The sequence below is a fragment of the Pararge aegeria genome, chromosome 17, assembly GCF_905163445.1.
Source record: "Pararge aegeria chromosome 17, ilParAegt1.1, whole genome shotgun sequence".
Classification (NCBI taxonomy): domain Eukaryota; kingdom Metazoa; phylum Arthropoda; class Insecta; order Lepidoptera; family Nymphalidae; genus Pararge; species Pararge aegeria.
This window is the reverse complement of record NC_053196.1, coordinates 12,328,991-12,451,255: the sequence shown is the minus strand read 5'-3', so window position 1 is coordinate 12,451,255 and position 122,265 is coordinate 12,328,991. Positions and strand designations below refer to the sequence as shown.

Below are 122,265 nucleotides of genomic sequence, written 5' to 3'. Positions count from 1 at the left end.
CCTAGAAGAGTATCTCTTCTGTTAGTACTCTTTTTCTTCATTCCACTACAAGTTAGTGCAGTCTAAGATGGTAAGGCGCCAACCTGTTAGAAGGTAGGCAGAACCAAACCTCTAATCAACCAAACTACTAAAAACTAAAACTTATGATCTGACTAACATACTTTACCATTACTAATAAAATAAAAATGAATTTTCACCTCCTTCCATTATGAAGTTTACTTTTGTTTTTATATGTAATTTCAAAACTGGACTCCCTCAACTCAATAGGTACTGACAGAATACCAGCGTTGTGGGTACATTCGTATCCAGAGCATTAAGCTTAGTCAGAACCTTTTTATTGGCACAACACATCAGACTTAAACTATTAATAATTAAGTATAAAATTTTAAGTTACTCCGTTGTAAGTCTGTTTGTGTTGTTCTGGTAAATAAAAAAAAACTATTCTATTCTAATCGGTTTTTACGCGACATTGAACCGCAACGTTATATCGCCTCCATCCAGATTAGTTGTTACAAGTTAAGCTTGATTTCTCGAAGTAAACTCGGATGTCGAGATGTTGGGGTTGAGATGTTGTGGTAGGACTTTAAAATGGCATAATAAAACACATGATTAGGTAACATTGTTATTTAATTTTTACAGGAAACTTCTAACGATTGACAATAGATTCCGACATGGAAACCTTATAAAAGAAACCTCAACACTTACTCGTACCTAGGTTCATGCTAAATCGATTTGATATGATTCTACGTTATAATATTTTAAAATATTACCTTGTGACTCGTTTGCGAAAACAGACGGACTGTGGTCGTGGTAATTAACCAGTTTTTGACATCTTAATCGTCACATATAAAGGTGTACGCTTTGTACGCTTCCACCTTCAATTAGCCTCTTATGACATGACATGATTTACAGTATAGACGCAATTAGGTAGAAGCGTACGAGCGTGGTTCACCTATTTAACAGTAAATAATCTGGATTCACTATGGTAAGCATTAAACAAGAAATCCTTAATATTATAAAAAATAATACTACCTAGCTTCTCTATTTTTTTTATTTTGAAATTAAGTACGACATACAAATATTCTAAAAGCCCAAGTAAAACTTTTAGGTATTGAGTAACTGCGGACTACTGGAGACATTTCTAACAAACTATACGCGTTTGATGACGGTATGATTGTTAAAGTTGTCATAAATTTTGCTCAAATTGCGTTTTTTCATCAATAACCAACCCTCTCGTCATCGTCAACCCTCTTCCTGGGGTGTCGTACGAGGCGACTTACGAAATATAACGCTGAACGGGCAGCAGCGTCCTCTGCACTACTACTACCGTCTACTGCAATCTTCAACTCGTCTGTCAGCGTAGTGAACCCTCCCGTTTGGAGAAGCTTTTAGTCCAGCAGTGACTATTGATGATATTTTAAGTGGACGCGTCTTGATACAGCGAGCATCTGAGATTCAAGGATATGCTTGCAACTTGCAGTCTTGTGACCAAGTTTAGCAAAGTACCCTGAAGTTATCTAAACTGGAAGTTTGCAGGTAGGTACGATTTTGGGGGCTTAAATTTGGCCTTTTCACCGTATTTTGGAGAGCAATCTATCCTGGTAACGCTTGATACTAATCAATAATAAGTAAATGCTAATGCAGAAATATCAGGCAGGGCTAAAGTACGTAACTGGCAGGGTGACGGCATGCTTGGGACAGGCGTAAATCTTGCAATCTTTGCTGTCAAACTTCACTTTTATTATTTTTTGTATGCAAATGTGACGTTTGACAGCAAAGATCGCTGTTGTGAGATACGTAATCATCCTGCGTAGTTGCCAACAGCATTGGAGCACCGTGATGTATCTAAACTCCCTTTTTTTATTTCACTACAAGCTAGCTCGATGCTGCAGTTTAAGAGGGTATCGGACTTACATACCTGTTAAAGGCCCTTCAACCTAGCAGTTATATTTACCCACATCATACTGGTACGCTTAATCGCTTAGCGGTACGTATTTGTTGGTACGTTGGTAACGAAGTTTTTTACCAAAAATTATACATTTCCCTGCTGAGATCGAACTCGGGACCTCAACTCATATGACCACACCGCTGGCCACTGCGCCAGAGGCTATCAGAAAACGAGGAAAGATACTATGATCTATTTGGTCTGTGCCAAACAGTTGAAGTTACATCAATTATGATGCTGTTCCTGATGAGCAAACTACTCTCTATTTTTTATCGTATAACTAGTGGACCCCAGCGCCATCTGTCAGACTAATTTGTGAATCTAAACAATCCAGGGTGCCACCCAAACGTATACCATAAAATTCATTCGAATCGGTCCAGCCGTCTAGGAGGAGTTCAGTAACATACACACGCACACAAGAAATATATATATAAAGATAGCTGTTGCCCTTTTTGATGCTAATTCATAAAGTAGATATTATAAAAATCACTTTGGTAGATTACGACCGATTCTCAGAGCTACCGAATAAGCAAATAGTTTTCATAAGAATCTGTCAAGCCGTTTCGGAGGAGTGTTTCCCCGATCACTATGATACGAGAATTTTATAAGTATATCAGACTTTTCATTGGCAAAAAAAAAAAAAAAAGTAAGAAAAAATTTTTTTTGTGAAAAAATCTCAAAATCTCATGTATGACTATAGGTGTTGACTATGTATGTACAGTACGCTGCCTCCCAAAATTACGCGGGCGAAGCCGCAGGGCACATCTAGTATACTATAAAAAATATTGTCATTTTTCAGAAAATGTCTCCTCAAATTAAGGTATAAGTACTCCTTGGGATTTCAGAATACAAGATCACAATAAGATCAGTAAATAAATTCTTTGGCAATGCAGTCAATAGTCATGCACAAAGCTCTTAACTACGACTGTTACACACAAATTACAAAACGATATGATTTAATTATCTCGTTCGTTCAGTCTTCGCAGTTTGTTAAATTCCAACTATGACCCAACATCTATTTAATTACATTGCTTTTACAGGGCTTTAAAACCGGTTAATTTCTCGTACTGGTAGTCGTAATTTTAAGAACGAAATTATAAAACCGTTTTATTAGAATGTTCAGTTTTTTCGAATAATAGATATTTATTTGGTATCAGGGAACCAAACCCAATAACCGGTTAATATACGGTGTTTTTAGGCGTTGACTTAGTTGATTGACCGTGAGTGTTCGTTCTTATATTTAGCAGCGCGGCCTTCCTTGCGCGACTTTGCAACTTTTGGACCCCGCATGCTTGTGCAAGAAATTGGTTAAAGGAATAGTTAGATTTCATTATATACAGCGTTATCAAATTAATTATTTAAACGAAACCAAATTGACGGAACCATATCTTAACAGATAACGCTTGTTTCGAAACCGGTTTCAAGCCCTGGTTTTATTTATAAACTTGGTTTTAAAACTATATTTAAATTTAACATTCCAATTATGAGTAACATGGTGATAGCAATTTTGATAATGCACTACTCGGTAACATAATCTTTATCTATTTCTATTTCTAACATAAGTGTCTATTTTAATAAAATATTGTCTTATCATATAAAAGTATGCAGGTTAACAAAGGGAGTAAAAAAATAGAAATTAAATAATGCTAAATAGTTACAGTAATTTTTTTTTTAATATCTAATTTAAGAATTTACAATATTTGTAAAATTTTATCTTTGCCTCGATAATAACGATTTCCGAATCTAAAATCTAAAGACGGCTAAAAGTTTCTAATATGTAAAGTTTTTATCCTCGCCTCGCCAGCCTCGGATTTAGGATCTTTGCGAGGTGGGGCTAGAGCTTGTCATTCAAGATTATCAAGTTACCCCGTTTCGCCTTTCCTAAATCCGGGGTTGGGTATTTATATTTAATTATTTACTTTTTTCTTTTTCAGCTTGCGCCGCTAGCTTCGCCTCTTTTTTGGCTTTCTTTTTTTCTTCTTTCGCTAATAGCTTTGCCTGTCTTTCCTCCTCTTTAGCTAGAAGTTTAGCTTGTCTTTCTTCTTCCTTAGCCAGTAATTTAGCTTCTTTTTTAGCTTCTTTCTCCGCCTTAAGTCTAAGTTTCTCTTCTTTCTTCTTTTCAGCAATTTCGTTCTTTTTATTATCATTGGTTTCGTCTTTTTTATTTTTATCACCCGGTTTTACGTTTTCATCTGGCTCTTTCTTCTTCTTTTCTTCTTTTGTGGGTTTTGCTTTGGGGTTATCCTTTTTGTTATCAGTCTCTTTGCTATGATCTCTTGATTTAGGCGGCGTTTCATCTTTAACAGGGGGTTTTAATGGTCGGAAAAAATGTTGTTTGTTCTTTTGTGGAGATGTTTCTAATTGCGTTACGATTTTTTGTGCGCACCTGTAAAAATAAATATGATATTTTATTTGTATCACAGTGATTTTATTTAAAGATTTATAATACGAAACGGTTTTGATAATTTCTAACTCAATACAATTTATATTGATTATTAATTATACACGCCCACCAATCCGCACTGGGCCAGCGTGGTGGACTACGGCCTTAACCCCTTCTCATTGTAGGAGGAGACCCGTGCTCTGCAGTGGGCCGGTAATGGGTTGATGTGATGATGATGATTAAGTTTACCTTATTCTAGTTGACGCTGAAGCGGCAGCGGCGCTTTCGCGTCGGCCTTCGCGAAATTCTCTTTGAAATTCACGGATTGGAGGTAGTCTGCCCGAAGGTTCACCGGCCAGGCCACCAGTGTAGCTATGTACTTGGTAATCTTGTAGTCGCGCCTGAAATAAGAGATTTACTTTGTTAGGTACACAACAGCACTTATGTTATTTTATTAGGTACAAGTTAGCCTTTGACTTGAATCTCTCCTGCAGCACGGCTAGCATGGGCAGGAGACAATTTTCTTATCAGGGAATGGATACAAATTATCTTCTCTTACAGCTTTATCAACTTTAAGAGCACTGGCGCACAAGAGGAAATAATATCCAAATATGTAAATGTATGTACATGTATGTACGGGTGGTTACTGATGATGCAGTCCAAGATAGTAGCAGGCTCACCTGTTAAGGGTATGTCAGCTAATATATAAAATAAAATAAAAATCGTTTATTTCGTTTCTTACATTGTTAATGATACATGTTGTGGAGACCTCCATGTAAGCATCAAAATACCTGTCTCAAAAGGCCTCACTCTTCCATAGCAAAGACAAGATAAAATAATAAATAAAACGATTGATTAGTGTGTCTTGGTGTGTGTGGTGTGTTTATGTTTGTGCCTGCGCGCGTGTGTGTGTTTCCGTGTGTGTTTGTGTTTTAGTGTGTGTGCATGTTATTAAGTGTATCCATTATATTTTAAATAGAAATAAACTGAAGAAGCGCCTCTGTTTCTTCATAGGTTAGTGTCATCAGCCAGTCTGGCAAAGTTTTGTTACATTCAAATAACGTTTTTTGGTCAGCTATATTTTAACACCCCCTTATTGGTTTCCACTCCTCGTACGGTATGAGTTACGTTTTACCGTTTTGGAACGAGCGAGTTGGATTTTTTGGTAGTAGAAACCAAAACAAATCACTTGGAAGCACGTACCTACTTATTTTTGGATAGCGTGATAAATTGCCACAGCTAAATGCACCCATCAGACAAAAACCCTACGAAGTAATTCTTTTTTTATAGGCGAGGGGTTTTTACTTACATCTGTGGCTCATCTGCTTGGTCAGTTATTACTTTAAAAAAATGTGGCTGGCATAATTTTTTGCGCTGATGGCTTGGTGAATAGTATAATACATGAATAGTAATAATATTCATGGTGATAACCAAAAAAAAAACACCCGGCTAGGTTTGTTGTGGGCTTCTCCAGGACGCGTTTGGAACCCTCGTAGCTTCAGTTTTAAGTTTTAGCGTTAAGACCGAAAAACTGTGCGCATTGAAATGTTTTATAGTATTTTCTGGATCTTTATGTGGTGTAGACTAAATGGTTATTTATACCTTCATGCTATGATGTTGTGACCGTCGGAGGGAGTTCGAAGCGGGTTGCCGCGGTCTAGGCGTAGCGGAGGTGGCTGGGACCCTAGGCACTGCACCTAGACACGCTCCACCACATTTCGCGCCTCCACACAGCTTCGTGGAACAACCGGTGTTGCTTACGTTACCACCACTGTTAGATGATACGGAAGACACTCCTGGAATATGAAAAATAAAAGTTTTTGAAGTCAAAGTTTTTTTACTTTTTTAACACGCAACTTCAAATTATGACTGAGTCGAAAACTAATAGTTTCATAAATATTATAAAACCAGTTAAAAAAAATATTATTAAATGAACGCTTAAGGGATACCTAGTGTTATACTTACCAAGCAGTATTTAATGATGTTTCCTAAAAACTAACGAACCCAGTGACAGTCCAGTAAAAAAAAATACAAAATTAACTGCTAAAATTTGAAAAGAATTATTTTGAACTAATAATAATAACTAAAAATTAACTGGACTAATTTAAAATAAAGCGGGCGAATATAGTATTTAATTTTGGAAATTTGACCGACCCGGGGCCATTTTCACTTACGACGAACAAGACATTGCCTAAGTACTTAGCGCCTAATCTAAGGAGATGCTTAGGCATACATCAACTGTTATCAGTAACAGTTGGTGAAACGTTTTTTTCTAAAGACATCGCCTTAATCATTAGGTTTAGGCGATGCCTACGTTTAGTGAGAATGGGCGGGAATGGGAATGGGAGTAATGAAGTAACTTAATAATCATTTATTCACCTGAAAGGGAAGACTCGCCACTGGTGACAGAGTAAAGTGATGCGGAGGCTGGCACGGATCGGGCGCCGACGGAGTACGACGACACTGATCCCGGCACCCCCCATGACTTTCCACTTCCACTTGACACCTGAAATGTATTCATCATCACAATCAGCAATTCAACCGATTGACGTCCACTGCTGGACATAGGACTTTTGTAGGGAGTTACAAAATCCAAGGTCCCAAGCCGCTTGTTTACACTAGTTCCTAGAAACCAGCCTGATGTTTACCGGTGTGGGGTCGCCATTTCTGCACCTTACGTAACACCCCAAAGTACATCGGTTCTTCGAGCTATGTGCCTCGCCCATTGCCACTTAAGCTTCGCTACTCGCTGAGCTATGTCGGTAACTATAGTTCTTCCACGGATCTCCTAGTTTCTGTTTTTCACGAAGAAACACTCCTAGCATAGCTCTCTCTATCGCCCGCTCTCTGACTCTGGGCCTTCTTATGAGGCCTCCTTATAGTAAGCGAAATGAATTATAATAATATTGTTAAAGAAAACTTCTGGCGGTCTAAGAGCTGAAGATTATTTAGGACAAAGGAGTCATGCAAGCTAGTGGCAATAGCGTCAGCGTTTGGAGCCTTCCCGTTGCCTATTCTTTGTGGCGAAATCTGCTATTTATCTTATACACCCCTGTATTCTTAATGAAGAGAACTTTCACGCATCTTTCTAGTCCATGCACCTATATTCGATGACGGAATAAGCCACAATTTTTTGCTCTGGTATAAATATACTAGCGAAATCTGCCATAATTTTCCTGCTCCTATATACTTGCTTAGTGACGAAATCTGCCGGACAAGACTGTACTTAGCGTATAAAAACATATAAAAACTTAAGGGTAGACTTTTTTTATCATTTTATATAATCTGCATACTCTCTAGGCTCTATGCATGCTACTGGGTGTGTTTAGGGACAAAACCTGCCACACATCTTTTCTGCCGCGATACTTAGTAGTGAAATCTGTTGAACATCTATCCTGGCGCTATATTTAGTTATGAAACCTGTTACACACTCACCTGCCAACTTTTGCTGGTCACCAAGCGTGGTGTCTGGCGCAGTCGCAGGATCTTCGCCCGGCAGATCACACAGCGCAGCGGCAGTAGCCGTTGGCTGACGGCCATCTGAATGGTCTTCACGAAGCATCGCCGGCAGACCACGCGGTGGCCGCACGGCGATGTTTGCATCGTCGCCTTCGCGTTTACACATATTACGCACTGTAAGAGAGAGACCGATGAATATATAAGTTATTATTATAATCTATTCCAAACATCATATCATTAGGAATATTTTTAACCGTGAAAGTGTTAGGTAGGTTAGTGTACTGTGTTAGGCGTAATGGCAACACAATGTAAACATTTTACAAACGCATAGTTTGCAGAGGTCATAGCGCATTGGGTAGGAGCTCGACTTTACTTTCGGATGCCGAGTTCGAATCCCAGCGCGAAACTCTAACTTTTCTAAGTTAAGTAATTAAAATATCTTCTATTTTTAACAGTGAAGGAAAACATCGTGAGGAAACCTGCATGCCTTTGAGTTCTTCATAATGTTCTCAAAGGTGTGTGGAGTTTACCAATCCGCACTGGGCCAGCGTGGATTACAGCTACTTATTTACAGCTACGGCCTTAACCCCTTCTCATTGTGGAAGGAGACCCGTGCTCTGTAGTGGGCCGGTAATGGGTTGATGTGATGATGATAGCTGGCTTCCTCGAACAGTGATCATCCCCCAATTCGTAGTTTTGAGCACAATTTTAAGTGCGCCGCAGGAATGTACTGCCGCGGTCGGTTGGTATTACGAATATTAAAGAACACTAGGCACACAGATGGTGTGGATGAAATTTGTTTCAACGTCGTTTTTCAGGTTTGATTTTAGAAAAACGATGGAGGAATAATTATTACAATAATTCGTAAAAACACTCCCCATTCTAAAATCGAGAATACACAAAAAGGAAATGGCATCTCTACGGTCCTATTGTGTAATTATTAAGAAGTGTGAAGGTGCCAAAAGTTTTATGTACTTTATTCATACTAACGTACGTCCGTGCTTAGGGCAGTTGAGTAAAATTAGATATTTATTTATTTATATCCTTAGTATACTTACCGAAACATTTACAAAAAAACACTTGAAACACATGTTTGGTTTAAAATACGTTTAATGTTAGAGTGCTTCTTTATTCAATAAGTTTACCTACATCTTAAAAAGGCTGGAAGCGGGACTATTTATTTCGATCAAGATTATCGAATATTATTTGTATTCGAAATTTAAATGAACTTACTTCTTCTTCAGGTGATGTGGCGAGTTCAGGCTCATTTTCTTCCAATTTATTGAGCAATTTATCCTGTAACAAAAGAAATCGGTTGTTTACTGTATATTTTATTGATAGCGTGGCCTCGAATTAACTCATAACGTAGGTTTATATAGATATTTTATTGATTACTTGGAAAATACCTTAGTGAATGTCGTGAGATTCAGTAGGTAATAGATAAGTACAGCTGTAGCCTGTAGGTACTTATCTAATACGCAGATATTGGGCAGCAATGATGCATTAAACTAAAAATCGCGATGTCATGTTATAACGTTGCAGTTTGTAATACAGTCGTAGCTGTATTTTAAAAAAGAGGTGATAGGTTATGCGTTAGATTCTTTATCAGTTTTGAAAGTTAGATACATTTATACCTTGTATTCGAGTGTTGTTAAAATCCGTCAACTTAAATGTTACACTATTTCTGTTAATAATTTTTATCACACATACTTAGGGTGTTACACGTGGCATAACGTCGGAATCTTTATACAGTGTTTTTTCACTTCAACACTTTTAAAATGTCAGAGTGTGAAAATACATTCTATAACTATTCCTACATTATAAATAATAAATAATAATAATAAATATTCAACGACAATATACACATCGCTATCTAGTCCCAAAGTAAGCGTAGCTTGTGTTAAGGGTACTAAGATAACTGATGAATAATTTATATGAATAATATACATAAATACTTATAGTATATAGATAAACACTCAGACACTGAAAAACATTCATGTTCATTATACAAATATTGTCCAGTTGTGGGAATCGAACCCACGGCCTAGGACTCAGAAAGCAGGGTCGCTGCCCACTGCGCCAATCGGCCGTCAAATTATGCGCTAATTATTTAAAAATTGAAAGTAAAACCTAAGAATTATTATTATTCATTCCTATTTATTTTATCGCCTTCTTCTTTCCTGGCCTGCAATAAAACTACTATATAAATATAGAAGTTTTATTGCAGGCAAGGAGTCTTCTATACTATAGAAGTATATTTGGCGAATTTTCTTGTATGCCTTCACTCTAAACTCTTCGTCTCTAAACATTTACCTCAAAGTGATAACTTTAGCCTCGGAAACAGGAAAAAGTCAGTCGAGGCCATATCAGGTGAGTACGGTGCTTGGTCGATAACATTTGTTGAGTTTTCCGCTAATGGAGAGCGGTGATAGCTTAGTGGGTGAGACATAAGCTTTTCGGAGTTATGCGCGTTTTATGAAATAAATACCCTTTCGAGTATACCTTATCGAGTATAGAAAAATCGTGGGGAAACCTGCACACCTGGGAGTATTCCATAATGTTCTTAAGCGCGTGTGGAGTCTACTCATCTTCGTTTAGCCAGCGTAGTGGATTATACCTTTCGCATTCTGAGAGTAGACCCGTGTCATATAGTAGGCTGATAATGATGACGGTGATGACCCTAAAACTTATTATGATGCTGCAATATTCATGATTTATAATGCCACATCTGGAATTTTACAAGCGCCTCACTACGCCGTAATATTTATTATTCCTTGCTTTAAATAATCTTAAGAACGCGGTCAAGTTTAATTATATGATTACAACTTAGGTAAAAGCGATATGAAAATTATAAATTCAAATTCAAATTCAAAATTTCTTTATTCATGTAGGCCTATCACAGGCACTTATGAAGCGTTCATACATATTTGTTTACATAATTGTAAGGGGATGGTGATAACTTCGCACGCCAACTAAAATCTAAAGCTACGAGGGTTCCAAATGCGCTCTGGTCTAAGAAAAGCCCACAACAAACTTAGCCGGGTAATTTTTTTTTGTTATCACCATCTTCCAGAAAATTTATATTAAGCTATGAAGCTAGAGCAATTCACACCCAAGCTTTTTTATCGTTTAAGTAATCCTTAATATTATAATAGGAAAAAACCAAATATATATCTATATATATAAAAGGAAGTTGTGTTAGTTACACCATTTATAACTCAAGAACGGCTGGACCAATTTTTATGATATTTGGTTTTTTGGATTTCTCTTAGTCCGGAATAGGATAATGAATATTCAAATATAACATTTATCAAAAAAAAGGTCCGCGGTATGAAGTTCGCCGGGACAGCTAATATATATATATATAAACGAAAATTGTGTTAGTTACACCATTTATAACTCAAGAATGGCTGGACCAATTTTTATTATGTTTGATTTTTTGGATTCCTCGTAGACCGGAATAGGATAATAAGTATTCAAATATAACATTTATCAAAAAAAATGATCCGCGGTACGAAGTTCGCCGGGACAGCTAGTAATATATAAAAACCAAATCCAGTTCCGAAATTTTTATATATATGCATTTCTGTTTTATACGACTATGAGTTAGTCCTTACTTACCCTTGCCAGGTGATGTATTCCAGGATAACTTGTTAGAGGTATGGCAGTTAAAAACATGCCCATAATCGGTTTGCACGCGACATCGTAACGGAACGCTAAATCGCTTAGCGGCACGCATTTGTCGGCAGGGTGGTAACTAGCCTACAAGAGGCCTCCCGTCAGACAAAAGTACTTTGAATGGATTTTGAAGTTATAAAAATATTTCAAATATAAAAAACTATATCATTAAAGAGATATGAAAATTTTAGCAACATTATACGGCATATGTAAGTCATATCACGTCCTTGGAGACGTTTGAAGTTATGAATATTTAACGCTTTATTGATTAAAAAAAGACCTGAGGAAACATTTAGCAGGGAATTGTCGTTTGAAGGAAATTTTGCTTTTATTTTGCATATTAAAATAGCAATTAAGTAATTAAAAATGCTGGAATCTGAAACAGATGTTTTGGATGCTGGAAGGCGACTGTAATAAATCATCGGTTTTTCATTAGTGTATGAGGGCTAACCATATATTTATAACGATATTATAGGTTAGAATTACTAGTATCATAAGGCATTTAATTACCTAAGTACATTCATTAGATATGAATGTAATAACATGCCATGAGATTGCTTCCCCACTTATATACTTCAGTTATAACACCATCAAACAACCTTCGACTAAGTCACGTTAAAATAGGTTCAGCTGTACAAAAGATTACTCTGATCTCTGACAGACAAAACCTTGAAAAACATATGTTTGGTTAAAACTACAATTTCAATAGGTTAAAAGGTTATTCTTTAATATACGAAGCATAGTAAACTCGAGCCAAACCGCGGGGCACGGCTTGTTTTAATTTTGTAATATCCTTGAGCATCTATGTCTATCATCACTTTAATAACATTTGCTTGCCTACACTATTAGGTACGAATAATTGGCGATCAAGCATTAAAATCTTATTAATGAAGATATGACACAAAATTACCTTTGAACTTTGATTGTTCATTATGACTCCATTCTCTAAAAGCCCTCTATACATAAAATGAGTTACGAGTTCTTAGTGTTGTTTTTTTGGTATATTTGTTACTGGATTACTCCGTCAACGATAAACCGATTTAGATGATTCTTTTTTTGTGTGGTACGTTCAGTGGCGTGCAGATAATACAAATTGCAGAATATCTCCAGTACGAGTAATATATACTTAAGGGTAGGCTTTTTATAACTCTTACAACGCCTATCTTTAAGTTTTTTAAAACTCGTACTGGAGATTTTTTTCATTTTATATCATCTGCATACCCTGTGCATACCCTGTATGCATGCCACTGGGTAAGTTATGCTTCAGAGGTGGTCCGGTTCGATTTTAATTTGGTGAAGATTTATTGGAGATATCCTTTAGAAATCGGGGAATCAAATATTATAGGCCCTATGGCAATTTGAGTATTTTTTAGGATTTAAGGAACTCATGCATCTTCTTTCGAAATGCACCATTTGGTCAAGTAGAATTGATGGTGAATACCATGGATGGCAACTGGAACAATACAATAATGAATATTACACGGGTTGCGCTTAGATTATGGCATATGGCTGATAAGTCATTTATGCTCGTCACAATAAAAAAGCTGATGGTAAAGTGCTGGGAGAACTCCATCTGACTGAAATATGCATGAAAATTTTAATTCAATCCCAAAATCAGGGAAGTGTTTCAAATTTAACTGGCAAGTATTTTTTTTATGAATAAATAAATTGCCACTTGTCAAGCATTTCATAAACTAGACAGTAACTTGGTATAACAATATAGGTTTAAGGCGCCATTACAAAGTCACTTAGAAAAACAACTTATGAATACAAATTTAAATAAAATTATCTTAAACAATACAATTGAACATGATAATGTAAACGCCATAAGTCACGAGCGGTTGTTATATTCAATTACTGTAATCACATCTGCACCTTTAAAAGGTAGGTTAAGGTACCTCCGCGATTGCTCTCCTCGCCAGCGTCGATTATTTTCGAGGTACATCAAAACACTGCGAGTAAAGTGCTGACGGCTCTTAATGATTTTTGTTCAAGTTTGTTTATGCACCTAGACTCTAGTTCAAACTTTGTTCACAAAATTTAGAAACTTCTAACCCTCTAGGTTTTTTTTTGTTTTTTTTCTGCTTTTTTCATACATTTTGCGATTTATAACTATTCGTATCATGCCCATTAGCGCAAGTAAGCACTGGTCTAGTTGTTTTTAACAAACGACGGATTTGATATTAAGTGAAATACTAAGTAAAAAAAACCACAAATAAATATGCTATACAACGTTTTCAAGTGGATGCTAAACAAAATGTAAAAATTACTACTATACAAAGTGTTTAAAGTACTATACTTAATATTTTTTATGTTTTTCTAAGCACTAACATACAAATATAGGATTGTTTTCTAAAATTGTAGATATTTTGTACAGTATATGTACAAAATATCGTTAGTTTTTAGTGTTATGCTTATTAGAAAAAAATAGTTGTTTGTAAGAAAAATGTTTTTAGTGAATTGGTTTGCTGTCTAAGTTATTATAGCCAAATGTTAACTTCTCATCATCTTTAACAAAAAGTTGCTTTTCCCGACGCATAGCTCCTTTATTGTGATTAGCATACATTGCTTAGAAACAATATTCAAGTAATCTAATGGCAACCCGTGAAATAAGTATTATTGTGTAGGTCCAGGTGGTCACCCTAAACTTCATCATCAGTATCACTTGACCAAATGGTGCTTTTCTATAATTAATGCACAAGTTACTATAAAAAATAACTCAATTGTTATACGTAATGCGCCTAATATATTTGAAGAGTTCCTTCGATTTGTCCAGGATCCTACCAATATACCGTAACCTGATGACTTGACTGTATGAAAATGAAAATGAAATGAAAAATAGTAATTAGTAGTAAATAGTATGGAATAGAATGTAATGTAGTATGCTGTTTTAAACAAAAGAAGATTACATTATTTGAAATCGGTTATTAAAAGACGGAGTTCTGAAGTTTACAGTAACACTTATTATATAATATATAGGACCCTAATAGGGAATTTGACTTCACAGACTTCATAATTTTTCAATTTTCTACTTGTTTTGGTTACATGCACGAAATAACGATTGGTGGGAATCGAACCCACGGCCTTGGACTCAGATAGCAGGGTAGCTGCCCACTTCGCCAATCGGCCGTCAAATGAAAAGAACAATGAGATTAAAAGTATCCTGTGTCACTCTGCTACCCATAAACTATCTCCTTGCTTTTCCAAAAAAGAGAGAAGAAAAATCATTTGTTACCCATACTAAGGCCTGATCGTTTAACTTATCTTTGACATTTTTTGCATAGATAGTAGCAAAAAAGACGTCTTCTGTAGCCTGAAGACGTAGGATATTAGTTCCTGCGGGATTTCGTTAAACGCATAATAAACACGGACGAAGTCGCAGGCCAGGCTAGTTTATAATGTTATTATAGTAGGGATTTCCGTCACAGATATCATGGGCATCATTATTATTAAACCTATCAGCGAACACAATTTTCTTAGCAATTTGTCTTTCAATATTACTTCGGAGTAATCGATTCGTCAGAGAGCAGTTGCATACCGCGGTCCTATGGCTAATCTGCCATTATCAAAGACTAAATAATAAAACTGAAACAATTGCACAATGTTTCGGGTACCGTGAACGTTAGTAGAAGTAGAAACTTAGTCGTCAAACACCTTGAACACTGAATAGATAGAAATTGTATTAATTTATTCGTGTTTATTTATTTATGTTCGCTGCCGAGATTTATAAAGAAGACACTATGTTGGTACTGACTAGAAGGAAATATACTTATGTTACAATCGCTGTATGAGTAACTTATAAATAAGTGACTATCAGTGAGTGATTGCCGCGTACAAGCAAAGCATAAATAGTAACCCATACGAAAAATTGTAAATTATAAAATAAAGTTTTCGATAAGCCAAAAATATTTTTTTGTAGAGTATTTCGGTGGGATTACCAATTAAAATGTGCATCGGTGCGGTGTCCATTGGTGTTCAAATAAATCTCGTTCTGTACCGACTGGTGTTAAAATGCATTTGAAATATTTTCCGTTACGTGTGAAGAAGTGAAACTAATTATTATATTTCAAAAATGTGGAACTCCACAGCAGCGGCATGCCGCATGATGTCTTTCTTTATTGGTGAGTTAATCGAACTGCATCGATTAGTCTTGATGAGTCGGCGAATTGAGTAAATACACATTCAATTTTAAATAAAAATAAAAAAATACACTTGAAATACACACCCTTAAAGAAACATTCATGTTCATCACACAAACATTTTCCAGTTGTGGGAATCGAACCCACGACCTTGGACTCAGAAAGCAGGGTCGCTGCCCACTGCGCCACTCGGCCGTCAAAGATAATAGTATCTAACTAATAAAATTAAATAAAGCCCCCTGACGCAGTGGTGAACGCGGTTGTCTTATAAGTCGTAGGTTCGATCCCCAGAAAGGGCAAGTTATTGGGACATTTTTGATTTCTTAATTTTCTCTGGATTAGGTCGCGGCGTAAAATGACGTTACATTTTAAACTTTTAAATTCACATATATATCGATTATGAAAATGAACAATACACAGGGGAAGGTTTTACTATAAATAATAAAAAAAAAGGATACTAAAAACACCTCACGTTGCTGCCAGCTTGTTAATAGGTCTGAATATTCAGATTAAAATGTTACATAACAGCGTATATGAAATAAATTGAGTTCCATCAAATGACTATATTTCATATTGTGAGTCTAATTTTTTTGCATCAATTCGATGTAAACTAGAAACGTGACTGGAAACAATTTTTACGATAGATTTAAATTCCGAACGCTCAATCGAAAACAGTCGTGAAATTCGATGCAACTTTTTTGTTTCCATATTTAAACGATAAAGGTACAAGACCTACCTACCTAGTTTGCTTTTTTTGCTCAGTGCATCTTTACCTAAATAATATCTATAAATACTATAAGCGAAGCAAAGCGGTGTTAGTCTATTGAGAAAGGCTTCGGCTTTCCTTTCGTTCCGAGTTAGAGCCTCGGCACGCACCACTGACTTTTTGGAGTTATGTGCGTTTTTAATTTAAGCGATTTAAATATCACTTGCTTTAAACGGTGAAGGAAAACACTGTGGAAACCTGCATGCCTGACAGTTCTTCATAACGTTCTCGAAGGCGTGTGAAGTCTACCGCCACAACGGCCAGCGTGGTAGACTACATACGGCCTAATCCCGTTCTTCTTCTGAGAGGAGAAACATGCCATGTAGTGGGCCGATAATAGGTCGATGAGAATGATGACGATATACATAAATGCGAAAGGACACTGACCAATTCACTGAAAGACTCACTGATTCATCACAAAAACTCAAGAACCATAAAGCCTACAAAATTGAAATTTAAAAGGTTACTTTTAGTAGGTGCCAGCTAAAAACAGTTTTTAGAAATAACCCCCCTAAGGGGCTGAAATATGGTTTGGATGTTTGTATGAGAGTCCTCTGTTTTTGAAGTACCCGGCTAAGTTTGTTGGGGGCTCGTACGTGGGAACCCTCGTAGCGTTAGGTTCATGTTTGCGAACGAAGTTATCACCATCCCCTTACAATTATGTAAACATATATGTATGAACGCTTCATAAGTGCCTGTGATAGGCCTACATGAATAAAGAAATTTTGAGTTTGAATTTTGAATTTGTTAACTTATATATACTTGGAAATCGGCATTAAGATTACCAGCTTGAAATAATAAAAATCTATATACCTACATTATTTTGGAAAACCTTCCCTTTAGGAAATTTGTTGGTAGCTTTTCATTCTGGAGGCATAGGCACCATTGCGGATCACGAATCTCAAACTCACGAGATATCAGGAATTCTACGCAGATGATGCTTTGGGCATTCGTTTTGTACGCGAAGGTGTACACTACTAATTTGTAAGTTTTTAACGGTATTTTATTAAACTTCGTTTTTATAAATCAGATATAATACTGTAAACTTTAGAGTATGTGTTATTGTCACTGATTTAATCTACCTTCTTTAACGGCGTCATTAATTACTACGAGATGAGATTGCAGTCAAGGGGCAACTTGTAGTGGAATAAAAAAAAAGCCGGTTTCATAGAAGTATTAATTACACTTTTATTGCGCACGAATTCGTTACCAAGCACACAATTAATGAAATATTTCGGTTAGATGATAGAAGATATTATTATTATTTCATTGGTATCAGTTTTTAGATTTAGCGTTTGTAAGAGTTGCCAAAGAGACCGAAGGACTTTTAAATCTGGGTTACATAAAAACAATAGAGATGTTCCAGAAAATACTAGTTTGAACTGGAATTGCCTGATATAGCTAGGTATTTTGCGGAGTATTGTATTTTAAACTAGCTGTACCCTGCGGTTTTACCCGCGTTAAAGCAACGCAATGTTACAACTGTTGGCCTCGACAATAAGTACCTACCTCAGCTATGTACTTTTCCCGTAATAATGATTTTACATTATCTTCTAAACTATACCTACGGCCTAATAACATACTGTATTTCTGAAGGTTAAGGTCTGAAGGTTTTCTTCAGGATTGTCTTGATAAAAAACTGACTCTTTTTGTAAGGATTAATATTTTATGCCTACAAATGACTAAACTTAAAAACACTTGTTAATAACAATTCGACATAAAACGCTTCATTGGGGCTTATTTTATAAGTAATACATAGCTTCGTGGACTTTCTTTAAAAAATATATTTTTTTTAATTTGTTTATTTATTTATTTTCAATCTTACATTCTTGTCTAAAACTAGGTATTTCAATAATTCCTACAAAACGACCAGCAGTGGACGAGCCTCAGAAGATATCGTGATGATGTAACATTAGCCCACACAATTTGTGATAGCCCATATGCTATGTAGTTACAAATAACGAGATAAAAGTAATGTTTCAATCTGCCACCTACATTTATCGATATAAGCCCGCATCGCTGAAATCGTTTGGAAATAATTACACAAATGCTATTTAGCATTGGCAAAATTGATTATAAATAATCATCGACTTGTTTACTATTGCTTTTTTATTAAATTCTTTACGGTCGCAGTTATCTAAATGGATTGAAATTAGTGGTGCACATTACTAAATAGGTACTAAAAGAAATAATCTTTTGTAATGCTGTCATATTGGACCGATACTTTACAAAGAAGAGTCTTAATTAAATTGAAGGATACTCTAGATTTTCTTTTGTTTAGAGAAATGTGGGATCCATTATTATGTACAAATTATTGTGTCATTATGTCAAGTAAGTAGTAGGTAAGTTGTAGTATCTTAAGATTGCATGAATGGACAATCCTAATCGTGTTTTTTACGGTTTCAAGCGTTGACCAACCGATAATCATGTAATTTTGCATACACATTGTTAAAAGTACACCCTTTTATACAGAAAAAAGTATTGTTAAAGAAAAATCACAAAAAGACATCGACCCGAAACTCACAAAATCAAAATCAGCGCGAACGAAACCCCGTGTAAAAATATAATTCGTATAAACTTACGTACGTACGATTTTTTTATCTATATAGACCGAGAAAACAAATCAATAAAAAATCTCTACCAATGTTATAAATGCAAGTTTCTTTGTACTTCTATACCCTGATTTCAATCTACAATCGAATTGGCGTGGTTTTTTACACGCGTATAGTTTACAGCCAAATAAGTGATAGGTAGGTACAGGCTATTTTATAAACCGCAAAATTTAGGTTTCTATGGAGTAAGATCGGTTCTAGAAATTAAATAATAAATATACTACTTGTATAAGTCCATAAACCTACATATCAAGTAATTTCGGATATAAATGCAATCTGAGGCGTTTCCACCTGCAAGAACACTCGCGTAGGCCCTGCACGAGTTTCTTGCTAGACCTTACTCATGTTGCCGATGTCAGCTTTATTCAAATTTGAAAATCATTTGTTTTATGCAGGATTACTCTATAAACCGCACCAATCCGCACTGGGCGAGCGTGGTGGACTACGACCTTTACCCCTTCTCATTGTGGGAGGAGACCCGTGCTCTGTAGTGGGCCGGTTATGTGATGAAACTGTTATTTGTAATATTTGCAGTATTATGGATTAAATAAATGTATTATTATAAGTGTATGTAAAAGTATTGTCGTTTTCACGCAGCAACTTTAGCAATCATAATATAAGTAGTGAAGAAGAAATAGTGAAGCGGGTGAAGCCGTTGGTACATATTGTATTTTTTTATAATTGGTTATATCATACATATTATATTATGTGAAGTCATTTTATAGCTAGGCACTTATTTAATAATATTGTTAAAGTCGAGGTGAGGTCAAATTTTAATGGCGCTGCGTTTGTTATTATCCTTTAGTTCTGCTCACGGCTTCGTTCGCATTTGACATTTCCGTGTGCTCAGTATAGCATAGTTATCCCGTTACCATCTTACACTGCATCATCACTTACCAGCCGGTGAGATTGTAGTCAAGGGCTGAATAAAAAAATATAACATTTTTTTATGCGAAAGTTACTTTGTGCATCTTATTCTGTTAGAAGAGAAAATGTATACCGGTTTTCGATATATTTTAAAATATATTATAAAATTCACCCAAATGCTTAGAAACTACTTAAGTAACACCATCGGCATTTAGGGCTGAAAGGTAAAATACAAGGTACCTAACTAACTGTTGTAATGCCCAGTTCACAAATTGAAAGTTTTAACATACGTTTTTAATTAAATTATCCGAATTACGGATAAATGTTTTTAATCAAATCAAATTTACATTTGCAATTTAAATTTAATTTCTTGTTCTAACCTGTAACCAATGACCTCTAACACTGCAAATTGATTTAAGAATGGGTTTCCATTATACTGTAATTTGCGTATAGATTAGTGTAAGATTAGAATATTGAGCACATCGGCTTTCAGCAGATAGTTGCTCGGTTCTTTAGAAGAATTGTTTTATTTAGAATAGAATACAATTTTATTGTTCACTGTTTACTCATAGAAAGGCAGTTGACAAGGCCTAAAAAGCATTCAAAACAGTATACTCACAGCCGGACATACTATAATAGTATTAAATAAGTATAATCAATTTCAAATATAAACATATACATATCAAAAAAAGAAAAAAATCATTGTAAAAAAGACTCTTGTAAAAAAAATTAAAACTAAACAGATTCTTATCTTTTTGTCTTTCTTTTATTTTAAATGTAATCGTGATAAGCAGCTAGAGTCTTTACGGCAACTGTCATAAAAAAATAATTTAAAGAGGCTTTTTCAAAACTTTTTTAAATTTGAGATATTTAATATCATCTGCCAGCTTGTTAAAAACTCGTATCGCTATGATATATGTTCTTTTGCGGTATATCTTACAGGCTATGGGTGGCATATGCAGTGCATTCTTCTGTCTTGTTGGTCTCATACGTAATTCCGAAAAACAGATGATATTTTGTGACAACATGAAAAATTTTAGCCTCAACCATAAAAAATATTAAAAATTCGAACATTTTCACGCTTTTGAAGTAACCAGATGGGTCTAAACGTTCTTTCCCCGCTCCCGTGAGAGCTCCCTTCGTAACACTGCGTAACTACACCGATTAAAATTCCCAAGAAAGGGCTTTGCATTTTGTTTTTGTTTTAATGACTTTTGACACACAGATATTTTTTTAATGTAATTCAGTGCCTTGCTGTGTCTGGATATGCTTTCAGTGCGAATAAAGTATATAGTTTTTATTTTAGTTCAAGCATCCAGTGCTTGAAGTGCTTAAAGAAAAAAAGAGTGAGGAGCTCGTTCACTTTCGGGAGGCCGAGTTCGAACCCCAGCACGCACCTCTAACTTTCAAGTTATGTGCGTTTTAAGTGATTAAAATATCACTTGCTTCAACGGTGAAAGAAAACATCGTGAGGAAACCTGCATGCCTGAGAGTTCTACATAATGTTCTCAAAGGTGTGTAGGGTCAATGAATCCGCACTGCCAGCTTGGACTACGGCCTTAACCCCTTCTTATTGTGGGTGGAGACTCGTGCTCTGTAGTGGGCCGGTAATGGGTTGATGTGATGATGGTGATGATGACTGGAGCTTGGTGGCCAGTGCCACGCCAAGATGATGAAAATGATATGGGATTTCAACATATCTATCTAAAACCTTCCACCCAAACTACCCAACAAGTTAGACCGCTACTATCTTAGACTGAATTTCTTACTACCAGGTCACATTGCTGTCAAGGGCTAACTTGTAGTGGAATAAAAAAAATCTGTACCGGAAATTTTTATCCAGTGTGCTCTCACATTTATCGGTAATAGAGCATTTAAATAGATTCTAGGTATTAGCTAAGAGATGTATTTGTAGGTATAATATAGAATAATGTATTCACTTATACTAATGTTTAAAGACTACTTGTCATGCAACAGCTATATTTGCTTGCGGAATGAAGGACGAATTGAGGTTTATCAAATTACTAGTTGACTTGCCGTGGTTACGCGCGGTGGGCCATAAGATCCCGAACTTTAAAGTGGAAAATGACATGAGTATGTCTCACGTATATTGCCACTTGTTTATTTTCATTTTTTTAATCGTACAGATACAAGAAAGTATCAAGAAAAGGCAATGCAAACGAATGATGGAACGGTGGGTAAAATATAACAAATCGACTCGATATTAATAAACAACTAAAAAATAAATTAATATACTACGACAATACACTCATCGCCATCTAGCCCCAAAGTTAGCGTTTCTTGAGTTATGGGTACTAAGATGACCGATGAATATTTTTAAGAATAATATAAATAAGCTAAGATAAACAATTAGACACTGAAAAACATTCATTCATCACACAAACATTTTCGGGTCGTGGATATCGAACCCACATCCCTGGACTTAAAAAGCAGGGTCCATTGCGCCAATCGGTCGTCAATTTAAAAAAGCTATCTCAAATGCCGTTTTGCGGGACGTGGCTTTGATTACCGACATGGTTAATGCAAATAAGTTAGTTAAAGTAAATGAAGTTAATAAAAAAATGTTAGATAGGCCATTTTGGGTTTAGCGTTTTAAGTATAGGAATTTGCATTACGAGCCAAGATTTAGGCACTGGAAATTATTTCGAGTGCCTAAATCTTGGCATAACTGAGAGCAAGATGTGCTAAACTCTAAAACCTATGTACCTTATGAGGGAGAATATGTTGTATGTTGCTGTTTTGAATAAAGAACATACCAATGCTTTTCCTTTCATATATATTAGTCCCCCACATTAACGTCAAATTACTAGGCAGAGAATATACCCACCACGATGCTCCGACGCGGGCTGGTGGGCTTAAGCGACTATTATCACAAGTTAGAAAGAATAACGGCTTAACGTGCTCGCCGAGGCACGGGGATTGACACCGCCAATTTCCTTTAACAGAAAAAAACTAATACCTGATTAGTTTTTGACCTGACCTGGGTTTCGAACACCGGACCTTGTGATCATGTTGTGCGTGCTAACTACTAGACCAACGAGGCAGTTAATATATTAGTCAGTGAGTTGGAATTATGTTCCGTAAGCAGTTATGAGTATTATGTGCGTATGATAACATTGTACACATAAAGTAAAACAGTTTTCTTAAATGTTCTACTGGATAAACAGTGTATCGTAAAAGTACTTTGCTTACGTTATTTCCAATTGTTCTTTTGCACCTCATGCATCACAATGCTAGAAGCATAATTTTGTTTTTCCGTTCAATTTTATATTTTAATAGCGGACCCCAGCGCCATCTGTCGGGCTGATTTGTGAATCTCAACCATACCAACGAAACGCAAACCAAAAAATTTTATTCAAATCGGTCCAGCCGTTTTGGAGGAGTTCAGTGACATACATATATATATATAAAGATGTCATCTTTCCAAGTTATATTAGAAATGATGTTTTTCTGTCGAAATATAAAGTCAAGACTCAGTTCATTGTTATTTATCTATTCTAATATTTAAGCTGAAGAGTTTGTTTCCAAATCTCAGAACCTCCCAGTTGGATTTTAGTTGAAAAGTTTTTTTGATAGACCCCTTTTAAAGGAAGCCAGGCGGATGAGTTGACACGGTAGATCGGGGTTTATATATATATATATATAAGTAGGATAGACCTAACAGAGGCATGATAACAGGTTGAGGATGATATTTACATTTAATACTTAACTCGTTTTTTCATGCTTTCAGGTATCACGCAAGTGTGTTTCATGCCGGCACCAGTAGGTGATTGCGATACGTGTTGTGATAGAGACGATACTATCGACATTCAGTATAAGCTTTTTACTCGGTAAGTACCTATGTTGTATAAGCCGAGTCACCTGCGCGTAAGTACTGGCTTAGATCCTTATGTCGAAATTTTTTATAATCCCAATGCCACTCAAATAAGATTAGGAAAAAAATATATATTTAAAGGCCGAATGGCGCAGTGGGCAGCGACCCTGCTTTCTGAGTCCAAGGCCGTGGGTTCGATTCCCACAACTGGAAAATATTTGTGCGATGAACATGAATGTTTTTCAGTGTCTGGGTGTTTATCTGTATATTATAAGTATTTATGTATATTATTCATAAAAATATTCATCGGTCATCTTAGTAGCCATAACACAAGCTACGCTTACTTTGGGGCTAGATGGCGATGTGTGTGTTTTCGTAGTATATTTATTTATTTATTATTTATTTATTGGTATCGTCATCACCGGTCCACTGTAGGGCATTGTCTTCTCAAAATGAGAAGGGTTTAGGCCGTAGTCTACCACTGGCCTAGTGCGGATTGATAGACTTCAAACACCCTTGAGAACGTTATAAAGGACTCTCAGGTTTCCTCACGATGTTTTCCTTCACCGTTTAAAGCAAGTGAGATTTAAATCGCTTAAATCAAAAACACACATAACTCCGAAAATATAGTTGTGCGTGCCGGGGCTCAAACTTGGTCTCCACGAACGGAAAGCGGCTCTTACACACTAGGCTATCACAGCTTTAGTACGCCGCTATATTATTGGCATATTGATTTTAAAATATTATGTGTATTTTTATACTAAGGGCTTCGAATAATTTGGCTTAGCTAGCCCAATGTTTTCAAAAATGGGGGCCATGATTATATGAAATCAAAATCTGACCCTTTTCTGGAAGAACATTCAAAATTCAAAATTTATTTATTTGAAGGAGCCCTTCATAAACACTTTATAAACGTCAAGTACCTACGTCTGGCAGGACACAATTATCTCCCCGGGAAATGGATCAAAATTTATCTTCTCCCACAGCTGTATCAAGTCCCAGAGCACTGGCGCACGAGTGGAAATGATATACACATAATATATGTGTAATAATAAACGGCGTAAAACTTCTCCAATTCCCGGTTCCCGTGCTTTAGCAGGTCGACGCGTTAATTATATTATTCAGTAGTTGCTCTTTTCCAACTTGAATATTTACAATCATTTTTCTATATTGCGAGAATTGTGCGGAGCTAGCTGCTTCAAAGCTACATTGTCATTAAGAAATTTATTGTGAAAAGTACAGTACTTTAGTTAAGTTCAGAGATTTGTTTACAAAAATAATTGACACCATTATTTTTTATTTAACTAAGCTCAACCCTTATGTTCGCCGTTTCAGAGCTAATCCAATTTACCACGAAGCCATCATACCTGGCGACGCAGATGCGTTGTCTGAAACGCGTTTCAGTCCATCCAGACCCACAGTCATATATTTATTTGGATTTTCGGAAGCTATTACGGGAGCCAGTACTACGATGTTAAAGAATGGTATGTATGCTTTGGAGAAGCGTAGCGGATTAGTTCAGGTATATACACGCAGTGGCGTGCACAGGGTTTGTGAGCAGGGTATGCATAAAGCAGGTACATGGCATAAAGTGGAAAAATTCCCCTCCAATACGAGTTATATAAGATAATTTGGGTATGCAGTGCTTTTGTGCATGTATGAAGTGCACGCCACTGTATACACGAGTATATTCCTGAACGTATCCACCACCAGGCACCAATTAAATAGGCCGGGAGAAGCAAAGACGTTCAGGAATAAGTATACTCGTAGGCACAAAAAAAAAACGGGTAATTCCGTAAAGTTGTTTATGGATCATCAATATACATTTACATGGATGGATCATCCAGAAGGTATAGAAATGTCGTGTTAAACTATCCATTTCTGAAAATATAAAGTAACCGGTACCGGTGGTTTACAAATGATAATTAAGATTTTACACCTATCAATTAAGCAAAAAAAAAAAACTTTTAAGTATAATTTTAAACAGCAATGTGTCCGTTGGCCATTAATAAAACGAAATCAGCTAAATTATTTGTTAAGAATTCCTCATTGCGTTAAGAAATATCCTATACCGATAGTGAGCGGCACGGCGGAGCGTGGCTGCGGTATCTACAGAAAATATCTGGTGCAGTCAGTTATAATTATTTGCAAGAACCCGACATTAACTAAGTGGAAATAATATTATGAAAGACTTTCTAAATTCCGTTTCAGAACTTTATTAATGTCCTAATTTTTTTATCACTTAGATTAGTAAAGATTTATAGATTGGCTAGATTAAAAGAGATGCCCATGTTAAACGATAAGAAACTCGCCGTATTGAAATAGAGGCGATATTACAATAATCCTCTTTACAAAAGAAAAACGTGTCTACAAAAGCTATAATTACTCAGACTACACCCCATAAGTCAAGGTGTTTCCTTTGTTAAACGACAATTTGTATCATACTACCGTTAACCGTAGCCAGTGTTGAAAACTTGAGATCGATGTTTCTGTAGCACGACATTATAACTAAAGTACATTAAAAAGATCGTTTGCGCACATTTTTGTCATGTTTGTTAAGCCGACAAAAAGCCGGCACCGATTCATGCCGAAAGGCGTCGTCGGGATTCAAAGAGCTGTCTGTACACTCACAGTTTCTACAATATATAGGTAGGCATGTAATATAAATAAAGCGTAAAATTTTAGCTATTTCTAAGCTTCATTCTTTTTGCCATAGAACCCCATTCGTATATGGGCCATTTTTAAAAAGATATTCATAATAATAAATTTCAAGCCAGGCTTCCTTTTTCGAAATATTAATAAATTTTTGTATGTGCTATAATTCCACGACAATTTGAGGACACGAATGAAGCAACTTGCTTCTCGATTCTTATACGCGTCGTAATAGCAGTATGGCCTTGCATGCCCTTCCGGCATCCATTTTTCCAACCACATTTAGTGGCGTGCACTTCACAAATGCACTGCCTTTCCTAATTTTTTTATACTACTCGTATAAGTTAATCTTTTCATTTTATGCCTATTTTTAAATTTCTGGAATATTGTAATGCAGCCTTCTCTGGTCAAAAGCTTCGATTATGCCATTGTCTATTATAATTCAAATTAAGAGTGGTTATGGGCTATTACAAAAAAAAAAAAAACATAAATTTAAAACTGCAATAAAGAGATAAAGAAAATAACACCTGATTAATTTAACAACACAGGTATTTACTTAAAAACCTAGCCAAAAGCAGTAGATACACAAATAGCAATGGTATAAATATAGGTCGAATTAAACTAAGTAGTTAAAACTTAACCTATACATTGCATTTCCATTTTGTCACAGAAACAAAAAAGTCCCGACTCAGCATAATACATTCTGGCTGCAGGTTTTTCAATTAAATCTGCGGCAAAATGCAGTATGTAACTTTTTAATGCAGTTCGTAAAAGTAACAACTATGTTATGTTGATCATTTTAATAATGAACTAGGTACCACTAACTATAATATTTTTCATTTTCAGCTTTTCTCCATAGAGGTGATTACAACTTTATTGCAGTGGATTGGTCTCGACTTGTAGTTTTTCCTTGGTAAGACCGCTCATTATGGATTAACTGTTATTTTTGGAATTTACACTGTCGCGAGTAAAGTTATAGCTAAATGAAGCTTAGTGGGTGGGAATTCAACTTTAGTTTTGGAAGGCCGAGTTCGAACCCCGGCTCGTATCTCTTACTTTTGTAAGTTTTATGCGTTGTATGAATTAAATATCACATGCTTTAACGGTGAAGGAAAACATCGCGCATGCAAGCCTGAGAGGTCTGCATCATGTAAGACATGGAAGTCCTACTACGGCTAGAACTACGGCTTCTCATTCTGAGAGACTTAGGAGACCCGTGCCCTAGGGCCGGTAACGGGTTGATTACGATGATGATAAGTACAGTTAACTTGAAATGCGTTATTAACGGTTGGAAGAGTGATACTCACCCTAAAAGTCAGGCAATTATATCTCAAAAAGGAGAAAATTAAAAACGTTATTTTTCTTATTTCTATTTTCCATAGCTTAATTATTTATTACGTTTCAACATTTCAAATAGCTAACTTGACTGTAGCCCAACTCAAAAAAAACGCTCTAAACCACAAGTCCCTTGTTTTGTAAGGAAAAGAAAAACGAAGACCCTTCCCGTCTTTTTCGCAACCTCTTCATTATTAACTTTGTCTTAATCAGTAAATAATTTAATTACTTGTTTATAATTTGAAAAATAGAAGAAGATAACACAAAAATTTGAGCGTAACCCGTCTCAAACTTGAGCCCTTGTTTACACCAGACTTGAGGCTTGAAGCAATGAGGTCACGTACAGAAGTACACCTGACCTAAACAGGCTCCCCATTACTAGACTGACGCGGGATAAATTATTCATCTCAACAATTATGCACAAACGTTAGCGTATTTTCCACTTGACTTACGATGAGCTTTGCGTTTTGATCGTTGTTTTGAATTGTTGGATCCGAATTATGTTACTTAACATAATTATCGTACGTGTATAACCACTTTGATAGTGCTATACCGCGTAACTGACATTGTTAAATAAATACAAAGACGTGCGTGAAGCGATTGTTAAACTATAAAATGATGTCGGAAAAGAGCAATCTGATAAGTTTCTAGCCGGCTCTTCTCAGTAGAATCTGCCTTCCGAACCGGTAACAGAGTCACTACAAACTGACTCACGTCACGCCAACGTCGGTTTTGAAAAAAAAAAATTATAGGAGCATGGACTTAATTTAACTGCAATACGCATAACATTTTAGCCCTTTACTATCTGAGAGAAATAACTGTACAAAGCTTTTGTAAGAAAGATAATCTGTTTGGTGTAATGTCACTGTAAGATCCGCTGTTTAAATTTAAGGTCAAGGGGGTCACGGATTACTTTGTTAACAGAAAAAAGGCTGCCATCCTAGATAATATGAACAAAAGAGTTACGCATAGTCTACAAGCACACACACGCACGTGTATATAATGTCAAGTAATTTCAATGTTTTTTTTTGGTTATTTTTATTTTAAAATAGTTTTTATTTTTATATAAAAATAATTCTTGATATTATAGTTTTTCTAGATGGAGTAGGTATATAACGAAGTTTTTATAGGCCCTACTAGTTCTATATTTGTGATTATAATATTATTTATTTAAGACACAATTGGATCTTGGGCACATAAGCACTTGTATTTATCTCACGTCGAAAGGTCGTCTGGTAGAAAATACTTAAGCGTAATGGACCGCCTTTCGTTTAATCCAGGTATAGTTGTCCAAGTACACTTAAGTATTTTCTTAAGAGATAAAAAAACTGTTGTATCAATACCGGGTAAGTAACTTTGCTGACTTATATGGCGCAAGTTTATGCTCCATTCTTAGTTTATGTTCACGGTTGACCAGTCAATAAGTATATATAAGTAACTTTGCTGAAATAAAAAACGGAATTAAAAACTTTAAAAGTACGTTTAAAATTCGTGTAATTCGTTTTTGGCCCTCTTGTACTTAGGCGATTATTAATAGGATGGGCTACTAGAAATCATGGAAATGAATAACGAAAAGTTAATCGGGACGGTATTTGTAAGTTAAATGAAGGCCAATGTGTCTACCCTTTTGAACTCGTGATCAATAAAGTTTTAAGATACCCCTATCTCACAGGTAATCAGAAATTGCTTTTGCTACACTCGCGTAAAAATATGCCTTAATTGCAGTTCTCTTATCTATCTTTAATCCATTATCCATTGTATTCTTTTTAGCGATGCTAAATATTTTTAACTGTCCAATAATAATATTTTTGTGTAAAAGGTGCCAGACCCTGTAATAATAGTATACAAAGAAATAGAAGTTGAAGTATTAAATATATGAATATTATTGTATTGTTTATGGTGAATAATATGTTTCTTTATTTTTCCGCAGGTATGTTTCTGCAGTAAGAAATACAAGATACATGGGAAGGCGCCTTGCCGACTTTGTAGAGTTTTTGAACTCTACTGGCGTTCCAGCCGGATCTCTACATGTTGTGGGGTTCTCTTTGGGTGCGGAGGCAGCTGGGTTTGCGGGGAAGGACCTCAAAGCTAGGGGATTGAGGTTGGGAAGAATAACTGGTATGTCATTGTTAGGGTTAATATTTAGTATAGTAAGTAGACACGAAAATAAAAAAAATTAATTTCATAAAATCGGCAATAGGAGTCTCTAAAATTATATTTATAAGGCAGTTTTTGAAAACGTGATGTTATTAAGATTTATCGGAAAATTTATCTATTAGTGAATTTGCTGTGCAAATTTCTTTCTTCGAGATACGCATAATCCGCTGCCTATTGACGTCCCACTGCTGCGGGGACAGGTCGGCTCTCATAGAAGAGACGGTTTCAGAGCGTAGACCCACCACGCTACTCCAGTGCAAGTTTGTGGGTTTGAATGACTATTAACCACAATTTAGTGATAATTGCCGATACTAACTTGCTTTACGTGCTATCCGAGGCGCATGGGTTGACACCGCCAATTGCCTAACTCCCAAGGTGGTAATGATTTTTTTAATAGAAAATAAACAATCTTAATAGCAATAAGTTTTAGCCCAACCCGGGATTTGAACCCAGCAGGGCTAGCATAGGCAGGAGATAAAATTATATTCCCTGACAAGGGATATAATTCAGGTGTCATCCTCCTGAAGCACGTGAAAACGGAATAGCAGAAGTTTACCCCAGTTTAATATTACATATATATTATTTGGATATAATTTCCACGTATGCACCCGTGAGTAGATAAAGCTGTGGGAGAATATACATTTTTATCCTTTCCCCGGGGGATATAATTGTCTCCTGTCCATGCTAACCGTGCTGGACCTAGTGAACATGCTGACCACTAAGCCAACAGGCAATTGTGAGATACACATATATTCTGAGTTATATTATTTCAAGAACAATGACTGAAGTATCCGAAGAGGAGTCACTAACTTACTTGGGCCGAAGTCAAACGTCGCTTTTTCACTTGACCACACTGTCGGTTCCGCAATTGATTTGATCTCGCTCGTAGTCTCGGAGAGTGTGGACTTAACAGGCTGGGGTAACATCGATAAATACACCCGAAGCTAGCAGAGTTTTAAGTCCGATATCCGATAAAAAAGTACATATTATATTGACAAATTCATTAATCCAAATAATTTATTTGAAAAGCGGTGATACTGTAATAAGTAAGTAAGGATTTGGCATTCGGAGGGACTGAGTTTGATCCCAAGCACTCACCTCTAACTTATAAGAGTTATGTACGTTTTTATTTTATGCAATCAAAGAAAACTTCTTCAACGGTGAAGGTAAACGTCGTGAAGAAACCTGCATGACTGAGAGTTCGCACCGTCTACCGCAGTTGGCCAGATTCGTAGAGTACGGCCTTAGCCCTTTTCCTTAGAGGGATCCCGTGCAATGAAGTGAATGATGATGATGACGATGAAATTATTTATCATTTCAGGTTTGGACCCAGCATATCCCGGTTATGGTTTTGAAGGGAAAGAAGCCCATCTTTCAAGAGGGGACGCCATATTCGTAGATGTCTTGCATACAAACCCTGGGTTGTTTGGCTTCCCCCGACCCATTGGTGATGTAGATTTTTACCCTAACCCTGGGCAATGGATCCAGCCTGGGTGCTGGTTCGACCAGCTTGTGAAGAATAGCGAGCTAAGTTATTTTTGTAAGTATTTTTTTAAATATTTATATTTTTTTTTACATAACCCTTTATAAGTTAGGAATTCAGTGTTTTGAGTTTATATAGTATAAATCAGTACAATATTTCATGTCTGTATCCAGGGTGCAAGATATATTGGATAGAAGCAGGCGTTACTTTGCGTAAATCCATGATGTATTATGAAAATTAAGCTTAATTTGTTATACCATACGTTTCGCTCCGAAACCGGCGCATCCTCAGGAGTCCTCATCCTCAGACTTGATGAATAATTATTCATTGTAAAGCCAAAGTTGTCCGCATGTACGCTACATTGCCGAAGATCTGTTTGGTGTGGAGTATAAGGATTGAAGAAATTATAAATTACACCATACAGATTCTCCTGCTTTTCGCGGAGTATAGCAAATTAAGCTTAATTTGCATAATGCAAGCTATATCTATGTCAAGTTAGTATGGAAGTTTGGAATGTGATGTTAGTGATAACTACCATTTTAAATGATGACTCCAACCACTTGGTTATATACCCTTTCCCTATGGGAAAGAATTAAAAAAAGGGTAATATCCTTCTCAGATTGAAGCCTTGGTTATATACCCTTTCCCTATGGGAATTAATTAAAAATAAAAGGGTTATATCCGCAACCTTCTAAGAAGAAGCCCACAATAAACCTAAGCGGGGAATATGTATAATTTATTTTTATATGCTGTTATATTATATGCCGTGTGGTGCAACGGCATATCAGAGACAGTATTCCGGCTACCGGTCTACCCGCGGGTGCGGTACGCGCTGACTGAAGAAACTTAACTGAGAACGGGTAGCAGCGTCATCTGTACACTACGACTTACCTTCTACTGTCATCACCACCTTATCTTCCTAGCGTGGTGTTTATGGGCGAACCCTCTCGTTGGGAGAGGCCTTGTCCTACAGTGGACTGTTATAAGCTATTGACATCTTTTTATATAAAACATTGTCGTGAACAGACAATATGACGTTATTACATTTTTTTCACAATGTATAAGAATTTGTATAGAACCAGCTTATTTCTTAAATGTCACTGCGTGCCCTTTATTGTTTTGGGAACAATGATTCAACCCCCTGCTACGCGTTTAAACCGATCGATGTTCTGACGTCACGGATGCTGGGAGCGAAGGACAAAAGAGTAAAGCTGGAAGCATACTTACAACACGCAACCGCAGCGGAAGCTACTTCATGGTTTTGACTCGTCATCCATACTATTACTATAAATGCGAAAGTTTGAATTCGTGTCCGTTTGGTTTTTTTTAACCTATCTTTGGCTCAACCGCTGCACCAAACTTGGTGTAGCGAATCTAGCATCTAATGTCTATGTACGTGACATATTAGGTATAATCGAAGTTCTCGAGGGATTTAAAAAAAATAACTCTGCAATTTTAGCATGAACAGGCAATGACAGAATTGCGTTTCAGATCTATTCAGTAGGAACCGTTTTGGGGTTATCCTATGCCGTAAATTATCACGTCAATTGGTTGCTCTTATACTCTATGAAAGAAGGAAAAATGAGCAAACTTACTGTCCCATTTATAACAGGACTAGTTGTAAACTTTGCTGTATATGCCTATGTTATTCTCTAACTCCTAAACTACCACTATGCAGAAAAACTTGTCGTTCGCCTGCTTTGTTTAAAACAAAACCAAATCCTTCCCACGGGGACCACACATTTTTTCAGGACAAAAAGTAGCTTATGTGATCTTGCAAACTATAAATAGCTCTCTAATTCCATCCGATCCGTTCAGCCATTCTTGTATGATTAATGATAAACGACTAAGACACCGGGAGGTAAATTTGCATCGTTCTAGTCCATGTAGGACTGCGGTGTATCGATAATGCAGTCGTATTTATATCAAAATACCCATCAACTCAATGTCATGAACATAAATATCTGCCAAATATGAATTTATAGTTATCAAAAGTTTAAGGGGTTGTTAAATATTGATGTAGAACTATAAAAATATAGATTAGGGATAACTGCCAGGTGTCGCGCTAGCAGTGGCGTGCATTGAGGGTATGCACAGGGTATGCCGATACTACAAAATGAAGAAAATCTGCAGTACGGGTAACAAAAACTTAACTTAACTTAAAAGCCATTTTATATCCTCTGCATACCCTGTGCGTACCCTGTATGGGTCCGCTAGCTGCTTGTTGATGACTGTATAGTCATAAGTCACTAATACCATTCGATTTGATTAACTCGAATCGCGTGGTGTCAAACCGAGTTGCGAGTTACAAGTGTGCTAAAGTCATAACGATTTCGTTTTATCTTAAAGGTAGTAACGTAACGATATTGCGTAAACAATTTACGCGGTTAAGCAAATCGTGAATAACGTGACAAGACTTACGTTGAAAACGATTATCGCGGATAGAAAATGTGGTGGAATTAGAAATATTGCTGAATCTATTTTTAACAAACTCTCAAATAATTCTCATACTATTATATAAGCAGTGCTCGCGGCGATAAGCCCACCCCACCTTTGAATGTTTACAAATTTTAATTTTTCGTTATTACGATAAGGGGGTTAAGGGAAGTACGTAAGTCATTAGTGAAGTTTTTACCTCCATAAGAGTTTTTTTTTAAATAACCCAGAGGGCAGGGCTACTGCACCGTAGAAAGTACAGAGGTGCTAGGCGCTTCTTCTGTATTAAAAGAAAAAGAACTTGTTAAAATTTGAAAAAAAGTTATGAAAAACGTGATTTTTTTTTGTGCCTATCTACCTAACTAATCAAAAGCTACCTATCTACTCAACACCTAGTTTAAGGCATGGGTGGGTGTCATGGCAAATTTCTGAAGTTGTTTGTGTGTCGCGGGTATAAGAAAGGTTGAGCACCCCTGATCTAAGGTATAGAATTTGCGATAAATATTTGTATGGGAACATTTTACGTATTGATTACAAAATTTACGGGAATAGCTAGTAAAAAAAATTCTGGTGCATTCTAATTTTTACTAGCGGCAAGTTAGTCAGACTGACTTATTAGGTTGCACTGCACCAAATGCTTGGTTAGCTCGTACTTATGTAACTTTAATTCATCGTATTAATCCATTTACGTACCATCCGTGCTTAGTCCCTATTAGCTTTTAATTAAATTAAGATACACTTATGTAAACAAGTGACGATATTACGGCCTTATATCATCAGTAATTATTATATGACATAGGTAGGAGTATGTATAACGTACATCATTATAATCGTCGTCATCATCATATCAACCCATTATCGGCCCTCTACAGGGCACGGGTCTCCTGCTACAATGAGAAGGGGTTAAGGCCGTAGTCCACCACGCTGGCTCAGTGCGGATTGGTGGACTTCACAGACCTTTGAAAACATTATGGAGAACTCTCAGGCATGCATGTTTCCTCACTATGTTTTTCTTCACCTTTGAAGCAAGTGATATTTTAATTGATTAAAACACAGGGCGTACTGGGATTCGAAACGCGGGTCGGCGTGCTAGTTATCAAATTATTACACTTGATACCATTACTATAAAACTGTGATAATGAACAATAGAAAAACTATATAAAAAGAAATATGCAAATTGTTTAGGTTTAACCATACGCGTTAGCCTTCACATGCCATGCAGGTTTCCTCACGAGTTTTGTTTGACCGTTAAAGCAATATTTAAACTGCTTAACTTAAAAACAAAAAATTTGGGATTTATTTACCTACTCCGAAAAGTTAGAGGTGCTTGCCGGGAATCGAACTCGATCCAAAATGGAAGCCGAAGCCCCAACTACTAGGTTATCACCGCTCGGTTTATTGTATTATACTCGTAAGTAACATATTAATAACATTGACGAGAATTTTCTGCAGGATCAAGTCGTAAATCTTGTAGAACATAACCCTTAATCTCAACGATGGCTGTACATTGCCTCAACGCTACTTCAGGGAGCAATCGGCATTTTGCGAGATTCGGGTCGTAACATTCGTCTTAAATGCGCTATCTGAGGTAACCAATCTTCATTGACATTTGGACGTGGCGATCAATCTTTGAACGAGAGTAAGCCCACTATTTCGATTGTTTTGATGGATAGCTATCGTAACGCGTCTAGAGGATCGGAGTTAGATCTTCGCTTAACTAACAATAGAACAGTGAAATTAACATAAGTTTTCGGGGCACTCTAATTATAGTATTTTATGCGTGTCCCAAAATGAGTGTGAATGATGCAAAAAAGGAAGTAGGTTATAAACTCAACAATATTGCTTAGCCTTTATTTTCAATATTATCAACAGTATCATACGTTTTTTGTTTTTATCATAGGAGATATAAAAACAGATACAATACCTCCTAAAAACTATGTAAATTTGCATTGTAAGCTAAGCGACGATATGCAGCCTACAGGATACTTTCGTCTACCGTGTTCCCAGTAAGTTTAAAATTTCAATATGAGGTTATTTCAGGGGCGGCTGAATAAATCCCTCAAAAGTTTGCCAAGATTTTAGGTTGCAGTAGTATTTCATGCTTCATGCCTTTGACACGAGGTTGACCTTTTTTTTTTTTTTTTTTCGTGGGGAAATCCTCATGGATACCACTACACCACGGGGAGGTGCAGTGGTTATGCCGGACTCTTACCGACTAAAACCCCACGGTGTTCCAACTCATCGCCTGGTGACTGGGTCATGGGAACGCTTTCGCACACAACCACAACCCAGTCAGCGGTGCCTACTGAGGCAGGCACTTCCCTGTAACAACTTCGGATACTGCTGAACACCATCGAAGGCAAACCAGGAACACGGGGTATGCCTTTCAACTCGAGGACCAAACTCCGACGGGCGATAGAATCCCCGTATCTATCACCCGAAGGTACTTCTCAAGGGGGCAGACGTCGGTTGTGCGCCATCTGTCTACGCCCGACTCTTCTGCGGCGGAGCGGATTAGAGTCTACATCGTCCTCTCTCAACCGCTCGGCCAACTCCTTCTGCACCATCACATCCTCACAGAAGGAGACCACTGCTTCCCACGACCTGTCACTTCCTACCATGGCCCTAACCACGGCTGGTAAGTCAACCTTGGGTCAAAGGCGCTGTTAACTCCGTAGCTAGGTAAAGTTTTGGGCCTTTAAACCCAGTTTGATTATGACAAAAATAAAAGTTTAAAACAAGCTTCCAATAATAGGTCACAATCGTTCTGTAATGAAAAACTGAATTTAATAATATTTATAAATATATATAATATATAATAATATTAATAATATTATAACATTTATTATTCTATTTAATTATCTTTGTATTTTTATTGTGTGTTAAATCTATGCAATTATATGAATATAATTGCGATTTCTCGTCACTCAATTGCCTTATTCCGTAAGTTAAGGTCTGGCCTGGAAGAGATTACTTTCAGTGATAAGGCCGCCTTTTGCACATAATCATATAAAAGAAGTATTTCCTGTGTGTGTGTTTCTTTTATGCTTATATTATTATTAATATAAAGTTGTATATATAAATAAATAAAATAAGAACACAAAGCAAGGAAAAAATGTTTAAAGATATATATAAATTCCATAAATGGAATCAGACAAACACACATAATCAGTTTTGCTAATTACATAAAAACTGGCCCTGGCCCACAAAGTTTAGAACTTTTAGACCATTTAAACAAATAATATTTTGAAATGAATATGGATCCATAACTTAGCCCATTTTCTGGTCTGAAAGCTTGGCTTACATAATCTTGAAAGTAATCTATTATTATCTAAGAAAGCAACTATTATCAAACGTATCCAACTAGTATTGAAATTTGGACAAAACGATCAAGTTTTGGATGTAAGCCAATTGGTACGCCAGTTTGCTTACAATATCACAATGCTAACGGATCTCATGTTTTGGCGTTTCCAAAGATAAATCTTTAAACGGCATGAACAAATCCTCACCCATTTAGAACTTTCCAAGTGAGCGAGCAAATATGTAATATGGTATTACGTACGGTATAGGATTACTAAATTGGTCACTTCACAAAAACGTGAAAGTATATACTTATTATGTGATTTAAAATAAATAATATCTATCATAAATGTTTTCCTGTATTTAACTTATTATGCTAACGGTTCAGGACATTGATCTCATATGTTTTTCAGTCCAACAGATTCGATAGTTTTTCAGTTTAAAATATATAAATATACTACGACATTACACACATCGCCATCTAGTCCCCAAAGTAAGCGTAGCTGTTATGGGTACTAGGATAACTGATGAAATTTTTCATGAATATAACACACATTGATACTTAATGTGATTATATTCATAAAAATATTCATAATATACAGATAACAACCCAGACACTAAAAGACAATCATGTTTAAAAAATTTACAAATCTAATGAAATTTACACAAACTACAAGAAAAACCCATAAATTTAAATCGATCATGGTAATTTAACCGGATATTAAAACCTCAATATTTTATGGCAAATCGGATTATATGTCACTGAGAAGTAAACTGAATAATGACATTTGCGCCACAGATCTCAATTACAAACATAAGAAATTTCAAATACAGAAATTTAAGTCTAACTTCGCGGAGCGCTGCTACAAAACTTCGCAGCTCGTAAAGTTTATTTCCATTATTCCAACTTTTGACAAAGTTTCACGGAATTAATTGCGTGCTGACCTTATAAATGCGATTTATTATTAGCTTCGTCTGCACAGCATGTCAGAAGTTTAAATTAGACCTGCAGACCTACGTTACCCATCCAGTTACTGACTCAGTCAATATTACATCGCGGCCATCCACTGCATCTGCGTGGTTTTATGTATCTTTTAACTTAAAACGTTCTGTTCGGAAAATAGGGAGATTGCAGGAGTTTTTTTTAGCTTTTCTTAAAATACTTTCAGATGGTTGCAGTCACAACCGTTCGTGGAGATTGTACGTGGAATCTGTGCGAAATCCCAGGGGCTTCCCAGCGACTCTGTGTAGAGACTGGCGGAGCGGAACTGCCTCGTGCAGTTTTATAGTCGACGGTTATATGGGCTTTGGAGCCCAGCCACCGTAAGCAGTCTAAAATAGTCATTATGTTTACCGTCCCTTGGAGATGTGCATGTTGTTTGTAAATGGAGGTGGACTCTCATATGTAGGAAGAATGACGTTGAAAATTGAAACCAAGAACAAGGCGATAGATTCGAAGGCACGAGACGCAAAAAAGTTTGCAATCGTGCGAAATATACGACAAAATTTTATATTTTGCTGGACAGAGGAAAATGCTAGAAATATTTTCAATATAATTAAACAAGGTTAGATAAAGACCTTAGCGGTCCTATCGCCTTTACGACTATTTCACTTCACTTTCGGAAGGCCGAGTACGAATCCCAGCACGCACCTCCAGCTTTTCTAAGTTATGAGCGTTTTAAGCAATTCAAATGTCACTTGCTACAACGGTGAAGGAAAACATCGCGAAGAAACCTGCATACCTGATAATCCATAATGTTCTCAAAAGTCTACGGTCTTATTCCCTTCTCATTGTGAGAGGAGACCCGTGCTGCAGGGCTAGCACGGGCAGGAGACCAAAATTATATCCAACGATTATATCCCTCACAAGGGATATAATTAACGTGTCCACCTGCTAAAGCACGGGAACGTAGAAGAGAAGAAGTTTACCCCCGTTTATTATTACACATATATTATTTGGATATTAATTATTATTATGACGCTACAGTCGCTATAAGACTGATGTGAAAGGCATATACTAATTTCGGCATCGACGGTAGGAGAGCCGTAGCTTAATTGGCGAAAGCGCTCAGATCCTGTCGGTTCCCAAATTATTAATTAAAAATTGATAATTCCTCCAAGTGTAGGTAAAAACACTAATAAAAATTATAAAAATATTTGGATATTATTTTCACTGGTGCACCAGTGCTCTGAGAGTTGATAAAGATGTGGGAGAAGATAACTTTTTAATTGGTGAAGCGCTCAGGCCGCGATTGCCCGAGAATCGCAGGTTCAAATCCTGTCGGTTACGAAATTATTAATAAAAAATTGATAATTCCTCCAAGTGTAGGTAAAAACACTAATAAAAATTATAAAAATATTTGGATATTATTTTCACTTGTGCACCAGTGCTCTGAGAGTTGATAAAGATGTGGGAGAAGATAACTTTTTATTCTTTTTCGGGGAAATAATTGCCTCCTGCCCATTCTAGCCGTGTTGTGGTGGACCGGTAATGGGTTGATATGATTAAATACAGACCATAATAATAAAACGCTTTTCTGAACGTTCCTTTTTAAATAAAGAAAATAAAGTTAGGTGGCAGCCTTTCCAAACTAGTGAGATAAAATTATAAATAGAGCATTTATAATAATGAAGCATCCGGGAATGGGAGATAATTGCTGTCAAAATTTATAAGTTGCAATACAATTATCTTGGTTCTTGGACATAGCATCTTTTTATCAATGTTTCATAATTTTAAAAGTATTTTTTTTTCCAGGGCAAAAGGAAAAATGTATTTGCTAACGAACGATAAACCGCCATATGCAAAAAATGGACCCTGATCAACAATCTCGACGTTAAGAAGTAATATTATGTATTCAAAAGTCATTACAATAATTATTTAAATCTTTGTTAGTAGGTAGTTAATAAACAATGTATTAAAATTTCAGTTCTCTAGTCTCAATGATTATTCAATTTTCTATCGCCACAGCAGGAAATGTTTAGATTTTGAAAAACGGAATTAAATTCTAATGGTGCAATTACTCATACAGGGTGTCCTGTAAATAATGGATCAAGCAGAAGTGGAAGATACATCAACCAATTATGTACCACTAAGTACTTAGTGTAACCACTAATTAAATAATTAAAGTACTTTTAACCCAAATAAGTTTTTTCGTGCTGTATTTAGCTGCAATAAATATTATTTTAATCTAGTTCCACTTAAGGTTGGTCCATTATTTAGGGAACACTCTATATAAATAGAGGTATTTTGGAGTTTGGAGCGTATTTCAGAGAATTTAGTTTCCTTACTACAAGATTTATATGCTTGCAAACGAACTCGGCATCGAGTATCGACACAGTAAAACCGTGAAATGAAACCTATGTTTCCTCAATTTAAAACTTTTATTCTAACTTCTACGGACAGTGCACTTAGCCGCAGATTGTACTCTCTTAAAAAAAATTGTTTTGATCTAACTTATTTTAAAGTTATTGTTTCGATACTTCAAGTCGAGGGTAACCACGTATGCGAATCGTTTACAAATGAAGTACAAGTGTACTTCGGTTTGGTTTCGGGTGCATGGTTAGGCACTTGTTGTAGACTCTAAAAACCCGTTTGCTTAAACAACAAACAACAAACAATCAACAAACAATATTCAACCACACACAACACAGTCAATATTATCGACCTTATTTTTTCAATAGACCAACTGTTCAATACGCCCGCCCCACAAACACGCAATATTATTGACAATTTGCAGAGTATTGTCAATAATATTGGCATGTTTGCGGGCAGCCTTTAAGGTAGCAATGAATATATAAACTAACTAGGTGTTGCCCGCGACTTTGTCGGCGTTTGATTTTGTATAAAAAAAAAAAAGTATCGCTAAGCCTTAAATGAGGGGTTTGCTGCTGTCCACTGAGGAGTTCTGTCCTCTATCTCCAACCACAAAAATAATTATTTAAATTGGTTATAATTTGTCGGAGTTTTGGTGTAAAATCGCCAAACACTTATCCCCTCTCCCAAAGGAACCGAGCTTAATGTAGGAATAAGTATTCTATATTACTTCTAACACTTTCAAGAATATGTGTACAAAGTTTCATGAGGATCGGTTAATCAGTTTTTGCGTGAAAGAGTAACAAACAAACTTACGTTGACATTTATAATATTTAGTAGGGATTGACGACATCCAAGGCGCAGTGGTAAACGCTGTAGTGGGCACTCCCAGGTTCGATCCCTGGATTGGGTAATTTATGATTTGAGATTGTTCTCTGGATTGGGTTGATGCGAAATTTGGGCCGTGCTTAGTAACAGACAATTAAGGATTCCGGTATGAGGCCACGTAGACACCGATTAGGGGTATAGATATAGGTTTAATATCAATGCCATACCTCTAACAGGTTATACAGCTACCATTTTAGATTGCATCATCTCAGGCCAACTAGTTGGACTATAGTCAAGAGCTATCTTGAAATTGAATAAAAACAAAACTCTGAAATTAATAGGTAAAGAATGAACTTTAGATGAAACAGAAATTTTGTGAAACTATCTTAAAATTGTGCAAGCACTTCACTTTTTCACAATAACTGGGTCTGAGCCAGGTAAGTACGATATTTCTCTCGACTTCATATTCTTTCGATAGCACAATGCTTACGCAAACATTGTTACGAAAAATGGGTGTGTCTGCAGATATTTTACTTCCAGCGTTATCTACAACGGCGGTGAAGCGGTGACAGCGCATTGGACAGGAGCTCGACTTCACTTTCGGGGGCCGAGTTCGAATCCCAGCACGCACCTATCACTTTCCTAAGTTATGTGCGTTTTAAGTACCTAATTAAAACCTCACTTGCTTCAACGGTGAAGGAAAAACATCGTGAGAAAACCTGCATGCCTGAGAGTTCCACATAATGTTCTCAAAGGTGTGTGGAGTCCACCAAACTCTAGGCCAGCGTGGTGGACTACGGCCTTCACCCCTTCTCATTGTGGGAGGAGACCCGTGCTCTGTAGTGGGACGGTAATGAGTTTATGTGATGATTATCTACAAATACTTCTATATCTATACAAAGAAATAAAATGGAAGTATCTCTCTGTGATTTCGTAATTTAATTATGAGATAAAATCAATAAAGGGGCCTGTTTCACCACCTTCTAATAAGTTTGAGACAGTTTATTCAAATATTGTGTCTTTGTTGACATAAAAAAATTTATTTTCTGATATATATATTATTATAGATATGTTTTCATTCATTTTTGTTTGCTATTGTTGTTTTAATTTTTATTATCACTTTCTTTTTATTCGTTCTATTTTTTGTATCCTTATTTTAAATATTTACCTATTGTTCGTGTAGTTCATAAGTATACTGAGAATAATAATGTAATTGTTAATTAATGTAAGTAGATTTGGCCGTACTAATTAGTAATTAATGATCAATAAAATAAGAAAGTGAGAAAACATCGTGAGTAACCTGCACGTGCTAAAAAAATATAGATATGGGAGGCCAAGGTATTCAGATATTCACTTCAATACCAACAATGTTCAGGATGGCACTTAGATCTTTCATTAATTACCAGTATTATTGAAGCTAAATACCTAGTTACTTAGCAGTAATCATTTATTCTCATGACTATTATTCTTCCTTCCTATTAAAGTATTCATTTTATAAAAGACATCTTTAAAGCCCACCAACCTGCTTTAGAGCAGTGTTGTGGGTCTGTACTCTATAAACCTGACTTCCCAAGGAGTGAAATAAAACAACTGGACTGACTCTAATACTGTATATTAAGCTTCTCTATAATTCATATTACTTGTTACCTTCAAATGACTCTACTACCAGTTCGGAATGCTGTCTTCGGCAGAGAAGACCACTGGCAAGAAATTCTACCGTTGTTCTTTTATTCAATCAATTAAAACAACTTATAAACACAATTACAACATTGTCATATGCAATAACGCTAGGCCCTTTGATACAAGACATATTTTAAGACAGGTAAAACGTAACTACTATTATCACTTATAACATCAGGACTTTTGGAACAAGTTGTTTGTATAGAGCAACCTCTGCTACATAAACTGTCGGTATAAAGTTATGCTTGGGCTCCATATATGATACCTAAATAAACCAAAGGATGAGATATACGTTTGTAACGTTCTATCCACAATACTTTACTTAATCTCCTTTTCTTAATTAATTCATTTTTAAATCCGTGCTAACTTTTCTTTCCCGCCAATCTAACTTGTCAAACTTGCGTCTCCCGCCATAGATCCTATACTTTTCTTTGACAGTCTACCAAAGTCCATTATTCTATTTTCAATACATTATCAATGAGTATACAAATTTTGAAAAAAAAATTTTGACGGCCGAGTGGCGCAGTGGGCAGCGACCCTGGGTTCGATTCCCGCAACTGGAAAATGTTTGTGTGATGAACACGATTGTTTTTCAGTGTCTGGGTGTTTATTTGTATATTATAAGTATTTATGTGTATCATATTCATAAAAATACTCATCAGCTGTCTTAGTACCCATAACACAAGCTACGCTTACTTTGGGGCTAGATGGCGATGTGTGTATTGTCGTAGTATATTTATTTATTATTATTATTATTATAAACTATGATTTGTTGATACATTTAATATAATCATCGGGTTTATTATAGATAAAGTGCAGTAATTCCCTATTTCCTAACACACGCTTAGAGGTCCTTACAATGTTCTCAAAGGCGTGTGAAGTCTACGAAGCCGCTCGTAGTCCACCAGGCTAGACAATAGCCTGGTGGACTACGGGCTACACCCTTCTTATTCTTAAAGAAGACCCCTGCCCTCTAGTGGGCCGCTAATGGGCTGAAATGATGATGAATTTATATCTAATGTACCACTACTTGGACATAATGAAAAAGTTGGATCAAAGCTTTTGCAGAAACAAGAACGATCCAATATGCCTTACTTTTTCTTTTTACTGCAAACGCTCATAGCTATGATCACACAGACGAAATGAGGTTTTCGTTTTATTGTGACAGTGCTACGTCACTCGATGGATTGTAATAAAAACAAGAACGCAATCTCGAGCTTTACTCGAGGTTTACGAGGAGTATCGCTGCACAAACATGTGTAATTAAAAATGTCGAACATTTAATTGGTTCTTTGAACTAGGTATACGATTCATAACAATCAAATACAAACAAACATACGGGGTGGTAGCTTCGTTGCAATTTCGTCATTATTTGATGTGAATGTTTGTTACTCAATCACGCAAAAACGGCTGAACGAATTTGAATAAAATTTGGCATGCATGTAGTCTTTCATACGAAAAAGAAGGCTACCCTTTATCTCGATTTCTTAATTAGTTTCCGAGGTTAAATTGAAAATTGTTTACGAGCTAAGCCGTGGGCATACAGCTTTGTAATTTGGTGTGCATGTCACTTATGCTTAGGAAAAGGACATGAACTTCCTATACCGATCTCTGAAATATGTTGCAAGACGTGCTCCTTGCATGCCGCGTAAAGCGTTACTCTGTTTATAGGGGATGGATTTCCACTTACCATCAGGTGAGCCATTTGCTTCGTTCGTCAAATAGTAATATGAAAAAATTAAACTTAACCTGGAAAAGTTTTGAGTTTGAACTCATTATTAGGTTATGAAGGCGTGTTCGAATTCGATCACCCCTTCATAACTGGATGTTAAATTTTTAATAATTAGATATTAAATTTTTTACGACCTTACTGGCACAACAGTGAGCGCTGTGAATTAAAATAGGTGATTCCGGGTTCGATTTCCGGCAGGGGTAATTTGGAAATTTATAATTTCTGAGTTTTCTCGTGCCGCTAAGCGATTTAGCATTAAGGTGCGATGTCGCGTAGAAACCGATTGGAGGTATGACTACCATACTAGCAGGATAGCCCGCTACCATCTTAGACTGCATCATCACTTACCAGTTACTACCAGGGATACCAGGTAGTGAAATTTTAAAAAGACCTATTAATGCCAAACTACTTAATATATGTGTACGGGAGCTATTATTGGATTCCGATGGCAAGTCAAGAAGACGCGCAGAAGACAGCTATCATCACGTCACCAATTGTTGCATACTCAGTTATCAACCATCGTGAGTTTCACTTATCTATAAGGAACTAAAGTACGCAACATATGCTACCTCAAGTATGTGATAGAGGAATATAGACTTTAGGGTCATCCATAAAGTTTCTAAATCAGGTAAAAGTTAAAACCAGCACCTAAAAGCTCATAAATCAGCAAACAGCCCAATAACTCATTGCTTTGGTTCAATTGCGAACTAATAACAATTATCTTATCTCCACACCGAACAAGCTAAATACATAGCTTGTCGATGAAATTGGCACAGTACTGCGCCGATAGCATTTAATTTCGCCCAAATGTTGATTATGTTTGCTGATAATACTAACGAGAGCTTGACGTAATGTATTTATTCACTGGAATTTGCCCAGTTAGTGTAAATCGACCTAAATTAAGTGTCTGAATAGGCAAATTTGATAAGATAAAAGTGCCTTATATTATGTATGCCTTACTTAGCGGAATTCCATGACTTTACATTGTAAATAGCTTCAAGAATGCATGGAGTTCTAAGATGATGTGTTCTATGATGACCAAATTGTACTCCCTTGCTTTGTATTTATATCTCTGTAACTACTTTTTTTTTTCTTTGATGTACAATAAAATTGTATTCATTCATTCATTCATGGTGGTAAACATGCACAGACAGATAGAATCCTTTACGTGGACAATCTACATGAGTGTTTAATATAAGTTTGAGATTGAGAGTCGATTAATATAAGCGGTTATAGAGTAGACTTAGAGTGTAAATGCCTACAAGATATTTATATTTAGTACTAGCGTACCCAGCCCGCTTCGCCGGGCTTTATTTTATTAAAACAATAAACTTACAACATTAAATTTTTTATTTAAGTCTCATAATATATCAAATCATTTATTTCTTTCCGTATTCATTCTCTTCTATTCTCTTCTCGAGCGGGTGAAGATCATTATCTACACCCATGTACACCCAACAATAGAATATCATCATAGTAAATAAAAGCTGTATTTGACAGTTTGACAGTTCAAAAATAGGAGTGCTGCGATCGTCACCAAACTTTACAGGATTACTCGTAACAGCGCGACAGCTCGCCATGAGAAGAGCCCCAGGGCTCGATGACATCGGGGGGAGAGTGGGAGACGTCGACCCGAGGGTGCCGCGGCTCGGTTCGACGTTAATCTGAGTGTTGGTGGACTTTTCATTGTTTAGTCTGGACGCCTCCGAGACCGTTGTAAGGATCCACGTACGGATGACGTCAGAAATCGGGGCCCTCGTCTTCGCCGGTGAAGACGCTGAGCTGGCTGTGTGTTTGTGCGCTGTTGGGACACATTGTCGGTAGTTTTTAGATCTTCAGGGTCGTAAAGGACATGGGGGCGGGCGTCTAAGTGGACACCTCGACCACTACGGGGTTAGGGTGTCAGACTGCGCTTTGTCCCGGTCTAAAGTACGTGATTGCCGGTGTATTTACAGATACATGTGGCTTAAAAATTACGCCTCAGGTTGAAAAACACAGGACTGCACTTCGTAAGGTATGACTTTTGCATGCCCAGCGAAGTGTTGCTTTCGAAGTTGAGGATTAGGGGGAGACATCTGCTTGGTCCGTCAACTATTACTATTAAAAAAAAAGACGTGTGTGTACTTATGTACACGCTTTAGAAGATAAGAATCTGAAGAACTACTACAAGATAAAAATCTTTTAAAAAATCAACAGTCAGTCATCTTTCGTCAATAGAAAAAAGGTATTTATTTATTATCGGACCACCGAGGCTTAATCAACATTAAATTTTGAGATTTTCGTACAGTTGAATCAATTAAATCCCCGGATTGAGCCCGCAGACTTTGACAATTGAAAGTGTGACTGTAAAAGCTTTTTCTGAAAAGCTAAAATGTTGACTATAGCTAAGTTCAGGGTGTCGGTTTTTTGTGACGGTGTGCGCGCGCTTCGTAAAAATTTACACTCATAATTTTTCCCTAACGCGCCACAAGAAGTATAACTTCAAAAACATTAGCAACACTTACTATGATGTGAGCAACAATACCGAGATAATTAAGAAATTGATTTCATAACGAACAAAAGAAAATATAAACACAATGCAATGAAACCCAGAAATTTGTGTAAACAAGAAACTTAGACAAATATGCTGTCCATGGGATGTCGTTTCACTTTTCCGCAAACACCAAACACCTACGTGATGGATACAAAACGAATATTACTTCGACACAAATCGATGTAGCTGAATCAGGACATCGATAAATCTAGCATTAAGATAACATATCGTGATAGTGCTTCATTTCTCATTTAGCATGTATCGAGATCGTGTTTACAGATATCGATGACGACGGCTGAGCCTCTCACATACATCATTTGTCGTAATCTGCCCGGCAGTCGCAATCTGCCCATTCTGTCCTAATAGTATGAACGTATTCATAGTTTAAAAATAACTAGCTGCAATGAATGGGTGAAAAAGAATAAAGACTAAAGAGACTGAAGTTAGAATAATATAAAAATGCATTGTTCGAGTTCGTCTTAAAACAAAAGCTTGTTTCTGTGTCTGATTATTAAAAGTCTAATTTTAAAGTTATATTATATTGCGATTTGTTTTAAATAGCTGCTCTTTTACTTGATTAAAGTTCCGTATAGTGCTCCTTTATTCGGCTTCGGCTGCATGTGACACTTGCTAAAGGATTTTAACTTTATAAGAGAGCCGAATCGAGCATCTCACATTGTGGAAATCCTCCAATACATGCAGATCCGTCACAAAGTTACCCTTGTTATAAAGCGTTAATAAAATTCAAAATAAAATGCTGTTTTTGAGTATTTAACAGTATGTAATACTCATCACATTATCATTTAACTATAAATATAAATTAACTTTCATTTAATATAACCATATTGTAGTCAGCAGAAGAGATGGAGACAATCTTGAAAAGATGGTGAAGTGGTCACTGGCAAAGTGGAAGGAAAGAGACCTCGAGGACGTAGCCCGATTCGTTGGTCGGATCAAATCCGCACTGCTCTCGACACCAAAGTGCATACGGCTTTAAACGTTGCTCAAAGCCGAGTCAAATGGCACAAAATCGTCAAAAAGTTGTAAGTGGAAGGGGTCACGACCCTCAGCAATGAGGAACACGACGTAGAGAGAGAGAGTAGTCAGCCATGTGTTGTATTAGGGAGATACTGCAACGATGACTTTCAGTAGGGAATCTTAAGGCGATGCCATGCAAAAAGACAGCATCAACTTGAAAAAATAATTAATTAAAAGAAACACAACGAGCTATAACACGTATGGATACATCACACACCAATAAAATAAAAACATGTAGCAAAGATCATGTAAACTAAGATAAGAAAAAGAAGAGAATAACTACCTGGCTCTGCGATTCACAAAGCACGCGCAGGGAAGTAGGTACTCCGTTTATTGACAATAATCAAACGTGTGCTGATGGAAACATAAATTACAAATTTAAAGAGCTGTTACTTATGGGCATCGGTATTAGCTGATAAAGCAAACAGTGATCAGGTATTTATGAACCATTTAATGGCACATAAACGGTTTCTAGTGTAACCTCGTAAAGCTTCTACCGTGCCATATTAACGTAGTTGTTTCAAAGAAACCTATGATTTTATCGATTAAAAAGAAACTATCATATTTTAAACAAAGGCATTTGTTTTATTTTTAATCAGCATAAACTTATTTTTAAAACAAATGACAATTCTATTTTTAAAGTTTATTTCCTTTTCATTTAGTTTCCTTTTTTGATTGACAGCCACTTTTATATTTATTTTGGTTGATATTTTTACTCTGTCATAGCGCGTAAGGTGGTATTCGTCCAAGGTTTTTCCAGTTTAAGAAATTATGTCTTGATCCAATCTTGCCAGACGCACACTCGCAATCCATGTGCTCTTGGTTCCATACTATCGCCAGATCTTCTCTGTATTTCACTTTAGCAAACGCGTTGTCCAACATTTCCATCTCGAATGGGCTTATTCTTGGGAGTTTTATTTTGTCACAGACGCCCTTGTCGTTTATAACAAGGTTGGTTGCAAAAAACCTAAGTGAGACAGTTATTAATTATTAAAATAAATAAAGATTTAGTTTAAATTTACGTACATAACTAATGATGAAACATATTTAAACATCATCAACATTACAAGCATTGGTTATTTTTTAAAGGTCTTGTGGTATAGTGTGTATCTCAAGGATCCGAATTACAGTAATGGTCATTACATCTCAAAACTCAATATAAAAGACTTTACATCTTACATTAAATATGTTCATTTTTAGTAGACATTTTATATTCTATTTCAAGAAAGAAACAAGTAATTTCTAAGTTTCTTACAATGAGTCGAAACAGATCGTCGAAAATGAAGGAAGAGGTGTAGAGAGATATTGAAATTCGATGTTTTAATCCATATTTCTTACTGTTGAAAATAGTCGTGGTATTTTTCGTGAATATATTTAGTTGCCGATAACAATCGTAATGAAGTTTTGTAATTCATTTTTTTGTCTATTTCTCAAAGCGTTATTTTATTTTATTAATATCACTACAAACTACGGATCAACCATGGTTTTATTACCGTACACAATTTTACTTAAACCAATATTGCCTAGCTGAATAGATTAGCATGAGTTATTAGGTGGGATATAAACGTTTATACGATATAGGCGTCAACATCGTTAAAGATAACTCGGTTTAACGCTAGAGTGTATAATTAGGTTTTAGTTTGTCAAAGGATTAGAATAAAAAGAACCGATACTTCATGTTTCTTCGTTTTTTTCATGTGACCATATGTTTACTATTGTTGAATAGTTTTTGAAACCTTAAAGTTTTTACCTAAAACTAAATAGAAATGAAATGAAATACTTCATCGAACATTTTGCAAAAAACACAACAAAGATCATCGTCATTACCAACAGTCCAATTAACGGCCCACTTCTGGGACAGACCTTCTTTTTTGTATACTCAAAGCACATTATATTGGTCCCTCATATTAGTACCTACTACAATGTTGGTTGATAAACTGCACAAAAGCACAAAAGATCCTGGAGGGTCGAAGTGCATCCGCTGAAGCGGGCCTCATTACAAGATAGATATGTATCTCTTAATTCTGTAGCTTGTCAAGGTCACAATTACTATTAGATTATATTAATTATAGTGATGAGAAGCCACACTTTAAAGCTCTCTTAAGCAAAAAGGAATGGTAAAAGTAAATGTGATTCAAAGACATAGTTCCATCCAGTTATCGACTTGAGATTAAATTGTTTAAACCAATGCAATCGGTTGAAATATATCTAGCTAATAATAATCAGATAAAACTTGCTATGAATAAGAAGGGGAAAAGTATTCAAATATTTTTTCTTTAAAGAACATTATATTCAAAATAATGTAATACATTAATCTTGCTAAAATATTTACATTCAGGACAACAATAAATTTAAAGTACTGTATAAATAACTTTTAATCAACAATCAAATAGCGGCGTATGCACAATCTTCGAAACGTTGTCTAGCTCTTGAATTGAAGAATTTGGTTTGAAAAGCATCAAGTTTCTCCGTCGAGCTACAGTATTTGCAATACCAGTCATTTACCATGTTCTGCGTAAAGTAAAGTTTGTTAAGAGCATCGTCAACTTGTCTTACTTCCAAGTCAGACATTTTCGGTAATCCCAGGCTCTTGATGATACCGGAACCAGTAATCTCCACGGCATTAGCAATGAATCTGAAGACAGAATTTATATTGTACTTTTCTTTAGTGTTTACTTCTTATGCTACAAGTCTTCTACTTCTGATTTTTTAGTACTTTAAGAATTTTCTAGCGTTTTTTAACCAATGACAAAGAATTCAATGATTCAGAATGGACTATATCGTAATCCATTTTTTTACCATTCCATTTTTTTACATCTCGTGTTCCGTGATTTTCGGTATTCTGTATTTTATTGCAAAAAATCTCAGATTAGGTACGTTAATTTGCTTTAAAATGTGGTCTCTGGTATTTTTATGGAGCGATAGTCATCTTAAATCGCAAACTGATAAGTCTCAATGAAAAATGAATTATTGTTTTATATCAAGGTTAAACTGCCATTATCAGTTATTGAGAAATGGGGCCAAGGGTATAACGGTAATCCAATTTTGTCCCCAACACACTTCCACTATTAAACGCCTGTTTGCATATTCACGAATATCCAATAATTTAAAATTAATTTTATGTATACTTCATAAGAACAGTAATCTATATTTGAGATATTTGATTAATTCCAAATTTAGAAGAAATAGAAAACAAAATGAATACGCTGAAACAAAACATTTATATTGTTTTGTTTCAGCGTATTCATTTTGTTTTGTATGGACGCTATCTGCTCGTTTGGTCAGTTTTAATTTTTATCTTCAAAAAAATAAAGGTCACACATATCTAAGATTTGAAAAGCTCTACCCAAAGCCCCCTTTTCTACTAGTAAGAAGTAGTAGCAAGAATATCTCGAAAGCTATGCCAATTATAGCTTAATATTAAGAAAAAACTTGCGTCTTGTCAATTGTTTTAGCCAGTTTAGGAAAATAATGATAGAAAAAGTGTAATCAAGATAAATTAACCTGGCAGGAGAAACGACTTGCGCTGGGTCAGTTTCCACAAATCCGGACACTCTTGGCACATCCTTGCAGAGTAACGCCCAAGCTACTTTCGTCACGAGCCCCGCGACAGCGTGTGCTTCACTTAGTTCAGCGGCTCTGATACAATTGCCATCTGCTCTAGCTACGGCTGACGCCGCGCTGCGAATCGTCTGGGTCAGCATTTCCGCGTTATGCTAAAAGATAATATTGGATCTGAATTTGCTTATTTCGCAGATAGTATTTCTGTAAGCCGTTGTATCGATATAACAATGTCCGGGCTCCCGCCTCTTATACAATTGAGGTGATTATTTTGGCCGTTTTTATAGATAATGGTACAAAATCATTCGTGTGCGAGTGCGACTCGCACTTGAACGATTTCTCGTACTAATCTTATGTTGTTTTTGAACATCAAAAGATCGATCCCGATCGATTTTTAATAACGGAAAAGCAACCGGCTTTTCCGTTATTAAAAAAAAAAAAATTGTACGTCAAATTGTATTGTTATGCGAACTAAATGCAACTGTGTGCCAACTTTCGTCAAGATCAGTGCAGCGGGTGACCCAAACAGAGGTAACAAATAAAGACTCAACCATATAAATAGACACACTTTCGTAATTTTTGATAAGAGTGTAGATCATAAGTAATATAGATAATATATACTTTTATCATAAATACGATGGTGTAGGTATTTATTTGTTTATTTCTCTACTCGATGCGCCCCGTGGTTTTCATCATCATCATCATCACCACCACATCAACCCATTAGCGGCCTACCACAGAGCACGGGTCTCCTCCCACAATGAGACGGAGTTAAGGTTGAGTCCACAACGCTGGTCCAGTGCGGACTCCACATACCTTTGAGAACGTTATGAAGAATTCTCAGGCATGCAGGTTTCCTCACGAGGAAGTGATAAGTTGAAGCTGAATATTACTTAAAACGCACATAACTTAGAAAAGTTAGAGGTGCGTGTGCTGGGATTCGAACTCTGGCGCCCGAAAATGAAGCCGAGTTCCTACCCAATGCGCGCTAACTACGCGGTGATAGCGCATTGGGTAGCGCAGTTAAAAAGTCGCGGTTTTATACGTGGTTAAAACGTCTACACTTCTAAAGACGAATCAACCGCGGCATAAAAGAAAGGACGCTATTTGGTGTAAAAAACCGGATATCCGTGCTAATCACCACCATGGACCATGTATTGCCCCTTCAACTATCTCTATGCCTAAAATCTAAACAATTGACGGCCGACGGCCGAGTGGCGCAGTGGGTAGCGACCCTGCTTTCTGAGTCCTTGGACTCAGAAAGCAGGGTCGCTACCCACTGGTGGGTTCGACTCCCACAACTGGAAAATGTTTGTGTGATGAACTTTAATGTTTTTCAGTGTCTGGGTTTTTGTCAGTATATTATAAGTATTAACGTGTATTATATTCATAAATATATCCATCAGCTATTTTATTACCCATAACACAAGCTATGCTTACTTTGGGGCAAGATGGCGATGTGTGTATTGTCGTATTATATTTATTTTATTTATAATTGGTTGCTTAGTTAGAGCGTGAAAGAAAGACAAACAAACACACTTTCAAATTTATAATATTAGTTAGGATGTAGGTATTACCTACCTCTATAGTTTTGGTGGAAATAGCTACGTTAGGAGTATCTCTAGTAGATCAAATCAGAAATGAGGAGATCTGTAGGAGAACTAAAGTTACCGACATAGCTCAACGAGTCGCGTAGCTGAAGTGGCAATGGGCGGGACACAGCTCGGAGAACCGATGGACGTTGGGTTTCCAAGGTGTTAAAGTGGCAACCCCGCACCGGTAAGCGCAGCGTCGGTCGACCCCCAACCAGGTGGACAGACGACATCAAGCGAATCGCGGGGAGCCGCTGCATACAAGCGGCCCAATTGTGGGGTTTGGAACGCCCTACAAAGGACTATTGGTGTTCACTGGGTTTCTTACCAGGGTATGCATACAACAGGAAAATTGCATAATAACAAAATCCTCCTCCTATACGAGTTATATAATATCAATTTTAGGGTATTCTGTGCTTTTGTGCATGTATGAAGGGCACGCCACTGCAAAGGACCTATATCCAGCATTGGACATCAATCGGTTGATTTGATGATAATGATCGTGATGATGATTCGGTAGTTCGCCGTTTCCATTTTTGAATATTATTAGTAGTATTTATTGAACTACACTTATGTTAATTATTGAAATAAAATTATATTTCAAAATTAATATCTCTTTGCTAGATTTCATTAGTTCGAAATTGCAATTTCACATAAAATTAATATGAAAGTAATCACGCCATTTAACTTTTCAATGACCCTTTTAATTATAAATTGTACGCATCATTAATGATACAATTTAGAGAATATTAATAAAACGTTTGACTTTTAGCAACACGTTGAAGTTTTTCCAATAATATTATGAAAAAACGAATAAAAATGAATTCACTAAATGGGCAAATACGTTAACTGAACTGGAGTTAGATATTATTACATCACCCATTACCGGCCCACTACAGGGCACGGGTCTCCTAATGCAATGAGAAGGGTTAAGCCCGTAGGTAATGGCCAAGTGCGGATTACTGGACTTCACACGCCTTTGAGTATATTATGGAGAACTTTCAGGTGTGCAGGTTTCCCACGACGTTTTCCTTCACCATTAAAGCAAGTTATATTTAATTGCTTAAAACGCTATATCTCTCCCCATATACTGAACCCCCTGAAAGGAAAGACGAAGTCCTAACCACTAGGCTATCACAGCTTATATAAGATTACTTACACAAACTACATTAACATATTCAAAATTGTTACCTCACTAAAATCAAAATACTGCAATGCCTTTGAAAACAATGGCACCAAAGTCGGCCCTTCAGTCCCACAAACGCACGGTACGTGTACGTAATAGGGCTCCAGACAAAGAGCTCGAGCTGCAAGGGTACTCGCACGCATCTCTGGCACCGCTAAAGAGCCCAACAATTTTCGAGGATTGTACCAGCCTGTCTCCTTTAAGGTCTATTGAAACATAATATATAAATTAGATATTAAAAAAAACCCCGACTTTCAACATAGTGTACATTATTTTGCTAGCAAAACCTTTTCATTTGACACTTACATAGAGGGAGTTGTGAAAAAAAAAATTAGGTAACTCGCCATTTTCTAGCGGCGGCCATTTTTTCTTGGATTTGAATTTTTCAATAGTATATAGTCCTAGTCAAGCCTTCTCATTTATACCCATATTAAGGGAGTTGTGAAAAATCCACCATTATGTGGCGGAGACAATTCTAAGATCTTAATCAAACGTAGCTACGAACACTATAATTTCAGACAAAAAAACTAAATCAAAATTGGTTCAACTGTTCGGTAAATACGATACCACAGACAAAACATACACATACACACACACACACACAACAAGCGACAAGTCTTTTGAAACAGAAAACATGTAAGGTAACATAAATATTCTCAAATTTACATGTCAATTAAAAGTCCTTATAGAAAAATTAATGATTTCTTTCACATTATCCAACTTTACAAAGAAATCAAATATACTATACCAAATAAAAGAGATATGGAAAAGAAAATCCAATACGAGCATCAGCAAACATAGATTAAGTACATATTGATGGTCAATATCGGAAGTCGTAACGTGTTGATATTGCGATAATGGATGTTCATAAAACTTTTAATAACTGAAGGGAGCTGAGATGTATTATATGAGTCGATGTAAGATTTTATATATACTTATTACGATTAATATAATTTAGTCATATAGAATAGTGGTTCCTTTTAATACTGGGTTTACGTTACGTACTAAGTCAATCTGGTAAAATATGTTATCTATTGTTTATCATACAATAAATATAAGTTTATATATAATACTTAATACCTTCCATAGAATCCCATCATGACGACAGGTAAAGTATAAAATATGAATTAAAAAAAAATGTTTTAACAGTCATTTTTCAGTCAGTCAACATTGTTAACAAGGAAAACAAAAGTATATTACAGACAAATTGATTATTAAAATGTCATTGACTCGTAAAATAAAACCAATTACGGCGGTAAAGATTCGCTTTTATCCAATAGAATCTAAATGAATATTTATTTTCTAACCTAACCTAACCTTAGAACACTTTATTTGCAATAAATTCATCCTAAATTACGTAAGATGGCTGGCCTAGCTCCGATTTAACACATTTTCACGGAATTCCTAGAAACAGTGGACGGTAAAATTTATTTTTTTCGTTTCCTGGCGATTTTGGGAATTGTATACACTAACTAGAAATTATATATAACACTAGCGTACCCAGCCCGCTTCGCCGGGCTAGATTTTGCTTTATTTTATTTAAACAATAAACTTACATCATTGAATTTTTAATTTGAGTCTCATAATAAGTATATTAAATCATTTATTTCTCTCCGTATTCATTCTCTTCTATTCTCTTCACGAGCGGGTGAAGATCATTATCTACACCCATGTACACCCAACAATAGAATATCATTATAGTAAATAAAAGCTGTGTTTGACAGTTTGACAGTTCAATAATAGGAGTGCTCCTGATTGTCATTAAACTTTACAGGATTACTCGCCAGGTCAATCCGGAGATTCCCTGAAAGTTTCATTGAAATCGGTCCAGCCGTTTCGGAGCCTATACGGAACGTACCCACACACTTTCTCTTTTATACTTATACTCGTATATAGATAATGTAATAAATAGTATTAAAGTATGTATCACGTCATATCTCCACTCTATAGGTATGTACAAACGATAATAAACATATTATAAAAGTTACCCTCGTGCTTTTTAAAAGTTTCGTTTTTGTTTTTGGAGGCTTGTAGATTTACGCAAAAGATAAGTTGAATTTAGGCACAACACAAAAAGCGGACAGCTGGGTTGTATGAATATTTAACAATAAAAAGCAAAAGTTTCTTCGTAAGCTAACTAGAATGTTGTCGTTCCGCTAAATTAAAAGAAAACAAACATAATTCTGACATCAAATGTTTCGTTTAGAAAAATAGCAGCGGAAGTAAGTAAACGAAACAAAACTTCGTGATATTTTTTAGACCACAACGGTTTTTCGATTCACCCCAAGAGAGTAGTGCTATGCTAGGCCTAATAGGCTAATACAAAAGCTTGAATTATACAGGCTTAAATAAAAAATACCAGTAAGCTGTCGGCCTTGCCGTTCCTATCATTAAAACTAACAAGATTTGTTCTACGGCTTTTCAAAATTCAGTATTAATTTATTAAAAAAAAAAAAAAAAACAAATGAATAAACTATGTTATTTCTGTGACGTGACATTACACTGTGAAACCGAATACACGTGAATCGACAACGTCGCGTAGTCTCGTCAGTGACCGCACGAAAAAGTCGTCGTTCGCGCGCTGTTACCCATGTTACATTACAGAGTAGTAATAAGTACACAAACTATACTACACAAACTATCCACTGAAAAAAATATGGAGAACAAAAGTTGTTAGATTTAACGTAGACAACTTCAGGCCCAGAGCTTTCGGGTATTTTTTATTTGACTCTGTATAATAGAGTAAAGATTGCCACGATGACGCTTTGATGTTCCGGTCGTTAAGCCGAAATTGCTTTTAGAATTTTATTTTATGTTAGGTACCTATATTTTATGAAAAATACCTAACAGGCATGGGAAAATGCTTTTATTAACCTACTCGAAATGTGTAACATAATTTTTTAATTTAATCTATCGTAATATAACTGAATGAAGAAACTAATGATAAATTTACACTATCCCTAAGTATGTATATAGGTTATTTTCGTAATTTAATACGGCTGACACTATAGGCCACTTGCAATCAATATTATATTATATTTTTGACGACAGTCCTGGCGTACTGTGGACTCATAACTGGGAGTTTCCGGGTTTAATCCCCCACCGGGGATTAAACCCGGAAACTTTTTATTTTCATTGAGGCTCCGGCTCCGGCTAGTTACCAGCCTAAAGACAAAGACGTCTTGCGATTAGGCGTTCTAGTAGAATCCCGCAAAGTACCTATTACTGCCATAATCCTACCAGACTACCCCGCTAATTCCATCTTAGACTGCATAGTCAATTACCATCACTTGAAATTGCAGTCAAGGGCTAACTTTTAGGGGATACAAAATAAAAATAAAGTACATAAAATTATTCAGTTTTTTCATATATATATACTTATATATACTTACTACTTTCATACATAATAACCATTCATTAAGGGCCCGCATTATTATCATTTCTGTGAAATATAAAAAAAAAACAACAAAGTTACCTCAGCAATCAATGGTACCATGCATTCGATTGGTGTTGTGCAAACTATTATGAAGGCGTTCGGGCATTCCTTAGCAATGGCGTCAGCGTAAGCTTTAACTATTGGTGCCTGAAAGTTGAATCTATTCTCTATTGGCATATCCATAGACACACTTCCGCTGTCGAGTAAAAGAACGATATCGGAGTTCTGGAAATTAAAAATACAGCTTTTCATCATCTGCATTAGCAACCTTTCACCGATTTACTGTAAAGTCAATGTCAAAAATATTTTTATTCAAGTAGGCCCATAGCTGACCCTTTTGATGCGTACATTGCATGAGAATTACACGGTAGTGAGATGATGGCGATAACCGATGGCGATAATCTTAAAACTAAATCTACGACGGTCCCAAACGCATCCTGGTCTAAGAAGAAGCCCACAATAAATTTAGCCGGGAGTTTTTTTTGTTATCACCATCTCTTTATTAGAAGAGCAACCTAGTTAGGGCAATAATTCACACCCAAGCTTTTTATCGATTACGTAGTCCTTTATACTATAAAATGTAGGGCACTGGTCTCGGTCTTTCAGAATGTGCAGGATAATGGCATATACCTTAACCTCCGCTGGTCAAGACTGGGTGGTGATCGCTTTAGATGCTAGTAGTAGCACAGAGGACGTTTCTGTCCGTTCTCCGTTATATTCTCTTATTCGCCTCGTACGATACCCGCGGGAGAATGTGGGTTGGTGGCAACTGTGTTCTGATTTGCCGTCGCGACAGGCACGGCATACATACTACCAATTAAACTTTTTAAAAATTTTCTTGGTTAATCAACTTTTCTTAAATATAGTTCAACGGGTACATACCACGATAATGTTATTGGATTTGTCGATATTTCGACCCAGTCACGACGGGACTCAAAAACTTGCGTTCGTGTTTTATATCACACAATTCCGCGGTACGTTGAGCTTGTAGATATTTGCCCCGATCAATGGTATCGAAAAAATCCCTATCATACACTGCACTGCATTCCAAATGTAACCGTAACAATCGGCACTGCACTTTATCATGACAAATCCGAAAACATTATCGTGGTATGTACCTACCCGTTGAACTATATTTAAATAATTAAACTATTTATTCAAACGTTACACGTGTTAGCTTCAGAATAGTAAAAAAAGCGAGTTAACGTAGGCTGTGAACAAACACGTTGCAGGTTTATTATAATTTAGCATAGCAATGCAGTTAAATCCGTTCATTTCATCCCGTACAATTCCTGAGTTATTATAACTGAATTCTAAAGCAGAAATTGAATAATTGGGTCATAATCACAAACGTAGCTGTGGTTTTGCTTGTGTTTTACGACTGAAAGTTCACTGTTGAAGTTTCGTGGCACCGTAAAAGTTCAATAACATTTAATCATGCCCACGACCGCATTGAGGGCGCGGTTACCGTGACTGGGATGCAAAAACAAATGTTCAATGGTACCGATAATAATTGGTGAAAATTGGTGACAAAATATTTGTGTCGTCATCATCGTTAATTTTATGTCATCATCATCATCATCATCATCAGCCATTGTGCGTCCACTGCTGAACATAGGCCCCATTTAGGCAGCCCCAACTTTTCCTATTTTCGGCTTTCCTCATCCAGTCGATGCCTGCCACTTTTCGGAGGTCGTCGCTCCATCTAGTTGGGGGCGTCCGACACTCCGTTTACTGACACGCGGTCTCCACTCGAGGAGCTTTCGACTCCAACGTCCATCGGTCGTAATTTTATATAGCCTATAGTATCTAGGACTTCGGCATCTCCTTTAGGGGGACCGAGTTCGACCTGCAACTTTTCGGAGTTATGTGCGCTAAATATCACTTGCTTTTCCGTTAACACTGAGATACAGTATCTGAATTGAACGCAGTTCAACGGAAATGATCCAACCAATATTGAGGCTAACCAAATCGTGGTTTTGTCGTAAGGGATATTGTTATAAAATTACAAGTGCGCGATTGAAATGATATTTCCTTGTGGGTAAGGAGTAGAAGTTCAAGGCTAGCATGGACAAAAGGCATTTTGTTCACGGGTAAAGTATAAAATTCTCATCTTCTTTTTCCATTCTCCAAGAATAGGTGCGCTGGGCGGAATTATAAATAAATATACTACGACAATATACACTTCACCATCTAGCCCCAAAGCAAGCGTAGCTTGTGTTATGGGTACTATGATGACTTATGAATAAATATTATACATATAAAGACCCAGACACTCAAAAACATACATGTTCATCACACTAACATTTTCCAGTTGTGGGAATCGATCCCAGGCCTTGGACTCAGAAAGCAGGGTCGCTGCACACTGCGCCAATCAGCCGTCAAATAATATTAAAATAATGAACGTGTTATTTTAAAGGTTTTGTTCAAATGGAAAAAAAACCTTTTCGTTGCCGTGCTTTGGCAGGTGAACAGGTAAATTTTGTCTCTGATCTGTGGATATAATCGGGGGATATAAGTGTGTCTCCTACCTATGCTAGCAGTGCAGTTGATGGGGATGAAATTTGTTTATTCGGATACGAAACTCTATGAAAGCTTTTGAAAGTAGGTTTAATAGAGAGACCGTAATCATGGGAATAGCATGCAAGATTTAGTAGGTAGTCGCTTTGCGTATTGATTGGCAAGCGGTCAGGGGTCACCACCCCCGGTTACTTGCAAATACCACGAGAACGAAGCCACCGGAAATTCATACATTGTGCTGTCTAGATTGCCTTACTTTGTTGTTGAGCTATGAAAGGAAACCGATCGCATATGTAAGTATAAATCAAATTTGGTTATTTCGATATATACTCGTATAAGACAAAACACAGTGTTAGCCAAGTAAACACAACTTGGTAGCAAATAAAAAAGTACACGTAAAACGTACTTTATTTTATGGGTAAAACTTGTAAAAAACACCAACCCACGAAACGTCAACTTTCTGTCTCTAATTAAAAGTTCAAATTTAGGTACAGTTTTAGTTAATGTAAAGTTTACATAACTGGCTAAACGGGATATTAATTAGTTTTAAAAGTCATTGCGCTTTTCATTAAGAGTCTCATATGTTTTGCACGTTCATTGAGCTCTGTTTTGGATAGTTGACTTGCAATCATCATTCGAAATCCAGCTTCACGGGAATCTACATGTGATTAGAAAGATCAACCCTTCCATCTATCTACCTTGTGACTTTAATAGTTACATATTTTTTTTAATTTAGTTTAACATAATGGTAGGTACCTACTACTACTTCCTGTGGTTAATTTATCGGGCTTTACAGACTTTGAATATAAATTTGTGTATTGAGAAACTTGGTTGAAATGGTTGAAGTTTGTTTTAGTTCACGTCGACTTGGCGAGGTAAGTGCTCTTCAAGATATGCAGATTTTGAGTCTATCGTCGCCACTTTACAAGTAGGCACAGCGAGAAGTGTTTTTAAATTTTAATATCTATTAAAAGTCCATTTCGGAGTGCCGTGTGGTGACTGCTGATCAAAATACAGTTGTTACCACCCTTCCTCTCCCCACGAGTGTCGTACGTGTCGATAAAGGGAATAATAATAAAGTACGGGCAGCAGCGTCCTCTGTGCTACTAGTAGTTGCAGTCGGGTTGGTGATCGCAGTAGATGGTACCATCTCGTCACCAACCCGTCTCGGCAAACCCTGCCGTTGGGAGAGGCCAGCAGTGTACAGAGTGCATCAGCTGATAAAGGCATAGATGTTGAATATTTATTCTAAACACACTGAGATTATAAAGTCAAGACTATGAGTATCTTAAACTGAAGATAACTCTTTCAAATGTGAAAAGAGTACATAGTCCACTCGGCCGCCGCGCCGGACAGGGCAACGAATGTAAGCCAAGCGGTATGGGGATTGCAAATGGGGAGCGCGCCTGCGGTCGGCCAGCTCGGCTTTGCTTGCGCGCCGGTATTTCCAATGAGTATACAAAGAAGTTGGCTTATGACAGTAGACCTTGGAATGGCTATGTAAGTAGGCTAATACATACAGAAAACGCCAACGCAGTATGTACAGGCCCCTAGTACCTCAATTGTCCGTTCTATGATCTGTCTTGTTCAGGCAGTTTCGTTGGAACTCTGTATGGCTAACCTACTCTGAAGGAATGTATATTTATTTTTCCATTCATACCTATCTTTATATTTTTGTCTATATCTTTATTTTTATTTATTTTTATTCTACCTTGTAAGAATTCACAAATAGTTCGACTGATTTGAATATTTTCTTTTTTTTGCTCGCCTCAAGCTAAGTTTAGTCTTTTTATTCATTTCTTCTATAAGAGAGAGGTTCTTGCTGATAAAGATAATCTTAATTGTTAATTTACTTAATTTATAGTTTGTACCTTAAAGTCCTAACCCAACAAACTACTGACTTGCGTGTTTGCCTTAATACAAGTTTGCTTACGCAATAAACTGATTTGCGCTCTATCAACAAGGCTTCACTGCCACACACTTATTATCATTATTATTAAAAAATAATGAATGCCATGAAGTGGTGAAGCCTTGTTGACACAGCACAAATCAGTTCATTGCGTAAGCAAATTTGTAGTATGGCAAACACGCAAACAAAACATCCTTTCAAACCTGAAGACATCGTTGGAGCTCACAGCTTGCGCAACTGAACGCTTCAACCAGACAGTTGGTATCGATATGTTGTAGATCATGCACCACTTGACACAAGTCTCGATTACATTCCGAGCGTGACGTATCCTTCGCTTCGTACAAACGCAATCTGAAACACGATGAGGACTGAAAATGAGTTTACTCGGGTTTATTTTTTATTTCTTGTAATCGTATCTGTGATATGATGGGAATTGAGGAATATGTTTTTTATATGTAGTAATTCACTGATATTAAACAGATCAACATTTCGCAGGGCATGTGAGGAACACGTCCAACGTAACTTCATAACTCTGACAACCTTCCTGACGAAACGATGAGCGCTTTGAATTTAAGAAGGAGGTTCCGGGTTCGATTCCCGGCAGATGGATTTTGGGAATTTATTATTTATGACTTTTCTCTGGTCTGGTCTGGTGGGGTTCTTAGGCCGTGGCTAGTTACCACCCTACCGACAAAGAGGTGCCGCCATGCGATTTAGTGTTCCGGTGCGATGTCGCGTGGAACATTATGACTACCATACGGGATAACAGGTTAGCCCGCTACCATCTTAGACTGCATCATCACATTCCAACAGTCAAGGTCTAACCTGTAGTAAATTAAAAAAAAATGCCGCCCTGTGTCCAATAACTTGTCGAGTTGTTGTTAAGCCTCAGGGGCCTGTAATTACACCGGAATTCTCTTCTTTTTGATCGTAATGTTGCTTGGCAGCAGAAATACGAATGACGGTAGTACCTACTCCCCCGGACGAGGTCTGTCAGAAAAACCTCTACTGCTATGAGAATATTAGCTATTGGTTGGATTGGGACTTTGACTTTGACTTTTGACTTAGTTAAACATTTTATTGTAGGCAAAATAATAATAAAGGTAGGGAGGGCTAAATTCTACAAAAATAATAAAAATAAAAAAGACCTTTAGTTCTTGCTTACAAAACATATATTAGGTTACATAAATAAATAAATATACTACGACAATACACACATCGCCATCAAGCCCCTAAGTAAGCGTAGCTTGTTTTATGGGTGCTAAGATGCGTGATGAATATTTTTACGAATTATATACATAAATACTGAGAAAATAAATATATACACACCAGACACTGAAAAACATTCATTTATTTTATTTATTTATTTATACTCTTTATTTGTACACCACTCAAACAAAGAAACAAGACAAAAAAGAACAAACACATGAAGAATGAAGCAGGATACAAAAGGCGGCCTTATCGCTAAGTAGCGATCTCTGCCAGGCAACCTTAGGATTAGGAAAACTAAAAAGAACAGATAGGTGGGGTACACTATTTAGTACATACATACAAATATCTACATACTAATACATAAACCAGACTACACAAATAAAAAAAAAATTAAAAATACTATTGATAAATATAAAAAAAATAAATATACTAATACATATCTTAATATACCATAAATACTTAAATATGAGTTTGAGTAGATAAATAAATAATAATAGTCGTCTTTACTGAGCGAGATAATGAGCCTTATCAGCATTTTTAAATATGCCCAATGACTTTGACTGCCTTATGATCAATGGGAGTGCATTGCATGCTCATCACACAAATATTTTCCAGTAGTGGGAATCGACCCCACGGCCATGGGCTTAGAAAGCAGGGTCGCTGCAAACTGCGCCAATCGGCCGTCATATGACATGACTATACATATTAAGATTTTAAGTGAAAAATAAGCAAAAAATAAGATAAACTATAAAAAGTAGTTCTTAATTGCATTTATAAAGAGATTAATAGGTAATTAAAACTGGTAAAATATTTCTTCTCGCCAGAACCCCTCTCACGCGAGGGTGAAGGCCTCCTCCAGAGATGACCACCGGTCTCTATCTTTGGCTACTTGCATCCAGTGAATTAGATTGTATGTGAATTATATACTAAATTTTATATTATATGTAAATTAAAAAAGTAAATTACATGACGAGCAGATAAATAAGAGTATAATAACCAATAAAATAATATTATCTACTTATGTGAGTGTATAGTTAAAAATAAAAGATGCTTTGACTTTGTGAAGTTTTGGAAGCTAAGCCAGGGCGGGCCGCTAGTTTTCTATAATTCACGACAAGCTATTAGTTATATGATTAAAATACAATAATACGTTTGGCGTGCAATGCAAATTCATTCAATCTATCTTCTAAGGTAACTTGGTTTAAGTTATCTTACGAAATAGATTGAATAAATAAATAAATAAATAAATAAATAAATAAATAAATAAATAAATAAATAAATAAAATAAATATACTAAGACAATACACACATCGCCACCTAGCCCCAAAGTAAGCGTAGCTTGTGTTATGGGTACTAAGATGACTGATGAATATTTTTAGGAATTATATATAAATAAATACTTAGAAAATACATATAAACACCCAGACACTGAAAAACACTTATGCTCATCACACAAACATTTTCCAGTTGTGGGAATCGAACCCACGGCCTTGGACTCAGAAAGCATGAATGAATTTTCGATCGCAACGTTAACGCACAAAAATATGTACGATAACACGGCGAATGTTTTAATTGCTTCGCATTTCCCACCCATAATATGCATGTTTACAAATATAAACCTTCCTCTTTAATAATTCTATCTATTACAGAAAATCGCATTAAAATCAGTTCCGTAGTTTAAAAGAACCAGCGTACAAACAGCGAGAGCGAATTTGTTTTATACTATGTAAAGAAGATGTTCTAACATTACGGACTTCCGCAAAGTTACGAGTACGTCTGCAATACAATATTTAAGCAAACACAATGGTCGCACTTATCTCATTATTGTTGGAAATTCCTTTCACTATATTATCAGCCACGCTACAGGGGCTTTTAAGATAACACATCGTTAAGTGAGAGTGGGGTATAACAAGACTTTTTACTCTTGTGTCCTACAAATACGCTGTGCTGGCGCCGAACCACTTTGCTCCATTTTCCTATTCCCATGTCCAGTTCTTTTCTTTTGTAATGATTTATATAACAGCATCTATAATCTGCAGATACTTGAGATGTACGTAGGTACAAATTGGATGGAATCAGCTACAGTTTTGAAAACCTCAGTTTAATAAGCACAAAACCTAATATGTCTTCCAGTATTAAATTACTTTCACAGAGTAGTTACTGAATATCTCTCCAAATCCAAAAATAATGTTCCCTAGAAATCACAGGCTCTGATTGTATATTATTAAAAATTCGTCATGCCTATATGTACATAAAGTTACAAGTTAAGCTTACTGGTGCCTAAATTAGTGTAAGTTTTCGTTTAAATTCATAGTAAATGGGTGACCGGGCAAAAAAATAATCACCTGGACTCGAACCGGGCTCTTCTGGTCTCGGATCCGCCCCATTTCTCTCCTGAGCTATAGATGTAGTATTAACCTTATAGATGCTAGTGAAATTTACCTTTTTATTCTAATGATATTGTAGCAGTTTTTCATTGCCTAAAAACACGGATAAAACGAAGTAATTTAAAATTTCATGAAAATCGTGAGAAACGTTTCCAAGATTCAGATTATAAATAAACATGTACAAAACAAGCGGTGATAGGCCATTGGGAAGGAGCTCGACTTCACTTTCGGGGGCCGAGTTCGAATCCCAGCACGCACCTCTAACTTGTCTAGGTTATGTGCGTTTTAAGAAATTAAAATATCACTTGCTTCAACGGGTAAGGGAAACATCATGAGGAAACCTTCATGCCTGAGAGATCTACATAACGTTCTCAAAGAGGTGTTGAGTCCACCAATCCGCACTGGGCCAGCGTGGTGGACTCCTTTTAATTTTGGGAGGAAGCCTGTGCTCTGTAGTGGGCCGGTAATGGGTTGATGTGATGATGATATACACAATAATTGTTCGCTTAAAGGTATCAGTTATATAGATAATTAATTCATCTAAATTAAGCAGTCCAAACGTCAACATACAAATTTGATAGATTTACTTGTCTCCATAGTTCAGTTTGTAAATCGATAAGTAACAACAGGGGCTCTGGACATCACCATCGGTCTGGTGATCGTAAAACTTGTAATAAACAAGCGAAAGGCCGAGACGTCGACGCACCTACTCATACCTTCTCGTAGCACATAAAATCCCGACTCATTTTATTACATTCTTGAAATGATCCGTATAACGGTATGTCTGAGGCTTCTGTAAAAGTTTGATGTGCACCCGTTCTGGATGCCCGAGTGATTTCCTGTAGTGAGACTGGAATTTATTGCACGTGACGAGGCCTTGAAATGGTCTAACCATACTGTCTAACAACGGTCTAACATATATATATATATATATATACATATATATAATGCGGGGACGCCTGCCACTGCCAGACGGGTGATCAGTCCTCTGTAAGGACTACTCCACACTATTCCCCACTATCCCACAGGTTTACTGGTGTCTCGGCAGCATCCCCCCTGAAACCTCTCCAGTCTCTTTGGTGAACCACACGCTATCCCCTATAAAGAGGTTTGCTAGGTCTTCTTCGCTTATTCTATCCTTACCTTGTAGTTCCGTCTTACCATCGCGTACATGGGGCACTCAGATATGAAGTAAAAACTGTTCCACCTCACCGCACTCTGGACAGGATGGATCTTCTACAATTCTCATTATTCTTAGTTGTCTATTTAACAGGCAGGTTGGTATGCCTGCTACCAGTGCTATATTGGTTCTGCTCTGTGTTATTAGTTGTTTTGTTTTCTTGTTGTCGAATGACTTGAGAAACAATTTCGATTGCCTACGGGTATATTGCGTTGAATTGTTCCATCTTACGTTCTATACTTTTTCCGTGATGCCTTCTATAACTCTTTTTGTGGTCTAACCATAATTATCATTTTAATACAAAAGTTTGTTGGCCGTTTTAGCTCTTCACAGCTTGTATTCTCTAGTTTGTAGGTTTTGTGAGGTATTTATGTACCCAATACAAGTATTTAGACTTAACTTAACTCTTAAAGTCTTCTCAAGCAGCTGTTTAACTGCCCTACTTTCACGAAAGCGCCAAGCATTTGTAAATGCTTCACGGCGTCTTATCATCCGATGAAAAGATCGAGACAAGTCAACAGAGAATCTGTGATCGTCGATAAAAAAAGAACATGAAGATGCGATTTTCCAGCCTAAACATTTCCAATTCAGGTGAAGTACCTACTTATCATTCTTTTGTCTTGGAGCAACTCGAGTATGCTTTCAAACTAAAACGTTCATCGAGTCTAAAGTAGCATAAAAATATAATGTTTAGACGGTGGCAAATGGTTTCCCAGTTATTATCATTGTATCTTTTGCGAACAATATAGCATATTCTGAAAGCGGTATGGTAAGTAGTTATTTTAATGAGATTTTTTTATATAGGATAAGTTTATCCGCCTAGGCATCGTACGTGCGGCAATCGATTTCGATTACTTGTTGTGTCCTAACTCCTAATTAGCCCCACTTACAAAAGTAATGTTTGTATCCTCTTTGCAAGAGTCATGAAGAAATGAACTGTTTTGTTCAATTTCAAAAGCTTATTTTATAAACATCATAAGGCAAATAGGTTTAAATTCGGTTGTATATTAAAATAACAACTATACGTTAGTAATTGATTATTTTTGTTTCTAAATATTTTTAATTTTTTTGCTAATAGAGTATAGAAATAGGTATACCTACCACATAAAAAAATTCAAAAAAAAAAACTATAGGTACGACCTACAGCAGCAACATCTTAGAACATTGCCGTTACCTTTATTCACTAAATGAAAACTCTATTTTAGTTTTTTCTATATAACGTATTTAGATAGAAACGGTCTCCTGACTTTAAACCATGTTGTTTTAAACGAGGTTAATGTTTTTTTAACTATGATATATTCCGTACTCTTGTATAAAAAATCAAATAATTGTAAAATGTTTTAGGTTGATTTGTCGAGAATAGACTTCTCGATAAATCAATTAGATTTTTATTATGACGCGCGTATGCCTGTATAGTTTATTAAATGGTTATTCCACACGAGGCTGAAAACGAAAAATTGTCCACCGCAAAATACTTTATCAAATATTCAATGGACTTGTCAAGCAAATCAAATTTTTATTTTAACAGATTCGGTTTCCAATACCAATACCGAATCTCAGCAGTCGAAAATTGCAGCCATTTATTTTTGTACGAATCGTGTTAACATACCCGTGTTCATAAAATAAAATATTGTCAATTTTAGCAATCAATGTATTTTCGTCTGAACCTAGCCTCGATTTGTATCTGTTTGCAAATTTATAATAATTCTTATTTCTTAAACTACTAATATTATAAATGTGAAAGTGTTGATGTTTCCTCAATCACGCAAAAACGGCTGAACGGATTTGGATGAAATTTGACACGCATGTAGCATTTGACATGGAAAAAAACATAGGCCCTGTTCCTGATTCCTAAGTAGTTCCCGAGGGAAAATTGAAAATTGTTAACGAGCGAAGCTTTAGACCCAATTCTGAAGTCCACGCAGACGAAGACACTGGCAGAAGCTAGTAAATTATAAAAGGGTGAAGTTTGTGAGGTTTTAGGGATCTACTGAAACGATTTTGAAAAAACTTTTAAACCGATTTAAAGTCACATTATTTGTTAGTGTATTTTATTACATTAGGCTATATCTGCTACTCGGATTGGAGCAGCATGCGTCTATGCTCTAAATCCGGTTCTTCTATGAGAGACAGAGGAGGTCTGTGCCCAATAGTGGGATGATAATCAGCTGCCGATGATGATGGGCTATACATATTAACCTGAAAAATTAAAGGACTTTTCGTGGTAGTCAAATATATAATTGAAGAACTGAGCGGAGAAAAAACGGTCGAAGGTAAACGTTTCCTATGAAAGCTGTCCTGACGATGACGGATATATAATTGAGTATTAAAGAAAAGATGTAGAGCTTGATAATGCCTACAAAACCGATACTATGAGCATTACGAAACTGCAGACGGAAACAGCTAGTATCAAATAAAATTAGTATTTGGGTTTTCAGTTTCGTCCGGTCAGGATTAAAATTGGAGCAGCTACAGAGCTTCGGTCAGAGCATACTCCGAAATACAAAATTTTAGGATGCTCCTAAAATTTAGTATTTCCTAAAAGAAGTAAGTGTAAACGATTTCATACAAATTATAATATGGTACAAATTGTAATATATAATAATTATTGAAACAAATTCCCATGCTTCGGGGAGACTTGCTTTTGACCACCTCCCTGGCGCAACGGTGAGCGCTGTGAATTTAATAACGAGGTCCCGGGCTCGATTCCCGGCAGGGACAATTTCGGAATTTATTATTTCTGAATTTTCTCTGGTCTGGTCTGGTGGCTTAGGTGGGTTAGCTGGTTACCACCCAACAGACAAAGACGTGGCGCTAAGCGATTTAGTGTTCCGTTGCGATGTCGCGTAGAAACCGATTAGAGGTTTGACTACCATACTCCCTAACAGGTTAGCCCGCTACCACCTAAGACTGCATCATCATTTACCACCAGGTGAGATTGCAGCCAAGGGAACCCTGGGTATGAAACGCTCAATAACTAAGAATTTTTAGGCCACCCGCAAATACCCAGAACCTTGTGTTCCCTAGCTAAACATACTAGCCACAAGACGGACGGACGCACGGACGGAACGGAGCAGGCATATGAGGCATAGATATTATGTCTTGATAGACCCTAAATACGAAAAATATAAACTGTAAGATACCATCAATCTTTCAGTCGTTCTGAGTTGAAAATCCCCTCGAGACTGACGCTATACAAAATTCAGCACGTATCATGTATTTATTACGAAGGTTCTCTCCGTCTGGTTACTCTCCCGAGAGAGTGCATCCATCTCAATAAAAATATTTCTATTGTAGAGAACCAGTGATATAGTTGCCCTTATAAAGAGCTTCTTTTCTAAGTTCTTTAGTTTAAGTTTCTTTTCATAAAAAATAAAGCCTGTCTGCAGTATCTTGTACATATCACAAACATTATAAAACGGCATAAAACAGTCTCCAGAATTCCAGCTGCATGAAAGTGACTGCATAAAAGTTATCTTACATCAAAGACAAACATTCCCCATCAAAACTAAATACTTGTTCATTCATATAAGCCCGTGGCTGGGTCTTTTGCACATAATAGAATATTAGTATGTTTTTGATTTGTTTTATACGTTGTTTCAAGGTATCCAGTTGGTATATCTTAATATATAAAAATCTCCTGTCACGATGTTTGTCCGCGATGGACTCCTAAACTACTTAACCGATTTTAAATTAAATTGGCACACCGTGAGCAGTCTGGTCCAACTTAAGAGATAGGATAGCTTAGATCTTTAATTATAGTCACAATTTTATTTTATTGCAAATTATTTGTCTATAATTAATTGACAGTCACATGTTATATATATACTACTATACTCATTTAAGGCTTAGCGATACTGAATACTTTAAAAACAAAATCAAACGCAGACGAAGTCGCGGGCAACAGCTAGTATATATATATATATTTTATTAAAGTATTTTCCGCATAAAAAAGTCAAGATCCCGTTTAGTTTGCTTATGTTTAATTTCAAGTTTATACATTGTCTCTGAGATGAACTTATTAGTAGGTAAAAACACAGTTAGTAAGTGGGATTTCGCATGTATTTCTATTTTAAAATTTCATCAGTTCAAGAAATCTGAAAATTGTATACAAGTATTAAAACTACCGTGGAGGCGAAGCGCGGTGACGTGGGAGCAATTGTATTGTACCTCATAGAAGTCGTAGAGAACGTCGTCGCGGGAAGCGGGGTAATGGGAACAATTCATCAATAATATTCCCAAAAAACTTTGAATTTACAAGTTTTCATACCTAAATATGATATTTATTATCTATTGAAACTCTAACCGTTATTCTTTCCTCCTCTATTTTTCGGTGCTTATAAATTTTCCCAACAATACATAAAACACCATTGACCTTATCATCATCATACTGGAGTGTCTAATTTGCAGAATCCAATAAACTTCAGTCAGTATAATAAATGAAAAGCCTGTATAGGATTCCAAAGTGAAGTTGAAATGTATTCTATATTATAAAAGTTGAGTAAAAAATATGAATGCTGACGGCCGGCCGGCTGAAATAATACTGGACAGACGCAATATAATTTCACGTTGAAATGGAAATGAAAAATGTTCTTTGGACTATGCGATGGAACCAACGTGTAAATTTATGGAATGATAAACTCTTGAGTATGTTTCGCATAAAAACATAAGTAGGTTAATAAAGTTTATGACATTTTGAATGAAAACGTCCTCGAACAAGGCATACAGTATAGAGACAGCGAGGGAGAGAGAAAAATATTCTCTATCTAGAAGCTATGCCTATACATATACATTTATACTGGGGAAGTGCTTTATTAAACATAGAAGAAAGGGAAATGTGATGAGGATATAAATGTGGAATGAAAGATCCCAAAAGACCATTATTTATATCGGGTTTTTGCGCTCAAGTAAGTAAACATTACAGACGAAATTGATGTTATGTAACTAAAAGACGAACGGTCCCCGAGCGGCCACGCGTCACTGCCGGCCTCATGAAACGAGTTAAATATAAGCCGATACCATTTTCGTATTATGAAATGCATTAAAATAAAGAAATAACCGAATACGGTATTTGGAAATAAAACTGTAACAGTTCAACTGAAACAATCCTACTATTCTACTACATAATAATTTATTATATATTATTATTATTTAATATTATGAATGTGAAAGTGTAGATGTTTATTACTCGATCACGAAAAATACGGCTGAACGGATTTGGATGAAATTTAGCATGCATGTAGCTTTTGACATGGAAAAGAACATAGGCTACTTTTTATCCCGATTACTTAAGAAGTTGCCGAGGGAAAATTGAAAGTTATTTACGAGCTAAACCGCGGGCAGAGCTTTGAAATTTGGTATGCATGTCACCTATGCTACGGAAAAGGACATGTACTTTTATACCGATCTCTCAAATAGTTTCCGTGGTAGGATTAAAAATTGTCAACGAGCGAAGTATTAGATCTATTCCTGAAGTCCACTAAGACGAAGTCGCGGGCAGAAGGTAGTATAGCTAGTATTACCTTAAATATAACAGACGGCTGGATATTATTACCCAGTATTTAAATTTCCGGAGCGAATATTTGTATCGATCGGACAACCAGTTTTTGTTTCCTTGCCCTTGGGGTGCTTTACCATGTTGCCTTTTGTCTAAAACAGTCTTGTAACATTTCGAATTGTTTACAGACAATAAATCTATAAATGACGAACCAACCTTAGCACCAGTCTTGTTGGTATTCGAACATCACTTGTGCAAAGTTGCTATTTTATTGCATTCGCAATGTCTATTTATTACTTATCTATGCACCACCGAGTGATAAGGGCCATAAAGAAGAAGAATATACGAAGAAATTTAAATCAACGAAGAAATTCGATATTCATTGATAATAATGGCATCGCGACATTGTACCTACAATGTTAATAGGATAAATATACCTACGGCATAGGAAGCAATTGATCACTCGCACGAGTGTAACTTCTAAATGGGACATCCTCATTGCAGTGGTATACCTATACATACCACTGTATAAAACATATCTCATATAGGTACACATTTCTATACAATTAAATCTGATCTTATTTATTTAATAAAGACTAACAACATATCTCAAAAGCCCTCTTATATTTAGGACGAGTCGCAAGCACGTGTCTAAAAACTTTTTTCTGTATCGAGAATGCAAATGACATTCAGCAGCAATAGTTTTACAGTGCATACATTTTCAATTAAGCCCGGAATTAACAATCAATCCAATTTAAAATTCCAGATGGAAGTTTTTTTGCAGTAGGTATTATATCCTTTTTGTATTTTTCCCTAAAGATAAAGATAGCACTTCAATCATAAATCTGAAGATTTTGGATTACATTGAACTTCGCGTGTTAGCCGGCTGAAGTTGATCTATGATACGTATGTGGTGTGTGAATTGCACTAAATAAACTGTTATCTATGTACCTATAACAGTAATAAAGTAGATCTAGACAAACAGGGTAATCAAACTGGCAGCGTAATTTTAAGACCGCGAATAGAAACGGTTTCCGAAAAATTCGTAAAATCAATAATAGCGAAAAAATAATAACTTACTTTTTAATACAGGGGCACTGTTTGAGCAGTAGTGCTACATACTGTCCTAAGCTAGTGTCAGCACCTAAGACTGTAACTTGGACAGCAGGCCGAGGCGGCGATAACGTGGTCGGCTTGGGCACAGGATCAACCAACGCCTTCGGTTCAGGCACCACAACTTCCTTGCATTCCTTCTCCTTAAATTGAACTCGGCGAAATGGCGCTGTTGAGATGGACAGGAATGATAGAACGCACACTTTTAGAAAAGGAATTTGTTACTTACGAGGTAACGTAGGTAAAACGTTCCCTGTCTACTTTCCTAGACAGATCATAAATTCTGATTAAAACAGCAACATTTTGGTTTAAACTTATACAGCCGATATCAAATGGTTGGAAATATTTTAGATCACTGTTACAGATTGTTTTGATTGTTCAAAAACATAATACAATAGCATTCTGACCTCATAAATGACTACTGGATAGGCTGCTGTCAATTTGTTTTTGTCGCCAATTGATTGTCGTAATTTTGGCACTGGGTAACGGGTTTCTAAGGAACTAATATAAGTATGACTACACATACTTTTAAATATTAGTTCCAGAGATGTTCGTGCGTCACATTAACATGTGCATACATACTGGTTGGTTTAAGCTGTTATTTGTTTAAAGACAGCCAGTCTCGTGTTTTAATATTAGAGGTCAGTGGCTACACCTTGTGGGAGCAAATGCAAATAGCAGCGTGCTTACTTATTTTTTTTTTTGAAGTTTGGCAATGATAAGAGCCATTATAATTTGAATTGAGTTTTTAAGAAATTGAGACTTTTTGTTACAGATAAGCGATATTAAAATATAATTACTCCCAAAATTGGTGCCTCCTTCGACGATTTTCAATTTAATCTTGTGTAAGATGCCTTGCTTCTTCAATTTCTTAAATTTTCCTTCACATGGTTCACCACATACAGAGTCTACCGACGGTGGCATATCAGCACAAGCCTTTCTACATTCGTTACTCTGCTTTTTCGCGTAACCTCTATAATTTATGGTACTATTTACCAAAATTCGCGATGAACTGAAGATATTATCTCTTGGTTGTTTCGAATATTTTTTACTGTTCACGGCATTATTTCCCAAAATCTGAGAGGAACAGAGGATGTTATCCCATATTTCTTTCGCTAAAGTTAATACTTTAGATGAATGCATTTTAACTAATAAAGTCCTCTTTAATTTTGATCTCAGAAGTGGTCGTCGCTTAATAGTTTTACGCACTCGATGAATTTAGGTTATTATTTTTGAATTAATTTACTTAATGAATTTTCTCATGTGCCCTTTTTGTCAGTTTAGAGTCAAGGAGCCAAGTGTCAATTATTTGACTTTCTCCTTTCAATGGTTACGGTTTTTTAATTACCGCGGACCAAGTAATTTAAAAGAAGTTTTTAAGACAAATCGTACATTTTTCAATTCTCTATTTTTTCCCTTATTTGTTTTGAAATATGTAGAATAATGTTCTACAATATACATAATATAATTACTTCTTGCCTTTATCCCACATGTGGGAGCAAGAAACAACGTGTATTCTCCAATCCTGAGTCCTGAAGACAGACTGGATATTTTGGTTTAGGCAAATTTTATACGAGCGACTGCCTGTCTTATTTGTGATTTTTGTTAACTAAATAACCGTCACCTTTCATTGTTTCAGTTTAAGGTTGCAATCACTATTTAAACACAAATTTATTCAATTGAGCAAACAGTAACAAAGGAAATGAGGTAAGAAATTGTCTAATTGGCAGTTTTCTACAAGCTCGATGAAGGGAAATCTTTGTGTAAGAGCACCCACAACCCCGCATGCTCCTCTCTTAACATAATAGCACTTGAAAAAGTTATTTTTGTTGTCTGTGTGTACGGAGTCTCGGCTCATCTTAAAAACAAAGTTGTTTGCAGTATGTAGTAGTTAGGGGCGAGCACATTATTAGTCTCAAGGATTTGCAAGATTTCCTTTGAAGGCTCTTTGAAACTGTTGTTTAAAGCTTGACATTACAGATGTACCAAAAGTTTTTTGGAATTTGCATTACCAGAATTTTTAGCCATAACCGCATCGGACTCAAAATAAACACATCAAAAGTGTGATCAAGTACATTTTAATATGAACCACATCTAATCTTTCTGACTTTACTTCCTATATTAACAACTTATCTCTATATTTTGTAAATGTTAATGTCGTCAAATAAATAGCAAAAAGATCAAAAAATTTTAATTTTTGAGATTAATGTTATGCTACAAATCAAACTCTACGTACCTAATGGGTCGTGGTTGTTTTGCCTCAAATCACCAAACTTCGTTAAAAATGGCTGCTATGAAAAATTACTTTAGTGACGTCATAACGACGAGCAGACCAATTACAGTTGAGTGGAGCGACCCGTTTTAATCTGAAAAATATCTTTAATCGCCAGGCTAAGTTTCTGAACGACTTTTCAGTAAAAAAGTTCATAAAACTGAAAATATAGAGTTGAGCATGCCCATAAATCGGACTCACAATAATTAGGCGAGGGCCTGGTTATATTTTTGCTTTGCTACAAATTAAGTGCAAAAATATTCTTTGAATATTAATATTCAAAGAATATTTTCTCGCCTAAGCCGATTAGGTAACAAATAAATAAACAGGCACACTTCGCATTTATGATAGTAATAAGATCTCATATTAGGTAGGTAATAATTTGAAGAAATCTGAAAACCAAAAAACCCAAATAAGAATATCTAAAAACCGTATTTCCTCAAAATTTGTTTTCATCATTTAAGGAGAAAAATAGAACTGTACTTTAGATGTAACCCATAGCAAGTCTGCATATTAAGTAAAAAATCATTATGCAAAAAACTACTCCAATCTGTAGCTGAAAGAAGAATAAACTAAAAAAAATATATGCATTTATAATATTAGCCGAAAAATAATTTCGAATTGTATACAATAAAGACCTTTCTAACACAAAGGATCCTATTGTGTAGATTTCTTTACCGAACTTCGAAACACTTTTCCAAATTGTATTTTGCTCCTTTACGTTTATTTATTTGGTATTCGGTTAACATGACCAACGGAAAGCTAGTCCTAATTTCAGAGACTCTACGGTACAATCATGCAAGTATGCAGCAATACTTTTATGGTTGTTAAATAGGTATGTAATTAAAATGGGATTGTGCAAGTGCGATGAAATATTAAATATTATTCATTTAATATTTCATCACACTTGCTTGTAACGAGAACCTGATTACATCGATAATCCAAGATATTATATCGCGAGAATTATTTTAAAATTTCCTACTTGCACTTGTACTTGTGCTTTATTTATGATAACCCGATTAAGTTTAGTTTGCACCTCACTGCAAGTTATATTTATGAAGAAGGAACATTTTAAATTTAGTCGGGTAATACAGATTATTTTGTTGTTACCTACAAAGAGGTTTTATCCGGCTTAAAATAGTAGGCATTCCTATAAATTTACAAATATTTTTACCTTTTCTATTATGACAAATGAACGTTTCATTTTATAAAATTATTCACAATCAATCATCAGTTATATTTTAAATATGTATAAAATACTTATGCTAGCTGTTTAAAGGTTTACCTTGACGCGCAAAAAAAAAATCGACGCGCCATTTTCCGTGATTAATATTCTGTTAACATCATCGCTTTTTGGTCTATTGGTAATAATTGAAAGAGACCAGTTTTAATTGAAAAGTAGAGCAAAAGTAGATTTCACTCCGTCTGGTATAATAATCGAGGCCTTTATCGCAAGTGAATAACCTGTTTCGACGAAAATCTAGAGAGCGGCCTAGGAAACTTTCATACAGTAGAAAAACGCCCAAAAGTTGACAGTTATTTTCTGAGAACTTATTTAAAAGTTTATTCTGTATTTTCCTCGCAACTGTGATGAATATCGTCGTATTAAACGCGTTTTATACATTACTTGTTACACTGCCGGCTATCTTAGCACATTAGCTTTTAGCTCATACGCTTAATACAGCCTCGACTGTAAAATGCAATGTTACAAAACTAGATTCGTTATCTACTTTTAAGATATAAGTATCCATTCCATAAAGAAGACAGAATGAAAAGAGCAACGAACTAAGCACCTACTCAAGTAAAAATTTTTAAACTTTAACATTGTTTTTAAATGTCAAAGGTACGTCCTGACCTACTCGTATATTGGAAATGAACCTATTGCGCTACGAAAAACACCGAAAACTTTATAAAGTTCAGTTCAATTAAACGTGATTTTTAACTTTGTTACCCTACATCCTTTGATGTTCGAGTTGTGCGTAATAGTTACCATGGGTCATTACATAATAGTGTATGTAATGGACTAATGACCTATGACGTTTATGAAATAGGGCGTGAAGAGCACGTTACATCAGAGCTGATATCCTACGACTTTTTTTGACGCGCGGACTCTAAGGTGCAGTATTTTAGAGAGTTATTTTTTTCAGTAACAAATTTTGAACTCTATTGTACAAAGTATATATATACGTGTATCTATTTGATGACCTCCCTCCCCGATGGTGAGCGCTGTGGTTTTAGGTGGAAGGTCCCGGCTTCTTTCCCCGGCAGGAATCTTGGGAATTTATAATTTCTGAACTTTTTGAATCCGGTCTGATGAGAGACTTCGGCCGTGGCTAGTCACCAGGGTGGTCACCGACAAAGACGTGTCATTTAGAAACCGATATTAAACGCATATCCGTTTATATATGCGTTTAATATAACTGCCTACTACTTTCATCTTATCACTTTCATCACTTTCTCAGATGAGATTGCAGTCAAAGGCTATATTGTAATGATATAAATATATATGTATATATAAATAATATTAATCAATATCTAACAGTACCATCTATACCAAAAGAAAGCGTAGCTTGCGTAGGTACTTATATAATCGATGAATATTTTTATGAATATGTACATAAATACTTCTATATATGAACACCCAGAAACTGAAAAACATTCATGTTAATGCTGTTTTACACAATTAACAACCCACAATTTAATGTACCATGAAAGTCATGTACGACAAAGTAAATTTTGTACTTTGGTAGTATATGACTCGTTAACTTGTTAAGTCTGTATAGTTGTTACAACAGTAACAGTAACATCGAGGGGTTTTAGTCGGTCAGAGTCCAGCATAGCCCATGCACCCCCCGAGGTGTGGTGGTATCCATGAGGATTTTTCCCTACAAAAATGGTACCTACGCCTACATTTCATAAATGAACAAGGCACTAGCCTAATTGATATTATCTTACAGAATTTATCTGCTTACCTTGTTCAAAAATGCATAGCACTGTAGAGTAGATACTATATTTTCATAATTTGCAGTTGACCTATTGTTCGATCTGATTTCCAGTGTTATTGAAATTGTTGTCTTGTTTACGTTACGTAGGTAACTATAGTAGGAATAAGAACACTACTCCAATTACTTCCAATAAGGTTATACATGCGAACTTAAGTAGAGTTAAACTTTTTGTTTATAGTCATAATTGATGAACCAAGCGCTGTCCTACCTGATGGTAAGTCGATAATCGTCGCCTATAAACAGAGCAACACCTCGCAGGGCATGCATATAACATGACCTGCAACGTGTCGCCCTAAGGACATCAACCTCAGGCGTAGGTTTTAAGCCACATGTGCCAGTATTATAACAGAAGCAACCACGCTTTCTAGACCGTACACAGCAACAATGCTGCTTAGCGACAGAAATAAAAATGGTCGTTCTTTCCCGGACGGGTTCTGTCACAGAAAACTCCACCATACTATTCAAAATCAGATTTTCTAGTCCAGTTCTACGATGACTAATATTAGTAAGTATTTAGTCGATTTTATTACCAGAAACATTGGGATTCTTTCATCGAACAATGTAATTAAACGATCGAATATCGAGCACATTTCTAATGAAACCTGATGACTCATAAGGGCAAACACCAACTCGCGTGTTACGGCTCGCCTATTATTCTGTGCCTACGCAAAAAATGGACATTATTTGACGTGATTTGCTGAGTGGCTTTCATTGAAAGCACTACTGCAATGCTTAGGGTCAGGGGCTGGAACTGACCTTGGCATCGCTTTTTATATTAATCTAATATGAAAATATAGTGTCGCCGTTTGGCGCAGCCACCAGCATGTTACGTCGAAGGTCCACGTGTAACAAAGATCTAGGTACATGTTATAAATCCCTATCCCTAATAATATTATAAATGTCAATGTAAGTTTGTTTGTTACGCTTTCACGCAAAAACTACTTAACCGATTCTCATGAAACTTATTACACATATTCGTGGAAGTGTTAGAAGTAATATAGGATACTTTTTAACACGACATTAACCTCGGTTCCTTTGGGAGAGGGGATGAAAGTGTTTGATGATTTTACACCATGACTCCGACAAATTATAACCGATTTAAATAATTATTTTATTTCTATAGAGGTTATAATATGTGTTTAATTTTGTCTAAACTGTAGTTGGAGATAGAGGACCGAACTCCTCAGCGGACAGCAGCTAACCCCTCATTCAAGGCTTAGCGATACTGAATACTTTACATTTTTTTGTGCCACAAAATTTAATACCACATCAAAAAACAAACATCTAGTAACAGATAAATTAACGCCCATTCGTTTCCACTTCAAATTGAACGTGAAACGATCTTGGAATCTGCAGCGGAGTAGGATGTAGATGTGCGAAGTCGAGAGAAGCGAAGGTATAAAGGAAGATAAAGAGATAAAATGCCTCTTTACTTCGCTTCGTTTAGTTTTTCCATTTCGAACCCTTTCTTTTATAGCAACGATTAGGGATATGAGTTTAGTATCAAAGTCACACCTAAAAGGTTAGCCAGCTACTATCTTAGATTACATTATCACTTAACACTATTTGATTTAAAAAAACTTCAATCTTTTTACAAATTGGCCAATCACAAGGCCCTCTCTCTGTTTCTCGCTCCGCCACGTATTGTGATTGGCCATTTATTTTAACGCTCCCGCGGACAAGTCTTTGAGGCTTTGATTTTGTATTTTGTGTATACACTTTCTTTGATTTAAATTTGTTAAAATTTGTCTAAATCGCTTTAACATATTGTTTGTTTCTTGAAATATTATTGTTAGCATCATTGTTCATGGCAGGTAGGTAGCGATCTTCTTGTCAGCGGTTGTAATTTTCAATAAAATCAACTGAGCCATAGCAACGCGTCGAGACTCGAGAGTCGAGTACAGCTAAAAGCACATAACATTTTTCGTAGGTAGGTACTACAAAATGTAGGTTACGTGAAGCAGTCTGTCATGCATAAACTATTAAATACGAACCCTGATGCTTTAGAGTTAAAGAGCTTTTATCGTATCGATTCCCGTCCGGTGCTCACTCCAGATAAAATTCTTCAGCATATTTTAAAACACTTCATGGACAGAATATAAATGAAGTTGTATGGACACCTTGCATAAACTTTATGAGAAAAATGCAAATTCATGACCTCCTTAAAATATTAATTTGTGTCCCGAAACTTTAAACATTTTAATCTTTTGAGACAGCCGTTGTTTTCTTGCCAAATTGTTTTTAACTTGTCACTGTTTCTGGAAAATTAACTGTGAGATATATTTTTAATATAAATTAAAAATATATCTATCTATTTCAGAATTATTTATAAGAAAGTTTAAGAGATTCAGTGAACGTAGTCTATTCTCTGAGGTATTAAGGTAGAGGTATGGTATTGGAAGCTGAAAAAATTATTAAAACATATGGCAGTCAATAACGTTAAATCATGTCTCAAAATCCATGATTAAGACTTACCTAAGTACTACTTGGTGATGCAACAAAATGTTTTCCAGAAAATATTCCTGAATGTGTTAATTATGGTCAGACTCCCATATCTGGTTTAAGAGTAATAAGCGAGATCCATAACTTATATTATTTCAGCGACTCGTTCTCGTTCGTCTCAATTAAAACAAAAGTTACGATCTTCCACCTCTCCCTTTGTCTGCGGCCCAGTTTCAAAAGACTGAAGCTAATGCCATAAACAAATATCAATCGGCAACATTCTTATTCTTCTTTTTATGCTTATAAAATAACTTAATTAGGATTTAATATATATAATAACAATCTGAGAAATACTAAGAAATTGATGCCGAAAAGCGCGTGGTTGAGGAGTTAGCGTATAAACAGACAGACGCAGAAAGTTTTTTTTATACTCTATAAAGAGATTGACAATTCCATAAATAATTTTTTGTATTTAAAATGCATATAAAAATTTCGGAACGTACAAAATTTTAACTAGCGACTAGCGAGAGAGACACAGGTGAGAGTTTATTTGCGGCGCTCTGGCAAGGAGCTTCTCCTGGTTTACTTTAAAATAAAGTCTTATTTTATAAAGATATTTCCTTCAAGTGTAGTTTAAAAATACTTTAATCAAAATTATAAAATCCATGAAGAACCTCACACAAATGTCCTACAGTTGAAGATACAAACACAGACACTTCACATACATATTGTGAGTAAAAAGTAGGCGTTGTACTTACAATTTTAGTGTTGAGGTGCATAAGCTCACGCTCGGTGACCCGGCGGCGCGCGGTCTCCATTTGCTGTTGACGATACTGATTGTACTTGTACAGCAGGTACATTCCGGGCAAAGCCAACACCACAAACGGGCGCATTAAGCTGGACGATGACGAAGCACGCTGCGGCATTTTATTGGCATTTCTTTTATTTTAAAACTCAACACTTATTCCCTCGACACTGCCCAACTCTGATCCAATGAGGTTAAACTCGAGTTTCGTGTTCGGGATCATTTTGCACAGTTTATATTATATTAAACTTAATAATGGAAGATACTGCGTAAACTAGAACTAGTTTTAGTTTTTTATTTAAGAACTTTACAATGTTTACTAAACTATGTTTATAATTACGGGGTTTTCCAAATTGCAGATTATTGCTTTAGTAATAGACCTTATTTACAGAAGTTCGGCTAAGACGTTACGAATCAACCTGAAACAAAGGAAAAGGTTGTAATTAAAATCAACATCAGAGAGACCCACATTATACTCGCGTGTCTTCACTCGTACAACAGTGCGCCAGGTAATCGGTCCAATTTCTACTATTCATTGATAAAAAATATTCAAAAAAATTTATTTATTAGTTTGGTGTTAAGAAACGCCCTTTATCGAGTGTAAGCACCGCGATGCAGCGGTGGTATCTATTCCGAAAATATCGTTCGTTTCGTGTAGTAGAAAATAATTTTCCGTTAATAATATTGTCCTGCAAACTCGTACTGATCTATTATTTTTTTTAGCTACACTGGTCGGCAGAGCAAATCAATATATAGAAAGAGAAATTTGAATCCTCGTAGCATATTTTAAGTTACGTATGAAAAATACTTATATGTAGGTATGGACACACTGGGTGTCGCGTACATACCTACATATAAGTATTAAATAACGTATAAAATTATTTATAAAGTATGACTTAATGAATTTGTTTAAATAATTTATTTGTTTTACAATGATTTTATTTTCTTTTTTTGATTGTTTCGCTTTTGTTTTGATTATTAATAATCATTTATATTACTGAGATTTTTTATACTTTTTTAATACTATAATTGTACGTCCGGCTGTGGGCATACTGTTTTGAATACTTTTCTAGACCTTGTCAATTGCCTTTCTATGTGTAAACAGTGAACAATAAATTATGTTCTATTTTATTCTATTCTATTTGAGTAATGACTTTTCATCTTAAACTAAAATCAACAAAAACCGGAATTTAATGTGTAAATATGAATATGGTAGTAGAGTCACAACAAACAGACATACTTGACGTTTCAAAAGTGCTTATAAAGTAGTACTACTTGTAATAAACGAATTTTGAATTAGATTTGTTATGTCAATAAAAAAAAATACTTATCAAAAAGGTTTCGAGCGAAAAGTATCTTATCTTGAAGAACCTTATAAAGATTAAGTGCAATCTACTATCAATTTAGCCAATATTAGCAACGACGTCGACGAAGCAATCGGTTTAGGCGGTAAATTAGTTTTTAACAAAGTTGCCGTTGCACGGGTAATTTCAGAACCCAAAATAGAGGTAAATGGGCACAGGGATGAGTTGATTGATCGTTTCCTCCAGAGCGACGTTGAATGTTGACAGCTTCGTATGAGAAGTGTTGTTATGAGTAACAGTCAAGTTTTGTATGTAAAACTAATATGCAATAGGGATTGTAAGTGATATGAGAACAGGGATTGAAGCTGTGAACGCGCAGTGGGTAGAAGCTCAACGTCACTTTCGAGTGGCCGAGTTCGAATCCCAGCACGCATCTATAACTTTTCTATGTTACGTGCGTTTTAAGGAATTCAAAATATTACTTGCTTAGACGGTGAAGGAAAACATCGTGAACAAACGTCCTCACAATGTTTTCCTTGTTACGTAAGAACTGCAGATGCCTGAGAGTTCTTCATAATGTTCTCAAAGGTATGTGGAGTCCACCAATCCACACTGGGACAGCGTGGTGGACTCAGGCTTTAACCCCTTCTCATTGTGGGAGGAGACCCGTGCCGGTTTGTGGGCCGGTAAAGGGTCGATATGATGAATAGGAATTGTATTAGTTTATCTGTATATATTTACCACCAATGTAGGGTATTCAGAAAATAATTTGGAAAAAAAGTGTTTTAGGTTTGTATACTGTATACTGTATACTGTACTCGCGTAAGTGAAAGAAATAGAACCTTTATTTTTATTATCTATCATAAAATTGATATAAAAATGAAAAATAAAAAATGATTTATTGTGGCAACATGATTACATTTAGTAACAATAAGAGTGGATGGTCTCTGCTGCCTAATTTATGTAACTCTGTGCTATAGGCATCAGCGAACTACCCTCCTTAATATTGATTAAGTGCTAAAATAACAAAATCAATGCATTCTTGATTAACTCAATAATATATAAGGTGATCTTAGTCAAATACTTTATCAATTTAGCTAATTGATGCAATAATAAATATTTAATCTTGCCATTCCATTACTATTAAGTTAAGGCTTATTTTATTTATAATATACTTAACTAAAAACTTCGCATATTAAAATCACAACCTAAGTAGGTACTTAACTTTTAAATACATAGTTTGTAAAGTATCTTTTGAAAAAAGACTGAATTATGTATGGTAGCAAAAACCACAGACTAAACTACTCGTACTTTTAAAAATATTCGTGACAATTCGTAAGTAAGAATGCTGTATGTACCTTTAATTGATGGTTGTGATGGCACTAAAGCCTTTATTTTTTACTCTGTGAAATTGTTATTAAATGTAATAAAAAAGCTTTGGTACTCGAAATTTCCATATCTAACCACTGAATTAAGAACCTACAGAAACCGTTTACACATGTTGTCTAATATTGCAGCATCAAAACCACTCCACTTTAGTAGTGTTTCTCGTACAGGCGATAAGTCACTTCATTTGATATAGCAGTTGAAAGTAAATATTTTACCTAATGATCAAAATCATAAAATAGAGAAAATGGTAAAGTTTGTGAGCTAGCATCATTCTGCGAGTTTTTTTAAATCCGCGGTGAAATGCGTTGTCGCACTGCGAAAACTTTCTCCGCTTCCGAAAGAGTGTGTGGGACTCCTGGTATGCCAGAGTATCCACTAAAACCCCGCGGATACTGCCATCATGTAGTATAACATCGTTTTTACACGTTTTTTTTATATCTATTAATCTTTATATATATATTTCTTGTGTGCGTGTGTATGTCACTGAACTCCTCCTAGACGGCCGGACCGATTTGAATGAATTTTTGATAAACGTTTGGGTGGCACCCTGGATGGTTTAGATTCACAAATTAGCCCGACAGATGGCGCTGGGCTCCGCTAGTTTTATATATATTTATTATATCATGCTAATTGTTTGTACAACATATTGCTTGCTTTTGCTTATGTTTCTTTTGTTTTTGTGTATTATATAATTGACTACTTGAACTTAGTATAAAATTTCATCATTCTGCGGGTTTGAAGTGAAATGTGTGTTTTCGCTGTTTTTGGACACAATGCACTGCATGAAATAATAGCTGAATGTTCTTAATTATGTGCATCTAAGTATCTTTGAGTATAGGGCAAGAATGAAAACTTCGTTCAGTTAACTTTCAGTTATTGATATTCAATTTCTAATACAATTCTGGGTAAACAGTGCTGTAAGTTGTCGTGACACAACCCGATCAGTATCGCATCAATATGTTACTTGGTGAACTGGCACGAGCTTATACCGTAGTAGTAATTCTGTACTTATACTAGAAGTTGGGATACAATGTCTACTGTCCCTGATTAAGGTCGGTATATATTTTATTTTATAAGAGTTTCTTACCATAGCGTAGAGCAATACAATACAAATTTTGAAAAGCTTAATTTGAAAACCTTTATTAGTGCCCCATTATTAGCCGTATTTTTTTTCAAGGTTAACTTCTGTTATGGAAATTAGATCAGTTAAAAAAAAGATCTGACTAAGAGGTATATAACTGTAACCAATGATGAAAACCACAAAGAGTACAGATTGTGTTAACCTTTAAAACAAATAACAAAGGTCAGAGAACTGAACTGTATTGCAGGTGGGAGATATAAATTTTAAAGTTCACTGTCGGTATCGCAGTGATCTGAAGGAAAGTAAAAATTTAATGTTTAAAAAGTTTGTAAACACCCACATCTTGATCGATATCTAGACGAAGTCAATAACCTTTATAAGTTGGTAATACCTGCAGACCTACTTACTGAAAAGCAATCAGCTATTTGCCCTAGATATAAAGCTTATACATAAAATAAGCTTTATGAATATTTAGCACTTTTATTAGCAAGACATAGCGCTTTGTTTCTATGTGGGAGGCCTGGGTTAGATTCTACGCTGCTTTAACGCTTTAATAAAAGGTGGGCGGTATAATAAAAGGGACTCATAGCCTAATCAGCTCTTCAAGGCAAGGGCTGAGAATTTAATGACTGAAATATCGAAAACTTCATAATAATTGTTGGGACTACCTGGGAATTGCACCCAGGACTTACGTGAGCGTCTCCAACATCGATCTCAAAGATAGTTAGTTGGCATTGAAAAAGGAAAGTCCTAATTCAGACTTATGTTCTTACACCCATTCAGTTATCGAGTTGGTCCAACTTTAACTATCTAACGCGTTCAATTTATGTGCGCTGTTGATCGCAACTAGACCACGTCTGACTCTGGCAACCAAACTGCTTTTGATGTAGGATGAAATATGAAATTGCGCCCGAAATTACAGTAATGTCTGTTTAACGGAATTTCCTAACGAGTTGCTTGTTTGATCCACAATAATTATGTACCTCATTTCAAAGAAGTAACTACCTATACAAAGTTATACTTGACGTAATTGTTAGGGTGTATTCAAATTTGTCGCTATTTGCCGCACGACAAAAACTTGAATAATTTACTACTTTGTAAATGTATGCAGGTATTACTAATTAAGCGTGGCGTGACAGTTATGAATGCGATTGTTTTTTTTTTCTAATTCAACGTCATTTGAATATACCTTAAGCCTTGTATGTTTTTTACAGAGGTAAGGAAAGATTAGGGTAAACAAAACGTTGTTTTCGTAAAGGTTATTTTTTAACCGACTTAAAAAAGGAGGAGGTTCTCAATTCGACTGTATGTTTTTTGGATATTTGTTTCTTGCTTACTCCGGCAATTATAAACCGATTTTAATGTTTTTTTTTGTTTGGTATATTTAACCTCAGAAGTGGTCTCATTTTAATTTGGTGTAGTATTCTTTGAGGGATCCTGGAGATGCCGAGGGAACTCTTCAAATATTATGGGCACTCCTATAGCAATTCAGTATTTCTAAAGGAACTTGTGCATCTTTCGAAAAGCACCTTATGGTCAGGTAGATAGAGAGATAGATAGATAAAGTCTTTATTGCAAACACAAAAGTGAAAACAAGAAATAACAAAACAATAAAAATATATATATAAGATGCGCAAAGGCGGTCTTATCGCTTTAAGCGATCTCCTCCAGTCAACTCTTTACGGTAGAGAGTTAGGTTAGGGAAAACGGGATAGTGTAACCGGTGATACAGGTAGGTCAGGTAGAACTTCATGGCGCTACAGCCGGAACTAAACAATAAAAAGTATTACACGGGTTGGACTTCATGTTCATGTCTGCTAAGCTATTTATGCTCATCACAATAAAAAAATGAAGGTGAGGTGCTGGGAGAACTCTCAACCATTAACTTCCCGGCTCAGGAAAGGCATAATAATTTATAACGGGTTATGAGAAGTTGACATTTGGCTATTATAACTTTGATAATTGCATAATTACCTACTAAAAATCGTGAAAAAAAGTTATTTGCCAAAAAAAACGGCTTTACGGCGGCTAACTAACATATTATAATACAACTTTGTTTAAATCAAATCCCAATTTTGTGTAGCCTAGTAACAAAAAGTTTATTTTCACTTCAAATTTTGATTTTGTTACAGTCCGTTTTTTATAGCTATCGGGGCCTAGTCTTTGATATTTGGATTAAGTACTTTATCAAACACGATCACATCTTGGATATAGAAACATCTTCAAATAAAGGAATGAAAGCAAAATAACAGAATACAAGCTCGAAAGCAATACAATGTATTAACGCGTGCCACAAAAGAGAGCGAGGCACATCTTGAGTTCATTATTTTCCGTAAGATACTCGGGACCGAGGAAATAGATCATTTCACTCTTCCCCAGTTGCAGCTTAAAAGAAAATCTTTTCTAAGAAGTTTTATAACAATACATATCTGTAGAGAGAGACTAAATTCATATCGTTTTTTTCCATCAGCCAAGCAATTAAGATTGGCATATTTATGTTAGCCTAGTGAGTAAGGCTTCGACTTCCTGCTTTGAGACCGAGGTCTGCTTGATGGGAGGCCTTTAGTCCGTGGCTACTTACCGACAAAGATACCACCAAGCTATATATCGTTTCGGTACGATGTTGCGTAGAAACTTATTAGGGGGTATGTCTGCCATTCCCCTAACAGGCTAGCCCACTACCATCTAAGCTGATCACATCTCTAACTTTTCGTAGTTATTTGCGGGATAAGCAATTGCTATTGGATAGAAGCAGGCGTTACTTTCCGGAATTCCATGATATATTAAGAAAATTAAGCTTTATTCGCTATACTCCGCGAAACGCAGGAGAAACCTCACACATTATTAATATTATTTATTATTGAGGGTACATTGCCGAAGATCTGTCTGGTGTGGAATATAGGAATTGGGGAAATTATAAACTACACCATACAGGTTCTCCTGCTTATCGCAGAGTATGAATAGGGATGAAGGAAAACATCGTGAGGAAACCTGCATGCCAGAGAGTTTCCATATGGTTTTCAAGAGCGTGTGAAGTCTACCAATCCAAACTTGGCCAGCAAGGTGGAAGACGCCCTAAACCCTTCTAAATCTAAGAGACCCCTTAGCCTGTTGCGAGCCGATAATGTTTGGATTATTACGATGACGATGATGATATCTAGAGTCTCTTACAATATTTGCTTTTTTGTCCCTTCATGTTAATAATCCTCTCAAAATAGCCTATAATTATTTTCGTTTTAATTCACTAAAAAGGTCGATTGAAGTCTCACAAATTTCTGACTCCAAGGCTGTGATTTCCACTCCCACAGCTCGAAAGTGGTAGTGGGGTGAACATGAATGTTTTTCCGGTTGTTTGTCTGGATATAATAAGCATTTATGTATATTATGCATAAATATTCATCAGTTATCAAAGTAGGCGCCCATAACACAAGCTACGCTTATTTTGGGGCTAAATGGCGATGTGAGTATTGTTGTAATATTTTGTGTATTGTCTTTATAATTAGGTAAGTACTTGTCAGTTAATTTTCCCATTTTTGATAGGCAAACTATTTAGTTTTGAAAAGTTCACATTGTTTTTTTTCAGCTGACTGTATTTTTTTTCCACGGCTAACACACAAGTTATTATCAATGTAAGAATGTTAAATTACACAATTTCATATATTAAACAGTATACTGTCCTGTCTTGTTCTTTTCTCAGCATGATATGCGACGTAAAAACAATCCCACTATGTTTTTAGTTTTGCCAGGTTGTTTTTACTCCGCAACTCAGTCGCCCCGAGCGGTGGTTTCAATCGTGTTTATTGTCGACTGCGGCTGCCTTTTGTTTTGTTTTGAGTCTCCAGAATGATGTGGCTTGGTTTTATTTGTCTTTGAGGGTGCCCGCGGATACGAAGACAGTAAGGTGTTGCTATTTTAAGACGGCTTTTTCATATTTTTCCGCGGTGCAATGCATAACTTCAGGGTCTAAGATATCTAGGCAACAGTACTTCTGTGATTTCTCATGCTTTCTTCGTTTTTCATGAGTACGTAATGTAATTCTTGTTAATTTCAAAATAGAACAGTATCTTTCTTATCTCTACCAAAATAAAGTAATATTTTTCAATTTTTTTTTAAATTACATTTTTTCTATTTCCTCCTATCTTGTCTATTATAGAATTCAGTTAAATAAACGATGAACTCAATTCAGTTTCTGCTGAAGTTGTATAACCTCGCTAATTTAAGAGACAGCTTCGCAGAGCCTGAGCTTCTTAAAGTTATTTAAATTGAAAGCTTTCTTACCGGTAGAAAAATAAACAATATTTATGCAAGTTTTGAAATAAGATACTTGCGAATCCCCGTGACTATGTCCATTTCACATAAAACTTAACAACGCTACTCTGTAGAGTAATAAGAATACTTCAACCTACCGCGTCACATGACCCGCCTGCGCTGTTATTTATTGTGCTATGCGGCTAAGGATTGTTAGCCTGATGTCATATAAGTAATAACCTTTGGCTAAGTATTTTTTACAAAAGACTTGTAGTTTTATCGATTATCGCGTGTTCTAAAAAACAAACTTTACTAGTATCGATTACACGTATTTTACGCACGAGCACTATTTTGTGAAGATTTCCATCTCACTATTTCATCTGAGAACATCCCCACGAGAAATTCTAAAAAAATTGGATAGCTTTCAAAGTCCTACGTGACTGGATCAGTAATAAAGAAAATTCGATATCTTTTTTACAGTATTTCGGCAATATTTTTCCTTCAGCCTCTAGTACCTACAATAATCTCCTAATCTAAAATATTTAATCAGAAATATAGCGGGCATTTTCGATATTAGCTACGCGACTTTCGTTCAATCTAGATTTCGATAGAATCTTGGTCAAGGCTAAGCCTTTTTCCAACGACGTATTCAATACTTTTTTTTTGGGCCATGTTTTGTATTTAACAAATTAGTATTTATGTCAAACTAGCTGTTGCCAGCATTCTCTGTCCGCTTGTATAACTGTTTTTTTGCAAACCCCCTTGGAACCTTTTGTTTTCCAGTAAAATTTAGACATGTTACTCTCCAGCCTTCCAACTAACTTTATGCCAAAAATTAAAATTGATTGGTCACTTAGTTAAAGCGCTACAAGGACAAACAAAAAAAAAACACTCTTTCACATTTCTAATATTAGTAATGAGTAGCCTGTCACTAAAAAAAGGAAACTTATTTTATATTTATCTAGATTTTAGAACCGACGACGTAGCGTGAACAGAATGGCATCCTTCCATTTCATAAACTTTTGACGTTTTATCTATACATATAAAAAAAATTGCAAAGCTGACTGACTGACTGACTGATTTGAAATGAAATTTTGCACACAGATAGTTATTACAACGTAGGCATCCGCTAAGAGAGGATTTTTGAAAATTCCAAACCTAAGATGTAAAATGATGTTGGAAAAGAGCAACTGCTGAGTTTGTTGCCGGCTTCTTCTCAGTAGAATCTGCCTTCCGAACCGGTGGTAGTGTCACTACAAACAGACAGACTTGACGTTTCAAAAGTGCTTATATTAGGCTTACTTTAAATAAATTAATTTTGAATTTGAATTTAAATAGTGGTGAAAGTTTGTATAAAATCCTTCATTTATGAATTTAATTTTCAATTTACATCCATGAAACGTTGATTTTAGGTTTTCGATTTAAAAAAAAAGCTAATATACGTGTTAATCAAATTTAAAAAATCCCAACTCCAAAGGCGTCAAATAGGGGATGAAAATTAATATGAAAGTCTCCGATTTTGTAAGTAATTTACGTTCATATTTTTCTTTTAGCAGCAAGACATTTTTTTCAATCTTTGTAGTTAAATTTACCAAATCAAAAATTGAACTTAACGTTAGCGAAGCCGCGGGCAAAAGCTAGTAATGCTATAAATCTTCAGGCCTAAAAAGGCTATAGAGATTTCGGGATCCGGAAAGATAGGTATATATAAACTCTCCTTCGAATTTCAGAGGTTTGTTCGATGAGTGAAATATGAAAATGTCCTACCGAATTCCAACGAAGCGACGCGATGTGTTCGTAGAGTCTCCAGGGTCATTTAGGAAACATTTAGATAGTTGAGTAGAATACATGAAAGATTAAGGCTTGGAGAGAAAGCTTTCCGAACTCATAAGTGCGTACATACAAGTGCGCAATTTTCTTTCTATATATACTTCGTAACCAAAAATAGCTCTTTTATCATTCGTTAAAATGTCATTTGGTAGCTCTCATTCGATGACTTGAAGACCAGAGAGTTATATCTGCGTAATATGTAGGTATTTTTTTAATATGTTTCGATTAGAACATCTAAATAGCGTATTACTCGTGCCCTCAAAGTTTTATACGACAGTCGGCGTATATTATAGAAGTGTTTTTGGATTTTTAGATACTTTTTAGATTTTACCTCAACTGTATAGGAGCTAAAGCCAATTACATCGCTTCATGATGAACACGACCACTCTGACAAGATAATAGACGACAAAGATGATATTCGAACTAAGTAGGTACTGAGTATCTACTTAGGAACATATTATAGTTTATTCTATTATGTGTGATTTTAAGTTGTAACCGAATCTATCTATGACTGGCTTCTGTCTGGCTATCAGCCAAAAACGGCTTCATATTTTTTCCATTCTAACCCTCGTCTTTTCTTCATTTGCATTTGAATGCATCTTAGATAGAGTTTCCCATAATCCTTAACATATACGAAAAATATATCTTAAAGAGTTCTGCGCGGCATCTCACACTTTGGTTAGTCAGGTTAGAACAAATTCCTAAAGTTAGTTTTCTTTATTTTCCTGAAGGTATATTTTAAAAAATTCTTTTTTTTTTAAGAAAATTACTTATCGCCTGCCAGTGATTTTATTTGCTTTGTGGCTGCAGATTACCAGCGGCAGTCCCTGCTCTGACGAGTTCATCATCATCATATCATCAACTCATTACCGGCCCACTAAAGGGCACGGGTCTCCTCCCACAATGAGAAGGGGTTATGGCCGTAGTCCACCACGCTGGCTAGTGCGGTTTGGTGGACTCCACACACCTTTTAGAACATTATGTAGAACTCGCAGGCACGAATGAATGATCATTCATTCATTCATTCATTCATGCCTGAGAGTTCTCTATACTTTTATTGCACACCACAAAAAGTAAGTAGGATAAAAAAAGAAAAGTATAACAAAACAACACAATTTGGCATACGGGTTTCCTCACGATGTTTTCCTTCACCGTTGAAGCAAGTGATATTTTAATTACTTAAAACGCACCTAATTTAGAAACCCTGCCCCCTGAAAGTGAAGTCGAGCCTCTATCCGGTACCCATTGGGCTATCACTGCTTCTTCCATTTCATGGCGGGTTGGTTAACGATTATTACCACATCTAAGTGATAATAACCGGGACCTTATATTATTAATGCGATAGTTTTTAATCTGGGCACTGATGGCAATGTTTTTTTTTCTGAAAATATAGCTGTGCCTATAAAAGTTTGTCAGCAAAACTAGCCCCAAAGTTTAGTAAGTAAAGCGGACACTGGTGACGTCAGCACCGCATCCGGGCACACCGCAACGCGGCAAATGGCCACTCCATTACCAGCTGTCCGATATAAGGTAACAATTTTATGTAATATTGCGCCGAACATGCGGTGTTTTCACGACTTACTACACATATCAGACGTTAAGAAGCCAAGAACGTGCATTTCTTTCCAACGTAAAAAAAAAAATTCATGTTGAGAGTTACAAACAGTACATCTTATATTCAAAAACCATTTATTTCAAGCAGGCCCAGATTATAAGCACTTTTGAAACGTCAAGTCAGTCTGTTTGTAGTGACTCTACCACCTGTTCGGAAAGCAGATTCTACCGAGAAGAGCCGGCAAGAAAATCAGCAGATTGCTCTTTTTCAATATCATTTTACTGCTTACAATGAAAAAAAATACATATATTATATAAGTTTATATCTTTTGAGAGATGAGAGTGGAGCCTGCTTCCAAGCAGCCTTGTCGTGTCTTATTAACACAGAAACAGACTTTTTTCTCTAATACCAGACAAAAAGACAGCTAATAAAATGTAAAATAAAAGTGAAGCCGCTAATTTGTAAGTTGATAAAAGTGATAGAAGCAGAAAAATTATGGTTGAATTAAAAAATAATAAAAATTACTCTCAAAGACTTCATAATAAATCAAACGAGCAGAAGTATGTAGAAATATATATGTAAAATACGTCTATATATTAAAACCTGGTAGGTTTTTCTGTACCTATTTAGGTACTACATATTTTTTTTATAAATGTTAGCAAGTGTTTCAATTAAAAGTGTGTTACATTTTAATCATAATGTTTTCACATAAAGTAAGAGTTTCCCGCACACAGTCAATAATATTGGCGTGTGTGTGGGGTGCCATACAGTAAAGGAAAATTGTCGAAATAGAGATAAAGAAATTACAAAGCAGAAAATCTATATATAAAAGATATAGGAGAAGATCTTAGACATTGTTACGCTGGACCACGGTATTAATGCTATAAATCGTGATCCGGAGTCAATAACTATTATGTCAAAGTTTTTCCGCAACGATCCACGTGGTTTTGCATTTCGGTCTAGATTATTTCCAAGAACAACGTATAGACCTACTGGATTTCATGTGAAGACTAGAAACTTCGTTGATTATACTTACTATGAAGCATGTCTTTCCATTCCATTCAATTTCATCGTTCAGTGCCGCTACATCGCAGTTATGAAACATTAGTGTACATTTTGTCACAAATTTTGGATTTCATGTGAAGACTAGAAACTTCGTTGATTATACTTACTATGAAGCATGTCTTTCCATTCCATTCAATTTCATCGTTCAGTGCCGCTACATCGCAGTTATGAAACATTAGTGTACATTTTGTCACAAATTTTAACAAATGTTAGCAAATGTAGTATTGAAAACATTCTAACAACATCGAACAAGTTGTTAGTAGTTGTTAGTTAATATTTTATCTACTCCATATCTACGTGATCAAATCTGGAATGAAGAGGTCCGTAAAAAAACCAGAGTTATTAACATAGTTGAAAAGCTGGAATGGTTACGGGTGGGGTACATAGCTCGGAGAAACAATACACGTTGGGGCCCCAAGACACTGAAATGGCTAATTTACACCGGTCACGCTGCGTTGGTAGTCCCCGACGAGGTGGACAGATGGAATCAAACGAGTCGCAGGGAGCGGCAGCTAGACCCAAGCGGAACAAGTTTATGGACCATGTTAAGGAAGAATATGAAATTCTCTACAAAAGACCTACGCGATTTTCGACGATTCCTCTAGTCTGATTCCCGAAATCAGGCTACCAGTAAGGTAGCTCCAAGTTCAAGAAATAGGTGAATAGCATTCCGGGTCCTACGTTTTTTACAGTTATAAGTTTCATGGACCCAGCAGATGTACCAACTGATGGCAAGCTGAACACCATCGTAAATAAACACATGCAAGGGACGAGTCCAAAAACCTGTGGCCTTGGTGTTAAGCCTCATGTGTCTGTAAGTACATTGGCAACCATGTCAACGACCGTAATACTGCTTGGCGACAGAAATAGGTAATGAGGTAGTACTTATTCGTATGAGCTATGTCACCAAAAGCTGTACTACTTAACTACGATAACTTCTTTTCTCTAATCCGTAGGTGGTGGTAGTGTCTTTGTAAAGCGTATTGACCGATGTAATCCCTGCTTATATTATTGATGCGTTTGTATATCTCTTTTTTTTGTTTGTTACCCATGTTTAGCTCAAACACTATTAGTATTTCGATAAAATTTGTCATACTTAGCTTACATCCTCGAGCCCGACTAGGATACTTTTTATCCAGGAAAGCAGCCAGGAACATGAAATAAATGAAGCTGTTAGTTGTGTGAAACAGCTTGTAAATATAAGGTTCTTCTTCTATAAGCTTATGAACTATGTAAATGATTACATCCTAGAAGCCGATTAGGATAATTTTTATCCAGGAAAGCACCCAGGAACATGAAATAAATGAAGCTGTTAGTTGTGTGAAACAGCTTTTAAATATAAGATTCTTCTTCTATAAGCTTATGAATCATGTAAATGATTACATCCTAGAAGCCCACGAAGATAATTTTTATCCAGGAAAGCACTCACGAACATAAAATATATGAAACTGTTAGCTGTGTGAAACAGCTAGTAAAATCATGAATCATATAAATGAAGGATAACGTTCTTCTTCTAAGCCCACATATTATGACGGGCAACTAAAGAATCCTACACTGCGCGTGGCTCGACATGCACTTGACAGGTTTTTATTTTTATTGATTCATCTCGCCAAATTCTAATTTTATATTTCTTAGAAGTTTGGAAGTCCAAGGTTGTCCCGGGACTTTGTTCATGGGTGGTCTCATGTCCCGGCACTAAAATATCTCCCGTGTGGTAGGGAAATCTCTTGTAGCGGTTGAACACGGAAGGAACGGTCAGAGAAACTGTGTATGATAGAAACGAAACCTGCGGGATTGTTGTAAACCGATAAAACGCGGGTGGAGTAACTAGTCTTTCAATATAATGATTAAAGATTGCTTATATATCAACTTTAGATCAACAAAACATCGTGTGTACTGGTATCCTGGTAACTTTCTTCAAATTTCAACGGAATTTGGATATAAGTAGTACTTAGCTACATGCGAATGTTCCTAAATTATTACCCCTGCAAATGTATGCATACATTCATCTTAAAATTGAAAAATTGAACATTAATTTGTTTAAAGTAGACCCACTTTATCAGAACTTTTGAAAAGTCAAGTCTGACTGTTTTAGTGACTCTACAACCGGTTCGGAAAGCAGATTCCACCGAGAAGTAGAAGGCGAGCACTGCTGAAATGCTCGCCGTCTACTTCTCGGTTGCTCTTTTCCAACATCAACTGAAATTTACTATAATTTATCTATCTTGCAGGAGATGAGAGCTGATCAATTCCAAGTTTGGATTCTATTAAAACTTGGAATCAATCAGTCAATCAATTGATATTGGAATGGTATTAATCCAAGAATAAGTTCCATTGAAATATCAATATTAATAACGACTTAAAATTTACTTTTCAAATAATTTACCTTTCTTACTGGTGTGTTTATTTTACTGTTATTAACTGGCTAGTAAGTTGTTATTGATGATTTAACGTGTTTCTTTTTTTTTTTTTTATAATTATACAGCAGAAATCTCCTAATGGACACAGTGATACTCTATTTTATTTTTTTTAAACTTAACTAACGGGCTGGTGGTTAACATGTTCTACTGATGATCACGAGGTAGTGGGTTCCATTTCCGGTAAGGAACAAGTACTGTAACTGTTTAAAATTCGCGATATCAACCCGAAATTAGGAAATCGTACCTTGAGGAGCACGTTAAGCCGTTGTGGGTAAGAACGGCTGGGCCCACCAGTGGGCCGTTAATAGCCTGATGATGATGAAATTATTTTATTTTCTTTGAATAATGCAAAAAACTACATTTAAAAATTTATGTACGTACTCACGAAGGTGACAATTTGGTAAAATATTTTACCTAAATGCCCAACGGGCATATGTATTCAATTTTAGAAACTCGTGTACCCGTACATGTTTGAACTTAACCTTATAATACTACAGAAATGTTTACAAATGGCCGTTCTATAATCCTCTTTACGTAGTCATGCCAGTTATAAGTCAGGCGCCAGTTACATAAAGTAATCAATACTGTAAACAGAGACAAGTAAACAAAAAAATATCTATGAAGTCTTAGTCGTGATTGATTGAAAATTCAGTTTTAAAATATCGGGATACCAAATCACCTTCAATTATGATTATGGTTTTGAGATTATTCATCACCATCATCATCATTGCCGTCAACCCTTAACCCGGCGACTACATGCCTCGGATCTGCTCTCAGAATAATAAGGGGTTTGCCACGTGCGAAAGACTTTGAATCTTTGAGAACAATATGGAGAACTCTCAGGCATGAAGGTTTCCTCACGATATTTTCCTCCACTGTTAAAGTAAGAGGAGCATGTCGGGGATCGAACTTGACCACTCTGAAAGAGAGACCGTAGTTCTAACCATTCTTACCGCTTATTATAGTTTTGGTTTAAAAAGTTTATTAGAAATCATTTGCTCACTATATTTAGAAATATACCAAAAGTAAAATATTAATATTATAGGTATTATTTATATTATAGGTAGGAATATTAATATTTTTATAAAAATATTCACTATAATAATTGGAAATATGTAGTTGCAAAACCTGAACCATTCGGTTTTGGAACTGAAGTAACACGACTCAAAAATACAAAAATACAATCTTAGAAAAACAAAGTTTCAACCTAAACAAAGTTTAAAGTTTTCTAGTTTAAACTTCGAAGTCACGCAATATCATATGTAATATACGTGATATATTACATTTAAATAATCGATTTTAAAGTTAAGAAGTAGATAGCTATCTACTTAACTTTTAGATGACAAAATAATTACTTAGATATAAAAAATTAAGACTTGCCTTTATCAAATATATTATTTCTGTCCAGCATTAAAGACCTGCCAACGAGAGCCCTTTTATTGACGAAGGAACAAAGAAGTAGGTAGTCTAATTAAATGTTACCGCGAATTCCGTCATATGCCCTTTGTAAAGGGCAATTGTTTTGCCTTGACAGTTTGCCAAAGACCTTATGATAGAGGGTTACTTAAAAATATAATGTTGTAGACTTGTTGTAATCATTCTCATTTGAACCGAAATTATATAATCTTTTGAAGACATCAATGTTGAGTTGTAACATATTATATGTTATTCGAAAATTAACGTTTGTTGTAAAATTCAAATGAACCATAATATTGTATATGAACAATATAGTAAAACTACTCTTAGCTAAATCGAACATCGAACATTAATTGCGCATCTGTTAAAAATATAAGAAAAAGAAATACTTAATGCTTATTTTTATTAGTTCATTACTCTTCGAATTAAATATTAAAACAAAATTAAAATTGTTACTATTTAGTATAGATACAATATTATCAAATAACTTTTGGTTAAGTCGAAATAATATATATCTACGCCAATTTCTGACTTCATTAAGACCATACAGGTCTTAGATTTCGTTAGATAACGAAACAATAACAGCATTTGTGTCTTAGTATAATGTGGACCTGAGTGCATATTGTAATAATTCCAATAATTAATACCAAATTAGTAAGTTTTCAAACAAAGAGTAACGTTTTCTGTCATACTGCCTTGTATAGAAAATGGTCTTAAAAACAGAATGAAGTAATCGCTTAAATGAAAATAATAATTTGGCAATGATTTCGCTGTCTCAAAACTATCCTACAAATATCATATTTTGTTACTTCTCAGTCACCCTAAACAAAAACCATTGCACATGCAAGTTCAGCGTTGCCCTGAAAAAATACATCATGAAATAGCGTTTTTCTGAATGACCCTCTGCGGCCGGCACGCGAAGTTTAATTTACCACATGAAGGCCCATATGCATTTGACATTTCACAAGGATAACCTTCGACCTTAGCCACTAAAACTCACCTCACAAAAACAACCAGCACTGAAGTCAATCACACTCCAAAGGAAGACACTACAGGCAGCGCAATCACGTGTTCATTAAAATGCGTTATGCGGCTAAATTGACATATTGCGGTAACACACACATTGAATTAAATTGTTTGGGGGCATCTTTTTATTGATGATACCGCTCCCGGCTTCAGAGGAGACGTTGTGGGAGCCCGGGGCAGTCCGCCAGGCGAGCGCGCTAGCCGGCGCGCCGCCTTACTTTGACTGATATACGCGCCCTAACGTTTTTTGCGCAGGCGCGGTGAGAAGCAAGGATCGGCCGAAATTCACCCGACATCTCCCTTGGAAGAACATCCTAACCACCGCCTGTACTTCTCCCGAAAATACGTCCAACCTTAAGTCAAACAGGGACGCTTTTGGTGCATATTCGAAACGGATCTTTGGACATTTTCGAGTTGGGTTTGCGCGTGCCGCACTGCACACGTTGGTAATTAAATATGTGTTTGACAATACAGCGGAGGCTGTGCCGTGGAGCTGATGACGTCAATGTGCCAAAGAGAGGGATGAACGCGCTATTAGACACATTTTTGAAGCAAAAATGGGCACAGCCTTGCATCTACGGTTGCGCGAAATGAGGTTAGGTGAAGCCTTGACTGTCTTTATAAATTAGCATTTGCCCCAGACTTTGCAATTCGATGTGCATATCATTATTTCTTTCTCTTCTTTTGTATACAAAGTAAGGTAGTTAAGGTAGTAAGGCTTCTTATATTTAGCTACAGATTTTTAAACTTATTTTAATTTTGAAATAATTGATGCACTGCTATAAGAGCACTAATTAAAAGTCTTAAGTATTACTTAATTATAATTAATATTTGAAACAGCCAGTTACTTATAAAACTTTTCGAAGACATATTATTTGAATACCTATATGTTAATAAGTGGATATTTTCATTTATTTTCATTCAATACAAAGTTCGTTTTTGTCATCCACATTACGTATTCCTAAGAACTATTCCTACATTATATTTATGACAATCGGCACGCATAATTTAGAAACATTAAACTGCTGCAGAATGCGAGGTTTATAGCGGTTATACAATCCCTTTTATGTAGATACAGCAGTGACAATCAATTTATTATTAACTTCCGCTAGTAAAACTTTTAGTACAACAGGCATTGAATTATTAAATAGATAGTGAATGGTTATTTTCAGGTACGATTTGCATAGGCTGAGATATTTCCATCGGATCTATTTTGCGCGGGATGTTGACCCGCAGAGTTCAAGAGCTTTACCGTATGCAAACAATAGAGATTAAAATATCTCGGCTCTTTAGATCCATCGATACGAGAAAGTTGTTGATGGACCCATGCGTTAATCAGCCGTGCTATTAAAAAAGGTGACTTTTGGCATGTTAATAAAACTTCATTTTATACAACATTTAAATGGAAACTGAAATAATAATTCACAGGATTTAGAGCAACAACATTTACTGTCTCTGAGACTTATCTGTAAAACCGAAAACCTAATAGTTTTTAAGTAATCCACTGCGAAAGATTTTGCGGAAACAAATTAGATACAGCTATGCAAAATTAAAATCATGTCACTCCTGTCACCTTATTAATTACGCGTCGCGTCTTATCGGTCGGGTTTTTTGTGTCGGTCTTCTATCTTCAATAGGGTTCTCATAAGTAAACACTTAGAATGTTTTGAATTAGTTTATATGGAAAACTAATTCAAAACATTCTAAGTTGTGCTTCTTGTGATTCAGATTTTCTAATGTATTTAAATTTTGAAGAAAAATGATAGCGACGCGAGCCATTCCGCCATTGAGTGTCCGACGTGACTGAATCCGTACTATTCCTTATATTCCTTTAGTCGCCTCGTACAATACCGAGGAAAAGAGGATGGGTGGTGACGATTGTGTTCTCATCTGCCGTCACCAGACGAACCTGTTGGTTAGTTCGTAATAATTAATATTACCGGGCCCGGAAAACCGGGCTCATGACCAAGTAGGCATAAAGCAGGAAAACGCCTTAAAATAAAAAAAAACATGTAAATGAATTAAGAAAAATTAGGGTAGGCAGTGATTTTGTGCACGTATGTAGTGCCCATGGTAGGGTTTGGAGGCCGAAAACTGTGATGTGATTTCATCAGCATACCTCCTGAATACGAAACATGCTAAACTTTATATTGTTAAATGACGCTTATGTAACATTATAAATAATGCGACCGCTAAAGTAAGCCATTGATTTCTTCCAGTTGGTCATATAATATAACAAGCTATTTGTCCGCATTCAAATACTAATATTTCAATTATCATCTAACGCCATAGCATATCGAAAGCTGTTGAAAAAAGCTAATAATTATAGTTGATTTTAATCCTCCGTCTTCAAAAACAGGAGTTTCGTAATTTTCTTACCCCAACTTCACCCCTTAGAGATCGCACTCTTTCTTAGCAAGTAACAACACAATGAAAACCTAGCTGCTAGGTTGTATTGTTCGCAACTTTGCCAATTTCGAACAAAGACTACTGGCATCCTGGAGAAGGACATTTATTATCCCGGGAAAACTAACGGTCCCTGCGGGATTTTGTAACATTCGAAATAAATGGAGAGGAGTTTACAATATTGTAGCTACTAATTTATGGCTGTCTTGACATTATTTTGTGAAGCATAAATGAACGTCTGGTACTCGGAAGTACTAATGTGACGTCACATGTATATAAATTAACTCTAATGTACTAATACATAATTTTGCCCATTATAAATAACCTTCGATAGCTCAGTTGGTAGAGCGGTGGACTGTAGAGGGAATTCTTGACACTGTTATCCATAGGTCGCTGGTTCAAATCCGGCTCGAAGGAGTGAACCCAATTTTTTTATTTATTTAATTTATTCTTATACTCTTTATGTATAAAAAATATTAGATGTTATTTTTGATTCTTTTAATGAAATTAATGTTATACAATTCATGATTTAAAATTCACGTTTTCAATCAATTAATGCGTAAATTGTTAAGTAATTTTAATTTCGGTCTTATGTATAAAGCAAAATTTATTTTTAAAATAGAACTTTAAACAACAAAAATCCGCTGCGGACAGGATTCGAACCTGTGCGGGTAGAACCCAATGGATTTCAAGTCCATCTCCTTAACCACTCGGACACCGCAGCTTGTAGAGAAAGTGTTCAAATTACACTATAGTATTCGTAAATTATTGAAATATCCAGTAACCGGATATATTAACTATTTGCAACAGCAAATATGAAAAATTTCCTTTAAATGAATTAGTTAAAGTTAATAATGTTTGAAATGCAAACCTATGTTATCATCAACCAATATAATTAGTCTTATAAACGATAATAACATTTCTTACGTTAATAAAGCTTCTATTACTAGTCTGCAGTGAGACAGCCCTAATAAAGTCGCTAAGAGTATTTTCATCGAATATTTCTTTATTAAAACAAAAGAGATAACTCTGTATGTACAGTTCCTTCCCATAGGGCAAAATTAAAATATTATTATTTCAAATTCAATCTGAAAAGCGCCAGCTAGTGACAAACAGTTTAATTATTTTTTTACTTCTCAACGATAGATGGCGCTACACTCTTTTGTTTTATTTCTATTCATCCATAGATGTCACTGACAGTCTTCCAAAACACTACGCAGTAAATTGTTTAGTCAACCACAGTAATTATTATTATAGCCCACCATCAATCACGGTCTGGAAAAGCATAGCTGTTAAACAAATACTGGCCAATTTTTTTAACGGTAATAAACAACTTATCTAGGGATCTTTTCGTTGTGTAGAAACGAGTTTTATGTTTTCGGTGAAGCAATAGATCCCACCTTGTCCACCTACAACGCATTTTATTTAGATCACAATGGTATATCACACACACTTTTAATTTTTTATAACAAATCAATAAACCAAGAAAATTTTGCACTCAGTCGTTATAAATGTTGCAAAACTTTATGTATTTAGTACCTCTCTTAGCTCACTTAAGGCTTAAACGATACCAAGATGGAGAATAAATTCATCAGTTCTACACGGAATATTATTTAAAACCTATGCAGTACAAAAGAATAATTTAAATCGGTTTTCATTTGATGAAGGTATGGTGTAGAATCGTCAAACACTTTCATTCCCTCTCCCAAAGAAACTGAGCCGAATTCCAGGCTACAAAGTACCCTATGTCCTACCTCGTAGTATGAACTGAATACGTCCAAAGTTTCATTTGAATTCATTCAGTAGTTTCATGGCCATCGTGCAAATAGACCGACAGACAAATAGATATAAAATACAGTCTTGCCTTCATTATCGATTATGGATTGTCATCCAATTTTTTTTTTTATAATTTCTACAATGACAGAATTCGACTTACAGTTTTAAGACTTGTTGGCGCATAATATGGAGTTAAGAAGTTACTTGTATCAATATAGCTAAAGTAAATGCGAAAGTAAATTGCTATACTAGGTTACATGTACGCACTTATCTAGACGTTGTAGTATGCTAAGTTTTTGTCCAGCTTCGCAATGTTTTCTGTCTAGTAACTTTATGTCACGCTAACAAAAAGTTACTTTACCATTTTCTCTGAAAAGGGAAACTCATGAAGCAAGCCTAGTAACCTAGCTTCTCAGCTGGTATTTAAGTTATTAATTGGTGGCAAAAGTATTATCTTCCTTTATAGAGCTTTTACTATTTTGGCTGGACCTATCTGCCTGACATTTGCGTTGTAATTTTGAAAGTAGTGGTTACGCAAAAAAAAGTGTTTGAAACAATAGGTAAAATTGAAGGAAATTTACATATTGTCATTGTAAGACAAAATCTTATTAAGTGTCAGGTTTCCGAAATATAAACCTATCAAGTTGTACGAAGTAGTGGAGCCATCTTAACAGACAAACAAGCTAGCTTAAAAGTATTAATTCTAGGACTTACCTTCAGGCGGTATAGGAATAACATACCGAGATATAGCCAAACTAAGAAACAGGGAGGTAATCAAAAATAAAAATTAGTGTTTTTTTAACCACTCCACAAGACCATTCATGACTAATATAAGTTATAAAATAAGTTTTTTTTGCGAATAAGGTAGAAATTTTGATAGCGTGAAAATAACCAGTTTTTTTTTAATTAAAAACTGTTTAAGTATTCCATTTCTTTTATCTTTCACAAATAATCCTCAGCCTTTAATTTTAAAATCTTAACAATCAAAAGATTGTCACTATCAATGTAAGATCCTAACAATCGAAATATTGACACTAAAACACCCTCCATAAGAACCGAACAATAAAGAGATTGTACATAATAAATTAACGTTTCCCTAATCATGAAAAGTAAGACCATAAATTCGATCACAAAAGAATTCTTCTGTTCTATTAACAATTGGTGCAGTGGGCGTGAAGGTCCCCAGACTTCCTACTTAGAGATTGCTAGATAAATAGTTAATCTGGATAGTGAAAAACTTTAACGAAAATCTTTTTGTTATATTTTTCTTATAAAAATAAAAACTTGGCCTATTATATTACCTACTAAGCAAACTAAAAGATTTGCGTACCCACCTTTTTTTAAGTGAAAATCTTGTCTACTATTTTTTGACTGTCTCACACCTCATGGTAATTGGTAAGAAAAGGTATAAAACGAAGTGTTTTGGCTAGAAGATGCCTATTCACTCTTCATTTAAAGGCACCCGCAGGGAAAGATGGGAGCCGGAAGGGCATTCCAGACCTTTGGGGTGAATATTAGACACGAGGAAGCAAAGCTCTTCGTACAGGGGATATCATCTTCCCAACAGTGCAGATCATTACGATGGCTCTTATTTCGATGGTAGAAAGATGGAGATAGTAGTCAGTATCTAATTTGATTGCAATCTCCATCACGCTCTTCTCTCACCAAAGTACAATCACTTGGAGCGGTGATAGTGGTTAAAGCTTCGGATTCCCTTATGGTGGGACCAAGTTCGAACCGCGCAAGCACCACTGTCTTTTCGGAGTAATGTGCGTTTTTAATTTCAGCAAATAAATATTACATGCTTTAACGGTGAAGAAAAACATCGCAAAGAAACCTGCATACCTGAGAGATTACCTCTCAGGTATGCAGGTTTCTTTGCGTAACTCATAATTTAACATAATTTTCTCAAGGGGCTGTGTACTCAACCGATCCACATTTAGCCAGTGTGGTGGACGGCCTAATTCTTTCTCATTCTGAGAAGAGAGCCGTGCCTTTTATGACGATGATGATGATCACACTCACCGATTTATATTTTGTAGAATACAGTAAAACAGGTAAGTTTGCGACGGTGTTCCAAACTTTGAAGTTTACAGATGATTGCCTCTTCTCCTACAAGGCTCTTGGCATAGCTCCAAAGCCAATTTAAATCCAAAGCATCAGTTAACACTTTTTTTTTCAAAATACACCGTAATCTGAAAATAAACAAAACAAAAAATACCCTTTTACGCTTATAACATGGGTTCTTGATATGCATTTACAGAAGTAATAAACAGGGAACGTAAACTCTAAACTTCACCACATCACTTAAGGAGACGCTGGATGGACAGGACATAAACACAAAAGTGTACAGGGATACGTCGTAAAAGTTGCATTAGAAAGCCCTTACTAAATGTAAGCAATAGGCAATAGGTACAGGCGAGAGCAAAACTCTTATGAATACGTATTTAAGTATAAAGTCAACTATGGCTCCATCTCATGCGATCCGTGTGCTGTAGTGGGACGGACGACGGTAATGGGTTGATAATGATGATGATGATGATTTAACAAGCGAAGTCAAATTTTTCTAAATTAATAGTTGTACCACGTGTTGGTCAATGCATCAGCGGTTCGTTTGTATAAACCCTTTTAAGGAAATAAAGATCTAAATGAATGAGAAATGTGTTAAACTTGATAATGATATCAAGTTTAACACATTTAACCAATCGTGGTTACTACACGTTTGATGAATTCCTTAACGAAAAGGCTGCTTGGAAGCAGCCCACTCCGCTCTCATCTCTCACAAAATAGCAAAATTCTAAAGATAATTCAACTATAAAAAAAATCTACTATAACATGATGTTGGAAAAGAGCAAAATGCTGAGTTTCTTGCCGGCTCTTTTCGGTGGAATCTGCAAACAGAGTTTTATAATAAACTAATCATTTTGTTAGAATCAGGAAACACAGAATTTAGAAGGGCGTTCAAAATAATAACCATGTAAGTTTTGTGAATATATTCGGAATAGGATTGCAAACCTGCTGCTTTTCGTTGGTATAATTTTGAAGTGACAACCAAATCGAATAGTTCCAGTTTAGTGAACCGTAAACTTTACTAAGTATATTACTTAGTGAAACCATACCACTTTATGGTGTCATTTTTTAAGATGTTATAATGATTTATGTCCGTAACACAAAGTTGAAAAAATATTTGGACGATATATTTGTTATATTATAGTGTAGAATCTTTCCTTTAAACTAGCTATTTCTTTAGTTTATACAATTGTTTACTTGTAATCCGCTTTGTGTTTGATTTAAAAACTTGGTTTATCATATATGGATTGCACTTTTTCCCCCTGACTGTACTTGCTTCAATACGAAACATAAATGTTTCAAGACCGTCTTGAAAAGCGTAGGTGAAGAGATTATATCTTCCAACAAGGTTTCCTTATGTTCGTTTTATAGTTATTGAATGTTACTATTGTCGTTTAAAACGAATATTCGTCTAAAAGCTTTTAGGGAGGTTTGTGGGAATACGTGCGATTATTGTGCCAGAAAATCAAGGCCCATAGCCATATATGGATAGGTCAAAAACAATAATAAATCAATAAAGTTGGCATATAGTAGGTAAATTGACGTCAATAGACGCTTATATTACATTATCCTTGATTTCCTAATTTGGTATGAATGAAAACCTGTTACGGTTACGTTACAGTACGTGACCAAACGCACTTTTTGTTTACTATAATTGAAATTACAATATTAATGTCGTCATTATGTAGTAAATTGATCCCGATAGAAGTTAATTTTATAAATTTCAAATGCGTATGTATTTTTTTCGGAACTGACAGGATTTGAACCTGCGACTCTACCAAAAGGCAATAAACTTGCAATCGTCAAACCGCCGTCGTCAAACAAAGTCGTCATTTTAAATTTCTTAAATTGATAATTCCTACAAGTGTAGGTGAAAACAGTAAGTTTACCATAAGTACACCAGTGCAAAAAAAACAAATATTTCTGAATTTTCTTTCAAATAATCTTAGAAAAATCTTATTGAGATATCAAATATGCAACAGAGGGGTAAATTGCTATATTCGTATTTGGCGCCCCTAAGCCTTAAGCTACACTCAGGATTCTAGATGCGAACAGTTACGCTGGGAAATTCCCGGCGCCAGTAACTTAAAACATTGCATTACACCTGAATAGAAAATGGTAATTTTTACTACCGGGCTACTACATGCTCAGAGTGTAACGATACAGCGACCCAATAATAACTAAAGAATTTTTGGGCTGACATGGAAATTTAAATAAGATCTCGAGTTCCGCGATAGACCCAGACCATCAAATCAGTATTGGTAGTTTTGTGACTCGTAATAATTATTATTATATAATTGAAGATTTTAAACTAATATTTTCGTGGTAAATCAACATTTCTTAAATAAAGTTAGTTCAACGGTTTGTTGAATTAGTTCAATTACATACCACGATAATATTTTTGAATTTGTCGACATTTCGACCCAGTTGCATGGATTGTTGTCACGACGGGACTCCAAAATATTTTCGTAGTTATTAACCGTTGAACTTTATTTAAGAAATATTATTATATATCCACTTAAATAAGAAATATTATTATTATATGCCACTTGCACCCTGGGCCCAAAGTCTCTATGACAATGATACCATAACTTCGTGAGATTTGTGAAGTAAATATGACAGCTATTTTTCAACGTTCCTCGTGTTTTTGTATAAATACAATAACGTTGAAAAAGACGTCAAAATTACCTGTTGATAGCAATGCCGTCGGTACCAATTAGTAAAATCGATTGTTGTGGTTTTGTCGCGTGCGCGTGTAGCTTAACCGACATTATCATGAAATTGCGCGTACGCAGTTTACGCAGAATTTGCTGAAGATCAGTTACCATTGACGTTTGTTGACATCATAGGAATGCTCTTTATCTTTGCGGAAAACGTCCTACTTAAAGTCAGTCTGTCTGTTTACTTTACTGTTTGTTTGCTGCCTATGTTCAGTCAAACTGTATGCTAGGCTGAGCAGACATAAGAAATGCACCTTTCACGCGGCGCTCTTGATAAAATTTGGTTCAGAGGTAGCCAAGCGATGAAGCGTTCCGACATGATGCTGCGTAGACCCCCCTTTCAGGGGTAAAGTTATTTTCAACCCATTCCCCTGGGTTGAATATAACCGCTAACAGGTTAGCCGGCTACCATCTTCGACTGCATCACTGGAGTAGGTGAGATTAAAAAATATATAAAATACCCAGAATAACTTTACCCTGAGAAAACAGAAGGTTTCCTCGGGATTTCTGCATACCGTCTGCGACAGGTGCAGGATTCCTTTGTGGGGTTGAGTATACGCTCTTACAACATGATCCAAAGATAATTCTGAACTTACCATTAAATAATTTAAAAAATGTGTTAAAACACATTTATTACTGCGAGGTTACTATACAATTGATAAATTTCGTAACCTGGAAACAGGCAGCTTCGCTCTCATCTCCCGCAAGATAGAAAAATGGTTGTAGGTATATGTTATGTAGGAAAAGAGCAACAACAGCAAGATAAGCCGATTGTTTAATTTTTAAAAATATATGGAATTTTATTTATGTAATATGATATAGTGTATGTATGTACTTTAGTATAATTATATGTAGACATAAATATATATATACATTGATAATTTAATTTTTTGTATAATTAGTTTGTAAAGTGTATGTTTGTTATTTATTTTACCACTAGTTATTAACCGGTTGCGCTATCCCGCGCTTACTTGATTCTTCAATAAAGGGTTGTGTGGAGGAATATAGGTAGGTATAGGATAAGACCGCCTTTGAGCATTTTATATATTTTTTTTGTGTTTGTTCTTTCTTGTTTTCTCTTTTAATTTGTGCAATAAAGACTCTATCTATCTATATATATATAGTTAGTTTAGCTTAGGTATAAATGAAAATGTGAACCATTATTTCGTGATTCGCTTATAGCATAATCGGCGTTTGAACTTTATCTTGCCTATGTTATACATGATTAGAATGAACATATAATTAATTCAACAGCTTTCCGGACAGTATATCTCTTGTGTATTGCACGCAAAGGCAATTTGTGAGCCTAATGTAGAATGTAAAAGTGATCGGAAATGCTTTCTTTCGCTGACACGCTTGGCTTGAAGTTTGAACAAATGCAAGTTTCTCCTTCAATGGAGCTATTTACTACGAGATTACAACGCATCAACGACACAACGACAAATATTGTTTTTTATTTTATTTTATATGATATCTAACTTACGATATAATCTTCCAGGTGGGTCTATTGTGCTACGGATGATGATGATGAAGTAATAATATAATTTAAAAAAAACAAAGACCTTTATTTTTGTAACAAGTAATAATAAAACAATTTTACATTACAATACATACAATACAATAAGTTTACATTAAAATACCTATGTCCATTGTCCATTGTCCAGCAGTGGACGTCTATCGGTTGATACGATGATGATATGGTAATGATGATGAAAGTTTGAGTTTAAAACTTCGGAAAATTAGTTAGTCCTTGTCCTAGGTACAATTATAATCATCATCATCGTCATCATTTCAAGCGGTCAACATTACCGGTCCATTACAGGGCACGGGTCTCCTCCCAGAGTGAAAAGTGTTAAGGCCGTAGTCCACCGCGCTGGCCTAGTGCGGATTGGGTATGTACACACACTTTTGAGTACATTATGGAGAAATCTCAGGCATGCAGGTTTCTACACGCTCTTTTCCTTCACCGTTGAAGCAAGTGATATTTTAATTACTTTACTTATAAAATTTAGGGGTGCGTCCCGAGATTCGAACTCGGCCTCCCCAAAGGGAAGCTGTAGTCCCAACCATTGGGCTATCACCGTTGTAATAATAATCCAGACCAATTTTACAAATCCTACTTGTCTGGCCGTATCGTCGATTAAATGGTGCACGTATGTTTGTTTTGCGCTTATTATGAACTGTGTTTTAACGGTACTCAATTAACGTGTTTATGTATAATATATATATATAATATTTCAGTCTCGCCTTGCAGGAAAAACCGTAGAAATTTACCTGCCACAGCAAAACACTGATTAATTGCGTCTAGGAACATTATTTAGAAACTTTTTGTAACAAAACAAAATTCGCCCTTAAAAACTGTACAAAATAGGTAATATTTATCATCTTAGTTTTTTGTTTGTTTACTTGAACGAGATGATCTCAGGAACTTCTGGTCCGATTTGAGAAATGCTTTGAGTGTTGGATAGCTCATTTATCAATGAAGGCTATAATATCATCACGCTAAGATAGCGATAGCATAGCACCAATGAAGAATGTTTCATAATGGGGTTTTTTTTCGTTTTGAGAGCTACCGCTGCGTGCGCTGCGTAAACGGTTAGTTTCGATAAAATCATCGTTCCCTTTTAAAAGTTCTAAGAAAAATCCGCGTTAGAATATGTCCATCTTTTATTGTTGACTTTTATGTAGACGAAGTCACGAAGGATCGCTAGTAAATTATAATTTAGTATATCTTGTGAACGTTCGTTGTTATTAAGTACATATTACATGTGATACAACAGACAAAGCTAGTAATTTTGCATTGAATAAATTAAAAACGCACGTAGCACTGAAAAGTTAGACAGAGGTACGTCCCACGGGATCAAACTCTCCCCTCGAAGAGAGGCCGAAGCTCTAATCTCTGTAATTGTTATTAGAACGTAGAAATAAAATTGAATACCACGATATTAAAACTTTATAATAAACCTCATATTTTATATTTAGCTAAGTACCAGGTATGCATAAAATTGAAGTATTTATAAATGTTTACTTACAAAATATAGTAGATACTCAAAGCTTATCAAATAGATAATGATAAAAGGAAATTTTGTAGATACTTACGAAACACGAAAAGGTCTGTGCGATAGCATAGATTAGATAATATGATAAAAGTGAAATTGCCGTAACAACGTTGGAAAATTTTCACATGCTTTTAGCGCAGAATATTTATGAGGGAAAGTTAAACTAATAACCTAAAACAACACAAAGCAATTACCTATGACTGGAGCCTTTTATCACAGAGTAGGTACCTACTTAATAGTATTTAACAGCTTTCGTAAACAGCTTTGTGTTCTCTTCAAGTATATAAAAGAAAATAACTCTCCCATATCATGGAAATTTAAGGTAGGATTTTTTTTCTCACTTTATAGTGGCTACATTTGCAATTATCTTAGTTATAATAGTTGAGTTCCCTACATTTCTCCAGGATCCCTCCAATAGATGCTGACCTGATGAAAATTAAACTACATGGTAAGTAAATCCTTTCAAACAAAAAAAAATTCAGTTTTAGTCAGCCAACATTGAAAAGGCTTCTAGTGGAGAGTACCAATTTCTCTCTCCTTTGATGAGGCATATGCCTAGAAAGGTAATAGAGTGATTATGAAAAAAAAAGTTTAACTTCCATTTAGAAAGATGTCTGTTTGTTTGTTACCTATGTACTCGGCCAGTTGCACCGATCTTAACAACATTTGGCACGGCGCTAAATAGCGTTCGGGAAACGGATATGGGATAGTTTTGTATTTTATATATATTGTGTCTAGTTCTTTATTTTTCTAGTGTTGTGGATTGCATGATGCTAATTCTTTCTTAATACTCTCTAACCTAAATCAATTTTTTTTTTAATGGAGATATCCTATTTGGATGCAGTGGTAGTTGGAAATTAAACTCCTTTTACACTCTCTTCACTTCTCTTTCACAAAGCTCACTCTAGGCGTTGGAAAGAGAGTAGAGAGCTAAGCTAGGTGAATCTCTACTTGATCAAATCAGGAATGAGGAGATCCGTAGAAGAACGTCTTTCCAGTCAATTCATTCCGCACTTGGTGGGTCAGAAACCCCAAGAAGTCTGAAAAGGACATTCATTCTTCTAGGCCGATAATTACGTTTAGTTGATTTGTATACAAAAGAATATGCAACTTTGCCATTAAAAGAGTAATATTTTTACATAGCAATATTTAATAAAAAGTGGCAGCTTGAGTAAGTGGCGTGCAAACAAGCATTTACCTCCTTGCTAGGTTCCTTCTTAGTAATTTCATAAAGTCCGCGTATTTTTCAATAACGTATTATCTATGGTTTTATTAGTATCTCTGCTGGGCGAACGCCACAACTCTCGTAGCAATGTTGTATAACCTTAAAACCAAATTAGCTATTCTAATACGGATTCGCGTGCGGGCTTGTATCTTGTAATCGTGAGGAAACCTGCATACCTGAGAGTTCTCCATGATGTTCTCAAAGGTGTGTGAAGGACCCTCACTGGGACGACGTGGTTGGACTACGGTCTTGATCCCTTCTTCTTGTGGGGCGAACCAGGCGATCCTGTTAGAGGTATAGCAGTTATATTACGCTTATAGCCAAATTTGTTTGTACGTGGCATCGTACCGAAACACTCCATCGCTTGGACTTCGACCACATCAGTCCAAAGAAAATACAGAAATTCATCATCATCATAATATCAACCCATTACCGGCCCACTACAGGGCACAGGTCTCCTCCCACAATGAGAAGGGGTTAAGGTATCCCACCACACTGGACCAGTGCGGATTGGTGGACTTCACACATTTTTGAGAACACTATGGAGAACTCTTAGGGATGCAGGTTTCCTCACGATGTTTTCATTCACCGTTGAATGAAAGTGATATTTTAATTGCTTAAAACGCACATAACTTACAAAAGTTAGAGGTTGGCTGCTGCGTGTTAGGATTCGAAGTCGCCCTCCCCCAAAAATAAAGTCGAAATCCTACCCACTAGGCTATCACCGCTTCTCTACTAGTTATAACACCGCGTTAGTTATATAGTTTTTCTTTAAATTTTCTTTTATTTTTATTTTCTAGTTAACTTATCTTCTGCTATGTAACATGTCTATTATTTCTAATATGAACACAAATATTTTTGTTTGTATACATACCTACCTTCGTTTTTATGTTTATGTCTTCTTATGGAAGAGCGGTGTCTTCTGACACAGGAGTAGTAAAAAAAGGCTCCATTCATTAGTGTTTACAGTAATTTCATTTACCCAAATAAACAAGTAATTTTTTTTTATAACATATTTTTCATGTTAGTAACGCACGTATCTGAGGTTAGCTAGCTGTACACCAATGGTCTTAATACTAACATGATTAAGCCATTCAGTGATGCGGAAGCCAAAGGTAATCTTGCCTACACGGGGTTCGCGGCATGGAGGCCATGTTTGATGTAATTAATTAATCCGTTTGTTTTAGCTAGACCTTTGTTAGAGTAGGTCTACGTAAGTAAACAATTTCGTACCAATCTGTTTTCAATTCAATTCAATTATTGTTAATGGCTTTAAGTGTGCCAATTAGGAATGTGTTTTTAATAAATCGATCGGTTTTCTACGATATTTTTAGTATTGAAATCTACAAAATATGATATATGATATAAAAGTATAAAAATAATGATTTCGGTATCTTCCTAAGTATGATAAAGTGAGGCTATATTAAGAAAGACTTTTGGTACCCACCTAGGCTAATAGTCAGATGGCTTCATGATAGGCGACTTTTTATGAATTCTACAAACAATATTTGCAAACGCCTTTGAAAATGGGTACTTGAAATATAACTGATTTTTTTTTGTTTCACTACAAGTTGGCCCTTGACTGCAATCTCACCTGGTGGTAACTGATGATGCAGCATAAGATGGTAGCGGGCTAACCTGTTAGAGTGCATGATAGTCATACCCCTAATAGATTCTTACGCGACATCGCACCGGAACACAAAATCTTAGCGCTTATTCGCGTCTTTGTCGGCAGGGTGGTAACAGCCAAAGCCTCCCAGACCAGACCAGAGAAAATTCAGAAATTATAAATTCCCAAAATGCCTCTGCCGGGAATCGAACCCGTTACCTCCTACTTAAATTCACAGCGCTCACCTTTGCGTCGTTGAGGTTATCTTGATAGGTAGGCCATATCTTACACCGGTTAGTTTACGCTTATTTTAAGATTATAGAAATTAGTCAATTGTTTTTATTCGCTACATTACCTATTATTGATTAAGTAAATAAATATACTACGACAATACACACATTGCCATCTAGCGTCAAAGTAAGCGTCGCTTGTGTTATGAGTACTAAGATCACTGATGCATATTTTTATGAATAATATCCATGAATACTTGTAATAAACATATCAACACTGAAAAACATTCATGTTCATCACACAAATAGTTTCCAGTTGTGTGAATCGAACCCACGGCCTTGGACTCAGGAGAGCATGGTCGCTGCCCGCTGCGCCAATCGGCCGTCAAAATATATAATAGATTGTTGGTACAAGTGGGATCGAGGACGTTAGACGTGGATTTAAAACTTACAAACAATATTTATGACTATCAACTTCTTCATAATAACAATAAAACAATACAAATCGAATGACATCGGCGTATGGCCTCCCAAGGCTGATACATCATCGTTCGGGCCCGCGGACTGCCACTACCAGTGTGGGTAGATATCATTAATCAATCAAAAATGTAAGTAAACGCCATAACAATGCGATTTTTTACAATCACATTCAAAAGGAATGAAGTATCTTTGTTAATACATTGTTAATACCTACTGTTTATGTATTTTATATATTTATATATTATGTATATTTTATATTTATATATTACGTATATTCATTTAAATTATATATGTCTTTGCATCTTTACATTTTGGTATTTATGTATTAACACTCTTGGCACTATCCCGTTCTCTTGCTGTAAGTCCTATCTACAAAGGTTGCCTGTAAGAGATTGCTCGCAGCAATAAGGCCGCCTTTGCATGTCTACATTGTGTACTGTATAATCCTTACTGTTTCTTTTCCTGTATGTTATACGTGCAATAAAGTGTTCTTCTTCTTCTGTTAAGTAGTTTTACAAAGTAGGTAAATAACTAAGCGAATGTGCTAATAACTAGTATTTAATGAATAATTTTCTTAAAATATTTTGTTTTTTTTTTTAGTTTCTAGTTTGACTGGATGTAAAGATACCTCCAGGTGTCTTAGTCATTATCACTACGTTATTGCTGTATTGCTTTGTTACTTAATTTGTAGCTGGATTATTTTGTTAATGGCTGTTTGTTACTTTGACCTAAGGCCGTCACTGCACCGTAGGTTGCAATATGCTGGAGCGGAGACCTCGCACTGGAAAGCGCAGCGCCCCTCACAAACCGTAGAGATGGCATAACACAAGTCGCCGAAAGAAGCTGGATAATTGCGGTGCAAAACCATTGTACGTGGACATTCTTACGAAAGACCTATGTCTAGCAGTGAACGTCAGCTGTTGTCCAGCGGCTCCTTGTTACTCGTTTGCCGTAGGTCCAAACAGTCTGAGGTAATCCCATTTACGTAACTGCATTTACGGGCGCTTTTTCAGCAATTTGGCACCTCAAAGTCTCTATCAAATCAATGTTAAAATCCGTTAAAAGTTCTCTGATCTATATTCAAAAAAATTCACTGAATTTAAATTTATGATTTCTGTATTTTAAGCGGTGATAGCTCAGTGGGTAAGACTTCGACTTTACTTCGGGGCAATTTCGATCCCAGCACGCACCTCTAACTTTTCTAAGTTATGTGCGTTTGGAGCAATTAAAATATCATTTGCTTCAACGGTGAAGGAAAACATCGTGAAGAAACCCGTGTGGTTGGACCAGCGTTGTGGACCACGGTCTTGACCCCTTCTCATTGTGGGGGGAGACCCGTGTTCTGTAGTAGGCCGGTAATGGATTGATATGATGATGATGGTGAATTTCTATAATTCTATCTGGTAGAAGAAGACGATTGAGCGTTTCGGTAGGATGCCACGTACAAATCAATTTTGCTATAAGTTTAATATAACTGCTATACCTTTAAAAGGATCGCCCGCTACCATCTTTGACTTCACCAACGAGTTGGAGACTACAAGTTTGACTCGTGCTTCCAGCCTGTCATGTTATTGTCTTTTTTAGTGAGACGTGAAGTCCGTGACGTGCTATGATTATGATAAGTCAGATACAATTTAGCCTGACTTATCATGTTAATAAATGAGAAATTATGATTAGCTAGTGAGATAACAGTGAGCAGTTAAGCGCAAAGCTATTAATTAAAAAAGACACCGTCAAGGGTGAATGGTTCTCGAGATCTGAGAGTATTCCAAAATATTATTTCGGTTTCAAAAGTAAGTTACCAGTGTCTTTTTTTGTTAAGAACTTAATTATACTGGTTATGAAATAAATAAACCCCAAATATAAATTTTCCTCCATGGGCCTATAAAATTGCACATGTTGGTTATAATGACGACCGATTGGCGCAGACGAGAGCGACCCTGCTTTCGAAGTCCAAGGCCGTGGGTTCGATTCTCACAACTGGAAAATGTTTGTGTGATGAACATGAATGTTTTTCAGTGTCTGGGTGTTTATCTGTATATTATAAGTGTTTATGTATTCATAAAAATATTCATAAGTCATCTCAGTGCCTTACCTTTGGGGCTAGAAGAGGATGTATGTATTGTCGTAGAACAAAAAAAAATGCTAACGGGACTTTACATTTCAGTTTACTTGTGTATGAACCACTTCATACAAAATGTTATGATTGTAGTTTACCCAATAGTTTTCGTTAATTGAGTAAACTCAAGTAAGAAAATACGCTTTACTTATGCTGTATTTTTATTGAGAGTAACAGAACTTTTAATGATTTTCACGTAAGAGACTCTTGAACGTTTTGGAAACGGCGAAATTTTACGGAGGAATTTTCACTCGGAATCGTGATTCGTATTCGATCATTCTAATTATAAGATAAAACGTTATTATTGGTATTTCTTAAAAATTGGTTAGTAGTTAGGACGTTCTTAAAGAAAAGGGTCAAAAACTGATTATAGCAGTATCTGTCAGTTTTGGTTTTTCCAATATTAGAAAGGCCGTACGGAACCCTAAACCACACAAGTTACGTTATATTCGTACGTTCATTAAAACTGCTCAATAGAGCATATGTTGTAGAGAAGTCAACGACAGCCACCTCGGTGGTCGCATGCGAAGTTGGCAGTGTACCAACGTAAGCTGGATGTATGCCAGACAGCTTGGCGCACTCTATTTACCTGTAATCGGAGCTTATAATATTAAACTAGCTACTAACAAGACCGCGAATTTCATTATAAGGTTTATATTATATTAACGTGACAGAAAAGTGAAAATGAAAACCTGTGAAAATAAAAGTGCCAGATTAATCACAGCAATATTATATTTTTGTCAAAGGGTTTACATATGAAGGAGACCCTTGTAGATTTAGTTTTATGGTTATGAATGTAATTATCGCCAGTATCTTACTGCTATGTACACATTTTTTATTTATCCAAAATATTGTACACATCAAAAGTGCCATCTATTTGATTAAAGAAATAATTGACTTCGTGTTTTTACATATATCAATGAACGTTGTTTGGTTATACTTTTCTTTTTTGTTATGTACTTTTTTGTGTAATAATTGTTTTATAAATATAACCTAAAATAAACTATTTAAAACTAAATAAAATCTAAAAGGTCCTCGAAACCACCGCAGTGAAGCACAGTTCCTAAGATGCTGGCAGCATTGCCCCTTTGGATGGCCAAACTATTTTGGCCAAGGTAACTGCCCGCTCTAGGATCACCGGTATAAATAAGTAAGTATTATATCAATTTAAAATAAGTATAAACATTTCAGAACTGGCTGGTGTTGAAACCGCTTCTCCATGGCAACCGAATCTTTGCCAATTAAGCCGCGGATCACGTAGGTACCACCTACTCCGAAAAATTATATATGCCAATTTATGAAAGGTAGAAGACTGTGTACCTCTACCTGTCTGTGTAAGTCTCTTCCCAATTTTTCCAGGCGTTTCGGAAATAAGTCGAAAAAATAAACAGAAAATACAAATATTGTTTTTATTTGTTATAAATTCTAGTAACTACACTTTTTAACTTTATTAAACATTTTTTAACTTTGTTATCAATTTAGTAAAAATGTGTTAATTCATATCACAAACAGACAGTTTAATTTCATTTATTTGTTATGAATATATAAGTTTTCCGATTCAAATAAAGTAAATAATAAATTTATTATAAGCTTTTAATTACTCGTCTATATTCCAATGGACTTCTAATAAGCCTAAATTACAATAATTAACTCTTTAATAATAAGCTTCACTTAGGTTACAATTACGTATAGTAGTGCGTTGGCGCACCTTTTTACTCACAAAAAGTTCAGCTGTCACAGAGCATCAATCAATCATGATCAAAGTGATAATTGAATATGCAAACCGAAAAAATTTAATCATTAACTTAGAGAAAAAATTATGCTAGAGTACCTAGTTGTAATACATTTTTAAATTACTAAGTATGTGTAGTTATGTTGGTAGGTATAGACAGGTCATCATTCAAGTAGTAGGAATATTTACAGCAAGGCAAAGAAATGTTGCTTTTATCATGTAATTTACAAGATCAATCTTTACTTGGCCAGCATGGTGACAAGAAGCTCAACCCTTGTCATTCTGAGAGGAGTTCTTTAGTGGGCCGGTAATGGGTAATGGGTGAATGATGATGATGATTAGGAGAAATAATAGGGGTAGGGATAAGGGGTATTTTGCAATTTTTTTTGTTGCTTCAATAGAGTGAAACATGTAAACCAAATAATCCTCAAACTCTATATGTGGTTGCTATAAGTTTGGCGTCTCTGTGTGTTTTGTGTGTGCGTGCGTTTATGTGTGTGCGTTTATGATGAAAATTCTTCCACCCCTCCTACATAGACCGTTATCAAGATGGCTATGAGTAGGTAGAGTCTTTATTCACTTTTAAACGACGCTATTGCCTTCATTGAATAATTGGTTGCAAAGCAAACTGCGTTAATAACGATTTTAAGATTAACTCATCGGTGTTTGTACGGTGACCATGCGTGATATGTAAGCCATACATTCAGTGTCTATTGGGTTAACGGGATGAGCCCTTAGTGTGTAACTTTTTCTCGAAAAAAATATTTTCCTTCGATAAAGGATAAACGTTAGTTTCACCGTTCAATCTTCTTGGTGCCTTCTCCATCTACAAGATATTGGCGAAGTACTTTGTGCCCAGTTGGCACAGACAAAAGCCATAAAAAAGAATTGAATTGAAAGGATTAACGACACGCTGGTTTAACGCTCGCAGAAACATGTAAGCGAACCGATCTGTACGTATAGAACATATGATGAAATCGTGGTGAAAGCGTCACTTTTTATGTAATAAATTATTCTTGTCTTTTGAAGTCAGTTCGACATTTTGACTGTTATCTGTCTGAGTGACATGAACACTGATAGGGATTCATGGATTATGTATGTGCAGTATCTAAAGTGCTCAGTCTTGGCACATCTAACTTTTCCTGGATTATGATAAGAACAGAGACTATGACCAAATTGATTCCCGGTACTGTCATAATCTTAACGAACCTATATTAACTCATCTATAACTCGTGTGCTAAAATTAGTCTGTTTTCGAAATCCTGTCTCTTTTTTAAGGGTTGTCAGGGTTTGTGGTATATATGTGAGTTCCTTTGTTCCACTATAACAATAGAAGTTTGATTTTTTTCTCCTGCCGGTCCATACATATGTATACAACGTATAAATGAAAACGAAACGAAATATTACTTCAGAAGTATTAGAGGTACATTATTGTCTGTAAGACTTATCTGTGATACTGATCCGCTAATAGTTTTTGAGTAAACCACTGCTAGCCGTACTTTTTACTGAAAGAATCAGAAACAGCCCTAACAACACATGCAAAATTAAAATCGAATGACTCCCGACATTTTATTAGGTAGGCGTCGCGTTGCTTAGGTACTATGCATGTGTGTCTTTTATCTTCAATAGGGTTGTCATTTGCAAACATGCTAAATGTTTTCAATTAGTTTGTACGGAAAATTAAATATGATTCGGTTACACGTTGTACATCTATTTGTCTGTCTAGCAATGTTTGAAACAGCTGGAATGATCACATATTGAACTTCATAGCGAGTTAGAGTTATTTTTAAGAGCAGAATTCCGGGTTACTTTTTACAGCAGAAAACACAGTTTTTTTTAATAAGTAAGAAGAGCGGTGGCCCTTTAGGGCTATTATGCACGCTGCGAAATAATTATTTCTAGTAAATTTCAAGTTTCGTGCAGTTAGTCCTACTGGACTTTCTTAACCATAATGCAGAAACAAATATTAGTTAGTTATGGTAGAACATATAAAACATACATTACCCGAATATACAACCTACAACTAAAAATTTTAAAAACCATAGTACCTAAAAAAATCAAACTAAAATACTCAAAGGAATGCCATGAATTATTCACATATTGTAAATTATTGCCAGTGCAGAGCAAAGTTACGTTAGCTGTACTTAAGGAAGAATTTGGTAATATACAATATCTTAGACGTAAAGGGCGAGATGGCAATTTTCGGAAACTGCCTAGTTATAAAAAGTTTATCCTACCGAAAACACATAATGTGTACGGAAGAAGGAATTATAAATACATATTACCCAAAATATTTGAAGATCTCCCACCTGCTTTGCAATGTGTAAATGGAAAAAAACATATATTTTTAAGAAATTGTAAAAGACATTTTTTAGCTAATAGTTCAAAAATGCCACTGTTTGATTAAGATTGTTTAAATATTTTTACATTAAGATTAAGTAGTTGAATAAATTTTTTCTTTTTTTTTTTTTTTAGATATACACTTGCGAACCTGCCATCCCCACCATAAACGCATAGTTTCTAAGGGGATGGATAATTATGTTGGAAAAATATTTGTAACTTTTTTATTTTGAACAATAAATTAAAAAAAAAAAAAAGAAAAAATATTTAACATGTAGACAATACCGGGTTAAATTACCTATTATATTATCAACATCATCTTAAAATATTGCTAAAAACTATGAATGAGCGATTCGCAGGAGCCTGAAATTATCTCTATGGATGACAAATTTTTTAATTGGTTTGTAGAGGTTCAAACTCCCGGCATTTTATAAACAGGATGGTTACCCTAAGTTTGCATATTCAGTCGCCCACGTGTGGAGCTTTTGCACATGATGCGTCGAATACAATTAACTCTTTTCGTCCCACGGGTGTCGTTGAACTGTACTGCCATTGTTTCAGTCTGTTGGTATTGGGAAAGGTTTTAACTAAGTAGATAATTAGGTGTTTTAAAATACGAGATAGGCCCGTCTCGCGTCGTCGGACATAAAAACGTCTATACAAGAAAATAAAACTCAAAACAATGTTTGAGAACGATTTCTAAATAATGAACTCTTAAATTCAACATTCATTTATTTCAAGTAGGCCTAGTTCATAAGCACTTTTGAAACGTCAAGTCTGTTTGTTTGTAGCGACTCCCCAACCGTTTCTGAATGTAACTTATCTTATTAAGATAATGCTTTGATCACCCTGCTAAGTTATATTTAAGATAAAGTTA

At 35.8% G+C, this 122,265-nt stretch overlaps 3 protein-coding genes and 2 non-coding genes across 6 annotated transcripts; 2 read left to right on the top strand and 3 right to left on the bottom strand.

The window, feature by feature from the left end:
• Window positions 1-3,554: 3,554 nt before the first annotated feature.
• Window positions 3,555-99,821, bottom strand: LOC120631158 (neurofilament heavy polypeptide). 2 transcript variants are annotated; one of them, XM_039900611.1, is made up of 8 exons: window positions 99,597-99,821; window positions 82,242-82,707; window positions 9,021-9,083; window positions 7,764-7,961; window positions 6,708-6,834; window positions 5,931-6,124; window positions 4,578-4,729; window positions 3,555-4,331 (listed from the first exon to the last, which is right to left on the bottom strand). In XM_039900611.1, the coding sequence occupies exons 2-8, from the start codon at window positions 82,407-82,409 to the stop codon at window positions 3,857-3,859; spliced, it is 1,377 nt and encodes a 458-aa protein (XP_039756545.1). In that variant the 5' UTR covers window positions 82,410-82,707; window positions 99,597-99,821; the 3' UTR covers window positions 3,555-3,856. The 2 variants fall into 2 exon arrangements, with proteins under 2 accessions (XP_039756545.1, XP_039756546.1); XM_039900612.1 differs by lacking the exons at window positions 82,242-82,707; window positions 99,597-99,821 and adding an exon at window positions 11,409-11,433.
• On the top strand, window positions 15,085-39,930 carry LOC120631159 (pancreatic lipase-related protein 2). The gene is made up of 8 exons (XM_039900614.1): window positions 15,085-15,586; window positions 23,601-23,700; window positions 25,020-25,168; window positions 27,183-27,249; window positions 29,602-29,789; window positions 31,150-31,368; window positions 38,217-38,370; window positions 39,803-39,930. The coding sequence occupies exons 1-8, from the start codon at window positions 15,538-15,540 to the stop codon at window positions 39,864-39,866; spliced, it is 990 nt and encodes a 329-aa protein (XP_039756548.1). The 5' UTR covers window positions 15,085-15,537; the 3' UTR covers window positions 39,867-39,930.
• LOC120631157 (malate dehydrogenase, mitochondrial-like) lies at window positions 50,549-74,991 on the bottom strand. The gene is made up of 7 exons (XM_039900610.1): window positions 74,565-74,991; window positions 73,732-73,933; window positions 62,579-62,726; window positions 57,986-58,171; window positions 54,516-54,716; window positions 51,676-51,887; window positions 50,549-50,806 (listed from the first exon to the last, which is right to left on the bottom strand). Exons 1-7 carry the CDS (start codon window positions 74,905-74,907, stop codon window positions 50,557-50,559), a joined length of 1,542 nt encoding a protein of 513 aa, XP_039756544.1. The 5' UTR covers window positions 74,908-74,991; the 3' UTR covers window positions 50,549-50,556.
• A 2,531-nt stretch (window positions 99,822-102,352) lies between the features above and the next one.
• On the top strand, window positions 102,353-102,445 carry Trnay-gua. Its single transcript has 2 exons — window positions 102,353-102,389; window positions 102,410-102,445. It is a non-coding gene; the product is annotated as a tRNA-Tyr (tRNA).
• Window positions 102,446-102,670: 225 nt separating this feature from the next.
• Trnas-uga lies at window positions 102,671-102,752 on the bottom strand. Its single transcript has one exon. It is a non-coding gene; the product is annotated as a tRNA-Ser (tRNA).
• Window positions 102,753-122,265: the final 19,513 nt, after the last annotated feature.

Excerpts from the sequence above, each read along its gene's own strand:
- LOC120631159 (XM_039900614.1), top strand. The coding sequence starts at position 15,538 with ATGTGGAACTCCACAGCAGCGGCATGCCGCATGATGTCTTTCTTTATT. Across the intron at positions 15,587-23,600 it reads CATGATGTCTTTCTTTATTG|GTATCACGCAAGTGTGTTTC; the intron begins GTGAGTTAATCG and ends TCATGCTTTCAG. Across the intron at positions 27,250-29,601 it reads CGACTTGTAGTTTTTCCTTG|GTATGTTTCTGCAGTAAGAA; the intron begins GTAAGACCGCTC and ends ATTTTTCCGCAG.
- LOC120631157 (XM_039900610.1), bottom strand. The coding sequence starts at position 74,907 with ATGCATTCATCTAAAGTATTAACTTTAGCGAAAGAAATATGGGATAAC. Across the intron at positions 73,934-74,564 it reads AGGAGGCACCAATTTTGGGA|CGCCATTTCGCCGAGTTCAA; the intron begins GTAATTATATTT and ends CCATCTCAACAG. Across the intron at positions 62,727-73,731 it reads CAGTGCCCCTGTATTAAAAA|ATTGCGTTTGTACGAAGCGA; the intron begins GTAAGTTATTAT and ends ATCGTGTTTCAG.
- LOC120631158 (XM_039900611.1), bottom strand. The coding sequence starts at position 82,409 with ATGCCGCAGCGTGCTTCGTCATCGTCCAGCTTAATGCGCCCGTTTGTG. Across the intron at positions 6,835-7,763 it reads TGACCAGCAAAAGTTGGCAG|GTGTCAAGTGGAAGTGGAAA; the intron begins GTGAGTGTGTAA and ends AATACATTTCAG. Across the intron at positions 4,730-5,930 it reads CACAACATCATAGCATGAAG|GCGCGACTACAAGATTACCA; the intron begins GTATAAATAACC and ends CTCTTATTTCAG.